Raw genomic sequence first — 126,840 nt, 5'->3', positions numbered from 1 at the left:
ATACTGTGTCACAGCTATGGAGACATTATACTGTGTCACAACTATGGGGCATTATACTGTGTAGCAGCTATGGGGGCATTATACTGTGTAGGAGCTATGGAGGCATTATACTGTGTAGCAGCTATGGGGGCATTATACTGTGTCACAGCTATGGGGGCATTATACTGTGTCACAGCTATGGAGGCATTATACTGTGTAGCAGCTATGGGGGCATTATACTGTGTAGCAGCTATGGAGGCATTATACTGTGTAGCAGCTATGGGGGCATTATACTGTGTCACAACTATGGGGCATTATACTGTGTAGCAGCTATGGAGGCATTATACTGTGTCACAGCTATGGAGGCATTATACTGTGTCGCAGCTATGGGGGCATGACCTGCCTAAGTAGAGTCGTGTGTTAACCTTATACCATACTATCCCCCCACCCCCACTTTAGTAAAGACACATGACACCGAGGTTGGATGTGAAATGGCCACAGCAGCCGTTTATTAATTTCACAGTTTTTTATAAAAACAATTTAAATCCGAAACATTCGGATAACTAGTTAGGAATCCACCAGAGAATTCCTCCTAATAATTCACATGACCCAACATGGGTCATAACATTAACCCGAGCAGAGGAAGTCCTTGAAGCCCCTTCAGATAGTCCTTTTTAAAGAACACACCGAATTAGCCATCTGCAAACCACCAATTACCTCCAGCCGTAAACCAGCTCGGAAGCACCGTTCACCTCTGCAGATGGCTCCAACCACTAGAAGTCCACTTCAAGGGGATAACACCCGATGAAGCCCTCAAGTGATATACCGACCACTAGAAGTCCACTTCAAAGGGATAACACCCGATGAAGCCTTCAAGTGATATACCTTCTACCAGAAGACCACTTCAAAGGGATAACACCCGATGAAGTCTTCAACCATGTACCTTTTTTGGGGGACGCATACCCCCGATGCGACCCCCCCACCATTTTGTACTGACTGGCCTCAAGGACTCCCCCCGCCAGCTGCCATGACAACAGAACCTACTCCGGAAAAAGAAAAACATGTTAAATAAGCACACAAATAAAAAACCAACGCTCATAGACGGACGTACATAAGACCTAAAGAGTAACAAACCAAGGGCGGGAGGGTGGGAGCTTACTGTTTCTGTGTTACTCCTCCCGCTGCTTCCGGCTCAATGCCGAGAAACAGCGGGAAGCTCAGTAACTGCCCCCCGTCCCCCTTAACTCCTCCCCGTCCCCCCTCCAACTCCCTCCAACTCTCCCTCACCTAATTAACCCTTTCCCTACTAGGACGGTCATGTCGGCTTCCCTTAATCCCTGCAGGCTGCGTCCAGCCTCTTCTTGACCTGCCTAAGTAGAGTCGTGTGTTAACCTTATACCATACTATCCCCCCACCCCCACTTTAGTAAAGACACATGACACCGAGGTTGGATGTGAAATGGCCACAGCAGCCGTTTATTAATTTCACAGTTTTATAAAAACAATTTAAATCCGAAACATTCGGATAACTAGTTAGGAATCCACCAGAGAATTCCTCCTAATAATTCACATGACCCAACATGGGTCATAACATTAACCCGAGCAGAGGAAGTCCTTGAAGCCCCTTCAGATAGTCCTTTTTAAAGAACACACCGAATTAGCCATCTGCAAACCACCAATTACCTCCAGCCGTAAACCAGCTCGGAAGCACCGTTCACCTCTGCAGATGGCTCCAACCACTAGAAGTCCACTTCAAGGGGATAACACCCGATGAAGCCCTCAAGTGATATACCGACCACTAGAAGTCCACTTCAAAGGGATAACACCCGATGAAACCTTCAAGTGATATACCTTCTACCAGAAGACCACTTCAAAGGGATAACACCCGATGAAGTCTTCAACCATGTACCTTTTTTGGGGGACGCATACCCCCGATGCGACCCCCCCACCATTTTGTACTGACTGGCCTCAAGGACTCCCCCCGCCAGCTGCCATGACAACAGAACCTACTCCGGAAAAAGAAAAACATGTTAAATAAGCACACAAATAAAAAACCAACGCTCATAGACGGACGTACATAAGACCTAAAGAGTAACAAACCAAGGGCGAGAGGGTGGGAGCTTACTGTTTCTGTGTTACTCCTCCCGCTGCTTCCGGCTCAATGCCGAGAAACAGCGGGAAGCTCAGTAACTGCCCCCCGTCCCCCTTAACTCCTCCCTGTCCCCCCTCCAACTCCCTCCAACTCTCCCTCACCTAATTAACCCTTTCCCTACTAGGACGGTCATGTCGGCTTCCCTTAATCCCTGCAGGCTGCGTCCAGCCTCTTCTTGACCTGCCTAAGTAGAGTCGTGTGTTAACCTTATACCATACTATCCCCCCACCCCCACTTTAGTAAAGACACATGACACCGAGGTTGGATGTGAAATGGCCACAGCAGCCGTTTATTAATTTCACAGTTTTATAAAAACAATTTAAATCCGAAACATTCGGATAACTAGTTAGGAATCCACCAGAGAATTCCTCCTAATAATTCACATGACCCAACATGGGTCATAACATTAACCCGAGCAGAGGAAGTCCTTGAAGCCCCTTCAGATAGTCCTTTTTAAAGAACACACCGAATTAGCCATCTGCAAACCACCAATTACCTCCAGCCGTAAACCAGCTCGGAAGCACCGTTCACCTCTGCAGATGGCTCCAACCACTAGAAGTCCACTTCAAGGGGATAACACCCGATGAAGCCCTCAAGTGATATACCGACCACTAGAAGTCCACTTCAAAGGGATAACACCCGATGAAGCCTTCAAGTGATATACCTTCTACCAGAAGACCACTTCAAAGGGATAACACCCGATGAAGTCTTCAACCATGTACCTTTTTTGGGGGACGCATACCCCCGATGCGACCCCCCCACCATTTTGTACTGACTGGCCTCAAGGACTCCCCCCGCCAGCTGCCATGACAACAGAACCTACTCCGGAAAAAGAAAAACATGTTAAATAAGCACACAAATAAAAAACCAACGCTCATAGACGGACGTACATAAGACCTAAAGAGTAACAAACCAAGGGCGAGAGGGTGGGAGCTTACTGTTTCTGTGTTACTCCTCCCGCTGCTTCCGGCTCAATGCCGAGAAACAGCGGGAAGCTCAGTAACTGCCCCCCGTCCCCCTTAACTCCTCCCCGTCCCCCCTCCAACTCCCTCCAACTCTCCCTCACCTAATTAACCCTTTCCCTACTAGGACGGTCATGTCGGCTTCCCTTAATCCCTGCAGGCTGCGTCCAGCCTCTTCTTTATACTGTGTCACAGCTATGGGGACATTATACTGTGTCACAGCTATGGGGGCATTATACTGTGTCACAGCTATGGGGACATTATACTGTGTAGCAGCTATGGAGGCATTATACTGTGTAGCAGCTATGGAGGCATTATACTGTGTAGCAGCTATGGGGGCATTATACTGTGTAGCAGCTATGGAGGCATTATACTGTATAGCAGCTATGGGTGCATTATACTGTGTCACAGCTATGGGGGCATTATACTGTGTAGCAGCTATGGAGGCATTATACTGTGTCACAGCTATGGAGGCATTATACTGTATAGCAGCTATGGAGGCATTATACTGTGTCACAGCTATGGAGGCATTATACTGTGTCACAGCTATGGGGGCATTATACTGTGTAGCAGCTATGGGGCATTATACTGTGTAGCAGCTATGGAGGCATTATACTGTGTCACAGCTATGGGGGCATTATACTGTGTAGCAGCTATGGAGACATTATACTGTGTAGCAGCTATGGAGGCATTATACTGTGTAGCAGCTATGGAGGCATTATACTGTGTAGCAGCTATGCAGGCATTATACTGTGTAGCAGCTATGGAGGCATTATACTGTGTCACAGCTATGGGGCATTATACTGTGTCACAGCTATGGGGGCATTATACTGTGTAGCAGCTATGGGGACATTATACTGTGTAGCAGCTATGGAGGCATTATACTGTGTAGCAGCTATGGAGGCATTATACTGTGTCACAGCTATGGAGGCATTATACTGTGTAGCAGCTATGGAGGCATTATACTGTGTCACAGCTATGGGGGCATTATACTGTGTCACAGCTATGGAGGCATTATACTGTGTAGCAGCTATGGAGGCATTATACTGTGTCACAGCTATGGAGGCATTATACTGTGTCACAGCTATGGAGGCATTATACTGTGTCACAGCTATGGAGGCATTATACTGTGTCACAGCTATGGGGCATTATACTGTGTAGCAGCTATGGAGGCATTATACTGTGTAGCAGCTATGGAGGCATTATACTGTGTAGCAGCTATGGAGGCATTATACTGTGTAGCAGCTATGGGGGCATTATACTGTGTAGCAGCTATGGGGCATTATACTGTGTCACAGCTATGGAGGCATTATACTGTGTAGCAGCTATGGGGGCATTATACTGTGTCACAGCTATGGGGGCATTATACTGTGTAGCAGCTATGGGGCATTATACTGTGTCACAGCTATGGAGGCATTATACTGTGTAGCAGCTTTGGAGGCATTATAATGTGTCACAGCTATGGAGACATTATACTGTGTAGCAGCTATGGGGGCATTATACTGTGTCACAGCTATGGGGCATTATACTGTGCAGCAGCTATGGGGGCATTATACTGTGTAGCAGCTATGGAGGCATTATACTGTGTAGCAGCTATGGGGGCATTATACTGTGTAGCAGCTATGGGGACATTATACTGTGTCGCAGCTATGGAGGCATTATACTGTGTCACAGCTATGGAGGCATTATACTGTGTAGCAGCTATGGAGGCATTATACTGTGTAGCAGCTATGGAGGCATTATACTGTGTCACAGCTATGGGGGCATTATACTGTGTAGCAGCTATGGAGGCATTATACTGTGTCACAGCTATGGGGGCATTATACTGTGTAGCAGCTATGGAGGCATTATACTGTGTCACAGCTATGGAGGCATTATACTGTGTAGCAGCTATGGAGGCATTATACTGTGTAGCAGCTATGGAGGCATTATACTGTGTCACAGCTATGGGGGCATTATACTGTGTAGCAGCTATGGAGGCATTATACTGTGTAGCAGCTATGGAGGCATTATACTGTGTAGCAGCTATGGAGGCATTATACTGTGTAGCAGCTATGGAGGCATTATACTGTGTAGCAGCTATGGAGGCATTATACTGTGTAGCAGCTATGGAGGCAATATACTGTGTCACAGCTATGGGGGCATTATACTGTGTAGCAGCTATGGGGGCATTATACTGTGTAGCAGCTATGGGGGCATTATACTGTGTAGCAGCTATGGGGGCATTATACTGTGTAGCAGCTATGGAGGCATTATACTGTGTAGCAGCTATGGAGGCATTATACTGTGTAGCAGCTATGGGGGCATTATACTGTGTAGCAGCTATGGGGCATTATACTGTGTCACAGCTATGGGGGCATTATACTGTGTAGCAGCTATGGAGGCATTATACTGTGTAGCAGCTATGGAGGCATTATACTGTGTAGCAGCTATGGGGGCATTATACTGTGTAGCAGCTATGGAGGCATTATACTGTGTAGCAGCTATGGAGGCATTATACTGTGTAGCAGCTATGGGGGCATTATACTGTGTAGCAGCTATGGGGGCATTATACTGTGTAGCAGCTATGGGGGCATTATACTGTGTAGCAGCTATGGAGGCATTATACTGTGTAGCAGCTATGGGGGCATTATACTGTGTAGCAGCTATGGGGGCATTATACTGTGTAGCAGCTATGGAGGCATTATACTGTGTAGCAGCTATGGGGGCATTATACTGTGTAGCAGCTATGGAGGCATTATATTGTGTATCAGCTATGGGGGCATTATACTGTGTCGCAGCTATGGGGACATTATACTGTGTCGCAGCTATGGAGGCATTATACTGTGTAGGGTCAGCTAAGGGGAAAATTATACTGTGTAGAGGCAGCTGTGAAGGGCATTATACTGTGGGGGCAGCTATGGTTGGCAATATACTGTGGGGGCAGCTATGGGGGACATTATACTGAGCAATTATAAGAGCTGCAGGTCCAAGGGGGAAGACGCTGTGTAGCACAATATACAAGGGGGGATTGTTGTATAGCACTATATAGAAAGGAGTGCTGTGTATCACTATATCTAAGGGGGATTGCTGTGTAGCACTATATACAAGAGGGGGAGGGCTACGTGTCTCTATTTACAGAGGGGGAGGACTGTGTAGCGCTATTTACAGGGGGCTGTGTGTGGTGCTATCTACAGTGTTTGACACAATTATATTCAGGGGCGCAGTCTATGGTGCTATAATATTTAGGGGCTCAGTGTTTGTACTATTTTATTCAGGGTCGCAGTGTTTGGTGCTATTATATTTAGGGGCACAGTGTGTGGCACCATGATAATATTATCTTTGTTTATAGGTGTGGAAATGTTGGAAAAGTGAGGAGCCAAAGACATCTGAGTGGCAAATTCTGCAGAAATGGGTCATGGCCGGGAAAAGTCGTCATGAAGTCTGGACCGGATGGAGAAGAAAAGAGGAAAAAAACGACGTCGTCACCTGTGAGTCACTAGATAATCTGTCATCTCTACTGACATGTTTATTATGGGAAATCCTTATATTTCACAAAGTCTTTGTGCAGTTCAGGACTGATAGACAAATAAGTGTTACTATTCCCCTTGTCAGGAGAATGTGTCCATACACGGTGCGATACTGTCAGCAATGGTTGGAGACTGTCAGTATGTGGGGACACAGTTTTTTGACAAGGGGAGTAGTAACACCCATTTGTTAATGTCTGGGAAAAAAAGGAAGTGTTAACAATAGTTACAGGGCGGTCGGTGGAGAATGGGGGCCCAAGTTTGGATAACATCCCAGGGCCTATTGTCTACTTAATCCGCCACTGGTTCTGCTTCCGATTTTTCAGCTGAAAACATTGTGTGTGAACATACCCTTAGAACGATGAAAGTGAAGTGAATGACTTTTCAGTTGATCGGTTCCCACGCCGTGTATTTCAGGCGTTTTTTTTGCACATTTTACGTGCCAAAAACCTCATAAAAAAAACGCTTAATTACACTTGATTTTGCGTGTTTGGGGGGATTTGTGTTTGTGTGTGTGCGTGTGTGTGTGCGTGTGTGTGTGTGGGGGGGGGGGTGCTCGCCGCTGATTCTTCAAAACAGCTGATAAGCGGCTATGAAGTATCAGCGGCGCCCGTGCACACTCCGCTCTGCTACACACACACGCACACACACACACACACACACACACACACACACACACACACACACACACACACAATCACAATGAGGGCAGGGCTTGTCCTGAGTGCACTGTCTCTTATGGACAGAGTTATAGTCACATGAACCCCGTCTGTTGAACCGGTAACCTAGGTTCGATCACATGACAGAGGGGGATCATCAAAAACCCTGTGCACCCTCAGCCCGTCCATCCAGCCCTTTGCTGGTTATATCTGCTGGGAAAGCTGGGTGACCACCATTACTCCCTCCTACTGGAGTGTGTTTGGGGATGTGACTAATGAACCTCTCACACTCCAGTAGGAGAGGTAATGGTGGTCACCCAGCTTTCCCAGACCCCTGAACGGTAAATCTCTCTCGTTTTGCTGAGACTGTTTGGGAATGTGACTAATGAACCTCTCAGTCTCAGCACTACAAGGGGGATTTATCGTTCAGGAGTCTGTGAAAGCTGGGAGACCAACATTACCCCTCCTACTGGAGTGTGAGAGGTTCATTAGTCACATCCCCAAACACACTCCAGTAGGAGGGGTAATGGTGGTCACCCAGCTTTCCCAGACCCCTGAACGGTAAATCTCTCTAGTTGTGCTGAGACTGTTTGGGAATGTGACTAATGAACCTCTCAGTCTCAGCACAACAAGAGAGATTTATTGTTCAGGGGTCTGGGAAAGCTGGGTACCACACTAACAGTGGGCATATTGTTTATCACCCAGCTTTCCCAGGACAGTTACATCATGTGTCCTTTATACAGAGTCTCCTGCACGACTACAGGGGGGCCCGTCAGGTGGGGGGGTCTGTCAGGGGGGCGGGGCAAGCTGGGGGGGGGACGTCGGGGGTCACGAGAGCGGGGGTCTGTGAGAGAGAGAGGGACAGACCGAGACACATCTTACCTGCAGTGCAGCTGGTCTTCATGATGGCGCCTGCTCTCTCCCTGCAAACAGCTGCTCTGCTGTGTGACTATGACCTGCGTCTGCGCAGTACAGAGCCAGATAGCAGAGGCAATGGACAGGAGCCGTTCATTTACTCCTATGCACTGTAGCTGCCGTATTCCATCTCTGTATGTGTCGTTAATCAACACATACAGAGATGACAAAAAAAATGGCAGTCCCCATAGAGAAGAAAAAGACAGAAAAAAATAAAAAGTGCAACAAAAAAACACAAATTAATTAAAATTTATTTTAATGACCTACTAAAAGCAATAGTATATAAAAAATAAAATTAGTGACACCTTCCCTTTAAAGAGCTGCAACAGTGTGTATATATGTATGTATGTATGTATGTGTGTGTATATGTATGTGTGTATATATATATATGTATGTGTGTGTATGTATGTGTATATATGTATGTATGTGTATATATGTATGTGTGTATGTATGTGTATATATGTATGTGTGTATGTATGTGTATATATGTATGTGTGTATGTGTGTGTATGTGTATATATGTGTGTGTATGTGTATATATGTGTGTGTATGTATGTGTATATATGTGTGTGTATGTGTATATATGTATGTGTATGTATGTGTATATATGTATGTATGTGTATATATGTATGTGTATGTATGTGTATATATGTATGTGTATATATGTATGTATGTGTATATATATGTGTATATATTTATATATATATAACGCACACGCACACACAGAAATAACATGGATAAATATATTTTAAAAAATTAAAAAATTGTTTATTTTTCAATTTTTTTTGTGATTTTTCTGCTCATAATAAAATTGTAAAACATGGAATTAATTAAACTAATCTAGAAAATGAAAGCCTCATAAGTCTTGTAAAAATCAAAGTTAAAATAGTTGTGATATTCAAAGCGGTTGCAAAGTTATTATCGTCTAAAGAAGTGCAAATCAGAAATGGAAAATGTGACCTGGACGCAGGGGCATCAATGACCCCTGGTCATGAAAGGGTTAATTATGTACAGAAAATAGAATTGACAAAATCTACAATCAATATATATATATACCGTATTTTTCGGACTATAAGGCGCAGTTTTTAGCAAGAATAAATCTTGCTAACAAGTCCCTGCGTGTTCTAGTCGGCAGTGCCGGGCCCCCTGACCGCTCCTTACTTAACCCCTTCCCGACCCGTGATGTGCCAGCACATCATCAGGCGGGGAGGGGATGATGTATGGAGCGGGCTCACGCGCTGAGCCTGCTCCATACACTGCAGGTGTCAGCTTCTGACACGCTGCACTACCGGCTAGGAACAGAGATGGCGCTGTTTAGTTAAATACTGCGGTCAATAGCGACCGCGGCATTTATATTGGTTTTCCTACGAAGGACATTTATGACATATCCACAGGTGTAATATCTCTAGAACGGGGCCCCCTAAGCCCCATTCCATCTTACCCGGCTCCGCGGTCTTCCGGCCACTTCACTTCCTGGTTACATGTTCGAGTTACGCAAACAGCGTAACTCTCTGAGCTACGCAGTTTCCGCAACTCCCATAGAACTGAATAGTAGTTACGGCTACAGAGTAGCACGCTACGCTGCTTCTATAACTGACATTCACTACTATGGGAGTTCCGGAAACAGCGTAGCTCAGCGAGTTACGCTGTTTCCGTAACTCATCCATGTATTGCAGTGTATTGTACCAGCGATCTAATGATCACTGGTTCAAGTCCCCTAGGGGAACTAATAAAATGTGTGTAAAAAAAAAAACATTTCCCATTATTCCCCAAGAACAATGTAAAAATAATAACAAAATTGGTATCGCTGCATCGGTAAAAGTCCAGAACTATTACAACATAGCATTATTTGACTCACACAGTGAACGGTGTAACAATGTTTTATTTAAAACCCCCGACTGTCTGTATTCTTCTACCATATTACGTTATAAATGGCCGCTCTGTTGTAACGGTTCACTGGGATACGCTTCTTGTGATGTCATCTAGAATGTGGGCAGATTCTATTTCTCTGAGCGTGACGTCCTCTAGAGAATCTGAGCGTGATGTCATGTGAAGGGCGGGGCCTGTGATCTGCATGTGTTCCGTTTGCACATAATGGCCCTCAGGTTGTGACATCATCAAGTTTATAAATTGGGGTCACACATTGACCGCGGTGTCAGTTTCTCTTGCTGGCTCTCATCATGGACGTGTCTCATATGAAGAAGAGGAGGATGGTGATGTTTCCAATGATGAGTGTTGTAGAGAAGATGGAGGTTGGCGGACGCCAATTTCCGGAGGACGTGGAGATGGAGGAGGAGGATGAGAAGATGGAGGTTGGCGGACGCCAGTTTCCAGAGGACGTGGAGATGGAGGAGGAGGATGAGAAGATGGAGGCTGGCGGACGCCAGTTTCCAGAGGACGTGGAGATGGAGGATGGGAAGATGGAGGTTGGCGGACGCCAATTTCCAGCTCCTGATGTGGAGATGGACGACCTTTCGGGGGCTACGGTTAACATCAGGGCCTCCAACCCCCGAAAGAGAAAGTGGCCATTTTAGTAACATCTGCCACTTGGGGCCCATTTACCATCAGGGCCCCCAACCCCCGGGAGAGATAGCGGCCATCTTATTTCCATCTGCCGCTCGGGGCCCATTTACCATCTTTAGGTGAGGTAAGTGCCGTCCACTGATGATCTTCTCACCTCACGACTCTTCTACAGCCGCCTGGACACTGAATTTCTGATTTGTTTTGCAGTTGTCACCCCAACATCGTGGTCTTTACCACCTAAACCATCTGAAATTCCCATGAAGACTCCTCCAGTGATGAGCAGACGCGAGATCCGGTAAGTCTGACGTCTTCCGCTCGTCTTCATCTTCTCCTTGTGGTGAAGGTTTTGTGAATTTTTTTGCTTATTTGTATTTTTTCCTTTTCTAGGATCCGACTTTGAAAAATATGAAAAAAGTTTTCGGTTTCTTCTGATCCAGGATCGAGCTGTGTAAGGGTGGACTGGCGGCCATATCCACGGGTGAAGAAGGACCCTCCCCCTCTTCATCTCACCGATCATCGCATGTTAAAGGGCCGGAGCCACAGAAAACCGCACAGAAATTCTACCAGATTCTATAATAAACAGATTTATTTTTACCATTTTTAGTGTTTTCATTTCTAGATTGGGGAATTTATCCAGGGAACCTGTGTTCTATGGGGGTCCGAAGGTCATAGGTGTAATACTCTGCAGAATATATCACTATGTATCTGTCAGGAGGTGGAGAGGACAGAGCAATGTTCTGCAGATCTGTAGAGAGGTCAGTGGTGCAATAATCTGCAGAATATATCACTCTGTATCTGTCAGGAGGTGGAGAGGACAGAGCAATGTTCTGCAGATATCTAGAGAGGTCAGTGGTGTAATAATCTGCAGAATATATCACTCTGTATCTGTCAGTAGAGGACAGAGCAATGTTCTGCAGATCTGTAGAGAGGTCAGTGGTGTAATAATCTGCAGAATATATCACTCTGTATCTGTCAGTAGAGGACAGAGCAATGTTCTGCAGATCTGTAGAGTGGTCAGTGGTGTAATAATCTGCAGAATATATCACTCTGTATCTGTCAGTAGAGGACAGAGCAATGTTCTGCAGATCTGTAGAGAGGTCAGTGGTGTAATAATCTGCAGAATATATCACTATGTATCTGTCAGTAGAGGACAGAGCAATGTTCTGCAGATCTCTAGAGAGGTCAGTGGTGTAATAATCTGCAGAATATATCACTCTGTATCTGTCAGTAGAGGACAGAGAAATGTTCTGCAGATCTGTAGAGAGGTCAGTGGTGTAATAATCTGCAGAATATATCACTCTGTATCTGTCAGTAGAGGACAGAGCAATGTTCTGCAGATCTGTAGAGAGGTCAGTGGTGTAATAATCTTCAGAATATATCACTCTGTATCTGTCAGTAGAGGACAGAGCAATGTTCTGCAGATCTGTAGACAGGTCAGTGGTGTAATACTCTGCAGAATATATCACTATGTATCTGTCAGTAGAGGACAGAGCAATGTTCTGCAGATTTCTAGAGAATTCAGTGGTGTAATAATCTGCAAAATATATATCACTCTGTATCTGTCATGTGATACAGGAGCAATGTTCTGCAGATCTGTAGAGAGGTCAGTGGTGTAATAATCTGCAGAATATATCACTATGTATCTGTCATGTGATACAGGAGCAATGTTCTGCAGATCTCTAGAGAGGTCAGTGGTGTAATAATCTGCAGAATATATCACTATGTATCTGTCAGGAGGTGGAGAGGACAGAGCAATGTTCTGCAGATCTGTAGAGAGGGCAGTGGTGTAATAATCTGCAGAATATATCACTCTATCTGTCAGTAGAGGAGCAATGTTCTGCAGATCTGTAGACAGGTCAGTGGTGTAATAATCTGCAGAATATATCACTATGTATCTGTCAGTAGAGGACAGAGCAATGTTCTGCAGATCTGTAGAGAGGTCAGTGGTGTAATAATCTGCAGAATATATCACTATGTATCTGTCAGTAGAGGACAGAGCAATGTTCTGCAGATCTGTAGACAGGTCAGTGGTGTAATAATCTGCAGAATATATCACTATGTATCTGTCAGTAGAGGACAGAGCAATGTTCTGCAGATCTGTAGAGAGGTCAGTGGTGTAATAATCTGCAGAATATATCACTCTGTATCTGTCAGTAGAGGACAGAGCAATGTTCTGCAGATCTGTAGACAGGTCAGTGGTGTAATAATCTGCAGAATATATCACTCTGTATCTGTCAGTAGAGGACAGAGCAATGTTCTGCAGATCTGTAGACAGGTCAGTGGTGTAATACTCTGCAGAATATATCACTCTGTATCTGTCAGTAGAGGACAGAGCAATGTTCTGCAGGTCTGTAGAGAGGTCAGTGGTGTAATAATCTGCAGAATATATCACTATGTATCTGTCAGTAGAGGACAGAGCAATGTTCTGCAGATCTGTAGACAGGTCAGTGGTGTAATAATCTGCAGAATATATCACTCTGTATCTGTCAGTAGAGGACAGAGCAATGTTCTGCAGATCTGTAGAGAGGTCAGTGGTGTAATAATCTGCAGAATATATCACTCTGTATCTGTCAGTAGAGGACAGAGCAATGTTCTGCAGATCTGTAGAGAGGTCAGTGGTGTAATAATCTGCAGAATATATCACTATGTATCTGTCAGTAGAGGACAGAGCAATGTTCTGCAGATCTGTAGAGAGGTCAGTGGTGTAATAATCTGCAGAATATATCACTATGTATCTGTCAGGAGGTGGAGAGGACAGAGCAATGTTCTGCAGATCTGTAGAGAGGTCAGTGGTGTAATACTCTGCAGAATATATCACTCTGTATCTGTCAGTAGAGGACAGAGCAATGTTCTGCAGATCTGTAGAGAGGACAGTGGTGTAATAATCTGCAGAATATATCACTATGTATCTGTCAGTAGAGGACAGAGCAATGTTCTGCAGATATCTAGAGAGGTCAGTGGTGTAATAATCTGCAGAATATATCACTATGTATCTCTCAGGAGGTGTAGAGGACAGAGCAATGTTCTGCAGATCTGTAGAGAGGTCAGTGGTGTAATAATCTGCAGAATATATCACTCTGTATCTGTCAGGAGGTGGAGAGGACAGAGCAATGTTCTGCAGATCTGTAGACAGGTCAGTGGTGTAATAATCTGCAGAATATATCACTATGTATCTCTCAGGAGGTGTAGAGGACAGAGCAATGTTCTGCAGATCTGTAGAGAGGTCAATGGTGTAATAATCTGCAGAATATATCACTCTGTATCTGTCAGTAGAGGACAGAGCAATGTTCTGCAGATCTGTAGACAGGTCAGTGGTGTAATAATCTGCAGAATATATCACTCTGTATCTGTCAGTAGAGGACAGAGCAATGTTCTGCAGATCTGTAGAGAGGTCAGTGGTGTAATAATCTGCAGAATATATCACACTGTATCTGTCAGTAGAGGACAGAGCAATGTTCTGCAGATCTGTAGAGAGGTCAGTGGTGTAATAATCTGCAGAATATATCACTCTGTATCTGTCAGGAGGTGGAGAGGACAGAGCAATGTTCTGCAGATCTGTAGAGAGGTCAGTGGTGTAATAATCTGCAGAATATATCACTCTGTATCTGTCAGTAGAGGACAGAGCAATGTTCTGCAGATCTGTAGACAGGTCAGTGGTGTAATAATCTGCAGAATATATCACACTGTATCTGTCAGTAGAGGACAGAGCAATGTTCTGCAGATCTGTAGAGAGGTCAGTGGTGTAATAATCTGCAGAATATATCACTCTGTATCTGTCAGGAGGTGGAGAGGACAGAGCAATGTTCTGCAGATCTGTAGAGAGGTCAGTGGTGTAATAATCTGCAGAATATATCACTATGTATCTGTCAGTAGAGGACAGAGCAATGTTCTGCAGATCTGTAGACAGGTCAGTGGTGTAATAATCTGCAGAATATATCACTCTGTATCTGTCAGCAGAGGACAGAGCAATGTTCTGCAGATCTCTAGAGAGGTCAGTGGTGTAATAATCTGCAGAATATATCACTCTGTATCTGTCTGGAGGCTTTTTGGCATTTTTCTTGAAAATATAAACAATTGCTGGTAAATTTATACATTTTCTAACGACATAAAACAGAAGGACAGATAAAGTAATGCCAACAAGGGACAATATATTACCCCCCCCCCCATAAAAAGTGGGGGTGAAATGTCCGAATGTTTCTCTTATTCTGCAGATATCATTTTATTCCTTTATTTCACTAACACAGCAGATGATAACAGAGAATCACAGCTCAATATTTATTACCCCGATTCTGCAGTGTTTAGTGATATGACATATGTGGCCCTAGTGTGCCATGTGACTTATTGGACTCTTTGCGGAGCAACTCACGCGGCGGCAGAAACGGGAGAACAAATATGAAAGACCCCCAGTTTGTGCAAAGTGAAATTGAGCTGGGCAGCATAAAGCACCCGTCAGCTGAGTGGTCCCTCCTATAAGAGCAGGGGGCCCCGGCATTTGCCCGGTTCGACCATGTGTGTACGGTGGCCCTGATCTGTGTCCTGAGAACGCAGATGCAGTTGACACCGGGACATGCCAGCGGCCGATCGGGATACCACCTGGAATCTGGGACTGTTGGGAGGTATGGAGACCCTCCCCAAATGACCCCATTTTGGATTCTACACCCCTCAGGGTGAGCATTTAGGGCTGCAGTGAGCATTTTGACTCCACAGGTGTTACATCGATTGTATTAGAATTGAGCAGTGGAAATAAAAAGTTGTTTTAGCTCAAAATTTCTTTATATTCAAAAAGAAAGAAACGATAACAAGGAGTACATCAGGGTATATGTAATATGTGAGGAGTACATCAGGGTATATGTAATCTGTGAGGAGTACATCAGGGTATATGTAATATGTGAGGAGTACATCAGGATATATGTAATATGTGAGGAGTACATAAGGTTATATGTAATATGTGAGGAGTACATCAGGGTATATGTAATCTGTGAGGAGTACATCAGGGTATATGTAATCTGTGAGGAGTACATCAGGGTATATGTAATCTGTGAGGAGTACATCAGGGTATATGTAATCTGTGAGGAGTACATCAGGGTATATGTAATATGTGAGGAGTACATCAGGGTATATGTAATCTGTGAGGAGTACATCAGGATATATGTAATATGTGAGGAGTACATCAGGGTATATGTAATCTGTGAGGAGTACATCAGGGTATATGTAATCTGTGAGGAGTACATCAGGGTATATGTAAGATGTGAGGAGTACATCAGGGTATATGTAATCTGTGAGTACATCAGGATATATGTAAGATGTGAGGAGTACATCAGGGTATATGTAATATGTGAGGAGTACATCAGGGTATATGTAATATGTGAGGAGTACATCAGGGTATATGTAATCTGTGAGGAGTACATCAGGATATATGTAATATGTGAGGAGTACATCAGGATATATGTAATATGTGAGGAGTACATCAGGGTATATGTAATCTGTGAGGAGTACATGAGGGTATATGTAATCTGTGAGAAGTACATGAGGGTATATGTAATCTGTGAGGAGTACATCAGGGTATATGTAATATGTGAGGAGTACATCAGGGTATATGTAATATGTGAGGAGTACATCAGGATATATGTAATCTGTGAGGAGTACATCAGGGTATATGTAATCTGTGAGGAGTACATCAGGGTATATGTAATCTGTGAGGAGTACATCAGGGTATATGCAATATGTGAGGAGTACATCGGGGTATATGTAATATGTGAGGAGTACATCGGGGTATATGTAATATGTGAGGAGTACATCGGGGTATATGTAATATGTGAGGAGTACATCGGGGTATATGTAATATGTGAGGAGTACATCAGGGTTTATGTAATCTGTGAGGAGTACATCAGGGTATATGTAATATGTGAGGAGTACATCAGGGTATATGTAATCTGTGAGGAGTACATCAGGATATATGTAATATGTGAGGAGTACATCAGGATATATGTAATATGTGAGGAGTACATCAGGGTATGTGTAATCTGTGAGAAGTACATCAGGGTATGTGTAATATGTGAGGAGTACATCAGGGTATATGTAATCTGTGAGGAGTACATCAGGGTATATGTAATCTGTGAGGAGTACATCAGGGTATATGTAATCTGTGAGGAGTACATCAGGGTATATGTAATCTGTGAGGAGTACATCAGGGTATATGTAATATGTGAGGAGTACATCAGGGTATATGTAATATGTGAGGAGTACATCAGGGTATATGTAATCTGTGAGGAGTACATTAGGGTATATGTAATCTGTGAGGAGTACATCAGGGTATATGTAATCTGTGAGGAGTACATCAGGGTATATGTAATCTGTGAGGAGTACATCAGGGTATATGTAATATGTGAGGAGTACATCAGGGTATATGTAATCTGTGAGGAGTACTTCAGGGTATATGTAATCTGTGCGGAGTACATCAGGGTATATGTAATCTGTGAGGAGTACATCAGGATATATGTAATATGTGAGGAGTACATCAGGATATATGTAATATGTGAGGAGTACATCAGGGTATATGTAAACTGTGAGGAGTACATCAGGGTATATGTAATATGTGAGGAGTACATCAGGATATATGTAATATGTGAGGACTACATCAGGGTATATGTAATCTGTGAGGAGTACATCAGGGTATATGTAATATGTGAGGAGTACATCAGGGTATATGTAATATGTGAGGAGTACATCAGGGTATATGTAATCTGTGAGGAGTACATCAGGGTATATGTAATCTGTGAGGAGTACATCAGGGTATATGTAATCTGTGAGGAGTACATCAGGGTATATGTAATCTGTGAGGAGTACATCAGGGTATATGTAATATGTGAGGAGTAAATCAGGGTATATGTAATCTGTGAGGAGTACATCAGGGTATATGTAATATGTGAGTAGTACATCAGGATATATGTAATATGTGAGGAGTACATCACGGTATATGTAATCTGTGAGGAGTACATCAGGGTATATGTAATATGTGAGGAGTACATCAGGGTATATGTAATATGTGAGGAGTACATCACGGTATATGTAATCTGTGAGGAGTACATCAGGGTATATGTAATATGTGAGGAGTACATCAGGCTATATGTAATATGTGAGGAGTACATCAGGATATATGTAATCTGTGAGGAGTACATCAGGGTATATGTAATCTGTGAGGAGTACATCAGGGTATATGTAATATGTGAGGAGTACATCAGGGTATATGTAATATGTGAGGAGTACATCAGGGTATATGTAATATGTGAGGAGTACATCAGGGTATATGTAATATGTGAGGAGTACATCAGGGTATATGTAAGATGTGCGGAGTACATCAGGGTATATGTAATATGTGAGGAGTACATCAGAATATATGTAATATGTGAGGAGTACATCAGGGTATATGTAATATGTGAGGAGTACATCAGGGTATATGTAATATGGGAGGAGTACATCAGAATATATGTAAGATGTGAGGAGTACATCAGGATATATGTAAGATGTGAGGAGTACATCAGGGTATATGTAAGATGTGAGGAGTACATCAGGGTATATGTAATATGTGAGGAGTACATCAGGGTATATGTAATCTGTGAGGAGTACATCAGGGTATATGTAATATGGGAGGAGTACATCAGGGTATATGTAATATGTGAGGAGTACATCAGGGTATATGTAATATGTGAGGAGTACATCAGGGTTTATGTAATCTGTGAGGAGTACATCAGGGTATATGTAATATGTGTGGAGTACATCAGGGTATATGTAATCTGTGAGTAGTACATCAGGGTATATGTAATCGGTGAGGAGTACATCAGGGTATATGTAATCGGTGAGGAGTACATCAGGGTATATGTAATATGTGAGGAGTACATCAGGGTATATGTAATCTGTGAGTAGTACATCAGGGTATATGTAATATGTGTGGAGTACATCAGGGTATATGTAATCTATGAGGAGTACATCAGGGTATATGTAAACTGTGCGGAGTACATCAGGGTATATGTAATATGTGAGGAGTACATCAGGGTATATGTAAGCTGTGAGGAGTACATCAGGGTATATGTAAGCTGTGAGGAGTACATCAGGGTATATGTAATATGTGAGGAGTACATCAGGGTATATGTAATATGTGAGGAGTACATCAGGGTATATGTAATCTGTGAGGAGTACATCAGGGTATATGTAATCTGTGCGGAGTACATCAGGGTATATGTAATATGTGAGGAGTACATCAGGGTATATGTAATATGTGAGGAGTACATCAGGATATATGTAAACTGTGAGGAGTACATCAGGGTATATGTAATCTGTGAGGAGTACATCAGGGTATATGTAATCTGTGCGGGGTACATCAGGGTATATGTAATATGTGAGGAGTACATCAGAGTATATGTAATCTGTGCAAAGTACATCAGGATATATGTAATATGTGAGGAGTACATCAGGGTATATGTAATATGTGAGGAGTACATCAGGGTATATTTAATATGTGCGGAGTACATCAGGATATATGTAATCTGTGAGGAGTACATCAGGATATATGTAATATGTGAGGAGTACATAAGGTTATATGTAATATGTGAGGAGTACATCAGGGTATATGTAATCTGTAAGGAGTACATCAGGGTATATGTAATCTGTGAGGAGTACATCAGGGTATATGTAATCTGTGAGGAGTACATCAGGGTATATGTAATCTGTGCGGAGTACATCAGGGTATATGTAATCTGTGAGGAGTACATCAGGATATATGTAAACTATGCGGAGTACATCAGGATATATGTAATCACTTTGCGGGGCCGTCGATTGTGTTCTAACCACTTAGAAGCCGCAAACGCTATTGAACGCGGCTTCTAAGGAGTTAATCGGCGGGGACCATGGGGAAGGAGATGTGACAACTGCTGTTTGTGACAGCAGTTGTCATTGCTCACAGATGGGATGGGGGCGGAATGGCCGTTTTTACCAGGACGTACTATTACTTAAATAGCGAGATCTCACTGTAAATGACCGGTTACAGGGAGATTACGCTTGCTCTGCTGTAAGTACCACAGATACGTTAACGAAGTGTCGGGATTGTGAATAGACATCCCTTCCTGGCTGGAAGGAATGTCTATTCACTGTCTAAACACTTCAGTAACGTTAATGTGTCAGTATAAGGCTATGTTCACACGGAGTATTTTGGGGGAGGAATATCTGCCTCAAAATTCCGTTTGGAACTTTGAGGCAGATATTCCTCTCCCTGCACGCCGATTTTCGCGGCGATTATCGCGCCGTTTTTCGCCCGCGGCCATTGAGCGCCGCGGGCATAAAACAGCGAGAAATACGCTTTCTCCTGCCTCCCATTGAAGTCAATGGGAGGTCAGAGGCGGAAGCGCCCAAAGATAGGGCATGTCGCTTCTTTTTCCCGCGAGGCAGTTTTACTGCTCGCGGGAAAAAGACGCCGACGCCTCCCATTGAAATCAATGGGAGGCGTTCTCGGGCCGTTTTTGCCGAGTTTTGCGACGCGGTTTCCGCGTAAAAAAACTCTGCAAAATACCCCGTGTGAACGTAGCCTAAGACAGCACATAGTGAACAACGCAGTGTTAGGGTATGTTCACACGGCAGTGTCCGTAACGGCTGAAATTACGGGGCTGTTTTCAGGAGAAAACAGCTCCGTAATTTCAGCTGACATGGCGTGTTGAGGCGCTTTTTCGCTGCGTCAATTACGGACGTAAATGGAGCTGTTTTTCCATGGAGTCAATGGAAAACGGCTTCATTTACGTCTGAAGAAGTGACAGGCACTTCTTTGACACGGGCGTCTATTTACGCGCCATCTTTTGACAGCGACGCGTAAATTTACGCCTCGTGGGAATAGACCAACGTAAAACCCATTGCTTTCAATGGCCAGATGTTTGCCGATGCTATCGAGCCGCATTTTCGGACGTAAATCGAGGCGGAAAACGCCCGAATTACGTCCGTAAATAAGCCGTGTGAACATACCCTTACTATGCGGTGACTAAATGAATGGAGAGAAGTGCATGATGCTGATTGGTCAGCGTCATACACTCCTCTTTACAACGCCCACTTGGTCTAATGGAAAAACACGCCCAGTTGGGCATTAAGAAACTCATTAGCATAAAGCTAAAATCGCTCCTAACGTGGTAAATATAGAACGTTTTCTAAATAAAAAGCATTACTGTCACCGACATTACAGCGCCGATCACATCATGTAGGAGACAGGACACTTATAATGTGGTGACAGAGCCTCTTTACTTATATAGGAGATAGGACACTTATAATGTGGTGACAGAGTCTCTTTACTTATATAGGAGATAGGGCACTTATAATGTGGTGACAGAGTCTCATTACTTATATAGGAGATAGGACACTTATAATGTGGTGACAGAGCCTCTTTACTTATATAGGAGATAGGGCACTTATAATGTGGTGACAGAGTCTCTTTACTTATATAGGAGATAGGGCACTTATAATGTGGTGACAGCCTCTTTACTTATATAGGAGATAGGACACTTATAATGTGGTGACAGAGTCTCATTACTTATATAGGAGATAGGGCACTTATAATGTGGTGACAGAGCCTCTTTACTTATATAGGAGATAGGGCACTTATAATGTGGTGACAGCCTCTTTACTTATATAGGAGATAGGGCACTTATATAGGAATTAGGGCACTTATAATGTGGTGACAGAGTCTCTTTACTTATATAGGAGATAGGGCACTTATAATGTGGTGACAGGGCCTCTTTACTTATATAGGAGATAGGGCACTTATAATGTGGTGACAGAGCCTCTTTACTTATATAGGAGACAGGACACTTATAATGTGGTGACAGAGCCTCTTTACTTATATAGGAGATAGGACACTTATAATGTGGTGACAGAGTCTCTTTACTTATATAGGAGATAGGACACTTATAATGTGGTGACAGAGTCTCTTTACTTATATAGGAGATAGGGCACTTATAATGTGGTGACAGAGACTCTTTACTTATATAGGAGATAGGACACTTATAATGTGGTGACAGAGCCTCTTTACTTATATAGGAGATAGGGCACTTATAATGTGGTGACAGAGCCTCTTTACTTATATAGGAGATAGGACACTTATAATGTGGTGACAGAGCCTCTTTACTTATATAGGAGATAGGGCACTTATAATGTGGTGACAGAGCCTCTTTACTTATATAGGAGATAGGGCACTTATAATGTGGTGACAGCCTCTTTACTTATATAGGAGATAGGGCAGTTATAATGTGGTGACAGAGCCTCTTTACTTATATAGGAGATAGGACGCTTATAATGTGGTGACAGAGTCTCTTTACTTATATAGGAGATAGGGCACTTATAATGTGGTGACAGAGCCTCTTTACTTATATAGGAGATAGGGCACTTATAATGTGGTGACAGAGCCTCATTACTTATATAGGAGATAGGGCACTTATAATGTGGTGACAGAGTCTCATTACTTATATAGGAGATAGGACACTTATAATGTGGTGACAGAGCCTCTTTCCTTATATAGGAGATAGGGCACTTATAATGTGGTGACAGAGTCTCTTTACTTATATAGGAGATAGGGCACTTATAATGTGGTGACAGAGCCTCTTTACTTATATAGGAGATAGAAAACTTATAATGTGGTAACAGAGCCTCTTTACTTATATAGGAGATAGGGCAGTTATAATGTGGTGACAGAGTCTTATTACTTATATAGGAGATAGGGCACTTATAATGTGGTGACAGAGCCTCTTTACTTATATAGGAGATAGGGCACTTATAATGTGGTGACAGAGTCTCTTTACTTATATAGGAGATAGGGCACTTATAATGTGGTGACAGAGCCTCTTTACTTATATAGGAGATAGGGCACTTATAATGTGGTGACAGAGTCTCATTACTTATATAGGAGATGGGGCACTTATAATGTGGTGACAGAGCCTCTTTACTTATATAGGAGATAGGACACTTATAATGTGGTGACAGAGCCTCTTTACTAATATAGGAGATAGGGCACTTATAATGTGGTGACAGAGTCTCTTTACTTATATAGGAGATAGGGCACTTATAATGTGATGACAGAGCCTCTTTACTTATATAGGAGATAGGACACTTATAATGTGGTGACAGAGTCTCTTTACTTATATAGGAGATAGGACACTTATAATATGGTGACAGAGTCTCTTTACTTATATAGGAGATAGGACACTTATAATGTGGTGACAGAGCCTCTTTACTTATATAGGAGATAGGACACTTATAATGTGGTGACAGTCTCTTTACTTATATAGGAGATAGGACACTTATAATGTGGTGACAGTCTCTTTACTTATATAGGAGATAGGGCACTTATAATGTGGAGACAGAGCCTCTTTACTTATATAGGAGATAGGGCACTTATAATGTGGTGACAGAGCCTCTTTACTTCTATAGGAGATAGGGCACTTATAATGTGGTGACAGAGCCTCTTTACTTATATAGGAGATAGGACACTTATAATGTGGTGACAGTCTCTTTACTTATATAGGAGATAGGACACTTATAATGTGGTGACAGTCTCTTTACTTATATAGGAGATAGGGCACTTATAATGTGGTGACAGAGTCTCATTACTTATATAGGAGATAGGGCACTTATAATGTGGTGACAGAGCCTCTTTACTTATATAGGAGATAGAGCACTTATAATGTGGTGACAGAGCCTCTTTACTTATATAGGAGATAGGGCACTTATAATGTGGTGACAGAGTCTCATTACTTATATAGGAGATAGGGCACTTATAATGTGGTGACAGAGCCTCTTTACTTATATAGGAGATAGGACACTTATAATGTGGTGACAGAGCCTCTTTACTTATATAGGAGATAGGGCATTTATAATGTGGTGACAGAATCTCTTTACTTATATAGGAGATAGGACACTTATAATGTGGTGACAGAGTCTCTTTACTTATATAGGAGATAGGACACTTATAATGTGGTGACAGAGCCTCTTTACTTATATAGGTGATAGGGCACTTATAATGTGGTGACAGCCTCTTTACTTATATAGGAGATAGGGCACTTATAATGTGGTGACAGAGCCTCTTTACTTATATAGGAGATAGGGCATTTATAATGTGGTGACAGAGTCTCTTTACTTATATAGGAGATAGGGCACTTATAATGTGGTGACAGAGCCTCTTTACTTATATAGGAGATAGGGCACTTATAATGTGGTGACAGAGTCTCTTTACTTATATAGGAGATAGGACACTTATAATGTGGTGACAGAGTCTCTTTACTTATATAGGAGATAGGACACTTATAATGTGGTGACAGAGCCTCTTTACTTATATAGGTGATAGGGCACTTATAATGTGGTGACAGCCTCTTTACTTATATAGGAGATAGGACACTTATAATGTGGTGACAGAGCCTCTTTACTTATATAGGAGATAGGGCACTTATAATGTGGTGACAGAGCCTCTTTACTTATATAGGAGATAGGGCACTTATAATGTGGTGACAGCCTCTTTACTTATATAGGAGATAGGACACTTATAATGTGGTGACAGAGTCTCTTTACTTATATAGGAGATAGGGCACTTATAATGTGGTGACAGAGCCTCTTTACTTATATAGGAGATAGGGCACTTATAATGTGGTGACAGAGTCTCTTTACTTATATAGGAGATAGGACACTTATAATGTGGTGACAGCCTCTTTACTTATATAGGAGATAGGACACTTATAATGTGGTGACAGAGCCTCTTTACTTATATAGGAGATAGGGCACTTATAATGTGGTGACAGGGTCTCTTTACTTATATAGCAGATAGGACACTTATAATGTGGTGACAGAGCCTCTTTACTTATATAGGAGATAGGACACTTATAATGTGGTGACAGAGCCTCTTTACTTATATAGGAGATAGGACACTTATAATGTGGTGACAGAGCCTCTTTACTTATATAGGAGATAGGGCACTTATAATGTGGTGACAGAGCCTCTTTACTTATATAGGAGATAGGGCACTTATAATGTGGTGACAGAGCCTCTTTACTTATATAGCAGATAGGACACTTATAATGTGGTGACAGAGCCTCTTTACTTATATAGGAGATAGGGCACTTATAATGTGGTGACAAAGTCTCTTTACTTATATAGGAGATAGGACACTTATAATGTGGTGACAGCCTCTTTACTTATATAGGAGATAGGACACTTATAATGTGGTGACAGAGCCTCTTTACTTATATAGGAGATAGGGCACTTATAATGTGGTGACAGAGCCTCTTTACTTATATAGGAGATAGGGCACTTATAATGTGGAGACAGAGCCTCTTTACTTATATAGGAGATAGGGCACTTATAATGTGGTGACAGAGCCTCTTTACTTATATAGGAGATAGGACACTTATAATGTGGTGACAGAGCCTCTTTACTTATATAGGAGATAGGGCACTTATAATGTGGTGACAGAGTCTCTTTACTTATATAGGAGATAGGGCACTTATAATGTGGTGACATAGCCTCTTTACTTATATAGGAGATAGGACACGTATAATGTGGTGACAGAGCCTCTTTACTTATATAGGAGATAGGACACTTATAATGTGGTGACAGTCTCTTTACTTATATAGGAGATAGGACACTTATAATGTGGTGACAGTCTCTTTACTTATATAGGAGAAAGGGCACTTATAATGTGGTGACAGAGCCTCTTTACTTATATAGGAGATAGGGCACTTATAATGTGGTGACAGAGCCTCTTTACTTATATAGGAGATAGGACACTTATAATGTGGTGACAGCCTCTTTACTTATATAGGAGATAGGGCACTTATAATGTGGTGACAGAGCCTCTTTACTTATATAGGAGATAGGACACTTATAATGCGGTGACAGAGCCTCTTTACTTATATAGGAGATAGGGCACTTATAATGTGGTGACAGAGTCTCTTTACTTATATAGGAGATAGGACACTTATAATGCGGTGACAGAGTCTCTTTACTTATATAGGAGATAGGGCACTTATAATGTGGTGACAGAGCCTCTTTACTTATATAGGAGATAGGACACTTATAATGTGGTGACAGAGCCTCTTTACTTATATAGGAGATAGGGCACTTATAATGTGGTGACAGAGCCTCTTTACTTATATAGGAGATAGGGCACTTATAATGTGGTGACAAAGTCTCTTTACTTATATAGGAGATAGGACACTTATAATGTGGTGACAGCCTCTTTACTTATATAGGAGATAGGACACTTATAATGTGGTGACAGAGCCTCTTTACTTATATAGGAGATAGGGCACTTATAATGTGGTGACAGAGCCTCTTTACTTATATAGGAGATAGGGCACTTATAATGTGGTGACAGAGCCTCTTTACTTATATAGGAGATAGGGCACTTATAATGTGGAGACAGAGCCTCTTTACTTATATAGGAGATAGGACACTTATAATGTGGTGACAGAGTCTCTTTACTTATATAGGAGATAGGGCACTTATAATGTGGTGACAGAGCCTCTTTACTTATATAGGAGATAGGGCACTTATAATGTGGTGACATAGCCTCTTTACTTATATAGGAGATAGGACACGTATAATGTGGTGACAGAGTCTCTTTACTTATATAGGAGATAGGGCACTTATAATGTGGTGACAGAGCCTCTTTACTTATATAGGAGAAAGGGCACTTATAATGTGGTGACAGAGCCTCTTTACTTATATAGGAGATAGGACACTTATAATGTGGTGACAGAGCCTCTTTACTTATATAGGAGATAGGACACTTATAATGTGGTGACAGTCTCTTTACTTATATAGGAGATAGGGCACTTATAATGTGGTGACAGAGCCTCTTTACTTATATAGGAGATAGGGCACTTATAATGTGGTGACAGAGCCTCTTTACTTATATAGGAGATAGGACACTTATAATGTGGTGACAGAGCCTCATTACTTATATAGGAGATAGGGCACTTATAATGTGGTGACAGAGCCTCTTTACTTATATAGGAGATATGGCACTTATAATGTGGTGACAGAGCCTCTTTACTTATATAGGAGATATGGCACTTATAATGTGGTGACAGAGCCTCTTTACTCATATAGGAGATAGGGCACTTATAATGTGGTGACAGAGTCTCTTTACTTATATAGGAATTAGGGCACTTATAATGTGGTGACAGAGCCTCTTTACTTATATAGGAGATAGGGCACTTATAATGTGGTAACAGAGCCTCTTTACTTATATAGGAGATAGGGCAGTTATAATGTGGTGACAGAGCCTCTTTACTTATATAGGAGATAGGACACTTATAATGTGGTGACAGAGCCTCTTTACTTATATAGGAGATAGGACACTTATAATGTGGTGACAGCCTCTTTACTTATATAGGAGATAGGACACTTATAATGTGGTGACAGAGCCTCTTTACTTATATAGGAGATAGGGCACTTATAATGTGGTGACAGAGCCTCTTTACTTATATAGAAGATAGGGCACTTATAATGTGGTAACAAAGCCTCTTTACTTATATAGGAGATAGGGCACTTATAATGTGGTGACAGAGCCTCTTTACTTATATAGGAGATAGGGCACTTATAATGTGGTGACAGAGTCTCTTTACTTATATGGGAGATAGGGCACTTATAATGTGGTGACAGAGCCTCTTTACTTATATAGGAGATAGGACACTTATAATGTGGTGACAGAGCCTCTTTACTTATATAGGAGATAGGGCACTTATAATGTGGTGACAGAGTCTCTTTACTTATATAGGAGATAGGACACTTATAATGTGGTGACAGCCTCTTTACTTATATAGGAGATAGGGCACTTATAGTGTGGTGACAGCCTCTTTACTTATATAGGAGATAGGACACTTATAATGTGGTGACAGAGCCTCTTTACTTATATAGGAGATAGGGCACTTATAATGTGGTGACAGCCTCTTTACTTATATAGGAGATAGGACACTTATAATGTGGTGACAGAGTCTCTTTACTTATATAGGAGATAGGACACTTATTATGTGGTGACAGCCTCTTTACTTATATAGGAGATAGGGCACTTATAATGTGGTGACAGAGCCTCTTTACTTATATAGGAGATAGGGCACTTATAATGTGGTGACAGAGCCTCTTTACTTATATAGGAGATAGGGCACTTATAATGTGGTGACAGAGCCTCTTTACTTATATAGGAGATAGGGCACTTATAATGTGGTGACAGAGTCTCTTTACTTATATAGGAGATAGGACACTTATAATGTGGTGACAGCCTCTTTACTTATATAGGAGATAGGGCACTTATAATGTGGTGACAGAGCCTCTTTACTTATATAGGAGATAGGACACTTATAATGTGGTGACAGCCTCTTTACTTATATAGGAGATAGGACACTTATAATGTGGTGACAGAGTCTCTTTACTTATAGGAGATAGGGCACTTATAATGTGGTGACAGAGTCTCTTTACTTATATAGGAGATAGGACACTTATAATGTGGTGACAGCCTCTTTACTTATATAGGAGATAGGGCACTTATAATGTGGTGACAGAGTCTCTTTACTTATATAGGAGATAGGGCACTTATAATGTGGTGACAGAGTCTCTTTACTTATATAGGAGATAGGACACTTATAATGTGGTGACAGAGCCTCTTTACTTATATAGGAGATAGGACACTTATAATGCCGTGACAGAGTCTCTTTAGCCTCTTTACTTATATAGGAGATAGGACACTTATAATGTGGTGACAGAGCCTCTTTACTTATATAGGAGATAGGACACTTATAATGTGGTGACAGAGCCTCTTTAGCCTCTTTACTTATATAGGAGATAGGACACTTATAATGTGGTGACAGAGTCTCTTTACTTATATAGGAGATAGGGCACTTATAATGTGGTGACAGAGTCTCTTTACTTATATAGGAGATAGGGCACTTATAATGTGGTGACAGAGTCTCTTTACTTATATAGGAGATAGGACACTTATAATGTGGTGACAGAGCCTCTTTAGCCTCTTTACTTATATAGGAGATAGGACACTTATAATGTGGTGACAGAGTCTCTTTACTTATATAGGAGATAGGGCACTTATAATGTGGTGACAGAGTCTCTTTACTTATATAGGAGATAGGGCACTTATAATGTGGTGACAGAGTCTCTTTACTTATATAGGAGATAGGGCACTTATAATGTGGTGACAGAGTCTCTTTACTTATATAGGAGATAGGACACTTATAATGTGGTGACAGAGTCTCTTTACTTATATAGGAGATAGGACACTTATAATGTGGTGACAGAGTCTCTTTACTTATATAGGAGATAGGACACTTATAATGTGGTGACAGCCTCTTTACTTATATAGGAGATAGGACACTTATAATGTGGTGACAGAGTCTCTTTACTTATATAGGAGATAGGGCACTTATAATGTGGTGACAGAGCCTCTTTACTTATATAGGAGATAGGACACTTATAATGTGGTGACAGAGCCTCTTTACTTATATAGGAGATAGGACACTTATAATGTGGTGACAGAGCCTCTTTACTTATATAGGAGATAGGACACTTATGATGTGGTGACAGAGCCTCTTTACTTATATAGGAGATAGGGCACTTATAATGTGGTGACAGAGTCTCTTTACTTATATAGGAGATAGGGCACTTATAATGTGGTGACAGAGTCTCATTACTTATATAGGAGATAGGGCACTTATAATGTGGTGACAGAGCCTCTTTACTCATATAGGAGATAGGGCACTTATAATGTGGTGACAGAGCCTCTTTACTCATATAGGAGATAGGGCAGTTATAATGTGGTGACAGAGCCTCTTTACTTATATAGGAGATAGGGCACTTATAATGTGGTGACAGAGCCTCTTTACTCATATAGGAGATAGGGCAGTTATAATGTGGTGACAGAGCCTCTTTACTTATATAGGAGATAGGACACTTATAATGTGGTGACTGAGCCTCTTTACTTATATGGGAGATAGGGCACTTATAATGTGGTGACAGAGCCTCTTTACTTATATAGGAGATAGGACACTTATAATGTGGTGACAGAGCCTCTTTACTTATATAGGAGATAGGACACTTATAATGTGGTGACAGAGCCTCTTTACTTATATGGGAGATAGGGCACTTATAATGTGGTGACAGAGCCTCTTTACTTATATAGGAGATAGGGCACTTATAATGTGGTGACAGAGTCTCATTACTTATATAGGAGATAGGGCACTTATAATGTGGTGACAGACCCTCTTTACTTATATAGGAGATAGGGCACTTATAATGTGGTGACAGAGCCTCTTTACTTATATGGGAGATAGGGCACTTATAATGTGGTGACAGAGCCTCTTTACTTATATAGGAGATAGGGCACTTATAATGTGGTGACAGAGCCTCTTTACTTATATAGGAGATAGGACACTTATAATGTGGTGACAGAGCCTCTTTACTTATATGGGAGATAGGGCACTTATAATGTGGTGACAGAGCCTCTTTACTTATATGGGAGATAGGGCACTTATAATGTGGTGACAGAGCCTCTTTACTTATATAGGAGATAGGGCACTTATAATGTGATGACAGAGTCTCTTTACTTATATAGGAGATAGGACACTTATAATGTGGTGACAGAGTCTCTTTACTTATATAGGAGATAGGACACTTATAATGTGGTGACAGAGTCTCTTTACTTATATAGGAGATAGGACACTTATAATGTGGTGACAGAGTCTCTTTACTTATATAGGAGATAGGACACTTATAATGTGGTGACAGAGCCTCTTTACTTATATAGGAGATAGGGCACTTATAATGTGGAGACAGAGCCTCTTTACTTATATAGGAGATAGGGCACTTATAATGTGGTGACAGAGCCTCTTTACTTATATAGGAGATAGGACACTTATAATGTGGTGACAGAGCCTCTTTACTTATATAGGAGATAGGACACTTATAATGTGGTGACAGAGCCTCTTTACTTATATAGGAGATAGGACACTTATAATGTGGTGACAGCCTCTTTACTTATATAGGAGATAGGACACTTATAATGTGGTGACAGCCTCTTTACTTATATAGGAGATAGGACACTTATAATGTGGTGACAGAGCCTCTTTACTTATATAGGAGATAGGGCACTTATAATGTGGTGACAGAGCCTCTTTACTTATATAGGAGATAGGGCACTTATAATGTGGTGACAGAGCCTCTTTACTTATATAGGAGATAGGGCACTTATAATGTGGTGACAGAGCCTCTTTACTTATATAGGAGATAGGGCACTTATAATGTGGTGACAGAGTCTCTTTACTTATATAGGAGATAGGACACTTATAATGTGGTGACAGCCTCTTTACTTATATAGGAGATAGGGCACTTATAATGTGGTGACAGAGTCTCTTTACTTATATAGGAGATAGGGCACTTATAATGTGGTGACAGAGCCTCTTTACTTATATAGGAGATAGGACACTTATAATGTGGTGACAGAGCCTCTTTACTTATATAGGAGATAGGGCACTTATAATGTGATGACAGAGCCTCTTTACTCATATAGGAGATAGGGCAGTTATAATGTGGTGACAGAGCCTCTTTACTTATATAGGAGATAGGACACTTATAATGTGGTGACAGAGCCTCTTTACTTATATAGGAGATAGGACACTTATAATGTGGTGACAGAGTCTCTTTACTTATAGGAGATAGGGCACTTATAATGTGGTGACAGAGTCTCTTTACTTATATAGGAGATAGGACACTTATAATGTGGTGACAGAGTCTCATTACTTATATAGGAGATAGGACACTTATAATGTGGTGACAGCCTCTTTACTTATATAGGAGATAGGACACTTATAATGTGGTGACAGAGCCTCTTTACTTATATAGGAGATAGGGCACTTATAATGTGGTGACAGAGCCTCTTTACTTATATAGGAGATAGGGCACTTATAATGTGGTGACAGAGCCTCTTTACTTATATAGGAGATAGGACACTTATAATGTGGTGACAGAGTCTCTTTACTTATAGGAGATAGGGCACTTATAATGTGGTGACAGAGTCTCTTTACTTATATAGGAGATAGGACACTTATAATGTGGTGACAGCCTCTTTACTTATATAGGAGATAGGGCACTTATAATGTGGTGACAGAGTCTCTTTACTTATATAGGAGATAGGGCACTTATAATGTGGTGACAGAGTCTCTTTACTTATATAGGAGATAGGACACTTATAATGTGGTGACAGAGCCTCTTTACTTATATAGGAGATAGGACACTTATAATGCGGTGACAGAGTCTCTTTAGCCTCTTTACTTATATAGGAGATAGGACACTTATAATGTGGTGACAGAGTCTCTTTACTTATATAGGAGATAGGACACTTATAATGTGGTGACAGAGCCTCTTTACTTATATAGGAGATAGGACACTTATAATGTGGTGACAGAGCCTCTTTAGCCTCTTTACTTATATAGGAGATAGGACACTTATAATGTGGTGACAGAGTCTCTTTACTTATATAGGAGATAGGGCACTTATAATGTGGTGACAGAGTCTCTTTACTTATATAGGAGATAGGGCACTTATAATGTGGTGACAGAGTCTCTTTACTTATATAGGAGATAGGGCACTTATAATGTGGTGACAGAGTCTCTTTACTTATATAGGAGATAGGGCACTTATAATGTGGTGACAGAGTCTCTTTACTTATATAGGAGATAGGGCACTTATAATGTGGTGACAGCCTCTTTACTTATATAGGAGATAGGACACTTATAATGTGGTGACAGAGCCTCTTTACTTATATAGGAGATAGGGCACTTATAATGTGGTGACAGAGCCTCTTTACTTATATAGAAGATAGGGCACTTATAATGTGGTAACAGAGCCTCTTTACTTATATAGGAGATAGGGCACTTATAATGTGGTGACAGAGCCTCTTTACTTATATAGGAGATAGGGCACTTATAATGTGGTGACAGAGCCTCTTTACTTATATAGGAGATAGGACACTTATAATGTGGTGACAGAGCCTCTTTACTTATATAGGAGATAGGGCATTTATAATGTGGTGACAGAGTCTCTTTACTTATATAGGAGATAGGACACTTATAATGTGGTGACAGAGCCTCTTTACTTATATAGGAGATAGGACCCTTATAATGTGGTGACAGAGCCTCTTTACTTATATAGGAGATAGGACACTTATAATGTGGTGACAGAGCCTCTTTACTTATATAGGAGATAGGGCACTTATAATGTGGTGACAGAGTCTCTTTACTTATATAGGAGATAGGACACTTATAATGTGGTGACAGAGTCTCTTTACTTATATAGGAGATAGGACACTTATAATGTGGTGACAGAGCCTCTTTACTTATATAGGAGATAGGACACTTATAATGTGGTGACAGAGCCTCTTTACTTATATAGGAGATAGGGCAGTTATAATGTGGTGACAGAGCCTCTTTACTTATATAGGAGATAGGGCACTTATAATGTGGTGACAGAGCCTCTTTACTTATATAGGAGATAGGGCACTTATAATGTGGTGACAGAGCCTCTTTACTTATATAGGAGATAGGGCAGTTATAATGTGGTGACAGAGCCTCTTTACTTATATAGGAGATAGGGCACTTATAATGTGGTGACAGAGCCTCTTTACTTATATAGGAGATAGGGCACTTATAATGTGGTGACAGAGCCTCTTTACTTATATAGGAGATAGGGCACTTATAATGTGGTGACAGAGTCTCTTTACTTATATAGGAGATAGGACACTTATAATGTGGTGACAGAGCCTCTTTACTTATATAGGAGATAGGGCACTTATAATGTGGTGACAGAGCCTCTTTACTTATATAGGAGATAGGGCACTTATAATGTGGTGACAGAGTCTCTTTACTTATATAGGAGATAGGGCACTTATAATGTGGTGACAGAGCCTCTTTACTTATATAGGAGATAGGGCACTTATAATGTGGTGACAGAGCCTCTTTACTTATATAGGAGATAGGGCACTTATAATATGGTGACAGAGCCTCTTTACTTATATAGGAGATAGGGCACTTATAATGTGGTGACAGAGCCTCTTTACTTATATAGGAGATAGGGCACTTATAATGTGGTGACAGAGTCTCTTTACTTATATAGGAGATAGGACACTTATTATGTGGTGACAGCCTCTTTACTTATATAGGAGATAGGGCACTTATAATGTGGTGACAGAGCCTCTTTACTTATATAGGAGATAGGACACTTATAATGTGGTGACAGAGTCTCTTTACTTATAGGAGATAGGGCACTTATAATGTGGTGACAGAGTCTCTTTACTTATATAGGAGATAGGACACTTATAATGTGGTGACAGCCTCTTTACTTATATAGGAGATAGGGCACTTATAATGTGGTGACAGAGTCTCTTTACTTATATAGGAGATAGGGCACTTATAATGTGGTGACAGAGTCTCTTTACTTATATAGGAGATAGGACACTTATAATGTGGTGACAGAGCCTCTTTAGCCTCTTTACTTATATAGGAGATAGGACACTTATAATGTGGTGACAGTCTCTTTACTTATATAGGAGATAGGGCACTTATAATGTGGTGACAAAGTCTCTTTACTTATATAGGAGATAGGACACTTATAATGTGGTGACAGCCTCTTTACTTATATAGGAGATAGGACACTTATAATGTGGTGACAGAGCCTCTTTACTTATATAGGAGATAGGGCACTTATAATGTGGTGACAGAGCCTCTTTACTTATATAGGAGATAGGGCACTTATAATGTGGTTACAGAGCCTCTTTACTTATATAGGAGATAGGGCACTTATAATGTGGTGACAGAGCCTCTTTACTTATATAGGAGATAGGGCACTTATAATGTGGTGACAGAGTCTCTTTACTTATATAGGTGATAGGGCACTTATAATGTGGTGACAGAGTCTCTTTACTTATATAGGAGATAGGGCACTTATAATGTGGTGACAGAGCCTCTTTACTTATATAGGAGATAGGACACTTATAATGTGGTGACAGAGTCTCTTTACTTATATAGGAGATAGGGCACTTATAATGTGGTGACAGAGCCTCTTTACTTATATAGGAGATAGGGCACTTATAATGTGGTGACATAGCCTCTTTACTTATATAGGAGATAGGACACTTATAATGTGGTGACAGAGTCTCTTTACTTATATAGGAGATAGGGCACTTATAATGTGGTGACAGAGCCTCTTTACTTATATAGGAGAAAGGGCACTTATAATGTGGTGACAGAGCCTCTTTACTTATATAGGAGATAGGACACTTATAATGTGGTGACAGAGCCTCTTTACTTATATAGGAGATAGGACACTTATAATGTGGTGACAGTCTCTTTACTTATATAGGAGATAGGGCACTTATAATGTGGTGACAGAGCCTCTTTACTTATATAGGAGATAGGACACTTATAATGTGGTGACAGAGCCTCTTTACTTATATAGGAGATAGGGCACTTATAATGTGGTGACAGAGCCTCTTTACTTATATAGGAGATAGGACACTTATAATGTGGTGACAGAGCCTCTTTACTTATATGGGAGATAGGGCACTTATAATGTGGTGACAGAGCCTCTTTACTTATATAGGAGATAGGACACTTATAATGTGGTGACAGTCTCTTTACTTATATAGGAGATAGGGCACTTATAATGTGGTGACAGAGCCTCTTTACTTATATAGGAGATAGGGCACTTATAATGTGGTGACAGAGCCTCTTTACTTATATAGGAGATAGGACACTTATAATGTGGTGACAGAGCCTCATTACTTATATAGGAGATAGGGCACTTATAATGTGGTGACAGAGCCTCTTTACTTATATAGGAGATAGGGCACTTATAATGTGGTGACAGAGCCTCTTTACTCATATAGGAGATAGGACACTTATAATGTGGTGACAGAGTCTCTTTACTTATATAGGAATTAGGGCACTTATAATGTGGTGACAGAGCCTCTTTACTTATATAGGAGATAGGGCACTTATAATGTGGTGACAGAGTCTCATTACTTATATAGGAGATAGGGCACTTATAATGTGGTGACAGACCCTCTTTACTTATATAGGAGATAGGACACTTATAATGTGGTGACAGAGCCTCTTTACTTATATGGGAGATAGGGCACTTATAATGTGGTGACAGAGCCTCTTTACTTATATAGGAGATAGGACACTTATAATGTGGTGACAGCCTCTTTACTTATATAGGAGATAGGACACTTATAATGTGGTGACAGAGTCTCATTACTTATATAGGAGATAGGCCACTTATAATGTGGTGACAGAGCCTCTTTACTTATATAGGAGATAGGACACTTATAATGTGGTGACAGAGCCTCTTTACTTATATAGGAGATAGGGCACTTATAATGTGGTGACAGAGTCTCTTTACTTATATAGGAGATAGGGCACTTATAATGTGATGACAGAGCCTCTTTACTTATATAGGAGATAGGACACTTATAATGTGGTGACAGAGTCTCTTTACTTATATAGGAGATAGGACACTTATAATGTGGTGACAGAGTCTCTTTACTTATATAGGAGATAGGACACTTATAATGTGGTGACAGCCTCTTTACTTATATAGGAGATAGGACACTTATAATGTGGTGACAGAGTCTCTTTACTTATATAGGAGATAGGGCACTTATAATGTGGTGACAGAGCCTCTTTACTTATATAGGAGATAGGACACTTATAATGTGGTGACAGAGCCTCTTTACTTATATAGGAGATAGGACACTTATAATGTGGTGACAGAGTCTCTTTACTTATATAGGAGATAGGGCACTTATAATGTGGTGACAGAGCCTCTTTACTCATATAGGAGATATGGCACTTATAATGTGGTGACAGAGCCTCTTTACTCCTATAGGAGATAGGGCAGTTATAATGTGGTGACAGAGCCTCTTTACTTATATAGGAGATAGGGCAGTTATAATGTGGTGACAGAGCCTCTTTACTTATATAGGAGATAGGACACTTATAATGTGGTGACAGAGCCTCTTTACTTATATGGGAGATAGGGCACTTATAATGTGGTGACAGAGCCTCTTTACTTATATAGGAGATAGGGCACTTATAATGTGGTGACAGAGTCTCATTACTTATATAGGAGATAGGGCACTTATAATGTGGTGACAGAGCCTCTTTACTTATATAGGAGATAGGGCAGTTATAATGTGGTGACAGAGCCTCTTTACTTATATAGGAGATAGGGCACTTATAATGTGGTGACAGAGCCTCTTTACTTATATGGGAGATAGGGCACTTATAATGTGGTGACAGAGCCTCTTTACTTATATAGGAGATAGGGCACTTATAATGTGATGACAGAGTCTCTTTACTTATATAGGAGATAGGGCACTTATAATGTGGTGACAGAGCCTCTTTACTTATATAGGAGATAGGGCACTTATAATGTGGTGACAGAGCCTCTTTACTTATATAGGAGATAGGACACTTATAATGTGGTGACAGAGCCTCATTACTTATATAGGAGATAGGGCACTTATAATGTGGTGACAGAGCCTCTTTACTTATATAGGAGATAGGGCACTTATAATGTGGTGACAGAGCCTCTTTACTCATATAGGAGATAGGGCACTTATAATGTGGTGACAGAGTCTCTTTACTTATATAGGAATTAGGGCACTTATAATGTGGTGACAGAGCCTCTTTACTTATATAGGAGATAGGGCACTTATAATGTGGTAACAGAGCCTCTTTACTTATATAGGAGATAGGGCACTTATAATTTGGTGACAGGGCCTCTTTACTTATATAGGAGATAGGGCAGTTATAATGTGGTGACAGAGCCTCTTTACTTATATAGGAGATAGGACACTTATAATGTGGTGACAGAGCCTCTTTACTTATATGGGAGATAGGGCACTTATAATGTGGTGACAGAGCCTCTTTACTTATATAGGAGATAGGGCACTTATAATGTGGTGACAGAGTCTCATTACTTATATAGGAGATAGGGCACTTATAATGTGGTGACAGACCCTCTTTACTTATATAGGAGATAGGACACTTATAATGTGGTGACAGAGCCTCTTTACTTATATGGGAGATAGGGCACTTATAATGTGGTGACAGAGCCTCTTTACTTATATAGGAGATAGGACACTTATAATGTGGTGACAGCCTCTTTACTTATATAGGAGATAGGACACTTATAATGTGGTGACAGAGTCTCATTACTTATATAGGAGATAGGCCACTTATAATGTGGTGACAGAGCCTCCCTAACTTATATAGGAGATAGGACACTTATAATGTGGTGACAGAGCCTCTTTACTTATATAGGAGATAGGGCACTTATAATGTGGTGACAGAGTCTCTTTACTTATATAGGAGATAGGGCACTTATAATGTGATGACAGAGCCTCTTTACTTATATAGGAGATAGGACACTTATAATGTGGTGACAGAGTCTCTTTACTTATATAGGAGATAGGACACTTATAATGTGGTGACAGAGTCTCTTTACTTATATAGGAGATAGGACACTTATAATGTGGTGACAGAGTCTCTTTACTTATATAGGAGATAGGACACTTATAATGTGGTGACAGCCTCTTTACTTATATAGGAGATAGGACACTTATAATGTGGTGACAGAGTCTCTTTACTTATATAGGAGATAGGGCACTTATAATGTGGTGACAGAGCCTCTTTACTTATATAGGAGATAGGACACTTATAATGTGGTGACAGAGCCTCTTTACTTATATAGGAGATAGGACACTTATAATGTGGTGACAGAGTCTCTTTACTTATATAGGAGATAGGGCACTTATAATGTGGTGACAGAGCCTCTTTACTCATATAGGAGATAGGGCACTTATAATGTGGTGACAGAGCCTCTTTACTCCTATAGGAGATAGGGCAGTTATAATGTGGTGACAGAGCCTCTTTACTTATATAGGAGATAGGGCAGTTATAATGTGGTGACAGAGCCTCTTTACTTATATAGGAGATAGGACACTTATAATGTGGTGACAGAGCCTCTTTACTTATATGGGAGATAGGGCAGTTATAATGTGGTGACAGAGCCTCTTTACTTATATAGGAGATAGGGCACTTATAATGTGGTGACAGAGTCTCATTACTTATATAGGAGATAGGGCACTTATAATGTGGTGACAGAGCCTCTTTACTTATATAGGAGATAGGGCACTTATAATGTGGTGACAGAGCCTCTTTACTTATATAGGAGATAGGGCACTTATAATGTGGTGACAGAGCCTCTTTACTTATATAGGAGATAGGACACTTATAATGTGGTGACAGAGCCTCTTTACTTATATAGGAGATAGGACACTTATAATGTGGTGACAGAGCCTCTTTACTTATATAGGAGATAGGACACTTATAATGTGGTGACAGAGCCTCTTTACTTATATAGGAGATAGGGCACTTATAATGTGATGACAGAGTCTCTTTACTTATATAGGAGATAGGACACTTATAATGTGGTGACAGAGTCTCTTTACTTATATAGGAGATAGGACACTTATAATGTGGTGACAGAGTCTCTTTACTTATATAGGAGATAGGGCACTTATAATGTGGTGACAGAGCCTCTTTACTTATATAGGAGATAGAAAACTTATAATGTGGTAACAGAGCCTCTTTACTTATATAGGAGATAGGGCAGTTATAATGTGGTGACAGAGTCTCATTACTTATATAGGAGATAGGGCACTTATAATGTGATGACAGAGCCTCTTTACTTATATGGGAGATAGGGCACTTATAATGTGGTGACAGAGCCTCTTTACTTATATAGGAGATAGGGCACTTATAATGTGGTGACAGAGTCTCATTACTTATATAGGAGATAGGGCACTTATAATGTGGTGACAGAGCCTCTTTACTTATATAGGAGATAGGGCACTTATAATGTGGTGACAAAGTCTCTTTACTTATATAGGAGATAGGACACTTATAATGTGGTGACAGCCTCTTTACTTATATAGGAGATAGGACACTTATAATGTGGTGACAGAGCCTCTTTACTTATATAGGAGATAGGGCACTTATAATGTGGTGACAGAGCCTCTTTACTTATATAGGAGATAGGGCACTTATAATGTGGAGACAGAGCCTCTTTACTTATATAGGAGATAGGGCACTTATAATGTGATGAGAGTCTCTTTACTTATATAGGAGATAGGGCACTTATAATGTGGTGACAGAGCCTCTTTACTTATATAGGAGATAGGACACTTATAATGTGGTGACAGAGCCTCTTTACTTATATAGGAGATAGGGCACTTATAATGTGGTGACAGAGTCTCTTTACTTATATAGGAGATAGGGCACTTATAATGTGATGACAGAGCCTCTTTACTTATATAGGAGATAGGACACTTATAATGTGGTGACAGAGTCTCTTTACTTATATAGGAGATAGGACACTTATAATGTGGTGACAGAGTCTCTTTACTTATATAGGAGATAGGACACTTATAATGTGGTGACAGCCTCTTTACTTATATAGGAGATAGGACACTTATAATGTGGTGACAGAGTCTCTTTACTTATATAGGAGATAGGGCACTTATAATGTGGTGACAGAGCCTCTTTACTTATATAGGAGATAGGACACTTATAATGTGGTGACAGAGCCTCTTTACTTATATAGGAGATAGGACACTTATAATGTGGTGACAGAGTCTCTTTACTTATATAGGAGATAGGGCACTTATAATGTGGTGACAGAGCCTCTTTACTCATATAGGAGATAGGGCACTTATAATGTGGTGACAGAGCCTCTTTACTCCTATAGGAGATAGGGCAGTTATAATGTGGTGACAGAGCCTCTTTACTTATATAGGAGATAGGGCAGTTATAATGTGGTGACAGAGCCTCTTTACTTATATAGGAGATAGGACACTTATAATGTGGTGACAGAGCCTCTTTACTTATATGGGAGATAGGGCACTTATAATGTGGTGACAGAGCCTCTTTACTTATATAGGAGATAGGGCACTTATAATGTGGTGACAGAGTCTCATTACTTATATAGGAGATAGGGCACTTATAATGTGGTGACAGAGCCTCTTTACTTATATAGGAGATAGGGCACTTATAATGTGGTGACAGAGCCTCTTTACTTATATAGGAGATAGGGCACTTATAATGTGGTGACAGAGCCTCTTTACTTATATGGGAGATAGGGCACTTATAATGTGGTGACAGAGCCTCTTTACTTATATAGGAGATAGGGCACTTATAATGTGATGACAGAGTCTCTTTACTTATATAGGAGATAGGACACTTATAATGTGGTGACAGAGTCTCTTTACTTATATAGGAGATAGGACACTTATAATGTGGTGACAGAGTCTCTTTACTTATATAGGAGATAGGGCACTTATAATGTGGTGACAGAGCCTCTTTACTTATATAGGAGATAGAAAACTTATAATGTGGTAACAGAGCCTCTTTACTTATATAGGAGATAGGGCAGTTATAATGTGGTGACAGAGTCTCATTACTTATATAGGAGATAGGGCACTTATAATGTGATGACAGAGCCTCTTTACTTATATGGGAGATAGGGCACTTATAATGTGGTGACAGAGCCTCTTTACTTATATAGGAGATAGGGCACTTATAATGTGGTGACAGAGTCTCATTACTTATATAGGAGATAGGGCACTTATAATGTGGTGACAGAGCCTCTTTACTTATATAGGAGATAGGGCACTTATAATGTGGTGACAAAGTCTCTTTACTTATATAGGAGATAGGACACTTATAATGTGGTGACAGCCTCTTTACTTATATAGGAGATAGGACACTTATAATGTGGTGACAGAGCCTCTTTACTTATATAGGAGATAGGGCACTTATAATGTGGTGACAGAGCCTCTTTACTTATATAGGAGATAGGGCACTTATAATGTGGAGACAGAGCCTCTTTACTTATATAGGAGATAGGGCACTTATAATGTGATGAGAGTCTCTTTACTTATATAGGAGATAGGGCACTTATAATGTGGTGACAGAGCCTCTTTACTTATATAGGAGATAGGGCACTTATAATGTGGTGACAGAGCCTCTTTACTTATATAGGAGATAGGACACTTATAATGTGGTGACAGCCTCTTTACTTATATATGAGATAGGGCACTTATAATGTGGTGACAGAGTCTCTTTACTTATATAGGAGATAGGGCACTTATAATGTGGTGACAGAGCCTCTTTACTTATATAGGAGATAGGACACTTATAATGTGGTGACAGAGTCTCTTTACTTATATAGGAGATAGGGCACTTATAATGTGGTGACAGAGCCTCTTTACTTATATAGGAGATAGGGCACTTATAATGTGGTGACAGAGCCTCTTTACTTATATAGGAGATAGGACACTTATAATGTGGTGACAGCCTCTTTACTTATATAGGAGATAGGGCACTTATAATGTGGTGACAGAGCCTCTTTACTTATATAGGAGATAGGGCACTTATAATGTGGTGACAGAGTCTCTTTACTTATATAGGAGTTAGGGCACTTATAATGTGGTGACAGAGCCTCTTTACTTATATAGGAGATATGGCACTTATAATGTGGTGACAGAGCCTCTTTACTTATATAGGAGATAGGACACTTATAATGTGGTGACAGAGCCTCTTTACTTATATAGGAGATAGGACACTTATAATGTGGTGACAGAGCCTCTTTACTTATATAGGAGATAGGGCACTTATAAAGTGGTGACAGAGCCTCTTTACTTATATAGGAGATAGGACACTTATAATGTGGTGACAGAGCCTCTTTACTTATATAGGAGATAGGACACTTATAATGTGGTGACAGCCTCTTTACTTATATAGGAGATAGGACACTTATAATGTGGTGACAGAGCCTCTTTACTTATATAGGAGATAGGGCACTTATAATGTGGTGACAGAGCCTCTTTACTTATATAGAAGATAGGGCACTTATAATGTGGTAACAGAGCCTCTTTACTTATATAGGAGATAGGGCACTTATAATGTGGTGACAGAGCCTCTTTACTTATATAGGAGATAGGGCACTTATAATGTGGTGACAGAGTCTCTTTACTTATATAGGAGATAGGACACTTATAATGTGGTGACAGAGCCTCTTTACTTATATAGGAGATAGGGCACTTATAATGTGGTGACAGAGCCTCTTTACTTATATAGGAGATAGGGCACTTATAATGTGGTGACAGAGCCTCTTTACTTATATAGGAGATAGGGCACTTATAATGTGGTGACAGAGCCTCTTTACTTATATAGGAGATAGGGCACTTATAATGTGGTGACAGAGCCTCTTTACTTATATAGGAGATAGGGCACTTATAATGTGGTGACAGAGCCTCTTTACTTATATAGGAGATAGGACACTTATAATGTGGTGACAGAGTCTCTTTACTTATAGGAGATAGGGCACTTATAATGTGGTGACAGAGTCTCTTTACTTATATAGGAGATAGGACACTTATAATGTGGTGACAGCCTCTTTACTTATATAGGAGATAGGGCACTTATAATGTGGTGACAGAGTCTCTTTACTTATATAGGAGATAGGGCACTTATAATGTGGTGACAGAGTCTCTTTACTTATATAGGAGATAGGACACTTATAATGTGGTGACAGAGCCTCTTTAGCCTCTTTACTTATATAGGAGATAGGACACTTATAATGTGGTGACAGAGTCTCTTTACTTATATAGGAGATAGGGCACTTATAATGTGGTGACAGAGTCTCTTTACTTATATAGGAGATAGGGCACTTATAATGTGGTGACAGAGTCTCTTTACTTATATAGGAGATAGGGCACTTATAATGTGGTGACAGAGTCTCTTTACTTATATAGGAGATAGGGCACTTATAATGTGGTGACAGAGTCTCTTTACTTATATAGGAGATAGGGCACTTATAATGTGGTGACAGCCTCTTTACTTATATAGGAGACAGGACACTTATAATGTGGTGACAGAGCCTCTTTACTTATATAGGAGATAGGGCACTTATAATGTGGTGACAGCCTCTTTACTTATATAGGAGATAGGACACTTATAATGTGGTGACAGAGCCTCTTTACTTATATAGGAGATAGGGCACTTATAATGTGGTGACAGAGCCTCTTTACTTATATAGAAGATAGGGCACTTATAATGTGGTAACAGAGCCTCTTTACTTATATAGGAGATAGGGCACTTATAATGTGGTGACAGAGCCTCTTTACTTATATAGGAGATAGGGCACTTATAATGTGGTGACAGAGCCTCTTTACTTATATAGGAGATAGGACACTTATAATGTGGTGACAGAGCCTCTTTACTTATATAGGAGATAGGGCATTTATAATGTGGTGACAGAGTCTCTTTACTTATATAGGAGATAGGGCACTTATAATGTGGTGACAGAGCCTCTTTACTTATATAGGAGATAGGGCACTTATAATGTGGTGACAGAGTCTCTTTACTTATATAGGAGATAGGACACTTATAATGTGGTGACAGAGCCTCTTTACTTATATAGGAGATAGGACACTTATAATGTGGTGACAGAGCCTCTTTACTTATATAGGAGATAGGGCACTTATAATGTGGTGACAGAGCCTCTTTACTTATATAGGAGATAGGGCACTTATAATGTGGTGACAGAGCCTCTTTACTTATATAGGAGATAGGGCACTTATAATGTGGTGACAGAGCCTCTTTACTTATATAGGAGATAGGGCACTTATAATGTGGTGTCAGAGCCTCTTTACTTATATAGGAGATAGGGCACTTATAATGTGGTGACAGAGCCTCTTTACTTATATAGGAGATAGGGCACTTATAATGTGGTGACAGAGCCTCTTTACTTATATAGGAGATAGGGCACTTATAATGTGGTGACAGAGTCTCTTTACTTATATAGGAGATAGGACACTTATTATGTGGTGACAGCCTCTTTACTTATATAGGAGATAGGGCACTTATAATGTGGTGACAGAGCCTCTTTACTTATATAGGAGATAGGACACTTATAATGTGGTGACAGAGTCTCTTTACTTATAGGAGATAGGGCACTTATAATGTGGTGACAGAGTCTCTTTACTTATATAGGAGATAGGACACTTATAATGTGACAGCCTCTTTACTTATATAGGAGATAGGGCACTTATAATGTGGTGACAGAGTCTCTTTACTTATATAGGAGATAGGGCACTTATAATGTGGTGACAGAGTCTCTTTACTTATATAGGAGATAGGACACTTATAATGTGGTGACAGAGCCTCTTTAGCCTCTTTACTTATATAGGAGATAGGACACTTATAATGTGGTGACAGAGTCTCTTTACTTATATAGGAGATAGGGCACTTATAATGTGGTGACAGAGTCTCTTTACTTATATAGGAGATAGGGCACTTATAATGTGGTGACAGAGTCTCTTTACTTATATAGGAGATAGGGCACTTATAATGTGGTGACAGAGTCTCTTTACTTATATAGGAGATAGGGCACTTATAATGTGGTGACAGAGTCTCTTTACTTATATAGGAGATAGGGCACTTATAATGTGGTGACAGCCTCTTTACTTATATAGGAGACAGGACACTTATAATGTGGTGACAGAGCCTCTTTACTTATATAGGAGATAGGGCACTTATAATGTGGTGACAGAGCCTCTTTACTTATATAGAAGATAGGGCACTTATAATGTGGTAACAGAGCCTCTTTACTTATATAGGAGATAGGGCACTTATAATGTGGTGACAGAGCCTCTTTACTTATATAGGAGATAGGGCACTTATAATGTGGTGACAGAGCCTCTTTACTTATATAGGAGATAGGACACTTATAATGTGGTGACAGAGCCTCTTTACTTATATAGGAGATAGGGCATTTATAATGTGGTGACAGAGTCTCTTTACTTATATAGGAGATAGGGCACTTATAATGTGGTGACAGAGCCTCTTTACTTATATAGGAGATAGGGCACTTATAATGTGGTGACAGAGTCTCTTTACTTATATAGGAGATAGGACACTTATAATGTGGTGACAGAGCCTCTTTACTTATATAGGAGATAGGGCACTTATAATGTGGTGACAGAGCCTCTTTACTTCTATAGGAGATAGGACACTTATAATGTGGGGACAGTCTCTTTACTTATATAGGAGATAGGACACTTATAATGTGGTGACAGAGCCTCTTTACTTATATAGGAGATAGGGCACTTATAATGAGGTGACAGAGCCTCTTTACTTATATAGGAGATAGGGCACTTATAATGTGGTGACAGAGCCTCTTTACTTATATAGGAGATAGGGCACTTATAATGTGGTGACAGAGCCTCTTTACTTATATAGGAGATAGGGCACTTATAATGTGGTGACAGAGTCTCTTTACTTATATAGGAGATAGGACACTTATAATGTGGTGACAGCCTCTTTACTTATATAGGAGATAGGGCACTTATAATGTGGTGACAGAGCCTCTTTACTTATATAGGAGATAGGACACTTATAATGTGGTGACAGAGTCTCTTTACTTATAGGAGATAGGGCACTTATAATGTGGTGACAGAGTCTCTTTACTTATATAGGAGATAGGACACTTATAATGTGGTGACAGCCTCTTTACTTATATAGGAGATAGGGCACTTATAATGTGGTGACAGAGTCTCTTTAGTTATATAGGAGATAGGGCACTTATAATGTGGTGACAGAGTCTCTTTACTTATATAGGAGATAGGACACTTATAATGTGGTGACAGAGCCTCTTTAGCCTCTTTACTTATATAGGAGATAGGACACTTATAATGTGGTGACAGAGTCTCTTTACTTATATAGGAGATAGGGCACTTATAATGTGGTGACAGAGTCTCTTTACTTATATAGGAGATAGGGCACTTATAATGTGGTGACAGAGTCTCTTTACTTATATAGGAGATAGGGCACTTATAATGTGGTGACAGAGTCTCTTTACTTATATAGGAGATAGGGCACTTATAATGTGGTGACAGAGTCTCTTTACTTATATAGGAGATAGGGCACTTATAATGTGGTGACAGAGTCTCTTTACTTATATAGGAGACAGGACACTTATAATGTGGTGACAGCCTCTTTACTTATATAGGAGACAGGACACTTATAATGTGGTGACAGAGCCTCTTTACTTATATAGGAGATAGGGCACTTATAATGTGGTGACAGCCTCTTTACTTATATAGGAGATAGGACACTTATAATGTGGTGACAGAGCCTCTTTACTTATATAGGAGATAGGGCACTTATAATGTGGTGACAGAGCCTCTTTACTTATATAGAAGATAGGGCACTTATAATGTGGTGACAGAGCCTCTTTACTTATATAGGAGATAGGGCACTTATAATGTGGTGACAGAGCCTCTTTACTTATATAGGAGATAGGGCACTTATAATGTGGTGACAGAGCCTCTTTACTTATATAGGAGATAGGACACTTATAATGTGGTGACAGAGCCTCTTTACTTATATAGGAGATAGGGCACTTATAATGTGGTGACAGAGCCTCTTTACTTATATAGGAGATAGGACACTTATAATGTGGTGACATAGCCTCTTTACTTATATAGGAGATAGGACACTTATAATGTGGTGACAGAGCCTCTTTACTTATATAGGAGATAGGGCACTTATAATGTGGTGACAGAGCCTCTTTACTTATATAGGAGATAGGGCACTTATAATGTGGTGACAGAGCCTCTTTACTTATATAGGAGATAGGACACTTATAATGTGGTGACAGAGCCTCTTTACTTATATAGGAGATAGGGCACTTATAATGTGGTGACAGAGCCTCTTTACTTATATAGGAGATAGGGCATTTATAATGTGGTGACAGAGTCTCTTTACTTATATAGGAGATAGGGCACTTATAATGTGGTGACAGAGCCTCTTTACTTATATAGGAGATAGGGCACTTATAATGTGGTGACAGAGTCTCTTTACTTATATAGGAGATAGGACACTTATAATGTGGTGACAGAGCCTCTTTACTTATATAGGAGATAGGACACTTATAATGTGGTGACAGAGCCTCTTTACTTATATAGGAGATAGGGCACTTATAATGTGGTGACAGAGCCTCTTTACTTATATAGGAGATAGGGCACTTATAATGTGGTGACAGAGCCTCTTTACTTATATAGGAGATAGGGCACTTATAATGTGGTGACAGAGCCTCTTTACTTATATAGGAGATAGGGCACTTATAATGTGGTGACAGAGCCTCTTTACTTATATAGGAGATAGGGCACTTATAATGTGGTGACAGAGCCTCTTTACTTATATAGGAGATAGGGCACTTATAATGTGGTGACAGAGCCTCTTTACTTATATAGGAGATAGGACACTTATAATGTGGTGACAGAGTCTCTTTACTTATATAGGAGATAGGACACTTATAATGTGGTGACAGAGCCTCTTTACTTATATAGGAGATAGGACACTTATAATGTGGTGACAGAGTCTCTTTACTTATAGGAGATAGGGCACTTATAATGTGGTGACAGAGTCTCTTTACTTATATAGGAGATAGGACACTTATAATGTGGTGACAGCCTCTTTACTTATATAGGAGATAGGGCACTTATAATGTGGTGACAGAGTCTCTTTACTTATATAGGAGATAGGGCACTTATAATGTGGTGACAGAGTCTCTTTACTTATATAGGAGATAGGACACTTATAATGTGGTGACAGAGCCTCTTTAGCCTCTTTACTTATATAGGAGATAGGACACTTATAATGTGGTGACAGAGTCTCTTTACTTATATAGGAGATAGGGCACTTATAATGTGGTGACAGAGTCTCTTTACTTATATAGGAGATAGGGCACTTATAATGTGGTGACAGCCTCTTTACTTATATAGGAGACAGGACACTTATAATGTGGTGACAGAGCCTCTTTACTTATATAGGAGATAGGGCACTTATAATGTGGTGACAGAGCCTCTTTACTTATATAGGAGATAGGGCACTTATAATGTGGTGACAGAGTCTCTTTACTTATATAGGAGATAGGGCACTTATAATGTGGAGACAGAGCCTCTTTAGCCTCTTTACTTATATAGGAGATAGGACACTTATAATGTGGTGACAGAGTCTCTTTACTTATATAGGAGATAGGGCACTTATAATGTGGTGACAGAGTCTCTTTACTTATATAGGAGATAGGGCACTTATAATGTGGTGACAGAGTCTCTTTACTTATATAGGAGATAGGGCACTTATAATGTGGTGACAGAGTCTCTTTACTTATATAGGAGATAGGGCACTTATAATGTGGTGACAGAGTCTCTTTACTTATATAGGAGATAGGGCACTTATAATGTGGTGACAGCCTCTTTACTTATATAGGAGATAGGGCACTTATAATGTGGTGACAGAGCCTCTTTACTTATATAGGAGATAGGGCACTTATAATGTGGTGACAGAGTCTCTTTACTTATATAGGAGATAGGGCACTTATAATGTGGTGACAGAGTCTCTTTACTTATATAGGAGATAGGGCACTTATAATGTGGAGACAGAGCCTCTTTACTTATATAGGAGATAGGACACTTATAATGTGGGGACAGTCTCTTTACTTATATAGGAGATAGGGCACTTATAATGTGGTGACAGAGTCTCTTCACTTATATAGGAGATAGGGCACTTTTAATGTGGTGACAGAGCCTCTTTACTTATATAGAAGATAGGACACTTATAATGTGGTGACAGAGTCTCTTTACTTATATAGGAGATAGGGCACTTATAATGTGGAGACAGAGCCTCTTTACTTATATAGGAGATAGGACACTTATAATGTGGTGACAGCCTCTTTACTTATATAGGAGATAGGGCACTTATAATGTGGTGACAGAGCCTCTTTACTTATATAGGAGATAGGGCACTTATAATGTGGTGACAGAGTCTCTTTACTTATATAGGAGATAGGACACTTATAATGTGGTGACAGCCTCTTTACTTATATAGGAGATAGGACACTTATAATGTGGTGACAGCCTCTTTACTTATATAGGAGATAGGGCACTTATAATGTGGTGACAGAGCCTCTTTACTTATATAGGAGATAGGACACTTATAATGTGGTGACAGAGCCTCTTTACTTATATAGGAGATAGGACACTTATAATGTGGTGACAGAGCCTCTTTACTTATATAGGAGATAGGACACTTATAATGTGGTGACAGAGCCTCTTTACTTATATAGGAGATAGGGCACTTATAATGTGGTGACAGCCTCTTTACTTATATAGGAGATAGGACACTTATAATGTGGTGACAGCCTCTTTACTTATATAGGAGATAGGACACTTATAATGTGGTGACAGTCTCTTTACTTATATAGGAGATAGGACACTTATAATGTGGTGACAGAGCCTCTTTACTTATATAGGAGATAGGACACTTATAATGTGGTGACAGAGTCTCTTTACTTATATAGGAGATAGGACACTTATAATGTGGTGACAGAGTCTCTTTACTTATATAGGAGATAGGACACTTATAATGTGGTGACAGAGTCTCTTTACTTATATAGGAGATAGGACACTTATAATGTGGTGACAGAGCCTCTTTACTTATATAGGAGATAGGGCACTTATAATGTGGTGACAGAGCCTCTTTACTTATATAGGAGATAGGACACTTATAATGTGGTGACAGAGCCTCTTTACTTATATAGGAGATAGGACACTTATAATGTGGTGACAGAGCCTCTTTACTTATATAGGAGATAGGGCACTTATAATGTGGTGACAGAGTCTCTGTACTTATATAGGAGATAGGGCACTTATAATGTGGTGACAGAGCCTCTTTACTTATATAGGAGATAGGACACTTATAATGTGGTGACAGAGCCTCTTTACTTATATAGGAGATAGGACACTTATAATGTGGTGACAGAGCCTCTTTACTTATATAGGAGATAGGACACTTATAATGTGGTGACAGAGCCTCTTTACTTATATAGGAGATAGGACACTTATAATGTGGTGACAGAGCCTCTTTACTTATATAGGAGATAGGGCACTTATAATGTGGTGACAGCCTCTTTACTTATATAGGAGATAGGACACTTATAATGTGGTGACAGCCTCTTTACTTATATAGGAGATAGGACACTTATAATGTGGTGACAGTCTCTTTACTTATATAGGAGATAGGACACTTATAATGTGGTGACAGAGCCTCTTTACTTATATAGGAGATAGGACACTTATAATGTGGTGACAGAGTCTCTTTACTTATATAGGAGATAGGACACTTATAATGTGGTGACAGAGTCTCTTTACTTATATAGGAGATAGGACACTTATAATGTGGTGACAGAGTCTCTTTACTTATATAGGAGATAGGACACTTATAATGTGGTGACAGAGCCTCTTTACTTATATAGGAGATAGGACACTTATAATGTGGTGACAGAGTCTCTTTACTTATATAGGAGATAGGACACTTATAATGTGGTGACAGAGTCTCTTTACTTATATAGGAGATAGGACACTTATAATGTGGTGACAGAGCCTCTTTACTTATATAGGAGATAGGGCACTTATAATGTGGTGACAGCCTCTTTACTTATATAGGAGATAGGGCACTTATAATGTGGTGACAGAGCCTCTTTACTTATATAGGAGATAGGACACTTATAATGTGGTGACAGAGCCTCTTTACTTATATAGGAGATAGGACACTTATAATGTGGTGACAGAGCCTCTTTACTTATATAGGAGATAGGGCACTTATAATGTGGTGACAGAGTCTCTGTACTTATATAGGAGATAGGGCACTTATAATGTGGTGACAGAGCCTCTTTACTTATATAGGAGATAGGACACTTATAATGTGGTGACAGAGCCTCTTTACTTATATAGGAGATAGGACACTTATAATGTGGTGACAGAGCCTCTTTACTTATATAGGAGATAGGGCACTTATAATGTGGTGACAGAGCCTCTTTACTTATATAGGAGATAGGGCACTTATAATGTGGTGACAGAGCCTCTTTACTTATATAGGAGATAGGAAACTTATAATGTGGTGACAGAGCCTCTTTACTTATATAGGAGATAGGACACTTATAATGTGGTGACAGAGCCTCTTTACTTATATAGGAGATAGGGCACTTATAATGTGGTGACAGAGTCTCTTTACTTATATAGGAGATAGAGCACTTATAATGTGGTGACAGAGTCTCTTTACTTATATAGGAGATAGGACACTTATAATGTGGTGACAGAGTCTCTTTACTTATATAGGAGATAGGACACTTATAATATGGTGACATGGTCTCTTTACTTATATAGGAGATAGGGCACTTGTAATGTGTTGACAGATCCTCTTTAACAAACCTCATTAACCTTTTCCCGCTCCTGGACGTACTATTAGGTCATGGTAGCTGTATCGTTCGCGCTCCATGACCTAATAGTACGTCACGGGAGTTTGGCCGTCCTCCCGACACATACAGGAGCTGTAACAGCTGCTGTCTCGTACAGCAGCTGTCACAGCTCCTACAGCGGGGACCGAAAGCCACATTCAATAGCGATATAGGAGATAGGACACTTATAATGTGGTGACAGCCTCTTTACTTATATAGGAGATAGGGCACTTATAATGTGGTGACAGCCTCTTTACTTATATAGGAGATAGGACACTTATAATGTGGTGACAGCCTCTTTACTTATATAGGAGATAGGACACTTATAATGTGGTGACAGTCTCTTTACTTATATAGGAGATAGGACACTTATAATGTGGTGACAGCCTCTTTACTTATATAGGAGATAGGACACTTATAATGTGGTGACAGTCTCTTTACTTATATAGGAGATAGGACACTTATAATGTGGTGACAGCCTCTTTACTTATATAGGAGATAGGGCACTTATAATGTGGTGACAGAGTCTCATTACTTATATAGGAGATAGGGCACTTATAGTGTGGTGACAGAGCCTCTTTACTTATATAGGAGATAGGACACTTATAATGTGGTGACAGAGTCTCTTTACTTATATAGGAGATAGGACACTTATAATGTGGTGACAGAGCCTCTTTACTTATATAGGAGATAGGGCACTTATAATGTGGTGACAGAGCCTCTTTACTTATATAGGAGATAGGACACTTATAATGTGGTGACAGAGTCTCATTACTTATATAGGAGATAGGGCACTTATAATGTGGTGACAGAGTCTCTTTACTTATATAGGAGATAGGGCACTTATAATGTGGTGACAGAGTCTCTTTACTTATATAGGAGATAGGGCACTTATAATGTGGTGACAGAGCCTCTTTACTTATATAGCAGATAGGACACTTATAATGTGGTGACAGAGCCTCTTTACTTATATAGGAGATAGGGCACTTATAATGTGGTGACAGAGCCTCTTTACTTATATAGGAGATAGGGCACTTATAATGTGGTGACAGAGCCTCTTTACTTATATAGGAGATAGGACACTTATAATGTGGTGACAGAGCCTCTTTACTTATATAGGAGATAGGACACTTATAATGTGGTGACAGCCTCTTTACTTATATAGGAGATAGGGCACTTATAATGTGGTGACAGAGTCTCTTTACTTATATAGGAGATAGGGCACTTATAATGTGGTGACAGAGTCTCTTTAGCCTCTTTACTTATATAGGAGATAGGGCACTTATAATGTGGTGACAGAGCCTCTTTACTTATATAGGAGATAGGACACTTATAATGTGGTGACAGAGCCTCTTTACTTATATAGGAGATAGGACACTTATAATGTGGTGACAGAGTCTCTTTACTTATATAGGAGATAGGACACTTATAATGTGGTGACAGAGCCTCTTTACTTATATAGGAGATAGGACACTTATAATGTGGTGACAGTCTCTTTACTTATATAGGAGATAGGGCACTTATAATGTGGTGACAGCCTCTTTACTTATATAGGAGATAGGACACTTATAATGTGGTGACAGAGCCTCTTTACTTATATAGGAGATAGGGCACTTATAATGTGGTGACAGAGTCTCTTTACTTATATAGGAGATAGGACACTTATAATGTGGTGACAGAGCCTCTTTACTTATATAGGAGATAGGGCACTTATAATGTGGTGACAGAGCCTCTTTACTTATATAGGAGATAGGGCACTTATAATGTGGTGACAGCCTCTTTACTTATATAGGAGATAGGGCACTTATAATATGATGACAGAGCCTCTTTACTTATATAGGAGATAGGACACTTATAATGTGGTGACAGAGTCTCTTTACTTATATAGGAGATAGGGCACTTATAATGTGGTAACAGAGCCTCTTTACTTATATAGGAGATAGGACACTTATAATGTGGTGACAGAGTCTCTTTACCTATATAGGAGATAGGACACTTATAATGTGGTGACAGCCTCTTTACTTATATAGGAGATAGGACACTTATAATGTGGTGACAGAGCCTCTTTACTTATATAGGAGATAGGGCACTTATAATGTGGTGACAGAGCCTCTTTACTTATATAGGAGATAGGACACTTATAATGTGGTGACAGAGTCTCTTTACTTATATAGGAGATAGGACACTTATAATGTGGTGACAGAGCCTCTTTACTTATATAGGAGATAGGACACTTATAATATGGTGACATGGTCTCTTTACTTATATAGGAGATAGGGCACTTGTAATGTGTTGACAGAGCCTCTTTAACAAACCTCATTAACCTTTTCCCGCTCCTGGACGTACTATTAGGTCATGGTAGCTGTATCGTTCGCGCTCCATGACCTAATAGTACGTCACGGGAGTTTGGCCGTCCTCCCGACACATACAGGAGCTGTAACAGCTGCTGTCTCGTACAGCAGCTGTCACAGCTCCTACAGCGGGGACCGAAAGCCACATTCAATAGCGATCGCGGCTTTTTAGGGGTTAAGCTACAATCGCCGGCCTGCTACACGATAGCGGCTGGCGATTGTAACTATGGCAACCGGACACCAAATAATGGCGTCCGGCTATGCCATCGACGGAAGCCTAGTGGGTCCTGACGAAGTCAGGACCCACTATTCTTGCTGTCAGTGAGTAGCTGACCGCTCCAATACACTGCACTACGCATGTAGTGCAGTGTATTAGAATAGCGATCAGGGCCTCCTGCCCTCAAGTCCCCTAGTGGGACAAAGTAATAAAGTAAAAAAAAGATGTGTAAAAATAAGAAAATAAAAGTTTTAAAAGTATTAAAAGTAAAAATCCCCCCTTTTTCCCTTATCAGTCCTTTATTATTAATAAAAATATATAAACAAACAAATAAACTATACATAATTGGTATCGCCGCGTCCGTAACGGCCTGAACTACAAAATTATTTCGTTATTTATCCCGCGCGGTGAAAGCCGTAAAAGAAAATAATAATAGACCGTACCAAAATCACAATTGTTTGGTCACTTCACCTCCCAAAAAATGGAATAAAAAGAGATCAAAAAGTCGCATGTACCTAAAAATGCTCCTGATCGAAACTACAGTTCATTACACAAAAAATAAGTCCTCGCACGGCTTTCTTGATGGAAAAATAAAAAAGTTCTGGCTCTTAGAATAAGGTAACACAAAAAGGGAATGATTGTTTACAAAACGTATTTTATTGTGCAAACGCCATAAGACATCAAAAAACCTATAAACATCTGGTATCGCCGTAATCGTATCGCCCCGCAGAATAAAGTGAATGTCATTTATAGCGCACGGTGAACGCTGTAAAAAAAATAGAATAAAAACTGATCAAAAAGTCGCATGCACCCCATGAAAACTGCAATGAATTCCTCAAGGGGTCTAGTTTCCAAAATGGGGTCACTTTTGGGGGGTTTCCACTGTTTTGGCACCACAAGACCTTTTCAAACCGGACATGGTGCCTAATAAAAAGGAGGCCTCAAAATCCACTAGGTCTTCCTTTGCTTCGGAGGCCGGTGCTTCAGTCCATTACCGCACTAGAGCCACATGTGGGATATTTCTCAAAACTGCAGAATCTGGGCAATACATTTTGAGTTGCGTTTCTCTGGTAAAACCTTTTGTGTTATAGAAAAAAAATTGTATAAAAAGGATTTTCTGACAAAAATAAATATGTAAATTTCACCTCTACTTTGCTCTAAATTCCTGTGAAACACTTAAAGGGTTCATAAACTTTCTAAATGCTATTGTGAATACTTTGAGGGGTCTAGTTTCTAAAATGGGGTGTTTCATAGGGGTGTCTAATATATGGGCCCCTCAAAGCAACTTCAGAACTGAAGTGGAACCTAAAAAAAAAAAAAAATGAGGCAATAATTTGCTTCTCCTGATGAGCATTGCCTACTCCAAGATGACCCCAGTTTTGCCCGTTTGTATAAACGGAGACCCCTATTAGACCGTTTCAGTGTCCGGTTTTCCCAAGCATACACCACCGAGACGTTTATTTCTATTGAGGAGTCCTTGGTACATTTTAAAGGGAGGCTTCAATTCCGCGAGTACCTGCTGGGTAAGAGGGCAAGGTATGGCGTGAAGATGTATAAGCGGTGCGAGAGTGCATCAGGGTATACCTACAAATTTAGGATATATGAAGGGAAGGACACTAGTATTCAGCCCCCAGAATGCCCTCCCCCCCCCCCTTACTGGGAGTTAATGCAAAAATTGTGTGGGATTTGGTGCACCCACTGCTAGACCAGGGTTACCACCTCTACCTGGATAATTTTTATACCAGCGTCACTCTCTTCAACTGCCACGCTTCCAGAAGTCATGCGGCACCGCTAGAAGAAATCTGAGAGGCCTCCCTAAGACTCTGCTTGGGCAAACACTCAGAGGGGGTGAGAGCAGGGCACAATCTAGCAGCAACATATTGTGTGTCAAGTACAAGGACAAGAGAGATGTCACACCAGTACCCATGTACCTGTACGAGGTACCAGTACAAAGACCCCTAAACCAGACTGCATCCTGGACTACAGTAGGTACATGGGAGGGGTGGACTTGTTAGATCAAGCCCTGAAGCCCTACAGCGCCATGCGGTGTGGTATAAGAAGCTGGCCGTGCACATCATACAGATGGCATTGTACAATGTGTACGTGCTACGTCGATGTACAGGCCAGAGGGGAACTTTCCTGAAATTTCAAGAGGTGGTTATCAAGAAACTAATTTTTAGGGACCAAGAAGGGGGGGGCACCCAGTACTTCTGGAAGCATGGCCACACGCATCGTACCAGGGCAACACTTTCCAGGAGAAGTTCCCCAAACTGGCAAGAAAGGAAAAAGTCAAAAGAGGTACAAAGTCTGCTATAAGAGGGGGATAAGGAAGGACACAATATATCAATGTGACACGTGTCCCGAAAAACTAAGGCTCCGTATGAAAGAGTGCTTCAAAATTTATCATACATCCTGTAAAGGATTTGCCAGACACAGGTTCTGTGTCGACGCCCGTGGGCAATCAGTCTGCACCTGCTCCTATGTCTGTGAGACTGACTCCATCTTCCACCACTCAGGATGTCAGGCTTAGGAGTGGGAGAGCCTATCACAGCCTGGCCAGACGGAGCTAGTTCCCGCCCACTGTCTATTTATAGCTGCCTTTCCTGTTCCTCCTTTGCCTGTGATTCTTCTATGCTTGTTTCCTGGCTTGCTGCTGCTGCTGCTTGTACTACTGATCCTCTGCTTGTTATTGACCTTGGCTTTCTGACAACTCTCCTGCTCAGCGTTTTGTACCTCGCTCACTCCTTGTTTGACTCGGCTCGTTCACCACTCTTGTTGCTCACGGTGTCTCCGTGGGCAGCTGCCCCGTTTCCCTATCTTCTGTGTACCCCTGTCTGTTTTGTCTGTCTTGCACTTACTGAGCGTAGGGACCGTTGCCCAGTTGTACCCTGTCGCTTAGGACGGGTCGTTGCAAGTAGGCAGGGACTGAGTGGCGGGTAGATTAGGGCTCACCTGTCTGTCTCCCTACCTTGTCATTACACATCCCTTGATTTTTAATCTACCCCAGTTTTACTTACCCTGATGCACTCCGCACAGCTTATCCCCCGTCGTCTTTCCCCTCTGAGCCCTGCTGCGTGCCCAGGCAGCTGATAACAGCCACATGTAGGGTATTGCCATACCCGTGGGAACACACATTACAGTTTATAGGGTGTATGTCTCCGGTCAAAATGCTCACTACACCTCTAAATGAATGCCTTAAGGGGTGTAGTTTTTAAAATGGGGTCACTTCTTGGAGGTTTCAACTGTACTGTTACCTCAGGGGCTACTGCATACATGACTTCGCACCAGAAAATCCCCAGTAGGCCAAATGGTGGTCCTTTCCTTCTGAGCCCTCCCATGGTCCCAAACATCAGTTTATCACCACAAATTGGGCATTGCCGCACTCAGGACAAATTGGGCAACAAAATGGGGTATTTTATTTCTTGTGAAAATAAGAAATTTTCAGCCAAAACTACATATTATTGGAAAAAATAAATTTTGTTTGAATTCCCAGCCCAATTCAAATAAGTTATGTGAAAAAACTATGGGGTCAAAATGGTCACAACCCCAATAAATGAATTCCTTGAGGGGGTAGTTTCCAAAATGGGGTACTTCTGGTGGGTTTCCATTGCTTTGATACCTCTGGGGCTCTGCAAATGCGACATGGCACCCAAAAACCAATCCAGCAAAATCTGAACTCCAAAGAACAAATAGTGCTCCTTTCCTTCTAAGCCCTCCTATGGGCCCAAACGGCAGTTTAGCACCACAAATGGGGTATTGCTGCACTCAGGACAAATTGGGCAACAAAATGGAGTGTTTTATTTCTTGTGAAAATAAGAAATTTTTAGCTAAAACTACATATTATTGGAAAATATATATTTTTTTTAAATTCCCAGCCCAATTCAAATAAGTTCTGTGAAGAAACTATGGGGTCTAAATGGTCACATTACCCATCAATTAATTCCTTGAGGGGTGTAGTTTCCAAAATGGGGTCACTTCTGGTGGGTTTCCATTGCTTTGATACCTCTGGGGCTCTGCAAATGCGACATTGCACCCGAAAACCAATCCAGCAAAATCTGCACTCCAAAGAACACACAGCGCTCCTTCCCTTCTGAGGCCACCCATGGGCCCAAACGGCAGTTTTTCACCACAAATGGGTTATTGCTGCACTCAGGACAAATTGGGCAACAAAATGTGGTATTTTGTTCCCTGTGAAAATAAGAAATGTTGATGAAAAATGACATCTTATTGGAAAAAATTTATTTTTTTTTCATTTCACAGCCCAATTCAAATACGTGCTGTGTAAAAACTGTGGGGTCAAAATGGTAACAACAACCATAAATTAATTCCTTGAGGGGTGTAGTTTCCGAAATGGGGTCACTTCTGGTGGGTTTTCATTGCTTTGATATCTCTGGGGCTCTGCAAATGCGACATGGCACCCGAAAACCAATCCAGCAAAATCTGGACTCCAAAGAACAAATAGTGCTCCTTTCCTTCTAAGCCCCCCTATGGGCCCAAACGGCAGTTTAGCACCACAAATGGGGTATTGCTGCACTCAGGACAAATTGGGCAACAAAATGGAGTGTTTTATTTCTTGTGAAAATAAGAAATTTTTAGCTAAAACTACATATTATTGGAAAATATATATTTTTTTTAAATTCCCAGCCCAATTCAAATAAGTTCTGTGAAGAAACTATGGGGTCTTAATGGTCACAATACCCATCAATTAATTCCTTGAGGGGTGTAGTTTCCAAAATGGGGTCACTTCTGGTGGGTTTCCATTGCTTTGATACCTCTGGGGCTCTGCAAAAGCGACATGGCACCCGAAAACCAATCCAGCAAAATCTGCACTCCAAAGAACACACAGCGCTCCTTCCCTTCTGAGGCCACCCATGGGCCCAAACGGCAGTTTATCACCACAAATGGGTTATTGCTGCACTCAGGACAAATTGGGCAACAAAATGGGGTATTTTGTTCCCTGTGAAAATAAGAAATGTTGATGAAAAATGACATCTTATTGGAAAAAATGTATTTTTTTTTCATTTCACAGCCCAATTCAAATACGTGCTGTGGAAAAACTGTGGGGTCAAAATGGTAACAACAACCATAAATTAATTCCTTGAGGGGTGTAGTTTCCGAAATGGGGTCACTTCTGGTGGGTTTTCATTGCTTTGATATCTCTGGGGCTCTGCAAATGCGACATGGCACCCGAAAACCAATCCAGCAAAATCTGGACTCCAACAAACACATAGCTCTCCTTTCCTTCTGAGCCCTCCAATGGGCCCAAACGGCAATTTATCACCACAAATGGGGTATTGCCGCACTCAGGACAAATTGGGCAACAAAATGGGGTATTTTGTTACCTGTGAAAATAAGAAATTTTGATAAAAAATGACATCTTATTGGAAAAAAATTTCATTTTTTTAATTTCATAGCCCAATTCAAATACGTGCTGTGTAAAAACTGTGGGGTCAAAATGGTAACAACAACCACAAATGAATTCCTTGAGGGGTTTAGTTTCCGAAATGGGGTCACTTTTTGGGGATTCCTACTGTTTTGGCACCTCAACACCTCTTCAAACCTGGCATGCTGCCTAAAATATATTCTAATAAAAAAGAGGCCTCAAAATGCACTAGGCGCTTCTTTGCTTCTGGGGCTTGTGTTTCAGTCCACGAGCGCACTAGAGACACATGTGGGACATTTCTAAAAACTGCAGAATCTGGACAATACATATTTAGTATTGTTTTTCTGGTAAAACCTTCTGTGTTACAGAATTTTTTTTTATACAATTGAAATTCAGCAAGAAAAATTAAATTTGCAAATTTCACCTCTACTTTTCTTGAATTTCTGTGAAATGCCTGAAGGGTTAAATAAACTTTCTAAATGCTGTTTTGAATACTTTGATGGGTCTAGTTTTCAAAATGGGGTGTTTTATGGGGGTTTCTAATACATAGGCCTCTCAAAGCCACTTCGGAACTGAACAGGTACCTTAAAAAAGGGCTTTTGAAATTTTCTTAAAAATATGAAAAATTGCTGTTTATGTTCTAAGCCTTGTAACGTCCAAGAAAAATAAAAGAATGTTCAAAAAACTATGCCAATCTAAAGTAGACATATGGGAAATGTGAGCTAGTAACTATTTTGGGTGGTATAACTGTCTGTTTTACAAGCAGATGCATTTATATTTTGAAAAATGCTATTTTTTATAAATTTTCTCTACATTTTGCAATTTTTCACCAATAAACACTGAATATATCGTCCAAATTTTGCCACTAACATAAAGCCCAATGTGTCACGAGAAAACAATCTCAGAATCGCTTGGATAGGTTTAAGCATTCCGACGTTATTACCACATAAAGTGAAATATGTCAGATTTCAAAAATGCGTCCTTAAGGGGTTAATAATGTAATTCCCCCAAAAAAATTTAGTTCAGGGACATTGGGGGTCCATTATCTGTAATTGATAGCAGTGGGATTTTGTACTGGAAAATGTAATTCCAGGACTTGATCACCCACAAATAAATAAAATCATAAAGAGTAAAATTAGTTTCACGGTCTGAAAAAAATATGCTCTATGACCTTTCCCAAAAGAAATCCTCCCTACTTGGAAATCCCACAAACTAAAAAGAAAATATAAATAAATCGACTCCCTAAAAAGACCCACACCCCCTTTTTTTTTTTTGTGTTAATATTAGTAATTGTAATCTGTGTGGTTTTGAAAGAGGGGTAGTTTCAAAGGCCTGGTTTTGATAGACACATGGGGAGTAAAAGCGGGTATCCCTACTCCTTCCCTGCTTACTACATACCCGGCACCTTTTTTGGAGATATTTTTGGGTCTCGGTGAAAGGGACGGGGTGTAAAAAGTGGCGCTCTGAAAGTCTGCGCACATATTCAGACTCGCAGGTATAGTGGAATCAAAACTCCTGCTCCTGGTACTGAAAAAAAGTGAGCGTTACTTAGGCCTTTTTAAAAAGAACAAAACTGTTATACGTAGTAATCTGAATTAAGGAGATTGGCACCTTTTTGTACTAGGCATATTTTTTCTTCACCGGGTAAGGTTGAAGCACCTGGTCTGAAAGATCTACACCCCCAATAAATTTGTTTCATTTTTACCCCATATCTGGCTCGTTTGGAGGGGATGAATTGACAAAAAGAAATACGGCCTTTAAAGCTCATAAGTGATTCATCTACAGATAAATCCCTTAGAAGGGCGATTAATAGCATTAATTTATTAAGCCAATCACAGCCTGGGTCACTTCTTGGGGGGACTTGGGAATTATTGGTAAAATACATGAACCGCATTAGGGCTTCATAGCGGTTTCTGGACATCACTGCTACAAATACAGGGATAGCGTGGACAGCACTAGAAGTCCAGTAGGACCGGACAGATGTTTTTGTTTTTTTAACCAAACCCAAATTGAGAGTAATGCCTAAAAATATTTTAATTTCTGGGACACTTGTGCCATTCCACATTCTTAAGTAAATAGATGCAGACTTTTGCAGAACAAATTAAATAGCATAAAGATTAGTCTGCTGGACAATTAATTGTAGGACTGTATCACATACGTATAAATAAAAAAAATCATAGGCTGTAATATTTGCAACATCGACATTAATTCCTGGAGTCGCTTCCATTTGGGGTACTTGGGGAGAAAACTATAGTGCGGGATCCCACATTGCAGGAGGGACTGCAACACTCGGCCCTGCACTTGACACCTCGACAGCGACGGCTGTATCTACCACCATAGGGCTATGGGGTCCAGTGGTAGAATTGGAATCGCCACTGTCGGAAAAAGGTTCCGCTTCTGAAGCGGTGTCGGTCTCTCAGAACTGTCGAAGCATAGTGAGGCTTGCTCCGCACGGTACATTCTCTGAGACATTATGTGTGGGTACATACACAAGCTCTATACGTCCTAATATAACCTAAAGTAAGCCTAAGAATAACACTAAGGCCGAGTTCCTACGCGTAGCGGAAATTCCGCAGCATTTTCAGTAGCAGCAAAGTAGGTGAGATTTACCAAATCTCATGCCCACGCTGCGGAAAAAAACCTGCAGTGTAAACGTCAATAAATTTACCTGCGGTGCAGAATTTAATTCCGCAGCATGTCAAATTATGCTGAGTTATTGTTGATTTTCCATTGCGAGTATTCACATTCAATTCAATGAGGATTCAAAACCCGCAACAGAAAGCCAAGTTTTGCGGCGTAATCGTAAAGATCGCACTTCCGGAAAAAAAAAACATACTTACCCAAAATGCCCTCCTTCCTCCTGGGATGACGTTGCGTCCCATATGACCCCTGCAGCCAATCACAGGCTGCAGCATCACAGTTCTTGCAATGTCATCCAGGGAGGCTGGAGCGGACATCAGAGGAGGGAGGGTGTAAGTATGAACGGCTTTTTTCCGCAGCGAATATTCCGTTAGAAAAACTGCACCACAATGTAGTGCGATTTTGGGACTAAATATACTGCGGGTTCTAGGTTGGACACGCTGCGTGATTTTTACGTAGCGTATCCGCCCCTGTGGGTACCCAGCTTAAAACTTTTTTTTTTCTTTTTTTTTTGTTTTGCTTGTTTCGTTTTTGTTTTTTATAACAGACGTAAAAATAAAATAAAGCCCTAACCCTAATGAAGCCCTGATCTAGCCTTACAGATAGTACTGCTATGACAGCCCTAAATCCTAACCTTAATCTATTATATAATATATATATATATATATATATATATATATAAAAATATATATATTAGGTAGAAAAAAGTTGCACTTCAGAGAGTTCAAGTATCACGGTGCTATGCGTCCTTGACCGTCATCCACACGGTCCTGAATTGGATACACAAACGAGGAAATAGACGCAGCACTCCAAAAGTAGTTGCAAAGATAGTGGTTTATTCACCCATGTACAGAAATAGCTACGTTTCAGTCCTCTCAGCAGGACCTTTGTCAAGCTTGACAAAGGTCCTGCTGAGAGGACTGAAACATAGCTATTTCTGTACATGGGTGAATAAACCACTATCTTTGCAACTACTTTTGGAGTGCTGCGTCTATTTCCTCGTTTGTATATATATATATATATATATATATATATATATATATATATATATATATACGTATGTATATATATAATTAGGTGATCGGGGTGTTTTTTTCGTAGTGCACACTGATCTACTTTTGATAGTTCATTGTATGACCGCAAAATAATTCCCAACAGTTGCCGGGTTCTTCGATCAGCACGGGGGGGGGGGGGCGGTCTATGGCTCTTCTTGTGGGGACAGACCATCAGCATTTTGGTGTTGGCTTCCCCGTTTGTATTGGATGGAGAAGCTGTAAGGTTGTAAGGACAGGCTCCACCGCAGTAATCGTCCATTGTCCCCTGACCCTCGGTTCAGCCATGTGAGGGGATTGTGATCCGTTACAATTGTAAAGTCTCTGTCATAAAGGTATGGCTGTAATTTTGAGAGCCCATACGATGGCAGGGCACTGTCTTTCAATAGTGGCACAGGCAACTTCCCGATCTAGTAGTTTACGACTGATGAAAGCAACTGGATGTTCAAGCCCAGCCGCGTTTATCTGGCTAAGAACTGCTCCAATACCGTAGGTGGATGCATCTGTCTGCACAAGGAACCTGTGCTTGTAGTCTGGTGCGGCCAAGACAGGGGCAGTGGTGAGAGCCGTCTTTAATGCTATAAAGGCTTCCTCACAGGCAGGTGTCCACTTCACCATACTAGGCATGTTTTTGCGGGTCAGGTCATTTAGGGGCTTTGCCAGGGAACTGAAATCGGAAACTCATTTTCGGTAGTAACTGGCGGTCCTCAAAAAGGCCAGTACTTGTTTCTTATTTTTAGAGGTAGGCCAGTTGCTAATGGCTTCCACCTTGGCAGGCTCAGGTCTTAGGTTCCCCCTCCTACTCTGTGCCCCAGATATTGCACCTCAGCCATACCCAACTGGCATTTATCAGGACGAATTGTCAGTCCTGCTGCAAGAATATGGTCTAACACTATGCCTAAGTGTTTAAGATGTTCCTCCCATGATGTGCTGAAAATGGCAATATCATCCAAGTATGCACAGACAAAGTCCTGACATTGTTCTAACAGCCGGTCTACCGATCTTTGGAAGGTTGCTGGGGCATTTTTCACCCCAAAGGGCATTCCCAGGAACTCAAGAGTCCAAAGGGGGTAATAAATGCAGATCGCTTCCGGGTGTCCTCTTTTAGGGGTATCTGCCAGTACCCCTTGCTCAAGTCTTATGTAGTTACAAATTAAACACTGGCCAGCCGATCCAACAGATCATCAATCTGGGGCATAGGGTACTCGTCACATTTGATGGCATCATTTAGGCTCAGGTAATCTACGCAGAATCGCGTTGTGCCATCCTTTTTGGGCACCAGTATCAGAGGGGAGGCCCAGGGGCTCTGAGATGGCCTAATAATCCCAAGTTGTTTCATGTCCGCCAGTTCATTCTTGATCATGTCCCGAACGGCCTCAGGAACTCGGTAGCGGGCCTGCTGGATTGGGCGTTGTCCTGGAGTTTCCACGTGGTGGTGAGTGTTGTCCGTCCGGCGCTGAGGAAAACACGGAAGCCCTCGGACCCAGCAAGCCGAGAATATCACCCTTTTGGATATTCAACAGATGGGGTCCCAGGGGCACTTGGTCCAGAGTACCCCCAGCTCGAGCCAGATGTAGAAAGTCCGGGAGGGAGTTGTCTCCTTCCTTATCACTAGGGGGATAGCAAATGGCCAAAACAGGTAGGGACCGGTCGTGGTAATCTTTCAGCATGTTGATGTGGACAGTCTCTTGTCGCCGGCCACTAGGGTTCATGGCAATGACGTAATTAGTGTCATTACATTTTCGGATAACTCGGTAAGGGCCATCCCATGTTGCTTGAAGCTTGTTGGCAGGGGCAGCGATAATCATGAGCACTTGTTGCCCTTCAATAAATTCACGGGTCCTTGCTTTCCGATCATACCAGGTCTTCTGGCTATACTGGGCCCCTTGCAGGCGTTCTTTAGCCAAGGTCACTAGTCGGGTAAGGCGTTCTCGAAATTCCAGAACATAAGGAATGACAGGTACTCCAGTGTCGGTGATATCTCCCAGTATTCCTTTAGAAGGGTGAGGACCCCACGGACCCTTCGACCATAGAGCAGTTCGAAAGGGGAAAATCCGGTTGACTCTTGGGTAGGCAAACAGGAGATGTGGCAGGTATTGCTCCCAGTCCCGTTCAGTGTCTGCAAAGGCACGTAGCAAATTTTTAGGGATCCATTAAAATGGTCACACAGTCCATTGGTTCGGGGTGGTATGGGGTGGTGCGAATGGCTCGGACGCCGCAGGAACTGGACCAAGTCTGACGTGAACTGGATCCCTTGATCTGATAGTATTTCACTGGGAAATCCTACTCGGGTGAAGACGGTAACAAGAGCCTCTGCTACCTTTATGGCTGTAATGCTGGACAGAGCCACGGCCTCAGGATACCGGTGGCATAATCCACCACCGTCAGGATATACTGTTTCCCTGTTCTGCTGGGGTGCACTAGAGTTCCTATTATATCTACAGCTAAAAGCTGAAATGGCTCCTCAATGATTGGCAGGGGTTGCATGGGTACCTTGTGACGGGCGCCTGGATGTCGCATCCATTGGCACAAATCACAGGTACGGCAGTATTGAACTATCGATTGCGAAATGCCAGGCCAGTAAAAGTTGTGGGTGAGTCTTTTCTCTGTCCGTTTCCTACCTTTATGTCTAAATAAGGGGATGTCATGAGCCAGTTGGAGTAGTTGCAGCCTATACTTTTGAGGGACAATGAGTTGCTTGGTAGTCACTTCAGGGATGATCCCACCCCGGGCCTCTACTAAACGATAATACAATCCCTTATCTCTGGTGATCCTATCCCCATTCTTTCCCTCCTGCCCAGTTTCTGCCCTTAGTTTAATAGCTGCCAAGGTCGGATCATCTTCTATTTCTTGCCTAAACTCTTCTCGGTCCCAAAAGTCCCCCAATGTAGAATCAGTTGATGCAGCTCTTACCAGTTCGGTTGGGGGTCCTGGAGGCTGCTCCACAGTCAATTCCGAAACTCTCTGTGCTTGGGCAGCTTGGTGTCGGGTGACGACTCCCACAAAATGGCACTGTAATTCCCCAATGTCATTCCCAAGGAGAACATCCACAAGGAGTCCCCCCATAACACCAATCCAGAGTCTTTCCCCGTAACCATAATTCAAATGTACAGCAGCCTTCTGGATATATTTGCGAGTACACCCTACAAGTTCGATGGGTATTCCTGGGCCTTGATCGATTGCCTCTGGCCGAACAACACGGGGGTCAGCAATGGTCAGGAATGCCCCAGTGTCATCCTGCAGATGGCGCTGCCTTTGCTCTGGGTAACTTTGCGTAAGGGGTTGAATGCTATACATGCCAGAGGGTGTCTCCATGGTTCAGGGTTCAGCAGTCCACTCTGGTGGGGGTGGTGGTAACTCTTCCTCAGGCAGGATGGAGTGCACAAGATGCCGAGGGCGAGGGGGAAAAGATCGGAGCTCCCTTCGATTTCTTGAGGGGCACCTGGACTGTAAAGGGCCCGGCTGACCCCACCTATAACATTTCCTTTCTGAGAACCTTCCATATCGTGGTCAGAATTGTGGGGTCCCCGGATTGTTTGGCCTGGTTGTCATCGGCCTGCGGATGGGTTGAGGGGCATATATGACAGGAGGTGCCCGGGGGGCTGGGTTCGGCTGAGGTTTATTGTCCAGCAGACTCCTCCACTGAGGTTTGATGGTTAGTGCCTCATCAGCCAGGGCTGCAGCTCTATTCAATGTTGATGGCTCACATTCCCGGAACCATTTCCGTATTTCCTGGGGGCACTTGGCTTAAAACTGGAACCCATGCAGAATATCTTCCACAGTGAATCCACTTCCAGCCATCTCCGACACGCCTGGGACATTTTATGGGCATACATCCTAAAAGATCCTCCAGTAGTACAGGGAAGGTCTCAGAATTGGGCCCGATGTGAGTCTGGCATGACTACATAGTAATACAAAATAGTTTGTTTCACAATGTTTTAGTCCCGGTTCCACTGTGCGTCTAGGGTCCGGTATGCTTCTGCGGCTCCACCTTCAAGGAGCCCCACTAAAAAACGCATCCAATCAGAGGTGGGTACATCCAGCAGGGCGCTCTGATGTTCAAAGTCCTAGAAAAACCCTTCCACATCCCCAGTTACCTCATAAAATGTCTTGAAGTACTTCTGGATGACCCGTAAAGGTTCCTGGATTCTCTGGTTCTCACCCCAGGTAATATTCTAGCCTCTTTCAGCCTCCATTGCAGCTTGTCTCTGTTTTTTGCCATGCGAGCAGCTTCCAACTGATACTCCGGAGTAACGACTGGTCCCAGATCTGCCATTTCCTCCTCTTACCACACCAACCATTGGCTCTTAGTGGTAAGAGCCCCTGTCTCTGGAGCATGTCCATTAGCCACCTGGGAGGAGGTGATCTGGCTAGCACTCACCAGTAGATCAATTAATGGCTTTTTAGATAGTCACTGGTAGTTCAGTCCAAGTTCTCGGGCTCGTTCTTGGAGACTAAGGACGGTCCAGTTACGGAACTCATTCGCTGGGTGGTTCTCCATGGGGCTGCGCTCTGTTGATCCCGCTTCTGACACCAGTTGTCATGGGGTTCGTTAGGTTAATATACGATCAACAGAGCCAGTGAAGACAGGGCAACTCCAACAGTATTTATTGTATCCAATGCTGACAGACCAGGTCGCCCTCCACGCAGGGACAGCACACAGTCCACAATATCAGGTAAATACAGGAAACTCCTCAGAGCGCTGGCCTCAGCTTCAGCTCTCATTAAAGTCTACATCCAGGAGATCCCTCTCTTCCCCACGTCAAGCCCTTATATACCCCTCAGGGGGAGGAACATCTTGGCAGTTTCTAGTCACCATCATTTGTTATAATGACTTTAGTTTGTATTTCTACTGTCTGTATGTGAGTTGTGGTCTTTTGTACTATTATGTGTATTGTCCAACTATTGTCTGCCACAGAAAGGATGAGAACACAGGTCGGGGAGGTAATTGGATCTGCTGGGTTTGCTGCTCTGCACACTAGCTGAGTGATGGTGGTGCCTCCTGATGATCCCCTGTGGGGACTGGACAATGAGGACACTTTATGTCTTATGGCTGCGCGACCTGTGGTACCTGATTACAAAATGCATCCCTGAGGGCTCACAATAAACCACACAAAATGCATCATCACAACACATATAGCTTTTGAGGCAGATTTTTTAACTGAAGCCAGGTATTGATTCAAAGGTCTTTGCTTAAACTTCTCCCTCCTGCTTGATCCACTTCTGGCTTTGGCTCAAAAGAATGCATGTGTGTTTCCAGCCTAATATGAACGTCATACATGTGTCAACTTTGTGTCAACTTTTGTGTTTTGTAACAAAATCACACAATACATTTTTAATCCTTACAGAAATTCCCAGTACGAATTCTGAGGGAAACTTCATGTTATCGATTAATTATAAAGTAGAAGATGAAGAGATCATGCAGCAGTCTTCAGGAGAAAACCTCATTACCCTTAATGTACAGCCAGGACTTCAAAGTACAGATCTGTTACATAATTCCACTAATCATGAGGAATCTTCTCCTGACCAACCACAGATAGTTGCAACAAGTACAGGTCAAAGAGTGGGTAAAAGGTTTCAATGTTGTAAACCGTTCACAAAATGTTCTCGTCATTTTACAAACAGAAGAATTAACGCGGGAGGTAAGCTGTATTCATGTTCAGAATGTGGGAAAATTTTTACAGATAAATCACATCTTGTTTTACATGGGAGAAGTCACACAGGAGAGAAGCCGTATTCATGTCCACTATGTGAGAAATGTTTTTCACAAATATCAGATCTTGTTAGACATGAGAGAATTCACACAGGGGAGAAGCCATACTCATGTTCAGAATGTGGGAAATGTTTTACACAAAAATCAAGTCTTGCTAAACATGTGAGAATTCACACAGGAGAGAAGCCATATTCATGTTCAGAATGTGGGAAATGTTTTAAAGATAGTTCAAGTCTTGTTAGACATGGAAGAATTCACACAGGAGAGAAGCCACATTCATGTTCAGAATGTGGAAAATGTTTTGCTACTAAAGACAAACTTAGGGATCATCAGAGAACTCACACAGGAGAGAAGCCTTATTCATGTTCAGAATGTGGGAAATGTTATACAGATAAATCAAGTCTTGTTATTCATGAGAGAATTCACACAGGAGAGAAACCGTATTCATGTTCAGAATGCAGGAAATGTTTTATAGATAAATCACGTCTTGTTAAACATGAGAGAAGTCACATGGGGAAAAGCCATGTTCATGTTCAGAATGTGGGAAATGTTTTAATAGTATAGGCAAACTTGGGGCTCATCAGAGAAGTCACACAGTGGAAAAGTCGTTTTGATGTTCAGGAGAATCCAGAGTGACAGTAAGGACAATGTGAGTTTTTGTTTTTAAAATAAATGGACATTTTTATATTTGACTTTCATTAAAACAGTATAACAAGATATAGGTGATGGAATTTAACAAAAAAACACTAACAAATTAACTTTGCAGTTAGAAAAAAAAAATGCAAAAGATTTTTTATTTTTTTTGTAAATATCAGAAGTGTATTATCACTACCTTAAACACCTACAATTAGAATCAGGTGTGGAGCACGAAATCACGCACATATGCGGTGGCGAATGGCTACATGATTTTTCTGGTAATACCACAGTATTTACCTGCTACATCGTGTACACATTCGTCACTTATGTAAGTAATGTTGCGGCTGGCGATTTCATTTGTTCTTACCCTCAGGTAAGATTCACTTCTGGGAAAGCTTTGTAGCAGAAATTTGTGAAACTGAAAACCATTCCATACAGGGTTGTTTCTGCAGCATGCACATGGATACTAGAAAGCCCCATTCAAATAAATGGGACAGCAGCAGACATTTCTGAAACACTGCTATTTGTGACCTGGAGTTTGACTCATTCCTTCATTTATATTTTACATGTCTTTTTAATACACTCTTGGATTTGGCTAAAAAAGCTGCAAGTGTGATTCCAGCCTTAGAGAGGATCTAGGAGGAATGTGTCTCATTTAAACCTTTGACATTTGGTTTGCCCTTTGTTATTGAAATGTGTGGTATCACCATGCCAGAATGCTCTGAGGCCTTCAGAAAGGTTATGGATGTCTATAATTCAGGAACGGGAAGATGGCCAAAATATTAGATGTCAATCATTCCACTGTCCAGAAAACCATCTACATGTGGAGATTTCAGACAACTGCCAATTGGTCCAGGCCAGTCTGTCTCCGTAAGATCAGCCTGAGAGCAGAACACAAGATGCTGAAATAAGTTTCTGAGAACCCCATAATTTCTTTAAAGATCTACATGAAGATTTTGCCACTCTTGATGTCTACAATTGCAAAAATCAAAACTACATGTGGGTGTGCCAAAAGAAAACCTTAGCTATCCAGAAAAAAACATCAGGGAAAGAGTGAAGTTTGCTCATGAACCCCTTGGAAAAAAGCATGCAACTGTCTGCTATGGAAAGAAGAATCAAAAATGTATTTGTCCCCTGTATCAGAAGACATGTTTGGCATAAATTATAGACCGCATTTCACCAGAAAAATAACAAAATAACATACAACTTTTTATGGTTTGGGACTGCTTAACCGTATCAGGACCTGGGCAGCTCCTCATCCTAGAATCCACTATGAATTCTACATTGGCAGAGTGCCACGAACCTGGCTGGGAGGATGGGATTCCATTTTGTCAGCTTCTAGTAGCGCTTAAAAGCACCGAGGCGTCGATACTAACAGACCCCCCGGTTTTCATCAGGGACCGACGCAAGGCTGTTTGGACTTCTCTGCGGGGAATCTGCAAATTGGGTGCCTTAAAAGAAGTAGCCTTGAATCGTGCAGATGTTACCACAGATGCAGCTCATGATCAGGATATAATAGCGTGGTCAGGATCACAGGTACAGATGCAGAGGTCAGAGATACAAGCAGAGTCGTAACACAGGAAGTTAGATCAGGTATAGTACAATGCTGGAGCTAGGTAGAAATGACCTGATACTCTGGCACCTGTTGGTGCTCAGAGAGAGGCATATATGGGCTGTCCTATAGTTAGGCGTCATGAATTGGGAACTGCGGGCCCAAGAGAAAAGTCTGGGCTTAGAAGGCACCATGGCATTACCAGGAGGAGGATTTGGCAGCATCCCTGATGTAGCTGCCAGGACAATCCTTTTGGGGTCAACTATAAACTCCGGCTCATAATGTACATCCATTGACGTTCTTGGAACCTGCGCAATAAGTGATGGGTAGATTGAACTGTGAGAATAACCACGACCATCTGGCTTGACGAGGGTTCAGATGTCGATTAGAGTGTAGGTACAGGAGATGCTTATGATCGGTATAATTCGTAACAGGATGTGAGGCTCCTTCCAGTAGGTGCCTCCATTCCTCTAAAACAAGCTTGATGGCTAGGAGTTCTTTGTTCCCGATCCCATAATTCTTCTCCGTGGGAGAGAAACTTCTGGAAAAGAACCCACAGGAGTGCATTCTTTCCGAGACCTGCCGTTGGGACAGAACACCTCCCACAGCGAAGGAGGAGGCATCCACTTCCAGGAAGAAGGGAAGAGACAAATCAGGCTGGTTGAGGATTGGAGCAGAGAGGAACTCTGCTGTCAACTGATTTAATCCTTGATTGGCCTCTGGAGTCCACAGTTTGGGATCGGCCGACTTACGGGTGAGGGCTGCAATCGGGGCTATCAAGGAGGAGAATCCCTGAATAAATTGCCGGTAATAGTTGGCCAACCTCTGAACGGCCTTTAGCCTACTGGGTTGCGGCCAGTCTTGAATAGCCTCTACCTTGACTGGATCCATCTTGAGTCTGGTGCCCGACTAAATGTATCCCAGAAATGGAACAGAGGATTGCTCGAAGAGACACTTCTCCAGTTTACAATAAAGCGGATTGTCTCTCAGTTGGGTTAGGACATGGCAAACGTGGTTGCGGTGATCCGAAAGTGAACGGGAAAAGATCAAGATGTCGTCCAGATAAAGGACAATGAAGTGGTACAGCATGTCACAGAAAATCTTATTTATTAAACTCTGGAACACTGCGGGTGCATTACTCAGGCCGAAGGGCATGACTAAGTACTCGTAATGGCCATTCCTGGTGTTAAAGGCCATCTTCCATTCATCGCCAGGCTTGATGCGGATGAGATTGTAAGCGCCTCGCAGATCGAGCTTAGTGAACACTGTTGAACCACGTATCCGGTCAAATGCAGATACTTAACCTATAACATGTCATAATGACATGTCATAAGTTTTTATTGGTGGGGGTCCGAGCATAGAGACCCCTACCAATCTTTAAAACGAAGCGGCAGAAGTGCTCGTGTGAGCGCTCAGCTGCTTCGTTTCTGTTTGGCTTTTTCCGGAAAGCTGATGTATCGGAGTACGAGCTCATAGACTTTCTATTGAGCCCGTACTCAGATACATTGTTTTCCGGAAAAAGAGGAACAGAAATGCAGCGGCTGAGCGCTCACACGAGCGCTTCTGCCACTTCATTTTAGCGATTGGTGGGGGTCTAAGTGCTCGGACCCCCCTATCAAAACTTATGACATGTCAGAAGTTTGTTGAACGTTTAGTTACCCTTTAAAGTAGGCTTTGGATCATGGCAATACAAGTAAACCCACCAAGGAATGGCCAAAAAAAAAAAAAAAAGAAATGGAGGATTCTTGAATGGCCAAGTGAATGCCTAGTTCTAAATGTTAGCAAGATGCTGGGGGGGGGGGGGTGAAAACTAGTTTTGCATGCTCCCCATGAAAGAGTAGGAAACAAAATCTCCCATATAAGAGACTACTAAACCGTAAAGCCTCATTTGCATATTTTGGTCAGTATTTTGCATCAGTATTTGTAAGGCATAACTAGTACTAGGTCCAAAGCATGGAAGACATGCAAATCTTTCCATTATACTTTTCTCTGCTTAAGTTCCGTCCCCAGTTTTGGCTTACAAATACTGATGCCAAATGGTATCCAAAATACAGTGTGAATGAGGCCTTATAAAGGGGCAGAACCAGGTAATTGAGCCATAGAAGGAAGTGGCATATCTGTGAGGTATTTTTTTAAATCTTTTTATACTGTATGAATGAACACATGTCATGATGCACATGTCAAAATATGTAAAGAAAAAAAGATTACATGGGGTGTCCTTACGTGACTGAAGTCGGAGACACTGCAGGCTCCGTACACGTGTACTTTTGAAGGGTATGATGATTGTGAGTAAGCCCAAAACGACATTAGCGTTTTACCTTACACTTGAAAAAACTTTGTAGTTGTGTTACCATCCACAGAGCAGGTTTTTACATGAACTACCGTTCCTATTCTGACACAGCCGCAATGATCTCCCATCATTTTACACTAAACCTTATGTGTAACGTGTTGTTAGAATTTTTTTTTTTTAATAAAGTGCTTGTTTTATTCTCCGTGTTTGTTGAATTAGGTTTCATCAATGTACCTAAAAAGGGTTGTCTGTCTGTCTCTGTTTACAAAGCAATGATGTCACATCACATGGTGAAGATTGGCTGCCTTGGAGACAAGACATGGTGCCATCACGCCTCATAATCATAGGGAAGCAGGAAGCTGCAATGTGCGAATAGAGCAGAATAAAGGAGTATTTCCAACGCAGGATGTGCCATAAATTGCTGGTAGATGGAGGTGGTACCCGCACCTATGTGGAAAATAGGGGTCCCCTGACCTGCCTGATGAGTCGACTGCTGCATCATGGCGGAGAATTATTGGAGAAGTGGCTGTGCATGGGCATATACTAGATCCTCAGATACTCAAATCTGGATGTTTCCATCTGAGGAAGTCTGCAACCATGTTTTCTGATCCTTTTAGATGGACAAATGAGAAGAACTGATTTTACCTTGGCCCAGATGACATACAGTTAGGTCCAGAATTATTTGGCCAGTGACACAATCCTCATAATTTGGGCTCTATATGCCACCACATTGGATTTGAAATGAAACAACTGAGATGCAATTGAACTGTAGACTTTCAGGTTTAATTCAAGGGGTTGAACAAAAATATCCTGTGAAACGTTTAGGAATTGCAACCATTTTTATTACACAGTGAAGAGTACATCAGGGTATATGTAATATGTAGGAGTATATCAGGATATATGTAATCTGTGAGGAGTACATCAGGATATATGTAATCTGTGAGGAGTATATCAGGGTATATGTAAGATGAGGAGTACATCAGGGTATATGTAAGATGAGGAGTACATCAGGGTATATGTAATCTGTGAGGAGTACATCAGGGTATATGTAATATGTGAGGAGTACATCAGGATATATGTAATATGTGAGGAGTACATCAGGGTATATGTAATATGTGAGGAGTACATCAGGGTATATGTAATATGTGAGGAGTACATCAGGGTATATGTAATCTGTGAAGAGTACATCAGGGTATATGTAATATGTGAGGAGTACATCAGGATATATGTAATCTGTGAGGAGTACATCCGGGTATATGTAATATGTGAGGAGTACATCAGGGTATATGTAAGATGTGAGGAGTACATCAGGATATATGTAATCTGTGAGGAGTATATCAGGGTATATGTAATCTGAGGAGTACATCAGGGTATATGTAATCTGTGAGGAGTACATCAGGGTATATGTAATGTGTGAGGAAACATCAGGATATATGTAATCTGTGAGGAGTACATCAGGATATATATAATCTGTGAGGAGTACATCAGGATATATGTAATCTGTGAAGAGTACATCAGGGTATATGTAATCTGTGAGGAGTACATCAGGGTATATGTAATATGTGAGGAGTACATAAGGTTATATGTAATATGTGAGGAGTACATCAGGATATATGTAATCTGTGAAGAGTACATCAGGGTATATGTAATCTGTGAGGAGTACATCAGGGTATATGTAAACTGTGAGGAGTACATCAGGGTATATGTAATCTGTGAGGAGTACATCAGGGTATATGTAATATGTGAGGAGTACATAAGGTTATATGTAATATGTGAGGAGTACATCAGGGTATATGTAATCTGTGAAGAGTACATCAGGGTATGTGTAATATGTGAGGAGTACATCAGGGTATATGTAATATGTGAGGAGTACATCAGGGTATATGTAATCTGTGAGGAGTACATCAGGGTATATGTAATATGTGAGGAGTACATCAGGGTATATGTAATCTGAAGAGTACATCAGGGTATATGTAATATGTGAGGAGTACATCAGGGTATATGTAAGATGTGAGGAGTACATCAGGGTATATGTAAGATGTGAGGAGTACATCAGGATATATGTAATCTGTGAGGAGTACATCAGGGTATATGTAATATGTGAGGATTACATCAGGATATATGTAATCTGTGAAGAGTACATCAGGGTATATGTAATATGTGAGGAGTACATCAGGATATATGTAATCTGTGAGGAGTACATCAGGGTATATGTAAAATGTGAGGAGTACATCAGGGTATATGTAATCTGTGAGGAGTACATCAGGATATATGTAATCTGTGAGGAGTACATCAGGGTATATGTAATATGTGAGGAGTACATCAGGGTATATGTAATATGTGAGGAGTACATCAGGGTATATGTAATCTGTGAGTAGTACATCAGGATATATGTAATCTGTGAGTAGTACATCAGGGTATATGTAATCTGAGGAGTACATCAGGGTATATGTAATATGTGAGGAGTACATCAGGGTATATGTAAAATGTGCGGAGTACATCAGGGTATATGTAATATGTGAGGAGTACATCAGGGTATATGTAATCTGTGAGGAGTACATCAGGATATATGTATTCTGTGAGGAGTACATCAGGGTATATGTAATATGTGAGGGGTACATCAGGGTATATGTAATCTGTGAGGAGTACATCAGGGTATATGTAAAATGTGAGGAATACATCAGGGTATATGTAAAATGTGCGGAGTACATCAGGGTATATGTAATATGTGAGGAGTACATCAGGGTATATGTAATCTGTGAGGAGTACATCAGGATATATGTAATCTGTGAGGAGTACATCAGGATATATGTAATCTGTGAGGCGTACATCAGGGTATATGTAATATGTGAGTAGTACATCAGGGTATATGTAATCTGAGGAGTACATCAGGGTATATGTAATATGTGAGGAGTACATCAGGGTATATGTAAAATGTGCGGAGTACATCAGGGTATATGTAATATGTGAGGAGTACATCAGGGTATATGTAATCTGTGAGGAGTACATCAGGATATATGTATTCTGTGAGGAGTACATCAGGGTATATGAAATATGTGAGGAGTACATCAGGATATATGTAATCTGTGAGGAGTACATCAGGGTATATGTAATATGTGAGGAGTACATCAGGATATATGTAATCTGTGAGGCGTACATCAGGGTATATGTAATATGTGAGTAGTACATCAGGGTATATGTAATCTGAGGAGTATATCAGGGTATATGTAATATGTGAGGAGTACATCAGGGTATATGTAAAATGTGCGGAGTACATCAGGGTATATGTAATATGTGAGCAGTACATCAGGGTATATGTAATCTGTGAGGAGTACATCAGGATATATGTATTCTGTGAGGAGTACATCAGGGTATATGAAATATGTGAGGAGTACATCAGGATATATGTAATCTGTGAGGAGTACATCAGGGTATATGTAATATGTGAGTAGTACATCAGGGTATGTGTAATATGTGAGGAGTACATCAGGGTATATGTAATCTGTGAGGAGTACATCAGGATATATGTAATCTGTGAGGAGTACATCAGGGTATAGGTAATCTGTGAGGAGTACATTAGGGTATATGTAATGTGTGAGGAAACATCAGGATATATGTAATCTGTGAGGAGTACATCAGGATATATATAATCTGTGAGGAGTACATCAGGGTATATGTAAACTGTGCGGAGAACATTAGGGTATATGTAATCTGTGCGGAGTACATTAGGGTACATGTAATCTGTGCGGAGTACATCAGGGTAGTATAATAAGAGGGTATAATAATGGGGTAAATAATACATATCCATACATGTGTGTTATGCTGTAAAACAATCCTTTCTGAAAAGGCCAGTTTTACACTAATAAATAATGTCCTTTCTGATCACCCTTTTGGTCCACACTCTGCACCTCTGTAGTTTGGGGAATTTTGCTGGGAAAGTGTTGTCCTGGTATAATACGGGCGACCTCACTTCCAGCAGATATGTTTGGGCCCTTCTCTTCCTGGTTCCCAAATATTAGAAGGAAAGTTCCCCTCGGGCCTGCTCATCTGCTTATTTTTATCATCCTCGACTAAGGCCCTTATGCACACGCCCGTAGCCATTTGCACGGCCATGATTTTCGGGTCGTTGGGCCGCATATTGTCACCCGCGAGCCGCCCGGAAATCGTGGCCATGTACATGGTGGCGTCCATTATTTTCTATGACCCTCGACCGCAGAACACGGCTGTAATAAGACATGGAGCCTGGACCGCAGAAAGAACGGACATGTCTTATTACAGCCGTGTTCTGCGGTCCAGTCTCCTGGGCCATGCACGGACCGTGGAAAACACGGTCATGTGCACGGGCCCATAGAAATTAATGGTGCCGCAAGACTCCCGTGGATTTTCGGGGGCATTGCGGCCGCATAAGCACGTTCCACTTAGGCCCCATGCCATATATGGCATCGCCATACCCGGGGTAACCAGCTTAGCAGTTTATGAGATGTGTGTCTTCTGTGGCACAAACTGGGCACAACATATTGTTCACTAAAATGGCATATCAGCGGAAAATTGCAATTTTCACTTTGCACCATCCGCTGCACATTAATTACTAATGGAAAAACACCTGTGGGGGCAAAATGCTCACTACACCCCTTAAAATGCCTTAAAGGGTGCAGTTTCCAAAATATGGGTCACTACTTGGGCGTTTGTTTTACTATTTGACCTCAGAGCCCTGCAATTGTGGGCCAATGCTGTGAAAATCACCACAATGGACCTCAAATGCGCATGTTGCTCTTCACTTCTGAGCTCTGTCATATGTCCAGGCAAATGTTTAATGCCTTGAGGGGTGTAGTTTCCAAAATGGGGTCACTTCTTGGGGGCTTCCACTGTACTCTGGTACCTTAGGGTTTTGCAAATGCAGCATGGCACCCAAAAACCAATCCAGCAAAAATCTGCATGCCAAATAGCGCTCCTGCCTTTCTGAGCCCCGCCCTGTGTCCAAAAAGCAGTTTAAGACCACATATGGGGTATTTCCGTACTCTGGAGAAATTGCTTTGATATGTGCCCTGTATGTCTCACACCTGCAGCAGCGATCAGCATTAGGAAGAGCTAGGAGTTCCTGCGGCACCGTTCTGTGGTCTGTGATGGCCCGGGAGTGGACCGCTCCAGTCACCTGACCTCACAATGACACGAGGTCAGATGACTCAGGTCCAGTGTTCCCTATAAGGTGCGCGGCTGCCCACATTCCACAATCTGCACGCTCACTAAACTTTAAAGCCCGCCTCACGGGTGGTGGGCCGATGCAGTGACATTGCGAGCACCGGAGGGGGCACCGGTGCTAGTGACAGACACATTCACTTGTATGTGCGTCCTCAGGACGCACATACAAATGTATACTATAGGCAGCAGGCAGGGCCGGCCTTAGGGATGTGCGAGCGCACAGGGCGCTGCACCCTCCCAGCATGTAGGGGGTGCCACTGGGCTCTGCCTCTACTCTGTGCTCTGCTCTTAGTTACATACACGTAAATAAGAGCCAAGAAGCAGAGGATGCTCCGCCCAGAGCCCATCCTGTCCGAAGCCTGTGATCCTGTCAGCAAGGAGAAATGGTGAGTATCTATGTGTGTATATACAATGTGTGTCTCTGTGTGTATATAGTATGTGTCTCAGAGACACATACTGTATACACAGTTTGTATGTGTATATGTTACAGTGTGTCTCTGTGTGTATACAGTATGTGCCTTTGTGTATACAGTATGTCTCTGTATGCAGTATGTGTTACTGTGTTTGTATGTGTATATGTTAGTGTGTGTGTGTGTGTGTGTGTGTGTGTGTGTGTGTGCATGTTTTTCTCTTTGTAAAAGTGTGTTCAATATTAAAGTAGAACAGATGAATTGAACATATCTGTGCTGCCCCATATATGCCCTGCTGCCCCTATATACCCTGCTGCCTATATATATATCCTGCCCCTATATATCCTGCTGTCGCCTATATATCCTTCTGCTCTTATATACCTTGCCCCCTATATACTATTTTCCATGTAAAGTAACGATAACATCCATAAAATCACTTCTGAAGATGCATATGGATTTTGCCACTAGCTAGGGCTATGTGGACCTGCTAGGCCGCTCCGCCGTAGGGGAGAGGCAGCTGGCCAAGTCACAGTCAATGCAAAAGTCTATACAAGGAGTTCGTAGCAGAAGGGTACCTGAGATAGTTCAGATAATGGCAGAGGCTTTAGCATGGATGGGGCTGGATGTGACAGGTTGCGCCACACGTGGCGGATGATACCAGGACTAGCAGATGACACCAGACGTGGCGTATAGCAGTAGGTGTAGCAGGTTGCGCCAGACGTGGCGGATGACAGGTGTAGCAGGTTACGCCAGACGTGGTTGAGGACAGCAGGCGGCATGACACGAATCCAACACTAGACAGGCTCAGGAACAAAATACATCACAGGATGCAGGTAGCAGAGCATGGGAACAGGATAACACTAAGGAACCATTTGTGATACAGACATGGGAAGACTACAAAAACGCTCAGGCATGGAACGGAAGAGCAGGGCCCTTTTTATAGTTCAAGTGATCTGGAGATTAATTAATTACATATGCGCGCGCTAGTCCTTTAAGGCTGAGAACCAGCACGCAAAGAGGGAGGTCTGCGGGCGTGAGGTAAGAGGAGGTTGCAGTCCGTGACCGCGGCCATAACACTACTCCGTCACAACAACCTGCTCCCCTGCATGGCCGCTGCTGCAGATATATATTCTCATTATCTCCTGACCTATGGAGAATTAACCTATTACACACTAAAAAGTGCGAAATAATTAAATAAACGGCACAAGGGATATCGAATCATTCAGACCTCCAGGTTTTGTAGATTTAAGCCTAAATATCCATTGAGATTCTTCCTGTAATAGTTTGTTATCAAAATCTCCCCTTCTGATACTAGGACGTACTATCTCAACCCCTTGAAATCTTAATCATTTCGGATCACCTCCATGTTGTTGTAGGACATGTTTAGCTACTGGGGTATCCTCCTCCCTCAAAACATTTCCCACATGTTACGAAATTCGTCTTCGAAACTGGCGTATGTTCTTACCTACGTAATTGAGAGGACAAGGACAGCCATATACAATACCATATTAATACAATACAATTAATAAAGTCTATTCGCATATGAGGTTACTGTGGTTGCACCATTGAAGTTTTTGCTAGGGTGGAGATACTCGCAGGCTTTACATCCTCCACATTTAAAAGACCCAAGAATGTTAGTTTTACCCAGCCATGTGTTTGATGCGGCAGGTGTTGAAAGATGACTTTTAACTAGCCTGTCCCTTAAAATCCATCCCCCGACGATATGTGACAGAAGGATATTTCATAACTTTTTCACTGACATCTGGGTCTAAGCCGAGGATGCCCCAATAGTTTCTCAAAATTTCAAGCGCGTTATAAGATTGTAATTCTATAAACTCCTAATGCATGATAGCAATGGGCTAGGTAATGTCACTATGGGACACCCTCCCACTTTTAATGCAAAGGCAACTCCATAATAGATATTTATATATAGAAAAATCAGAGTACGAAGCCAGGTATATATAAAATATAACAAATTGTATTATTTACACATATAAAACAAACATTTAAAAAGGTACATAATGAAATGGAGAGACTCTATAATATTGTATAATACAAGTAAACAGGCTATCCACGTGTATATAGCAATAAATATTGCACTGTATTCCTTACACTGAGGATATATGAGATGGGAGGTGTGTTGTCCTATAAACAGCTAATCCCTCATGTGAACACCCATAAAGTAATATACATAATAGTCCTAGGGGCAGTTTTTCAGAAGGGAGAGCTTGAATATCATAAATAGGTATGGAGAACCTTACCCATGTCAGTATTCCTGGAAGGCTGGATAGCAAGTATTAAACCCAACACGCGTTTCGCGATGTCTGCTTCCTCAGGGGATGTATAGTGTCTTGTTGCAGTCTTGGCTTTAAATAGTGCAATGCCCAGGTGTTTTCTGTTTATTCAGCGTCCATAGAATAGCGGCGCATGTCCACCGACGCAACCGGAAGTGAGGCATGCCCCACTTCCGGCCTCCAGCGCCGTAGCGCACATCCGGGTTCCTGACGTGTACCAGGAATACCAGACATGCACATTGCGCTATGGGAGGTGGAAACGGATCAAGCAACACACCCGGTCACGTGCACTTGGAGTACGCACCTCATAGGACAACTGGGACAAGGAGAATCGCAAGTAACATGTTGCTAAACTAATGACGTAGCAAACCCCACCCATTCAATATATCCCCAAGGACCAAATGATAGCCAATGAGTATTGCGTGTATTGCCAAGGATTGTGATAGATGCGTGAATGTTGACATTCAAAAGAGGGGGAGAGAAATAATCTCCCAGAGAATGCTTATATACAACTCGATGACTAGTGGGAAAATATAGTGAACATAATACAACATTAATTATATTAGACCTCGTGAGACAAGTTTGGTTACACTAATTAGTGAGGTCACTGTGTAAAATTTAGGGGAATATAGATGTGGATGTGATTACACATCACACATATATCCCACGGCAAAGAAATATGCAAAAGAGACCACAGTTAGGGTCATTTCATAAAAAACAACAACATGTGACATAAAACACTTCTCAAAAGGAAACTAAAAAAAGAGGAAGAAATAGCAGGGTATCAATATTGAGCTACGTCACTGTACACGACATTTATTGGCATTTTCTCAGTCCGTATTATAGGGGTTCATCTGGGTCCAAAGCTCATATTTCCTATATACAGGCACTCAGACTGAAGAGAGATGGTACATCAGATACCTAATAAAAAAATATTGTTTAGTACAAGACACAAAAACAATTGTAGGGTTAAAAAACGTGCTGATGGTAGGGTGGTTACACTTATTTAAAGAAAAGGGGGCAGAGCTTGACAGTGAGCAGAGAAGGTGGCTTGATCTGGAGCTACCGCTGCAACCCGACTCACCCGAGCTCATAGCGAGATAGGACACGGCCGTATGGTGAGGACCATCAAAGATAAGGGCAAAGACCCCTCAATCACCCCGAAACCGGGGAAAAACCAAGCCAATTTAGACAAGTTTTTGAAGAAAACTCTAGAGCGCTCTCCGACGCGTACATCCAAGATGGCGCCGGAAGCACAGGACATCAATCGGAGGCTGGGGGTGAGTCTACTTATGTCCCTGTGTCAAGAGGATTCATTAAAAGAGTTATTTTTAAAGCCCTCGGCCCCTTAGCCTTAGATTTGGCAGATATAAAAGCAGTCTTGCGACATATAGGGGACAGGGTGCACATGCTTGAGTCCACACATACGGAGGAGGTCAAATTTGGAGAGGCTGTACAAAAGACTTATACATATACAACATGACCACATTAACATGGTTTTCTTTGCTTTATTGCAAGCTGAAGATCGGGAAAACAGAAGTTGCCGCAAGAATATTAGGATTCGTGGCCTTCCGGAATCCATTTCACATGAGGTTTTGCCTAAAGTTGCTCGGGAGATTTTTGTTTCTATATTGGGAGAGGATAGAGCTGCGTCAATTCACATTGAACATATACATCGGGCCTTGAGAGCTAAACCACGTTTGCAAGATCCACCTCGAGATGTAATCTGTGGTCTACTTAGCTATGTGGATACAGCTGCACTTCTGAAGCAAGCAAGGGCTTCAGAAGGAGTTCGTTATGAGGGAACCCCTATTCTTCTTTTCCAAGATTTGGTGTCCTCAACTCTTGCCAAACGTAGCATATTGAAGCCGCTGTTAGATATGTTGCGGGCTAACAACATCCCGTACATTGTCTGTATCCTTTTGGAGTGGCAAACATTAAGCAGGATAAGCAAATTGTGATTAGGAAACCAGAGGATCTTCGTGCTGCTTGGCATTTACTTGGATTACAACCTATAGACATTCCATCGTGGCTTCCTTTAGCTCAACCTCTGAGGATACCTGCTCTACGTGAGACTGATCCCTGGACAAGGGTGTCTGGACATCGCTCGCCGTGAGGAAAGAAAAGCACTCCCATGACCCAAAGAGTGGATTCGACCTGAGGACTCTTGGTCGCTCCGTAGTAAATATATATCTGCATAACTCCTTGCACTAATTGATGACTTCCCGTTCAGTTTCCTTACTCCTGTATGGGCTTTGGGGAGATTTATAGTCATAACTGCATTGTTATAAGTTGACTACTGATTGTTTTATGGTCCTCACATTTGATTGTATAATGTATTATAAGTGTACTTGAAGTGTCTTATTGGTATTACACTTGAAATATAAAAAGCTGCTTGGGTGGGGTTTGGGTTGTTATGCCTTGAGGTTAATCTCATGTATTCTATAGTGACCCCCCAACTTGTATGTGTATTTCTCCTTTCTTTAGGGTGATGCTGCTTGTTCCTCTAGATGCTGGAATTACACCCTTTTCCATAGCTTTTGTTTTATTCCTTTATGGAATACGGTTATTTACTATTCTATTACTTTTTTGTTATTTTTGTAATGTCATGTGGTCTGAAAAGATATTGAGGTGGATTTTTGGGGGCTATGGCGGAACTTAAGATTGTATCGCATAATGTGAGGGGTCTGAATGTGCCACAGTGTAACGGCAGCTGAGCCGTTCCCCGCCTTCCCCACGGCCTCTGCTCCGGTTCCGGCGTCCTCGATTACCACATGCTCATCCCGAGCTCCACTTACCCGATCCGGACGCTCTGCTGGCTCTGGACAGCGTCAGGTAAGTGCATCCCTTACCTCCCTCCGCGGCCGTCATCCTCGATGTGTGGCTGCAGTCACTAGAGGGCGCGCGCGCTGACTCGTCCTGTCATAAAGGTTCAGCGCGCGCCTTAATTGATAAGACTTCCTATTTAAGGTTCCTCCTTCCCTGCATCCATGCTTGTTCAACCAAGTTCCCCGTGAGTTTCCCTGTGCCCTGGTTCCCTGTTTCCATCCCTTCTGCCTTTTGTCTGGATTTCCCGTTACTGACCTCTGCCTGAACTTGACCATCCTTGTCTGCCGCCTGCCTTGACCTATTGCTATCCATACCGGTTACGATGCCTGCCGCCTGCCTTGACCTATTGCTTCCATACCCGTTACGACGTCTGCTGCCTGCCTTGACCTATTGCTGCCATACCCGTTACGACGTCTGCTGCCTGTCCTAACTTCTGCCTATCCATCCGACCGCCTCTACCCACTGTGTCAAGTGTTGCCTGGGTTCCAAGCACCATCTCCCAGGCGACACCGAGGATCCACGAACAACCCGGTGAGAACCGCTATAGGTTGAACAAGCCATGGATCCCCTTGACACAGCCCTGATTGACACGGCTGATATGGCTCAGGAGCTTTCCAGACAACGAGTCCGCCAAGATCAGCTGTTTCAGCTACTGCTTGAACGAACTAGCGCCTCCGATACCACCACCGCAAGCTACTGTCTACAGTCCGGGACTACATTTACCTACGCCTGCCCGCTATGAGGGAGACCCTAAGACCTGCAGGGGATTTTTTAACCAGTGCACCATCCACTTTGAAGTCATGGCGCATCATTTTTCCTCAGACCAGGCTAAGGTGGCCTACATCCTGTCCCTGCTGTAAGGTGAAGCGCTGGCTTGGGCATTTCCCTTGTGGGAGAGAAACGACCCCATCATGTACAACATTCAGAACTTTCTCTCCACGTTTAAAAGGGTGTTTGAAGAACCAGGTCGATCCTCTTCTGCAGCTTCCTCTCTACTCAAGCTCCGGCAAGGAACCTCCACTGTAGGCTAATACACCATTCAGTTTCGCACCCTGGCTACTGAACTCCAGTGGAATAATGAGGCTTTGGTATCTACCTTCTGGGAGGGTCTGGCGGGCCGAATCGAGGATGAACTTGCTGGCCGAGACCTTCCACTGTCCTTGGATGACTTGATTACTCTTGCCAATCGTATAGATATACGTTTCCGTGAGAGACAACAAGAATCTGCTCGAAGCAATCGGACATCACGGTTGGCACCAACCTTCCAAAGACCTTTTCTGGCCTCATCTTCATATCGGTCGGACAAACCCATGCAGGTGGAGAGAACAAGACTCAAGCATGAGGAGCGTCAGAATAGACGCAAGTTGAATTTATGTTTGTATTGTGGTGGTAAAACGCACTTCCTTAGAGACTGTCCAGTGAGGCCGGAAAACTCCAATGCCTAGGGCAAGTAGGAGAGGCTACACTAGGTGGAAAACCTTCCTCTCAGAAGATGACCATACCAGCGAAGCGGTCCTTTGCAGAAACCACTTTCTGCATTCAAGCCTTCCTAGATTCCGGATCCGCTGGGAATTTTCTGTGCCAGTCCTTGGTAAATCGCTACCAAATCCCAGTGCAAAAACTAACAAAACCGTTGTCCATTGCTTCTGTAGATGGGAGGCTTCTACAGGAAACTATCTCGTCACCGAGCCCATTCTCCTGTTAACTGGGGCACTGCACCAGGAACGTATCTCCTTCTATGTTTTAAAGAACTCTCTGAACTCTTTGCTACTAGGTCTACCGTGGTTGCAGAAGCACTCTCCTGTTATTGACTGGACTGGAGGTCAAATTACCCGCTGGAGTGACTTCTATCACCAACATTGTCTACAATCTATTCGCCCACCCATGCCTCAGTCTACAGAACCTAACTCAGCAGGACTTCCTACTCCATACAAAAGCTTCTCGGATGTTTTCTGTAAACAACAAGCTAAATCGCTGCCTCCTCACAGGCCATATACCTGGTCCCCAACGCGACGCCTCCCAGAGGCAGAGTCCACCCTCTGTCTTTGCCCGAGACGGAGACCATGTCTCGGTATATCCAAGAAAATCTGGAGAGAGGATTCATCCGTAAGTCCTCCTCTCCTGCTGGCGCAGGGTTTTCCTTTGAGGGAAAAAAAGACGGCTCCTTGCGTCCTTGTATTGATTACCGAGGATTGAATAATATCACGTTGAAGAACAAGTACCCGTTACCATTGATCTCTGCACTCTTTGACCGCCTACAGAGGGCGAAAATCTTCACCAAACTAGACCTTTGTGGAGCTTATAACCTCATCCGCATCCGCGAGGGAGACGAATGGAAAACCGCCTTCAACACTTGTGATGGGCATTTTGAATACCTTGTCATGCCCTTTGGACTTTGTAATGCTCCTGTAGTTTTCCAGGCTTTTGTTAATGACATATTTCGAGATCTGTTGTACAGCTGTGTGGTGGTATACCTAGATGACATTTTAATATTTTCTCCCAATATTCAAACTTATCGTGTGCATGTGCGCCAAGTGTTACAGCGGCTGCGTGAGAACACTCTGTTTGCCAAGCTAGAGAAATGCCTCTTCGAGAGAACCAGCCTGCCTTTCTTGGGGTATGTCATTTCTGACCAGGGACTTCAAATGGATCCAGCCAAGCTATCTTCTATTCTCAACTGGCCTCGTCCACAAGGACTCAAAGCGGTCCAACGCCTGCTGGGATTTGCAAATTATTACCCCACCAGATTATTCCTCATTTCTCCTCTATGATAGCTCCTATTTCTGCTCTGACCAAAAAAGGGGTTAATGCTAAAGACTGGACCACGGAGGCTAAATCTGCATTCCAAGCTCTTAAAGTTGCCTTCTCTTCTGCTTCAGTCCTACATAGACCGGATTCCACCAAACCCTTTGTTCTAAAGGTCGATGCTTCATCTGTGGGAGTCGGAGCTATCCTTTCACAAAAGACTTGTAGAGGGAGACTGGTGGCCTGCGTTTTTCTCCAAATCGTTCACATCCGCTGAAAAAAATTATGGAATTGGAGATAAAGAACTTTTAGCTATTAAATTGGCCCTGGAGGAATGGAGACATTTGCTTGAGGGTGCACGGCATCCCATCATCATTTACACAGATCATAAGAACCTCCTATACTTACAGACTGCTCAACGCCTAAACTCTCGTCAAGCTTGGTTGGCATTATTCTTCTCTAGATTCGATTTTCAGCTTCACTACAGACCCGCTGGAAAGAATACCAAGGCTGACGCTTTATCTCGATGTTTTGACCCCACAGACCAATAGCCCAGCCCACAGTTTATTATAGATCCTAAACGTATTGTGAATGCTGCTCCAGCTGAAGTGGTACACATTCCTCGATTAAAGACCTACGTACCCCCTAAACAAAGGGATTGTGTTCTTCATTGGGGTCATGCCTCAATTTGATTGGCCGTCAGTACTGGTGGCCTTCCATGTCCCAAAACACTAAAGACTTTGTTTCAGCCTGCTCCACCTGCTCTCAAAATAAAGTCTCCCATTCAAGACCTGCTGGCCTTTTGCACCCTCTGCCCGTGCCTGACTCTCCCTGGTCGCACATTGCCATGGACTTCATCACTGATCTGCCTAGTTCTGCTGGGTGTACAGTGATCTGGTTTGTAGTGGATCGCTTTTCTAAGATGGCGTACTTCGTACCTCTCTCAGGCCTTCCGTCATCTTCCCGACTGGCAACGCTGTTTATCAAGCACATCTTTCGCCTGCATGGTCTTCCTAAGCATATTGTTTCTGCCAGAGGAGTTCAGTTCACATCAAAGTTCTGGATAGCCTTGTGAAAACTGCTGGAGGTCAAACTAGACTTCTCTTCCGCGTACCATCCTCAATCCAATGGTCAAGTAGAGCAGATAAACCAAATACTTGAACGTTTCCTCAGGAATTTCGTGTTTCCGCGACAAGACGACTGGGCAAGTCTGCTTCCATGGGCCGAATTTGCCTACAACAACCATACGGGGGAATCTATCCGCTCTTCTCCCTTCTTCTTGGTGTTTGGCCAGCATCCAGGAATTCCCCTACCAGTCTCTGCGCCTTCTGAGGTTCCAGCTGCTAACACGGTCCACCGCGACTTTGTACGTATATGGCAAAAGGCCAAGGACTCCATCCACAAAGCCGTAGCCAGGTTTTAGAGAGACACGGATAAAAGACGCAGGATACCGACGCAGCTCCTTCCTGGGGATAAAGTCTGGCTGTCCACCCGGTACATACGTCTGAAGACCCCTTGTTACAATCTAGCTCCTCGGTTTCTGGGCCCCTATGAAATAACAAAACAAATCAATCCAGTAACTTTCAGACTTCGCCTTCCTCAGTCTCTGAAAATCCCTAATTCCTTCCATATTTCTCTGCTGAAACCCACTATACTCAACCATTTTTCAAAGAAAATTCCTGTCCATCAGGATAATGCCAAATTTGAAATTCAAGAGATCCTGGATGTCAAAAGTTCACGGGGGAGATTATGGTACCTAGTGCACTGGAAAGATTATGGCCCTGAGGAGAGGTCATGGGAGCCCGTGGAGAATATCAACGCCCAAGCTCTTATCAAGGTCTTTGAGCGAAGGTTTCCAAGCAAGCCTAAAAAGAGGGGGCGTAAATGGGGGGTACTGTAACGGCTGCCGCACCGTTCCCCACCTTCCCAACGGCCTCTGCTCCGGCGTCCTCCATTACCACATGCTCATCCCGAGCTCCACTTACCCGATCCAAACGCTCTGCTGGCTCTGGATGGCGTCAGGTAAGTGCATCCCTTACCTCCCTCTGCGGCCGTCATCCTAAATGAGCGGCTGCAGTCACCCTCAATGAGCGGCTGCAGTCACTAGAGGGCGCGCGCGCTGACTCGTCCTGTCTTAAAGGGCCAGCGCGCGCCTTAATTCCTAAGACTTCCTATTTAAGGTTCCTCCTTCCCTGAATCCATGCTTGTTGAACGAAGTTCCCCATGATTTTCCCTGTGCCCTGGTTCCCTGTTTCCGTCCCTTCTGCCTTTTTGTCTGGATTTCCCGTTACTGACCTCTGCCTGAACTTCACCATCCTTGTCTGCCGCCTGCCTTGACCTATTGCTCTCCATACGTGTTACGACGCCTGCCTTGACCTATTGCTGCCATACCCGTTATGACGTCTGCTGCCTGTCCTGACTTCTGCCTATCCATCCGCCTCTACCCGCTGTGCCAAGTGTTGCCTGGGTTCCAAGCACCATCTCCCAGACGACACAGAGGATCCACGAACAAACAGGTGAGAACCGTTATACACAGAAGCATAGTCAAGTTATTAGAATGTTGAAAAAGCAGACTGCACACGTGGTCCCCTTACAAGAAACCCATTTCAATCGTACAAAACTCCCTACTCTTTCTACCAGAGATTTTAATTTATGGTTCCATTGCCCTTATCAGTCTGCAGCTCGAGGTGTTAGCATAGCTATACATAAATGCATTCCATTTTCGTTGTTAACGCAATTGGAAGACTCGGATGTTAGATACTTATTTATAAAAGGGAAAATATGTAATGATGTATACCTTCGTATAATTTTTATTTCATAGCTATCTAAAAACAGGGGTACAATCACCACTGTGAAAAGCCCAACCGTGTATTTAAAAACGTATTAAACAGAATACTCCCAGTCCTAGTTCGTTTGCGAACCCTTAATGACTGGGTATGTAAACAGAGATATCAAAATATGGAATCAGCGTATAACATTGGTAAAGCAGTGGTTTGGACCCTCGTTCACACAGGAGCCTGCGTTAACCGCACCAGATTCTCCCAATGTACAGATGCACAACAATGCCACTGCCCCCTACGCAAAATTCCCTCACTTCACCCGACCCTACGCGTTTCTATACTTATCATCAGGGGTCTGTCAGTCTGGCCAGAATGCCAGCGATATATCTTCAGCTGCAGATATTCTACTGCACAACACGGAAGCATGCACGCATAGATGTCAGCGGCATGCTTCACTCTGGGACTCTGAGTCACTATGAACTGAATGCTCCGCCGCCTGGCTCCAGCAGCATACATCAAACAGCCAATCACACTCGCCCAGCACATCCATGATGCTCAACCATGTGACTCCCGGCTGTCAGCTGACATACCCGGAAGTAACAATGTAAACAACACAGAGCATGCGGACTCAATGGGAGGCTGTAGAAGTATCTATTTACTACACAAAGCCTCATGCTATTCAAGGATGGAGTATAACACTATAAGGTTGGATATATGTTGCGGATCAGCTCAGGGCCACAATTGGACTACCACGATAGGAGCACCTACCCTGAAAATACATAATATATGGATAGAAGAACGACGTAATTGTAAACCTCACTTAAAACATTTGACACACTCCTGGACTCAATTGCCATACCTGCTACTTATTGATTGATATATTTCAAGTGACTACACTGGGACTAGGAATGCATTACCATACCCCCACCCAGAGGACCAAAAAAGCCCTATGACTTGATATGGATTGTGTATTAAATAAAACAGGTATAATTTGTTTGCTCGTTTAAACCTTCAGGATGTACGCAAGCCAGTCTGTAGATCCATTGGGCCTCTTTACGCAGAATGAGGTTATCCCAATCCCCTCCCCGTTTAGGAGGACGTACCAATTCAATTGCCTGAAATTTTAATCATTCTGCCCTGCCTTGATGTTTTGCATGCACATGTTTTGATATGGAAGTATCTCTTTCATTTGTGACATCTCCAACATGTTCCCTAATCCGGCGCCGAAACTGCCGTATTGTCTTGCCCACGTAATTCAGTGGTCATGGACATGTGATTAAATAGACAACTCCAGCCGTTTTGCAGTTCACAAAATCTCGGATATCATACTCAACCTTGGTGGTAACACTTTTGAATTTTTTTCCACTTTGAATGAAATCACAGGCTCTACAACTACCACATCTGTCTGTACCCGGTATCTGCCTGTCTAACCAAGTACCCTTTTGGATTATTGGATCAAAACAACTCTGCATCACCCTATCCCTGATGTTTTTACCTCTACGGAACGTGACTGAAGGCCATTGTGTTATCTGATCCGCCAAGTCCGCAATTATACATTTTACTCATTTATCACTTCAGTGAATTTTCAAATGTTCATATTTGTGGGAGCACAATATATATCGTTAAAATACAGTGATGTATACCTTCGCTAATCTATATTCTCCTAATGTTGGCTTATTCGGACTCTGAACATGTTACGTGATTTTTCTGAAGGGATTTTGGTGGTGGGGGAGACCTGAATTTACCCCTTAATCTGATTTTAGACACCACGGGATCACAGCATGCCTTGTATAAGACGCTAGCACACTTGAACAAGGCTTTGAATTCCCTGCACTTGACAGATGTCTGGAGACTGCTGCATCCGTTAGATAAGGATTATTCTTATTTCTCACCCACCCACAATACATATCACAGATTAGATTATATTTTTCTTTCGCAGCAGTATACTTCACTAGTCCGTTCTGCGGATATAGGCCATATTTTATTATGAGACCTTGCCCCGATTTTAGTGTCTATAAGTTTAGTAGGTATTCCTAAGGGAGATTGGTGTTGGAGACTTAATGACACTCTTAGAGTGGATAAGACTAATGCCCAGATTATTGAGAACCATTTATCTCAATATTTCACTCATAATGTTTCAGATTCTATTTCGAATCCGATTGTGTGGGAGGCTCATAAATCGGTGATCAGAGGTGAGCTTATTTCCCTGGGAACGCATGTAAAGAAAAAGACCAATGCTGTACTAAATTCTTTATTTTCTCAGATTGCCCTTTTGGAGGGAGTACACAAGAAGACAGTAGCCATCTCTTCATTAGCGGAATTGACTAGTCTTAGAGATAAGGTGAAAGACATTCTTAATGTTAAATCCGCCCACCTCATCCAAATTTCAAAATATAAGCAATATGCTCATGGTGACAAGGGGAATAAAATGATGACGGCCTTAATTCGCAAACAACAAGCGAAGACTTTTATCCCAAAGATTAAAAAGAGACAGGGGGAATGGTTTCAGACACTGCTCATATTGCAGAGGCGCTGGTGCACTCCTGTTCCAGAGAGGTCCCAAGGGCAAGTAAATGGTATGTGGTTACTTTTCCAAGCTCTTCTCTTCCGCAGAACGCAACTACTCGCATCAATTTGGCCCTGGAGGAGTGGAGACATCTACTAGAGGGCACAGCTCATCCAATCTTGATTTTTACGGACCACAAGAATCTGACCTACCTCCAGACGGCCCAACGGTTGAACCCTCGTCAGGCCAGGTGGTCACTGTTCTTTGCAAGGTTCCAGTTTGAGCTTCATTATCGCCCGGCCGACAATAATGTGATGGCCGATGCCTTGTCCAGGTCTTTCGAGACAGAAGACACCATTGAGAGTCCACAGAACATTATCGATCCATCTTGCATTGTCTCGGTCAACCCCCTGCAAATTGGGGACATTCCTCCTAGGAGGACTTTTGTGCACCTGGCTAATCGTGGAAGAATCCTCCGCTGGGGTCACTCTAGACTGGCAGGTCACGCGGGGTTACGTAAGACCCGGGATTTGATTGCTCGTCATTTCTGGTGGTCCACTCTGCCCAAGGATATTGTGGACTTCGTTTCTTCCTGTGCTGTATGTGCAGCCAACAAGGCCACCCACTCCAGAGCTGCTGGCCTGCTCCAGCCATTGCCCGTGCCCAATGCTCCCTGGCAGCATATAGCGATGGACTTTATCACGGACCTGCCTCTCTCTGCTGGTGGTGGACCGATTTTCGAAGATGGCCCACTTCGTTCCTCTTACCGGTCTTCCTTCTGCTCCTCAGTTGGCCAAGTTATTTATCCAACACATCTTCCGCCTGCACGGCTTGCCGCAGCATATTGTGTCTGATCGGGGGGTTCAGTTCATCTCGAGGTTCTGGAGAGCCCTCTGCGGACTTCTTGGCGTGAAGTTGGACTTTTCTTCTGCCTACCATCCTCAGTCTAATTGTCAGGTCGAGAGGATCAACCAGATTTTGGAGAACTACATACACCACTTCATCTCCAAGTAGCATGATGACTGGGTGCAGCTGCTCCCGTGGGCGGAGTTCTCCTACAATAACCACACCAGCGAGTCTACTAGGAATACACCGTTCTGCATTGTCTACGACCAACACCCACGATTTCCTCTCTCGGTGCCTGATACTTCCAAGGTACCTGCAGCTGATTCCACGTTTAGAGACTTTTTGAAGATCTGGCAGCAGACTCGATCCTCCATCCTAATGGCAGTGGAACCGCATGAAACAGAAGGCTGACACAAGGCGAAGAGAGCCTCCTCGGTTTCTTCCTGGCACTAAGGTCTGGCTGTCATCCAGGAATATCCGACTGAGGGTGCCGTCATGTAAATTTGCCCCAGGTTCCTCGGACCATTCGAGGTTCTGCAGCAGATCAATCCTGTCGCCTACAAGCTCCGGCTGCCTCCTACCCTCAGGATTCCCAACTCCTTCCATATCTCCCTCCTGAAACCTGTGATCCTGAACCGCTATTCCAAGACTCCCCTTTTTATTTGGTGGATTGGAGGGGGTTTGGTCCTGAAGAGAGGTCCTGGGAGCCAGAGGAGAACCTCAATGCCCCTACTCTTCTGAAGTTTCTCTCTCGCTCTGGTCCCAATAAGAGGGGGGATACTGTTATGTCCGTGGCTGTGGGCTGTCAGCTCCAACATCCCCTTGACAGCCGCAGCCACGAGTCGGCAAGTGCTGGCCCCAGCCTCCTCAGGAGACGCCAGTGCTCGCATCCACTCACATCTGCCGAACCCCGTAGGGTGCGCGCGCACGCTCGTGCCCGCTCTTAAACAGTCCCTGTATCTATACTTGTTTCCAGTTCCTGTACCTAGCAATCCATACATTCCTGGTTTAGCACCGAGCCGTGCCAAAGTCGTGCTGCGCTACATCCACGTCTGACCTGCTCCACCTTGCCTGACGTCTGCCTGCTACCTAAGTCCCAGCCAAGCCTGCCCTGCTGCTGTTTGAGCTGCCACAGGTACCTATAGACCTATAGACTCTCACCTGCTCTCTGTTGGCCAGCTGCCTTACTGCCAAGGCGGTACGGCCGAGTGGGTTCACAAACCCTTCGTGACAGTTAGACTTACCTGTTTCCAAGCACTTCGCTGAAATGAACCATACGGAGAAACAGTTAAAATTCAGGATAATTGACCACATCCCACCCCTAGGTTGAGGTGGTGACAAAGTGGCTTTTTTTTAAAAAAAAAAGGGAACTCGAATGGATATTCAGGCTGAATACTCTTAGACCCTTAGAGATAGCTCCGATTCCTGGCATTAACCCCTTCGATGCAGCAATCCATTGTGATCGTTGCATCCTAGGGATTTGTAACAAATCGGCAGCCTTGCCATGCGATCGCAAGGCTGGCGACTGCTACTATGGCAACAGGAGCCGTAACAATGGCCTCCTGTCTACCATTACGGAAGCTGATTAGGCCCCGCCCAGAGGCGGAGCCTGATTGGCTTGCTGTCAGTGAACAACTGACAGTTCCAATACATTGCACTACATAGGTAGTGCAATGTATTAGAACATCAAACAAACAGTTGGACCTTCAAGTCCCCTAGTGGGACTAAAGAAAAGTGTAACAAAAAAAAGTAAAAATAAAAGTTGTAAAAAATACAATAAAAGTTTCAAGTAATAAAATAAAACACAATCTCCCCCTTTTTCCCTTATCAAGTCATTTATTATTGAAAAAAATAAATAAACCATACATATTTGGTATCGCTGCGACCGTAATGACCTAAACTATAAATATATTATGTTATTTATCCAGCGCAGTGAATGCCGTAAAAAAACAACTAAAAAATAATGGCAGAAAAAAATACAAAAAAATTAAAGTTATGTCTCTCACAACATGGCGACAGAAAAAAATACATTCTCTTTCCAAAAGTAATTTTATTGTGCAAAAAGTTATAAAAAAGTTCTATAAATTAGGTATCGCCGGAATCATACTGACCCGCAGAATAAAGGTAACATGTAGTTTATAACGCATGTTGAACACTGTATAAAAAAAAACTAAAAAACTATGCCAGAATTGCTGTTTTTTTTGTCACGTTGCCTCCCAAAAAAAGGATAACAAGTGACCAATAAGTTTCATGTACCCCAATATGGTACCAATAACAACTACAGCTCGTTCCACAAAAAAAAAAAAGCCCTCATACCACTACGTCTATGAAAAAATTAAATAATTTAAGGCTCCAATAAGTCAGGAAAGAAAAATATCCAGTTGTGCAGCCCGAGGGGAACATTTCTTCTGTTTCAAAAGGCGATGTATCAAGGCACTAAAATTAGGGAATCAGGAAGGGGAGGGCCCAAACATATCCGCTGGAAGCGAGGGCGCCCGTATTATACCAGGACAACACTTTCCCGGCAAAATTATTTTTTTTACCTTATTATTATACTACCTGACTATGCCCCTGATATACTCTGCCCAGCTCACATATGCCCCAGATTATAAACGGAAACACCAGTAAAACTCCAAACAAACTATTACCAAGCAAAATCCACGCTCCAAAAGCCAAATGGCGCTCCCACCCATCTGAGCCCTACAGTGTGCCCAAACAGCTGTTTACTTCCACATATATGGCATCGCCGTAACCGGGTGAACCCTTTTAACAATTTTTGGGTGTGTGTCCCCAGTGGCACAAGCTGGGCACGACATATTTGCCATGGAATTGGCATATCTAGGGAAAAAATGTAATTTGCACCTTCCGCAGCGCAATCATTTATGGAAAAGACACGTGGGGTGAAAATGCTCACTACGCCCCTTAATAAATGCCTTGAGGGGTGCAGTTTCCAAAATGGGGTCACTAGTCAGGGGTTTCTTTTATTATTTCACATCAAAGCCTCTGCAATTTTGAACCAATACTTTATATGTTGCCAAATTAGGCCTCAATTTTACATGGTACGCTTTCACTCCTGAGCCCTGTCGAATGTCCAGGCAAAAGATTAGGGCCACATGTAGGGCGTTTCTAAAACCGGGAAACACAGCATAATTATAGAGCTGTCTTGTTATGGTGGCACAAGCTGGGCACCACATATTGGCGTATCTAAGGAAAAATTCCCATTTTCACTATCCCACATCGAGTGCACACGAATTTCTGCACAACACCTGTGGGGTTAACATGCTTACTACACCCCTAGGTGAATACCTTGAGGGTGTTGTTTCCACAATGGGGTCACTTCTGGGAGGTTTCCACTGTTTTGGTCCCACAGGGACATTGCAAATGTGCCCAAACAGCAGTTTATGACCACGTGTGGGGTATTGCCGTACTCCAGAGAAGCTGCTTTACAAATGTTGGGGTACTTTTCTTTTTTTTTATTTGTTGAGAAAATGAACAATTTGGAACTAAAGCTACGTCTTATTGAAGAAAAAGGATTTTTTTTATTTTCACTGCCCAATTCTAATAAAATCTATGAAACACCTGTGGGGTCAAAATGCTCACTACACCCCTAGATGGATTCCTCAAGGGGTGTAGTTTTCTCAATGGAGTCACTTTTTTGGTGTTTTCACTGTTTTGGTCCCCTCAGGGGCTTTGCCAATCTGACCTGGCCTCTGCAAACCTTTCCTGCTAAATTTGAGCTCCAAAAGCCAAATGGCGCTCTTTATCTTCTAAGCCCTGCCGTGTCTCCAAACAGCCGTTTATTACCACATGTGGGGTATTGTTTTACTCGGGAGAAACTGCTTTACAAATGTTGCTGTGCTTTTTCTTATTTAGTCCTTGTGGAAATTAGAAAAAATTAGCTAAACCTACATTTTCTTTGAAAGAATGTCGATTTTCATTTTCATGGCCCACTTTCAATAATTTCTGCAAAAAACCTGCGGGTTCAAAATGCTCACTATACCCCTAGATAATTTCCTCAAGGGGTGTAGTTTCCCAAATGGGGTTACTTTTGGTGGATTTCCACTGTTTTGGCACCGCAAGAGCCCTTCAAACCCGACATTGTGCCTAAAATATATTCTAATAAAAAGGAGGCCCCAAAATCCTCTAGGTGCTCCTTTGCTTCTGAGGCCAGTGCTTCAGTCCATTACCACACTAGGGCCACATGTGGGATATTTCTAAAAACTGCAGAATCTGGGCAATAAATATTGTGTTGCGTTTCTCTGGTAAAACCTTCTGTGTTACAGAAAAAAATGTATTACAAATGAATTGCAGCAAAAAAAATAAAATTTGTCAATTTCCCCTCTACATTGCTTTAATTCCTGCGAAACGCCTAAAGGGTTAAGAAACTTTCTGAATGCTGTTTTGAACACTTTGAGGGGTGCAGTTTTTAATATGGGGTGATTTATTGGGTCTATCTAATACAAAAGGCCCTCAAAGCCACTTCAGAACTGAACTGGTCCTTGAAAAATAGCCTTTTGAAATTTTCTTGAAAATGTGAGAAATTGCTGCTAAAGTTCTAAGCCTTGTAACGTCCTAGAAAAACAAAATAATGTACAAAAAACGATGCAAATATAAAAGTAGACATATGGAATATGTGAAATAGTAATTATTTTGTGCGGTATTACGATCTGTTTTACAAGCAGATACATTTAAAATTAGAAAAATCATAATTTTTGCAAATTTTCTCTAAATTTTGGTGTTTTTCACAAATAAGCAATGAATTTATTGACCAAATTTTTCCACTAATATAAAGTACAATATGTCACGAGAAAACAATCTCAGAATCGCTTGGATAGGCAAAAGCATTCCAGAGTTATTACCACATAAAGTGACACGTCAGATTTGAAAAAATGGGGCTGGTCCTGAAGGCCAACATGAGCTCGGTCTTGAAGGGGTTAAAAACTGTATACACTGTACTGCTATACACACTGTTATAACAGAGGGCTCTCTGCGCAGATGCCTCATGCTCACTGAGGGTATGTTCACACGCAGTGACCAAAAACCCATTGAAAGCAATGGGCAGATGATTGTAGGCGTATTAGGGGCGTTTTTTCAGGCGTAATGCGAGGCATAAAACGCCCGAATTACATCTGAAAACACTGCGTGTGAACATACCCGGAGGTTGTTATGTTGTAACCACGGTAACCACTAATGTATCACCTGTTCCTACTTGTTAACTCAGGTTAAATCACTGATTGTATTACCACACTGGTTTATATATACCGTTAAGATTGTTGGTCATTGCTTGACAAAGATCCCATAGCGACGGATCGAAACATTGCCTGCCTGGGGTGAATAAACACACCACCTTTTCTCACCAATTTTCTTGGAGTGCTGCCTCTTCTTTTTGGGGGATTATATATATATATATATATATATATATACACATATACATATACACACACATATATTATATATACACACACGGTGCAGGTTTAAGCTTCCTACACAAGCAATTGGGCAGCTGAATTTTGGGTGCCCGTCCGTCAAAGACTGCCAGGGACCCCGGAGAGAAGATCCCGGTGGTTTTCACCACTTCTGTCTTCTCTGTACTCATGTACACATTTATAGAATAGAGGCTGCTTCCGCTATTGGTCCCGGTGGTCATGTGACTGGTCACATGATTGCCGAGATGCGGGTAGTAGGAGCCTGCTGCAGGGTATAGCTAGACCCAGCACAGCCCTATCAGTGACCATAGTCAGTGTAACACGGCTGATCTCCCCTTCTGTGCACCACCAGTTACAGAGGAAATGTATAGTGTAATAAAAATAAAATGTAATAAAAATTCCCCAAATGTCTTTTCTTACCTTTGAGGGAAAGGCCATTAAAATAAAAAGGTAAACAAATAGATAATTACACATATCAGCCCCCCCCCCCCACCCCAATCATTGCCATTGACACAATTACATTTACGGTAGACAATGACGGTCACAAATAAAAAGTCTAATTTAGGGTAACAATTTATTGCTAGAAAAAATTAGTTTTTTCTTCAAGATATAAGCCTAAAAATGCTGAAAAAGCAAAAGCATTAATAATAGAAAACGTCAAAGACCAACAAATAAAAATATTGTAGCCGTTTAACTGAGAATCAAATCAGAGACATCAGTCATCTGAATAAGGGTCCGACACACCGCCTAATGGAATGCTTTGTTTTATAATAGGGGACATCTCAAATAAAAGAGGCGTGCAGCAGCAAGGTCATCAAATTCACCTTAACCCCTTAACGCTCCAGGACGTACTATTATGTCATGGTAAGTGCATCGTTCCCGCTCCATGACATAATAGTATGTCATGGATGAAACACGGTGCCGTTCACGCGGGGCGCGTTCATGAGCTGTGATAGCTTCTGTTTCCGACAGCAGCTATCACAGCTCAGTGTGCAGGGACCGATCGCAGTGGTCCCCGCAGATTGACCCCTCAGAAGCCGCGTTCAATAGCGATCGCGGCTTCTTAGGGGTTAAACCGCCATCGACGGCCCGCTACATGATAGCGGCCAGCGATGGTGGCTATGGCAACAAGAGTCCTAACAATGGACTCCGGCTACGCCATCGACGGAAGCCTAGTAGGTCCTGACATAGTGAGTAGCTGACAGCTCTAATACACTGCACTACGCATGTAGTGCAGTGTATTAGAATAGAATATTAGTGTATTAGAATAGCGATCAGGGCCTCCTGCCCCCAAGTCCCCTAGTGGGACAAAGTAAAAAAAAGTAAAAAAAAAGTTGTGTAAAAATAAGAAAATAAAAGTTTTAAGAGTAATAAAAGTAAAAATCCCCCCTTTTCCCTTATCAGTCCTTTATTATTAAAATAAATAAACAAATAAACTATACATAATTGGTATCGCCGCGTCCGTAACGGCCTGATCTACAAAATTATTTCGTTATTTATCCCGCACGGTGAACGCCATAAAAGAAAATAATAATAAACCGTACCAGAATCATAATTGTTTGGTCACTTCACCTCCCAAAAAATGGAATAAAATTAGTTCAAAAAGTCGCATGTACCTAAAAATGGTCCTGATCGAAACTACAGTTCGTTACGCAAAAAATAAGTCCTCGCACGGCTTTATTGATGGAAAAATAAAAACGTTCTGGCTCTTAGAATAAGGGAACACTAAAAGTGAGTGATTTTTTATAAAAAGTATTTTATTGTGCAAACGCCATAAGTCATAAAAAAACTATAAACATCTGGTATCGCCGTGATCGTATCGCCCCGCAGAATAAAGTGAATATGTCATTTATAGCGCACGGTGAACGCTGTAAAAAAAAATAGAATACAAAAACAATAGTAGAATTGCCGTTTTTTAGTCACCGCGCCACCTAAAAATAGAATAAAAACTGATCAAAAAGCCGCATGCACCCCAAGAAAACTACAATGAATTCCTCAAGGGGTCTAGTTTCAAAAATGGGGTCACTTTTTGGGGGGTTTCCACTGTTTTGGCACCACAAGTCCTCTTCAAACCGGACATGGTGCCTAATATAAAGGAGGCCTCAAAATCCTCTAGGTGGTCCCTTGCTTCTGAGGCCGGTGCTTCAGTCCATTACCGCACTAGGGTCACATGTGGGATATTTCTCTAAATGGCAGAATCTGGGCAATAAGTATTGAGTTGCGTTTCTCTGGTAAAACCTTTTGTGTTATAAAAAAAATGGTATAAAAAGGATTTTCTGACAAAAATAAATAAATATGTAAATTTCACCTCTACTTTGCTCTAAATTCCTGTGAAACACCTAAAGGGTTAATAAACTTTCTATATGCTGTTGTGAATACTTTGAGGGGTCTAGTTTCTAAAATGGGGTGTTTGATAGGGATTTCTAATATATGGGCCCCTCAAAGCAACTTCAGAACTGAACTGGAACCCCAAAAAATAAATAAATGAGGCAATACTTTGCTTCTTACATTATACTGATAATGAGCCGTGCCCACCCCGAGATGGCCCCAGTTTTGACCGTTTGTATAAACTGAGACCCCTATTAGACCATTTCAGTGCCCGGTTTACCCAAGCATTCACCCCCGAGAAGTGTATTTCTATTGATAAGTCCTTGGTACATTTTAAAGGGAGGGTTCAATTCCGCCAGTACCTGCCGAGTAAGAGGGCAAGGTATGGCGTGAAGATGTATAAGCTGCGGGAGTGCATCAGGGTATACCTACAAATTTAGGATATATGAAGGGAAGGACACCAGTATTCAGCCCCCAGAATGCCCCCCCCCCCTTACTGGGAGTTAATACAAAAATTGTGTGGGATTTGGTGCACTCACTGCTAGACCAGGGTTACCGCCTCTACCTGGATAATTTTTATAACAGCGTCCCACTCTTCAAGTGCCTCGCTTCCAGAAGTCATGCGGCACCGCTAGAAGAAATCTGAGAGGCCTCCCTAAGACACTGCTTGGGCAAACACTCAGAAGGGGTGAGAGCAGGGCACAATCTAGCAGCAACATATTGTGTGTCAAGTACAAGGACAAGAGAGATGTCACACCAGTACCCATGTACCTGTACGAGGTACCAGTACAGAGACCCCCAAACCAGACTACATCCTGGACTATAATAGGTACTTGGGAGGGGTGGACTTGTCAGATCAAGTCCTGAAGCCCTACAGCGCCATACGGTGTGGTATAAGAAGCTGTTTGTGCACATCATACAGATGGCATTGTACAATGCGTACGTGCTACGTCGATGTGCAGGCCAGACGGGAAATTTCCTGGAATTTCAAGAGGTGGTTATCAAGAAACGAATCTTTAGGGACCAAGAAGGGGGATACCCAGTACTTCTGGAAGCGAGGCCACACGCATCGTACCAGGGCAACACTTTCCAGGAGAAGTTCCCCAAACTGGCAAGAAAGGAAAAAGTCAAGAGGTACAAAGTCTGCTATAAGAGGGGGATAAGAAAGGACACAATATATCAATGTGACGCGTGTTCCGAAAAACCAGGGCTCTGTATGAAAGTGTTTTAAAATGTATCATACATCCCTTGATTTTTAATCTACCCCAGTTTTACTTACCCTGATGCCCTCCGCACAGCTTATCCCCCCTCGTCTTTCCCCGATGAGCCCTGCTGTGTGCCCAGGCAGCTTATAACAGCCACATTGAGGGTATTGCCATACCCGGGAGAACCCACATTACAGTTTATGGGGTGTAGGTTTCCGGCCAAAATGCTCACTACACCTCTAGATGAATGCCTTAAGGGGTGTAGTTTTTAAAACGGGGTCACTTCTTGTGGGTTTCAACTGTACTGGTACCTCAGGGGCTTCTGCATACATCACTTAGCACCAGAAAATCCCCAGTAGGCCAAATGGTGGTCCTTTCCTTCTGAGCCCCCTCATGGGCCAAACGGCAGTTTATCACCACAACTGGGATATTGCCGCACTCAGGACAAATTGGGCAACAAAATGGGGTATTTTATTCCTTGTGAAAATGTAACATTTTTAGCCGAAACGACACATCATTGGAAAAAATTACATTTTTGTTAATTCACAGCCCAATTCAAATAAATTCTGTGAAAAAATGGTGTGGTCTAAATTGTCACAACACTCATAAATGAATTCCTTGAGGGGTGTAGTTTCCAAAATGGGGTCACTTCTGGTGGGTTTCCATTGCTTTGATACCTCTGGGGCTCTGCAAATGTGACATGGCACCGAAAACCAATCCAGCAAAATCTGCACTCCAAAGAACACACAGCACTCCTTCCCTTCTGAGGCCTCCCATGGGCCCAAACGGAAGTTTATAGCCACAAATGGGGTATTGCTGCACTCAGGAGAAATTGGGCAACAAAATGGGGTATTTTCTTCCCTGTGAAAATAAGAAATGTTGATGAAAAATGCCATTTTATTGGAAAAAATTTAATTTTTAAAATTTCACAGCCCAATTCGTGCTGTGTAAAAACTGTGGGATCAAAATCGGAACAACAACCATAAATTAATTCCTTGAGGGGTGTAGTTTCCAAAATGGGGTCACTTTTGAGAAATTCCTACTGTTTTGGCACCTCAACACCTCTTCAAACCTGGCATGCTGCCTAAAATATATTCTAATAAAAAAGAGGCCCCAAAATGCACTAGGTGCTTCTTTGCTTCTGGGGCTTGTGTTTTAGTCCACGAGCGCACTAGAGCCACATGTGGGACATTTCTAAAAACTGCAGAATCTGGACAATACATATTTATTAGTGTTTCTCTGGTAAAACCTTCTGTGTTACAGAATTTTTTTTTAATAAAATTGAAATTCAGCAAGAAAAATGAAATTTGCAAATTTCACATCCACTATGATTTAATTCCTGTGAAATGCATAAAGGGTTAAAAAAAACTTCTAAATGCTGTTTTGAATACAAAGAGGGGTCTAGTTTGTAAAATGGGGTGTTTTATGGGGGTTTCTAATACATAAGCCCCTCAAAGCCACTTCGGAACTGAGCAGGTACCTTAAAAAAAAGGCTTGTGAAATTTTCTTAAAAATATGAGAAATTGCTGTTTATGTTCTAAACCTTGTAACGTCCAAGAAAAATAAAAGAATGTTCAAAAACAATGCCAATCTAAAGTAGACATATGGGAAATGTGAACTAGTAACTATTTTGGGTGGTATAACCGTCTGTTTTACAAGCAGATGCATTTCAATTCTGAAAAATTCTATTTTTTCTACATTTTCTCTAAATTTTGCAATTTTTCACAAATAAACACTGAATATATCGACCAAATTTTACCACTAACATGAAGCCCAATGTGTCACGAGAAAACAGTCTCAGAATCGATTGGATAGGTTTTAGCATTACGACGTTATTACCACGTAAATTGTAATATGTCAGATTTGAAAAATGGGCTCTGAGCCTAAAGGCCCAAACTAGGCTTTAATCGTACCAACAACGGAATGTAATGGAGTTTTCTGCTGAAAGCACCTGCTCTAGCACTACAAACAGTGATGAGCATTAACCCCTTCGCGACATTTGACGTATCCATACGCCAAAGTCGGGTAGGGGAAGTATGGAGCGGGCTCAACAGAGACCGCAGCATTTAAATCGTTAGAAAGAGGGGGGCGACCCCCTCTAACAGCTTATCGCGCCCCCGCAACACAATCATGGGCGGGCGATGGTTGCTACGGCTGCCTGGGGGCCTAATGAAGGCCCCCAGGTTGGCCATCTTTGTACACCTATTAAGACCTGCCTCCGGCAGGGCTTAATAGTTGACTGTCAGAATTACGATGTACTGCAATACATTAGTATTGCAGTATATCGTGCAAGTGATCTAACGATCACTGGTTGAAGCCCCCTAGGGGCACTAATAAAAAAAAAAGTAAAAACGAGTTAAATAAAGTTTTTTTTTATGTAAAAAAAATATATATATATTAAAAGTTAAAAAAAAACCTTTTCCCATTTTTCCCCTAGAGCATAGTAAAGAAAGAAATAAACATAATTGTTATCGCCGCGTCCGTAAAGGTCTGAAATATTACAATATATCTCTATTTAACCCGCATGGTGAACGCCGTAAAAATAAATAATTGTAAAACGCCAGAATCTCTATTTTTTGCTCACCTAATCTCCCACAAAAAATGAAATAAAAAGTGATCAAACCGTCGCATTTACACACTGAATGGTATTATTAAAAACGACAGCTTATCCCGCAAAAAATAAGCCCTCATACCACTTAATCGACGTTAAAATAAAAAAGTTGTGGCTCTCGGAATTTGGCGACGCAAAATAAATTCTCTTTTTTACACTTAGGTTTTTACTTGTAAAAGTAGTAAAATATAGAAAAAACGATATATATATTTGGTATCGCTGTAGTCGTATTGACCCGCAGAATAAAGTTATCATGTTGTTTTAATTGCACAGTGAATTCCGTAAAAACGGCGTGCAAAAAACCATGGAGGAATCGCTGTTTTTTTCATTTTCTACCCCACAAATCATTTTTTTCCCGTTTCCTGGTACATTATATGGTAAAATAAATGGTGCTACAAAAAACTACAACTCGTCCCGCAAAAATCAAGCCCTCATAGTACTATATCGATGGATAAATAAAGGCGTTATGGCATCTGGAATGTGGGGAGGAAAAAAATAAGATGAAAATCTGAAAAAGGGCTGCGGCGGGAAGGGGTTAACGAAAGGACCTCGAATATATATATTAGGGAATTGTTGATATGGTATTTAACCCCTTCCCGCCGCAGCCATTTTTCAGATTTCGTTTTTTCCTCCCCACCTTTCATAACCCATAACCTTTTTATTTTCCCATCAATATATCCGTACAATGGCTTGTATATTGCAGGACAAGTGCTTGATTTTCACACCACCATTTCACTGGCATTTGCGGGGTGGAATAGGAAAATAACAGCAATTCCTCAATCTTTTGGGGGGTTTCATTTTTACGGCATACACCGTGCGGTAAAAGCGGAATGTTAACTTTATTCTACCAGTCAATACGATTACGGCGACACCAAATTTATATAGTTTTATAGTATTTATATCGTTTTTTTTTGTTTTACTACTTTTACAAGGAAAAAACTGATTGTTACAAATATAATATGAAATCTGTCGCCATATTCGGAAATCCATAACTTTTTTTTCCGTCGATTGATCGGTATGAGGGCTTATTTTGTAGTTTCTATTAGTACCACCTTGGGGTACATGAGACTTTTTGTTAAATTTTATGTGGGAGATGAAGTGACCAAAAAAACAGCGATTCTGGCGCTTACATTTTTTCAACGTTCACCTTGCGGGTTACATACACGATGTTCCTAATTATTATGCACATTACAGGGGGCCGCCCCTATTTCTAAGCTCTGAAATGCCGCGGTCGCTATGACCGTGGCGTTTAAAGCGTTAAACAAGCGACATCGCGCTCGAGATAGATACAGCCGACACGCTCGTTCAATGGAGCTCCATACTCCTCCATGCAATGTGCACTGTATATACACGGCGGATGTCGGGAAGAGGTTAACCCTTAATGGAAATGTGTCGCGAATTAAACCTTTTTTTTTAAAGTAAGTTACTTATTTCTATTATATTTTTTACGTTTTTTGCTGTATTTTTTTTCTTCCACATGGTGGAAAGTATTAAAAATTAAATAATAATTTGACATGTTTTCCTATGTTGGCCACCAGAGGGAGCACTTCCCAGAATTACAGCAAGGTGAATAAGGCAAAGCAACCTGACTCACAGCTGCCGTAAATGTGGGAGGGAATCTCACCCCCCCTCCTACAAGCCAGGAAAAGGTGTCTTCAAATTGCTAAGCAGTGTCTGGCAGCCATTTTGGGTGTGATTGTCCAAATGGCAGAAGCTATAGGACACACCAAAAGGCTAAGGGTACGTTCACACGCTTACGAAACAGAGGGAAAACAGCTCCTGATTTTCAGCCATTTTTTAATCAAACTCACGTTTTTGGCGCTGTTTTTTATAATAGTTTTTGGAGCGTTTTTTCTATAGAGTCAATGAAAAACCGCTTAACCCCTTCAGGACCCAGCCTGTTTTGGCCTTCAGGACCCAGCCAATTTTTTAAAATCTGACATGTGTTACTTTATGTGGTAATAACATTGGAATGCTTTTACCTATCCAAGCGATTCTGAGATTGTTTTCTCGTGACATGTTGTACTTTATGTTAGTGAAAAAATGTTGTCGATAATTTTGGTATTTATTTCTGAAAAACACCACAATTTAGAAAAAATGTGCAAAAATTAGCATTTTTCTAAATTTAAACGTATCTGCTTGTAAAACAGATAGTAATACAACACAAAATAGTTACTAATTACCATCCCCCCATATGTCTACTTTAGATTGGCATCATTTTTTGAACGTCCTTTTATTTTTCTAGGACGTTACAAGGCTTAGAACTTTAGCAGCAATTTCTCATATTTTAACCCCTTCCCCCTGCTTGCATTCTGGGCCCTAATGTCCAAGCCATTTTTTACATTTTTCCATTGTCACATTCGAAGAGCTGTAACTTTTTTATTTTTGCGTCGGCATAGCTGTACAAGGTCTTGTTTTTTTGCGGGATGACTTGCAGTTTTTTTTGGTACCATTTGAGAGTATATGCGAGTTTTGATCACTTTTTATCAAATTTTTTGTAAGTCAGGATTAACAGAAAACAGCAATTTTTCCATTGTTTTTTATTTTATTTTTTACGGCGTTCACAGTGCGGGTTAAATAATGCAACAGCTTTATAGTCAGGGTCGTTACGGACGCGGCGATACCAAATATGTCTAACTTTTTGGCTTTATTGTATTTTTTTTTAATAGTAAAGCATTTTGTAAGGGGAAAAAGTGGGTTTTTCATTTTTTTTTTCACTTTTTTTTTAAATTAACTTTATTAAACTTTTTTTACTTTTATACTAGTCCCACTAGGGGACTTCACTATCCTCCGATCGCTATTGTAATACACTGCAATACTTTTGTAAGCAGTGTATTACTGCCTGTCGGTTTAAAACGGACAGGCATCTGCTAGGTCATGCCTGCGGAATTATCTAGCAGGCATTCGCTCCAGGCAGACCTGGGGGCCTTTATTAGACCCCCGGCTGCCATAGAAGACACTGACACTCGGCGATTTTATGGCCGGGTGTCGGTGGGAGAGAGAGGGAGCTCCCTCCCTCTGTCCAAGACCATTCAGATGCGGTGCACGCTATTGTGCACCGCATCTGAAGGGTTAAACGGGTGAGATCGATACGAATATCGATCTCACCCGGCAAAGCAGGGACGCCCCCAGCCCTCAGCTGCCTCTGGCAGCTGAGAGCAGGGAGATTTGACGTCTCCCTGCTCTGTTTACTTTATTCTACATAGAATGGCGGCGCTGTAGAATAAAGCCCATTAATGACCGCCGTGAAAAGGCTTATCGGCGGTCATTAAGGGGGTTAAAGAAAATTTCAAAAGGCTATTTTTTCAGGAACCAGTTCAGTTCTGAGGTGGCTTTGAGGGCCTTATATATTAGAAAATCCCCAGAAGTCACCCCATTTTGAAAACTGCACCCCTCAAGGTATTCGAATCAGCATCAACAAAGTGTTTTAACCCTTTAGGCGTTTCACAGGCATTAAAGCAAAGTAGAGGTGAAATTTACAAATTTAATTTTTTTTGCCGAAATTCATTTCTAATAAAAAAAAATTTGTAACACAGAAGGTTTTACCAGAGAAATGCAACTCAATATTTATTGCCCAGATTCTGCAGTTTTTAGAAATATCCCACATGTGGCCCTAGTGTGATAAAGGACTGAAGCACAGGCCTCAGAAGCAAAGGAGCACCCAGTGGATTTTTGGCCTCCTTTTTTATTAGAATATATTTTAGGCACCTTGTCAGGTTTGAAGAGGTCTTGTGGTGCCAAAACAGTGGAAACACCCCAAAAGTTACCCCATTTGGGAAACTACACCCCTCAAGGAATTTATCTAGGTGTATAGTTAGCATTTTGACCGCACAGGTTTTTCCGCTAAATTTATCAGAATTAGTCTGTAAAAATGAAAATCGACTTTTTTCTGAAAAAACATAGAAATTGTTAATATTTACAAGAGATAATAAAGAAAATGCACCCCAGCATTTGTAAAGCATTGTCTCCCGATTACGGCAATATCCCATATGTGGTAATAAACTGCTGATTGGACCCACAGCAAGGCTCAGAAGGGAAGGAGCGCCATTTGGATTTTGGAGCATGGATTTTGCTGAATTGGTTTTCGGTTCCATGCCGCGTTTGCAACACCCTGGAGGGACCAAAAAAGGGGAAACCCTCCAAAAGTGACCCCATTTTGGAAACTACACCTATCAAGGAATTTATCTAGGGGTATAGTTAGCAGTTTGACCACACAAGTTTTTTCGCTAAATATATTGGAATTAGTCTGTAAAAATGAAAATCTACTTTTTTTCTGAAAAAACATAGAAATTTGTAATATTTACGAGGAATAATGAAGAAAATCACCCCAACATTTGTAAAGCAATGTCTCCTGATTACAGCAATATCCCATATGTGGTAATAAAGTGCTGGTTGGACCCACAGCAGGGCTCAGAAGGGAAGGAGTGCCATTTGGATTTTGGAGCACGGATTTTGCTGGATTGGTTTTCGGTGCCATGTCGCGTTTGCAACGCACTGGAGAGACCAAAACAGGGGAAACCCCCCAAAAGTGACCCCATTTTGGAAACTACACCTCTCAAGGAATTTATCTAGGGGTATAGTTAGCATTTTGACCACACAGGTTTTTTGCAGAATTTAGTGGAATTAGGCAGTGAAAATGAAAATCAACTTTTTTTCTGAAAAAGCATAGAAATTTTTAATTTTTACAAGGAATAAAGGAAAAAAGAACCACAACATATGTAAAGCATTTTCTCCTGATTACGGCAATACCCCATATGTGGTAATAAACTGCTGATTGGACCCATGGCAGCGCTCAGAAGGGAAGTAGCGCCATTTGGATTTTGGAGCACAGATTTTGCTGGATTGTTTTTCGGTGCCATGCCGCCTTTGCAACACCCTGGAGGGACCAAAACAGTGGAAGCCCCTCAAGTTACCCCATTTTGGAAACTACACCCCTCAAGGAATTTTTATAGGGGTATAGTGAGCATTTAGACTCCACAGGTCTTTTGTAGAATTTATTAGAATTAGGCGGAGAGAATTAATATCACAATTTTTTTCCACTAAAAGGTTGCATTTTCTCATTTTCAAAGGGATAAAGGAGAAATAAACAACCAATTTTTATAAAGCAATTTCTCCCGGGTACGGAAATACCCCACATGGAGTCATACATTTTTTTCATTAGAAATGAATTAACCCTTTAAGGACTGATCCATTTTTTGCTTTCTTATTTTAGTTTTTCACTACCCGCCTTCCAAGAGCCATAACTTTTTTCTTTTTCCGTCAGTAGAGAGATGTGAGGGCTTATTTCTTGCGGGAGGAGCTGTAGTTTCTACTGACACCATTTAAAGTGCCATAAAAAGTACTGGGAAACTGAAAAAAAAATAGTTAAATATAGGAATATAGGAAAAAAATCTGATTCCATTTTTTGGGGTTTTCGTTTTTACAGCTTTCGCCGTGCAGTAAAAATGAAAACGACAGCGATTTTGGCGGTTTAAATTATTTAAGTTTTTTACGGTGTTCACCGTGTGAGTTAAATAATGGTATATTGTAATAGTTCGGCCTTTTACGGACGTAGCGATATCAATTCGGTTTATTTTTTTACATTACTTTTGAAGAAAAATGGGTAAATCAGGGTAAATGCAATATGTGAGGAGTACATCTGGATATATGTAATATGTGAGGAGTACATCAGGGTATATGTAATATGTGAGGAGTATATCAGGGTATATGTAATATGTGAGGAGTACATCAGGGTATATGTAATCTGTGAGGAGTACATCAGGGTATATGTAATCTGTGAGGAGTACATCTGGATATATGTAATATGTGAGGAGTACATCAGGGTATATGTAATCCGTGAGGAGTATATCAGGGTATATGTAAGATGTGAGGAGTACATCAGGGTATATGTAATATGTGAGGAGTACATCAGGGTATATGTAATATGTGAGGAGTACATCAGGGTATATGTAAGATGTGAGGAGTACATCAGGATATATGTAATCTGTGAGGAGTACATCAGGGTATATGTAATATGTGAGGAGTACATCAGGGTATATGTAAGATGTGAGGAGTACATCAGTGTATATGTAATCTGTGAGAAGTACATCAGGGTATATGTAGTCTGTGAGGAGTACATCAGGGTATATGTAGTCTGTGAGGAGTACATCAGGGTATATGTAAGATGTGAGGAGTACATCAGGGTATATGTAATCTGTGAGGAGTACATCAGGGTATATGTAAAATGTGAGGAGTACATCAGGATATATGTAATCTGTGAGGAGTACATCAGGGTATATGTAATATGTGAGGAGTACATCAGGGTATATGTAAGATGTGAGGAGTACATCAGTGTATATGTAATCTGTGAGGAGTACATCAGGGTATATGTAAAATGTGAGGAGTACATCAGTGTATATGTAATCTGTGAGGAGTACATCAGTGTATATGTAATCTGTGAGGAGTACATCAGGGTATATGTAAGATGTGAGGAGTACATCAGGGTATATGTAATCTGTGAGGAGTACATCAGGGTATATGTAATATGTGAGGAGTACATCAGGATATATGTAATCTGTGAGGAGTACATCAGGGTATATGTAAGCTGTGAGGAGTACATCAGGGTATATGTAATCTGTGAGGAGTACATCAGGGTATATGTAATCTGTGAGGAGTACATCAGGGTATATGTAATCTGTGAGGAGTACATCAGGGTATATGTAATCTGTGAGGAGTACATCAGGGTATATGTAATCTGTGAGGAGTACATCAGGGTATATGTAATCTGAGGAGTACATCAGGGTATATGTAATCTGTGAGGAGTACATCAGGGTATATGTAATCTGTGAGGAGTACATCAGGGTATATGTAATCTGTGAGGAGTACATCAGTGTATATGTAATCTGTGAGGAGTACATCAGGGTATATGTAATCTGTGAGGAGCACATCAGGGTATATGTAATCTGTGAGGAGCACATCAGGGTATATGTAATCTGTGAGGAGCACATCAGTGTATATGTAATCTGTGAGGAGTACATCAGTGTATATGTAATCTGTGAGGAGTACATCAGGGTATATGTAAGATGTGAGGAGTACATCAGGGTATATGTAATCTGTGAGGAGTACATCAGGGTATATGTAATCTGTGAGGAGTACATCAGGGTATATGTAATCTGTGAGGAGTACATCAGGGTATATGTAATCTGTGAGGAGTACATCAGGGTATATGTAATCTGTGAGGAGTACATCAGGGTATATGTAATCTGTGAGGAGTACATCAGGGTATATGTAAGATGTGAGGAGTACATCAGGGTATATGTAATCTGTGAGGAGTACATCAGGGTATATGTAATCTGTGAGGAGTACATCAGGGTATATGTAATCTGTGAGGAGTACATCAGGGTATATGTAATCTGTGAGGAGTACATCAGGGTATATGTAATCTGTGAGGAGTACATCAGGGTATATGTAATCTGTGAGGAGTACATCAGGGTATATGTAATCTGTGAGGAGTACATCAGGGTATATGTAAGATGTGAGGAGTACTGTAATGGCAGGAAGGAGGTGAAGGGAAGGTGAGCCCTAATCTACCCACCGCCCTGTCCCTGCCTACTTGCAACGACCCGCCCTAGGCGACGGGGTACAACTGGGCGGCGGTCCCTACGCTGTCTAAGTGCACGGGAGAACAAACAGGGAACACGCAAGAGAAGGGGCAGTAGCCCACGGAACGCCGCGAGGAAACGGAGCGGTGAAGAGTTGTCAGGACCAGGATGAAGTGGAGTATACCCAAGTGAGCACGGAGGAGGAAGCAAGCCGGAGGCAAAGCAAAGCGGGTTAAGCAGAACAGCAGCAAGGCAGAAGCACGGCAGAAGCAGGCTGGAGCAAGCAGCAGTGGGGCCAGGAATCCAAAAGATTTACAAGCACTGAGGAGAACACAGCAGGTAATAAAGGACAGGGGGCGGAGCTAACTCCGACTGACCAGGCCGCGATAGGCTATCCCACTTCTGAGCCTGCCACCCTGGTTGGTCGGAGATGGTGTCAGTCGAACAGGTCTGGCCTCAGGTGTGGATTGATTAATCCCAGGAGTATACCTAGACGTAGTACCTGGCAGATCCCTAACAGTACTCCCCCTTTTATGAGGGGCCACCGAACCCTTACTAAGAGGACCCGGTTTAGTAGGGAAGAGAAGGTGGAACCTCCTGATCAATACCCCAGCGTGAACATCACGGGCAGGTACCCAAGTCCTCTCCTCCGGCCCGTACCCTCTCCAATGGACCAGGTACTGGAGGGAGCCCTGGACCATCCTACTGTCCATAATCTTGGGCACCTCGAATTCCACCCCCTCAGGGGTGAGAACGGGAACAGGAGGTTTCCTCGAGGGGAACCAGGACGGGGAGCAGCGTTTAAGGAGGGAGGCATGGAAGACGTCATGTATGCGAAAGGATGGGGGCAGCTCCAGACGGAAGGATACAGGGTTGAGGACTTCAATGATCTTATAAGGCCCAATAAATCGGGGAGCAAACTTCCTGGGCGGGACCTTAAGGCGCAAGTTCCTGGACGACAACCAGACCAAATCCCCGACGACAAACCGGGGGTTAGCAGAACGTCTACTATCCGCCTGAATCTTTTGTGCGCTCTGGGACGCCTCTAGGTTCTTCTGAACCTGGGCCCAGACAGTGCACAGTTCCCGATGAACATCCTCTACCTCAGGATTATTGGAGCAACCAGGGGAAACGGAGGAGAACCTTGGGTTAAACCCGAAATTACAGAAAAACTGGGAGACCCCTGACGAGTTACTGACCCGGTTATTCAGGGAAAATTCAGCAAGGGGAAGGAATGAGACCCAATCGAATTAACAGTCAGAGATGAAACACCTTAAATATTGTTCCAGGGACTGGTTAGTCCTCTCCGTTTGGCCATTAGTTTCGGGATGGAAGGCGGAGGAGAAGGACAGATCAATCTCCAACTTTTTACAAAAGGCTCTCCAAAATAAGGAAACAAATTGTACCCCTCTGTCAGAAATTATATTGACTGGGGCCCCATGGAGACGCAGGATGTGTTTCACAAACAAAGAAGCTAACGTCTTGGCGTTAGGTAGCTTCTTAAGGGGCACAAAGTGGCACATCTTGCTGAAGCGGTCTACTACCACCCACACCACCGACTTGCCCTGAGATGGAGGCAAATCGGTGATAAAATCCATGGAGATATGGGTCCAAGGTCTCTGGGAAATGGGCAAGGAACGTAGTAGGCCCGCAGGTCGGGACCTAGGGGTTTTGGACCTAGCGCAAACCTCACAAGCGGCGACGTAAGCCCTAACGTCTTTAGGCAACCCAGGCCACCAATAGTTTCTGGTAATGAGGTGTTTGGTGCCCAAGATGCCAGGATGACCAGATAGAGCGGAGTCATGGTTTTCCCTGAGTACCCTTAGCCGGTATTGCAGGGGAACAAACAGTTTGTCCCCAGGGACGTTCCCGGGAGCTGCACCCTGATCAGCCGCGATATCAGAAGCTAAATCAGAATCCGTGGCAGAAACGATTATACCAGGGGGTAAAATACAAGCAGGATCCTTCTCGGAAGGAGGATTGGCCATGAAACTACGTGACAGGGCATCAGCCTTAATATTCTTGGACCCAGCCCTATAGGTAACCAAGAAATTAAATCTGGTAAAGAATAGTGCCCACCGAGCTTGTCTAGGATTAAGCCTCCGGGCCGATTCTAGAAAAACCAGATTCTTGTGATCCGTAAGGACCGTTACCTGGTGTCTGGCCCCCTCCAGGAAGTGCCGCCACTCTTCAAAAGCCCATTTAATGGCTAGAAGTTCGCGGTTGCCAATATCATAGTTACTCTCCGTGGGCGAAAACTTCCTAGAGAAGTAAGCACAGGGGCGGAGATGGGTGAGGGAGCTGGTACCCTGGGACAAGACGGCCCCCACTCCCACCTCGGATGCGTCAACCTCCACAATAAATGGCTCCTCTTGGTTGGGCTGAATCAGCACGGGGGCCGAGATAAAGCACTTCTTGAGGGTCTCAAAGGCCTGGACGGCCTCAGGGGACCAATGGAGGACATCAGCACCCTTGCGAGTAAGGTCTGTAAGAGGCTTAGCGACGACCGAGAAGTTGGCAATAAATCTCCTGTAATAGTTGGCGAACCCTAAAAAACACTGTAACGCCTTAAGGGAGGCAGGTTGGACCCATTCCGCCACAGCCTGAACCTTGGCAGGGTCCATGCGGAATTCATGAGGAGTGAGGATTTGCCCTAAAAATGGTATCTCCTGTACCCCAAAGACACATTTTTCAGTCTTAGCAAACAGATTATTCTCCCGAAGGACCTGGAGCACCTTCCTGACATGCTCCATGTGGGAGGACCAGTCCTTGGAAAACACCAGTATGTCATCAAGGTACACAACAAGAAAATTACCCAGGTAATCTCTCAGGATTTCATTAATAAAATTCTGGAAGACTGCAGGGGCATTACACAACCCAAAGGGCATGACCAGGTATTCGAAATGACCCTCGGGTGTGTTGAACGCAGTTTTCCACTCATCCCCCTCTTTGATGCGGATAAGGTTATATGCCCCCCGTAGATCGAACTTAGAAAACCATTGGGCTCCCTGAACCTGATTAAAAAGATCCGGAATCAAAGGAAGTGGGTACTGGTTCCTTACGGTGACCTTATTCAGGTTACGATAATCAATGCACAGCCTAAGACCACCATCCTTCTTCCCCACAAAGAAGAAGCCAGCACCTACAGGAGAAGTCGAGGGGCGAATGAAACCCTTGGCCAGGCATTCTTGGATATACACCCTCATAGCTTCACGTTCAGGACATGAAAGATTAAATATCCTACCCTTAGGAAGCTTGGCACCAGGCACCAAATCGATGGCGCAATCGTAATCTCTATGGGGGGGCAACACCTCGGAGGCCTCCTTAGAAAACACATCGGCGAAGTCCTGAACAAACTCAGGAAGCGTGTTTACCTCCTCCCGGGGAGAAATAGAGTTAACAGAAAGACATGACATAAGACATTCACTACCTCATTTGGTGAGATCCCCAGTATTCCAATCAAACGTGGGATTATGCAACTGCAACCAGGGAAGACCTAATACCAGATCAGACGATAATCCCTGCATCACTAGTACAGAGCACTGCTCCAAATGCATGGAGCCAACCAGGAGTTCAAAAACAGGAGTATGCTGAGTAAAATAACCATTAGCAAGGGGAGTTGAGTCGATACCTACTACAGGGATAGGATAAGGTAAATCAATAAAAGGCATTTTTAGAGACATAGCAAATTCCACAGACATGATATTAGCAGATGAGCCAGAATCCACGAAGGCACTGCCAGTGGCAGACCGGCCAGCAAACGAGACCTGAAAGGGAAGCAAAATGTTATTGCGTTTCACATTAACGGGAAATACCTGTGCGCCCAAGTGACCTCCCCGATGATCACTTAGGCGCGGAAGTTTTCCGGCTTTTTATTCTTGCGCCTGGGACAGGTGTTCAGAAGATGCTTGTCGTCCCCACAGTAGAAGCAGAGACCATTCATTCTGCGAAACTCCCTACGTTGTCGAGGGGACATGGAGGCCCCGAGTTGCATAGGTACCTCCGAGTCCTCCGTGGAGAGGCGAGGAGACGGGACCTCGGGGGGAATCGCAGAAAAGTCAGAGGGGAGCACATTGAAGCGTTCAAGCTGACGTTCCCTGAGACGTCGGTCAAGTCGTACTGCTAGGGCCATAACCTGGTCAAGGGAGTCAGAAGAGGGGTAACTAACCAGCAGATCCTTCAGGGCGTCAGATAATCCTAACCTAAACTGGCACCTTAGGGCCGGATCGTTCCACCGAGAAGCTACGCACCACTTTCTAAAATCAGAACAGTACTCCTCAACCGGTCTCCTACCCTGACGTAAGGTCACCAGCTGACTCTCGGCTAAAGCAGTCCTGTCAGTCTCGTCGTAAATGAGTCCGAGGGCAGAGAAAAAGCGATCAACAGAGGAAAGTTCAGGGGCGTCAGGAGCCAAGGAGAAGGCCCACTCTTGGGGCCCTTCCTGGAGTCGGGATATGATGATACCCACCCGCTGGTTCTCGGAACCTGAGGAGTGGGGTTTAAGGCGGAAATACAGTCTGCAACTCTCCCGGAAGGAGAGAAACGTCTTACGGTCCCCTGAGAACCGGTCAGGTAACTTGAGGTCGGGTTCTAGAGGTGAGGTGAGGGGAACTACTACGGCAGCGTCACCCTGGTTGACCCTCTGGGCCAGGGCCTGGACCTGTAGGGAGAGGCCCTGCATCTGCTGGGTCAGGGTCTCAAGGGGGTCCATGATAGCGTCAGCGTAGGGGAAATGGTAGACTAGGTAAGTGGCTTGTAATTATGTAATGGCAGGAAGGAGGTGAAGGGAAGGTGAGCCCTAATCTACCCACCGCCCTGTCCCTGCCTACTTGCAACGACCCGCCCTAGGCGACGGGCTACAACTGGGCGGTGGTCCCTACGCTGTCTAAGTGCACGGGAGAACAAACAGGGAACACGCAAGGGAAGGGGCAGTAGCCCACGGAACGCCGCGAGGAAACGGAGCGGTGAAGAGTTGTCAGGACCAGGATGAAGTGGAGTATACCCAAGTGAGCACGGAGGAGGAAGCAAGCCGGAGGCAAAGCAAGCGGGTTAAGCAGAACAGCAGCAAGGCAGAAGCACGGCAGAAGCAGGCTGGAGCAAGCAGCAGTGGGGCCAGGAATCCAAAAGAATTACAAGCACTGAGGAGGAGAACACAGCAGGTAATAAAGGACAGGGGGCGGAGCTAACTCCGACTGACCAGGCCGCGATAGGCTCTCCCACTTCTGAGCCTGCCACCCTGGTTGGTGGGAGATGGTGTCAGTCGAACAGGTCTGGCCTCAGGTGTGGATTGATTAATCCCAGGAGTATACCTAGACGTAGTACCTGGCAGATCCCTAACAAGTACATTAGGGTATATGTAATATGTGAGGAGTACATCAGGGTATATGTAATCGGTGAGGAGTACATCAGGGTATATGTAATCTGTGAGGAGTACATCAGGGTATATGTAATCTGTGAGGAGTACATCGGTATATGTAATATGTGAGGAGTACATCAGGGTATATGTAATCTGTGAGGAGTACATCAGGGTATATGTAGTCTGTGAGGAGTACATCAGGGTATATGTAAGATGTGAGGAGTACATCAGGGTATATGTAATCTGTGAGGAGTACATCAGGGTATATGTAATATGTGAGGAGTACATCAGGGTATATGTAATATGTGAGGAGTACATCAGGGTATATGTAATCTGTGAGGAGTACATCAGGGTATATGTAATCTGTGAGGAGTACATCAGGGTATATATAAGATGTGAGGAGTACATCAGGGTATATGTAAGATGTGAGGAGTACATCAGGGTATATGTAATATGTGCGGAGTACATCAGGGTATATGTAATATGTAAAGAGTACATTAGGGTATATGTAATATGTGCGGTGTACATCAGGGTATATGTAAGCTGTGAGGAGTACATCAGGGTATATGTAAGATGTGAGGAGTACATCAGTGTATATGTAATCTGTGAGGAGTACATCAGGGTATATGTAATATGTGAGGAGTACATCAGGGTATATGTAATATGTGAGGAGTACATCAGGATATAGGTAATATGTGAGAAGTACATCAGGGTATATGTAATATGTGAGGAGTACATCAGGGTATATGTAATATGTGAGGAGAACATCAGGGTATATGTAAGCTGTGAGGATTACATCAGGGTATATGTAAGCTGTGAGGAGTACATCAGGGTATATGTAATCTGTGCAGAGAACATCAGGGCATAATAAGAGGGTATAATAATGCGGTAAATAAATAATAATTCATAGATGAGAAAACTTCACAGTAGGGGAGACTTAGATGTGGGCTTGAATAGCACCCTGGAAAACGAAACTCTAGCAGCTCTAGAGGAGTTATTACAAGAACAAATTTCCCCTCAACAAGGTGGGTTTCCAACCTCGATAGTCCCTTGGTCAACAAGGTTTCCCCCCATGTCCCTGTGTCCACAAGTGGAGATTTTCACTAAACTTGTGATGGAGGACTTCCAACAAATTTCAATTAATAAACAGTATGACAATTTGACAGCAAATCAAAGGTCAGCTTTGAAACAACTACAATCTTATAAAGATGTGGTATATAAACCAGCGGACAAGGGGGGGAACATTGTGATCTGGCCAACTAACCTCTATGAGAGGGAGGCTTTCCGTCAGCTGAGGGATAAACGGACATATGAGAAACTCATATAATCCGATGAGTACCTACTCCTCTGAATTGGGTAAAATATTGAATAGAGCCTTGGAGAAAGGGATAATCCCAAAAAAGGTGTTTGATGGCCTTATGGTCCAATACCCTAGAATTCCTACTTTCTATCTGCTACCCAAGGTTCACAAAAACGCATTTGAACCCCCGGGGAGACCTATAGTTTCGGGGATAGAGGGCCTATGTGACCCGATATGCAGGTTTATTGATTTTTACCTAAAACCCTTGGTTGAAACGTTGCCCTCTCACATAAAGGACACAACTGACATGCTTACAAGAATTGATGGGATAATATTGGAGTCGGATATGCTGTTGGTAACGGCTGATGTCGAGTCACTATACACAAGCATTCGACACCAAGACGGGGTGAAGGCGGTCCGCTTCTTCTTGGAGATGAGCAACTGGGACAGCCAGATGAGAGATTTGATTATTGAACTTTTAGAATTTATTCTTACCCACAATCTCTTCGTGTTCAAGGATACCTTCTATGTACAAAAGCAGGGCACTGCGATGGGTGCGGCGTGTGCTCCGGCATATGCGAACCTGTTTCTCGGTTTCTGGGAGAGACAGGTTCTGCAGGGTGACGGCGCCCACGCCGCTGACCATGTGCAGTGCTGGTTGCGCTACATAGATGATGTACTTATCATTTGGCAAGGTACGGAACAACAGCTGATTGAGTTCATGGAGGTACTGAATGTGAATACATTCAACATCAAACGGACATATACCTGTGATAGATATAGAGTGGATTTTTTGGATGTGACAATTGAGGCTGATACAGAGGGAGTATTACAGACTGATGTCTATAGAAAGGAGACGTCGGTCAATTCCCTTCTGCACGCTACCTCAGCACATCCACACTCCACTACTAGGGTTGTCCCAGTTGGTCAATTTCTGAGAATGAAGCGGATCTGCTCTTCTGAGGATAAATTTGAAGAGCAATCACAGGACCTCAAAGAGAGATTTCTAGCCAGGGGATATAGCCACAGATGCATCAAGCAGGGATACAGTCGTGCCAAAAATACGGAACGAAAGAACCTGTTACATTCGACAGGTATAAAAAAGAAAGATCAGAAGGATAATAAAATTAGATTTATCTCCACTTTTAACAACCAGTGGCAAATGCGATCAGTTCTGGAGAAACATTGGCCGATTTTACATACAGAACCTGCATTCTCAAAGGCTTTACCAACTAACCCTCAGATGACGGCTAGAAGGAATAAAAATCTGAGAGACTTATTGGTGAAGAGCCATTATGTACCATTACAATCTAATCCTTTCTCTACACGAGGCCCTATTCAGGGGTGTTACCCCTGTGGTGACTGTGTGGCATGTGCCAACATAGCGCGGACAACCTCTTTTAATTCCGTTAAAAACAAACGTCATTTTAAAATCCTGCATTATATATCATGCAGCACAACCCATGTTATTTACTACGCAACATGTGGATGCCCAAAGGTCTACGTTGGCTTAACATCTAGACAACTCAGGGTCCGGATTCGTGAACATGTGAGGGATATCCTGGCTGCGAAGGATGTCAGCGATTTAACACTTTTGAAGACGATCCCGAAACATTTTAAATTACACCATGGATGTGACCCCAAAACCTTTTTGGCGTGGGGCATAGACATGGTACATTGTGGTGTTAGAGGGGGAAATGCGAATAAGATCTTGGCACAAAAGGAGTGCAGATGGATCACTACCCTTGGAACTATGACCCCCCTAGGTCTTAATGAGAAATTGAGCTTCTCTGCTTTTCTATAAAATATAAATAATGGTAGCCTCGTCCATTGCAAATAAAATATTTTAGGCGATTTTAATTTATACTATATACATGTCCTACCTTGATTTGCTATTAACTGCATATTCTTGTGTCCAGGTTTAGATTCTGTTGAACTTTTTCCAATGTGAGGTGTTCTTCCGGACGGCTGTGACGTTATTGGAAACATCTGGAAAATAAATATTCGATTTATCACAGATTGATATAGTGATGAGAGAACGAACATTCAGTCCTTATACTAAAATATCAACTATGTCTGAAACAAATATCTTGTATGTTACTTCATGATGCTACTCTTTTGAATATTATTGTAACAATTTCCCCTCCCCCCCCTTTTTTTTTTGTTCTTAATTATTGATTTAATATGTGCTTTTTCTGTACACTATAGAGATATACTCTGTATTTTATAATAAACAGTATAATTTCACTTTTTCACCCCCCCCCCCCTTTTTCTTTTCACTTAGTCACGATTCACGATTTACGTTTATTCCACATATTTGCTGTATTTAATATTTATATATATATTTATTTCACTGACTTATTGTCACTTTATATCTTAACTCATTTTTTCGTTATAATTTTTATAACGATTTATGATGTGATTATTATGAGTAATATTTTTACTTTTTTTCACTGTTCTGCATATATTCTTATTATTTTTTGAATATACCTAGTTTTGTCCATTTTCATATCACTTTTTCACATTTTTACATTGTACACTTTATGTTTGCGTTATGTTTCGCTGATATATATAATTTGCCCTGGGGCATCTCCTTTTTTTACATGTATCATAAGGGGTATATACCGTGTGAGTTTTTCCAGAGGAGTAGCATCGATCACTAATAGAGATAGAGACATACGTAGTTGTAAGATACTTACCTCACTTTGGGGCTGCGCATGCTGCAGGGATGTCGGGTCTGTCCCTCGGTCTCCTCTCGTCAATACGCCGTCTGTGCGCTTGCGCCATCTCCATGGAGACGCGCGGGCGCAACAGCGGTGTGAAGACAGGCGATCGAGGTATTGTGACCTTTGACACAATCTCGCGCATGCGCCGTGGACCAATGAGGAGTGAATCTACACGGAACGTTCAATCTAGTATGATGAGGGACAATATATAAGGAGGACAGGATATAGTTTAGATTATACCCCCTGAGGAAGCTAGAACAGCGAAACGCGCGTTGGGGTGTTATTCTTTGTTACGTGGACCACGTGGATCGCAGGCTCACCATTACATTTATGGGTAAGATCTGATTTATTGGCTCCTTCTGGTTTTTTCCAGATTGGCAATCTTTTCACCACTGGGTACATTCACGGTATATTCCCTTTGGATATATGGCACCGGGGATTTCCTCGGAGTACTTTATTTAGACGGCCAAGTGATACGCTCATTATATGTGGAGACATGACTGTGTGATTTTGTAGCATGATGGGCAGCAGATTATATTGATAATGCACTATTGCAGCTTACTTACTGACGTCATGGGTTTTTTGTATACTACTTTTGTCTATCACATATATGCCCTTGTGTTATGTATACCATGTCCCTTTGGTAAGGTATAGCATTTATACCATTCCTGCGATTCAATATACTGTGGAGTGATCCATATATAACTTTCCTTTTTTTAGAAACCTCGCTTTGTTTATAAATACGTATGTTATATGGTGATATATTTATATGCAATAACATTTATTTTTTACATTATGTGTAGCCTTGTGACTCTTGGTTCTCAATTTCTTTATATGATGTAGTGGAGTCCTGCTACTCTTTGATTTGACATTTTGGGGGTACTGTGTACATATATGTTGGTCGTACCTAACCGCTTACTCTCTCCTGTGAGACATTTATTCATAATAGATGTGTGGCCGGTGTCGCACTGATAAATGGTGTCGGATCTTATCCGCTTTTAGAAAACACTGCACATTTTGTATCGCCATATTCTGAGAGCCAGAACTTCTTTCTTTTTTCACCACCGGAGCCGCGTGAGGGCTTATTTGTTGCGGGACAATCTGTACTTTTCATTGGTACCATTTTGGGGTACATGCGATTTTTTTGATCACTTTTTATTACATTTTTTTGCAAGCCGGGTGACCAAAAACAAGCAATTCTGAGAATGTTTTTTAGTTTATTTTTTGCGGCGTTCACCGTGCACTATAAATGACCATTATATTTTATTCTGCGGGTCGGTACGATTACGGCGACACCAGATGTATATAGGGTTTTTATGTTTTGCAGCGTTTGCGCAATAAAATCACTTTTTTATAAAATAATTTATTTTCTGTCACCATATTCTGAGAGCCATAACTTTTTTATTTTTCCGTCAAAAAAGCTGTGTAAGGGCTTGTTTTTTGCGGGACGGGTTGTAGTTTTTATCGGTATTATTTTCGGGTACATGCGACTTTTTGATCACTTTTTATTCTCTATTTTGGGAGGGGTGGTGACCAAAAAATAGCGATTCTGGTGTAGTTTTTTATTGATTTTTTTTGGGGTGTTCATCGTGCGGGAAAAATAACATTATAGTTTTATAGTTGGGGTCGTTACGAACGCGGTGATAACAGATATGTGTACTTTTTTTAACGGGTTCATTTTTTTTCTATAATAAAAGTCTTATTATAGGCAAAAAAAGCATTTAGTGTTTATAGAACTTCTAACTTTTATTTTTACACTTTTTTTAAAACCTTTTTATTATCTTTTTTTTACTTTTTTCACTTGTCCCACTAGGGGACACTTAGACTTGCAGCTCTGATCGCTGCTAGAGTACATTACACTACACACGTAGTGTGATGTACTCTAACTGTCATTGTGACGTGACAGTCACACTGACAGGAAGCCTCGGAGGAGCGGCCGGAGGCTGCTCCTCCGAGGCTTCCGTACATGGCAACCCAGAGGTCATTGTCTGACCTCCGATTGCCGTGACAAGCATCGGTAGTCCCCACGATCACTTCGTGGGGGCTGCTGATGTGCTTCAAACCACTTAAATGCGGCGACGGCAATCCGTCGCCGCATTTATGGGGTTAATTGCCGAAATCAGCGGCGATGGTCCGCTTACCGGCAAGGCTGGAGTGTCAGCTGTCGGGGACAGCTGACTTCCCGGTTCCCGGACACTGTCCGTTAAGACAGTGTGCGCCGGGAACTACTCCGCAATAGTACGTCTGGATGCGGGAACTAACCCCTCTGCAGGACGTACTATTGCGGAGCAGCGCGTGAAGAGGATCAGATCAAGTGTTATGGGATGATTGTGAAATGTCTCCTGTTCATTGACGTGCCCGTTATCGCCACTTGTCGCAAACTGAGAGAGACAGAATCCTTGAACTGAGAGACATTGGTTTATCACTCCGGCAGATCGCTACGCACCTAGGCCGAGATGTCAGCACTGTTCAACGTTGAGTGTCCCGAAGGTTAGGAGAAAAACAACGAACGGGAATGACAGAAAGAGGTGCGCGGATGCGAATATATGCACGAACAGATCGTCTGATTGGAAGAATGGCGCATAATGATTGACTCTGTACTGCAAGTGAAATTGGACATCACATCAAAAAGCCTAGGGCCGCAACCAGTGTCGACACAAACCATCAAAAGGTATTTGAACGACATTGGGCTATGAGCCAGACGTGCTATTGACTACACACCACTGCTCTCAAAGGCTATCATGGTGCACAGCAAGACGGCAATGGAGGATGGAATGGAGGTCTATTAGTCTCTTATAAATGGTGGATCCTGTGTTATCTATATATAGGGGTTATCTGTCAGTGTAATCCTGCCTGTGATTTCCACAATTCCAAAACGTTTCCTCCTTGGTGCTGCAATTTTAATGTTGAGGATATAGGTGTAACCCGTCAGTGTAATCCTGCCTGTGATGATACGGAGATGACTGCTGAGAAGCGATCTCTAAAGAACAGGAAGGATCAGTCTCTTATAAATGGTGGATCCTGTGTTATCTATATATAGGGGTTACCGGTCAGTGTAATCCTGCCTGAGATGATAATGAGATGACTGCTGAGAAGCGATCTCTAAAGAACAGGAAGGATCAGTCTCTTATAAATGGTGGATCCTGTGTTATCTATATATAGGGGTTACCTGTCAGTGTAATCCTGCCTGAGATGATAATGAGGTGACTGCTGAGAAGCGATTTCTACAATAGGGTTGTCACAATACCAGAATTTGGACTTCAATACCGATACTTCATGTAGAATTACAATTTGAGATACCAAAATGATACTTTGCTAACAATAATAATAAATTAAAAAAACGCACAAAAATAAAAAGTCCTTCCACTTTCTGATTTGAGCCTCATGGTCTTATGAATTTTGAACCTCCATTAATAGTAATTAATCCCATTATGTAGCTCTCAGTCATAATGGGCAACATTGAGTTAATGTGCGAGAGAAGGTGTATGGGCAGCACAGTAGAACAAAAACCTCCAGGGCATAAGGGTGCCGGCCTCCAGGGATCCGACTTGTAAATCCCCAATGGTATACAAATGTAAGGAGAAAGAGGCAGCCTAGAGTGCTGCCTCTTTCTCCTTACATGAGTTAATGTGTGAGGTACATGATGGGATTAATTACTACTAATATGAGGCACGTCGAGGTTCAAAATTCATAAGACTCTGTGCCTCACATTAATAATTCCCCCCTTCATTTTCCGCACATAACGGCAACATTGGGGTTAAATTTTTTTTCCTCTTTATGTAATCCTGCCTGTGATGACTGCTGAGAAGTGATCTCTACAGAACTGCAAGTGTCAGTCTATTTTGAATGGTGTATCCTGTGCAGGGCCGATCTTAGGGGTGCGCGAGCACACAGGGTGCTGCCCCCTCCAAGCATGTAGGGGGCGCCACTGGGCTCTGCCTCTACTCTGTGCTCTTCTCTTAGTTACACACACGGAGTAAATAGAGCCGAGGAGCAAGAGAAAAGGAGGAAGCTCCGCCCACAGCCTGTCCTGCAAGAAACCTGTGATCCTGTCAGCAAGGAGAGATGGTGAGAATCTATGTGTCTCCGTGTGTGTATATGTGTGTGTATACAGTATGTGTCTCTGTGTTTGTATGTGTATATGTGTGTGTGTGTGTGTGTGTGTGTGTGTATGTGTGTGCGCGCGCCTGTATGTGTTTATGTCTCTTTGTAAAAGTGTGTGTTCAATATTAAAGTAGAACAGATAAAATGAAGATATCTGTGCTGCCTCCTATATACCCTGCTGCCCCCTATATACCCTGCTGCCACTTATATACCCTGCTGCCCCCTATATACCCTGCTTCCCCTATATACCGTGATGCCCCCTATATACCCTACTGCTCCTTATATACCCTGCTGCTCCTTATATACCCTGCTTCCCCTTATATACCTTGCTACCCCTTATATACTCAGCTGCCCCTTATATATATGCCTCTGTGTGTGGGTGAGTTTATATGTGTCTATGGGTATAGTTATCATCTACGACATTATCTGTACTCAGAGAGTTATCACTGTGTTATCAGTGGTGTTACATTTGACTGCAGGTAACACTACAACATTATCTGTATTCAGAGGGTTATCACTGTGTTATTGGCGGTGTTACATAGGACTGCAGGTAACATCT

The 126,840-nt window shown here is 42.2% G+C and overlaps 1 protein-coding gene across 1 annotated transcript; it reads left to right on the top strand.

The window, feature by feature from the left end:
- The first annotated feature begins 6,034 nt into the window (after positions 1-6,034).
- LOC142728081 (uncharacterized) lies at positions 6,035-70,275 on the top strand. Its single transcript, XM_075849098.1, has 2 exons — positions 6,035-6,562; positions 69,194-70,275. The coding sequence occupies exon 2, from the start codon at positions 69,226-69,228 to the stop codon at positions 70,120-70,122; it is 897 nt and encodes a 298-aa protein (XP_075705213.1). The 5' UTR covers positions 6,035-6,562; positions 69,194-69,225; the 3' UTR covers positions 70,123-70,275.
- The last annotated feature ends 56,565 nt before the right edge of the window (positions 70,276-126,840 follow it).

The sequence above is a fragment of the Rhinoderma darwinii genome, unplaced genomic scaffold (assembly GCF_050947455.1).
Source record: "Rhinoderma darwinii isolate aRhiDar2 unplaced genomic scaffold, aRhiDar2.hap1 Scaffold_673, whole genome shotgun sequence".
Classification (NCBI taxonomy): domain Eukaryota; kingdom Metazoa; phylum Chordata; class Amphibia; order Anura; family Rhinodermatidae; genus Rhinoderma; species Rhinoderma darwinii.
Note: the sequence above shows the minus strand (reverse complement) of the source record. Positions and strands in the feature narration are given on the sequence as shown.

Coding starts and splice junctions, on each gene's coding strand:
- LOC142728081 (XM_075849098.1), top strand. CDS start 69,226: ATGTTATCGATTAATTATAAAGTAGAAGATGAAGAGATCATGCAGCAG.